The 121,805-nt window shown below is 34.8% G+C and overlaps 13 protein-coding genes and 1 long non-coding RNA gene across 17 annotated transcripts; 7 read left to right on the top strand and 7 right to left on the bottom strand.

Annotated features, from left to right (window-relative positions):
- The first annotated feature begins 6,889 nt into the window (after window positions 1–6,889).
- LOC136798709 (tRNA (32-2'-O)-methyltransferase regulator THADA-like) lies at window positions 6,890–19,507 on the top strand. 2 transcript variants are annotated; one of them, XM_067055364.1, is made up of 17 exons: window positions 6,890–7,004; window positions 7,261–7,352; window positions 7,621–7,733; window positions 8,367–8,472; window positions 8,580–8,646; window positions 8,946–8,978; window positions 9,228–9,276; window positions 9,526–10,792; window positions 11,283–13,180; window positions 13,512–13,864; window positions 14,489–14,871; window positions 15,338–15,400; window positions 15,559–15,599; window positions 17,787–17,853; window positions 18,196–18,331; window positions 18,622–18,735; window positions 18,933–19,507. In XM_067055364.1, exons 1-17 carry the CDS (start codon window positions 6,917–6,919, stop codon window positions 19,376–19,378), a joined length of 5,316 nt encoding a protein of 1,771 aa, XP_066911465.1. In that variant the 5' UTR covers window positions 6,890–6,916; the 3' UTR covers window positions 19,379–19,507. The 2 variants fall into 2 exon arrangements, with proteins under 2 accessions (XP_066911465.1, XP_066911466.1); XM_067055365.1 differs by having other exon boundaries at window positions 18,622–18,729.
- A 120-nt stretch (window positions 19,508–19,627) lies between these two features.
- On the bottom strand, window positions 19,628–21,112 carry LOC136798705 (D(2)-like dopamine receptor). Its single transcript, XM_067055358.1, has one exon. The coding sequence runs from the start codon at window positions 21,057–21,059 to the stop codon at window positions 19,695–19,697; it is 1,365 nt and encodes a 454-aa protein (XP_066911459.1). The 5' UTR covers window positions 21,060–21,112; the 3' UTR covers window positions 19,628–19,694.
- Window positions 21,113–26,884: 5,772 nt separating this feature from the next.
- Window positions 26,885–33,660, bottom strand: LOC136798711 (uncharacterized). The gene is made up of 3 exons (XM_067055367.1): window positions 33,518–33,660; window positions 28,746–28,877; window positions 26,885–28,309 (listed from the first exon to the last, which is right to left on the bottom strand). The coding sequence occupies exons 1-3, from the start codon at window positions 33,581–33,583 to the stop codon at window positions 28,178–28,180; spliced, it is 330 nt and encodes a 109-aa protein (XP_066911468.1). The 5' UTR covers window positions 33,584–33,660; the 3' UTR covers window positions 26,885–28,177.
- Window positions 33,661–35,996: 2,336 nt separating this feature from the next.
- LOC136798712 (uncharacterized) lies at window positions 35,997–38,691 on the top strand. Its single transcript, XM_067055368.1, has 2 exons — window positions 35,997–36,440; window positions 38,252–38,691. Exons 1-2 carry the CDS (start codon window positions 36,231–36,233, stop codon window positions 38,345–38,347), a joined length of 306 nt encoding a protein of 101 aa, XP_066911469.1. The 5' UTR covers window positions 35,997–36,230; the 3' UTR covers window positions 38,348–38,691.
- Window positions 38,692–39,343: 652 nt separating this feature from the next.
- Window positions 39,344–41,804, top strand: LOC136798710 (mediator of RNA polymerase II transcription subunit 9-like). The gene is made up of 3 exons (XM_067055366.1): window positions 39,344–39,559; window positions 40,316–40,443; window positions 40,699–41,804. Exons 1-3 carry the CDS (start codon window positions 39,407–39,409, stop codon window positions 40,763–40,765), a joined length of 348 nt encoding a protein of 115 aa, XP_066911467.1. The 5' UTR covers window positions 39,344–39,406; the 3' UTR covers window positions 40,766–41,804.
- A 1,269-nt stretch (window positions 41,805–43,073) lies between these two features.
- LOC136798713 (uncharacterized) lies at window positions 43,074–54,761 on the top strand. The gene is made up of 7 exons (XM_067055369.1): window positions 43,074–43,293; window positions 46,759–46,941; window positions 48,189–48,259; window positions 48,715–48,892; window positions 51,464–52,913; window positions 53,480–53,673; window positions 54,209–54,761. Exons 2-7 carry the CDS (start codon window positions 46,764–46,766, stop codon window positions 54,592–54,594), a joined length of 2,457 nt encoding a protein of 818 aa, XP_066911470.1. The 5' UTR covers window positions 43,074–43,293; window positions 46,759–46,763; the 3' UTR covers window positions 54,595–54,761.
- A 5,933-nt stretch (window positions 54,762–60,694) lies between these two features.
- On the top strand, window positions 60,695–67,337 carry LOC136798719 (uncharacterized). Its single transcript, XM_067055377.1, has 6 exons — window positions 60,695–60,894; window positions 62,288–62,364; window positions 63,242–63,416; window positions 63,957–65,415; window positions 65,730–65,947; window positions 66,532–67,337. Exons 1-4 carry the CDS (start codon window positions 60,711–60,713, stop codon window positions 64,997–64,999), a joined length of 1,479 nt encoding a protein of 492 aa, XP_066911478.1. The 5' UTR covers window positions 60,695–60,710; the 3' UTR covers window positions 65,000–65,415; window positions 65,730–65,947; window positions 66,532–67,337.
- Window positions 67,338–69,642: 2,305 nt separating this feature from the next.
- LOC136798720 (uncharacterized) lies at window positions 69,643–72,425 on the top strand. The gene is made up of 3 exons (XM_067055378.1): window positions 69,643–69,835; window positions 70,375–70,900; window positions 71,499–72,425. The coding sequence occupies exons 1-3, from the start codon at window positions 69,815–69,817 to the stop codon at window positions 72,341–72,343; spliced, it is 1,392 nt and encodes a 463-aa protein (XP_066911479.1). The 5' UTR covers window positions 69,643–69,814; the 3' UTR covers window positions 72,344–72,425.
- On the bottom strand, window positions 71,411–85,855 carry LOC136798727 (uncharacterized). The gene is made up of 3 exons (XR_010845428.1): window positions 85,770–85,855; window positions 85,238–85,545; window positions 71,411–72,311 (listed from the first exon to the last, which is right to left on the bottom strand). It is a non-coding gene; the product is annotated as an uncharacterized lncRNA (long non-coding RNA).
- On the bottom strand, window positions 73,117–74,397 carry LOC136798721 (octopamine receptor beta-2R-like). Its single transcript, XM_067055379.1, has one exon. It carries the CDS (start codon window positions 74,288–74,290, stop codon window positions 73,421–73,423), a length of 870 nt encoding a protein of 289 aa, XP_066911480.1. The 5' UTR covers window positions 74,291–74,397; the 3' UTR covers window positions 73,117–73,420.
- On the bottom strand, window positions 79,044–81,428 carry LOC136798714 (forkhead box protein G1-like). Its single transcript, XM_067055370.1, has one exon. It carries the CDS (start codon window positions 81,017–81,019, stop codon window positions 79,394–79,396), a length of 1,626 nt encoding a protein of 541 aa, XP_066911471.1. The 5' UTR covers window positions 81,020–81,428; the 3' UTR covers window positions 79,044–79,393.
- LOC136798724 (uncharacterized) lies at window positions 84,165–85,922 on the top strand. Its single transcript, XM_067055381.1, has 2 exons — window positions 84,165–84,597; window positions 85,260–85,922. Exons 1-2 carry the CDS (start codon window positions 84,332–84,334, stop codon window positions 85,660–85,662), a joined length of 669 nt encoding a protein of 222 aa, XP_066911482.1. The 5' UTR covers window positions 84,165–84,331; the 3' UTR covers window positions 85,663–85,922.
- A 1,059-nt stretch (window positions 85,923–86,981) lies between these two features.
- On the bottom strand, window positions 86,982–94,866 carry LOC136798718 (uncharacterized). Of its 3 annotated transcripts, none has more exons than XM_067055376.1 (10): window positions 94,781–94,866; window positions 93,503–94,618; window positions 93,281–93,334; window positions 93,074–93,148; window positions 92,544–92,733; window positions 92,029–92,112; window positions 91,701–91,733; window positions 91,364–91,426; window positions 90,612–90,663; window positions 86,982–87,839 (listed from the first exon to the last, which is right to left on the bottom strand). In XM_067055376.1, exons 1-9 carry the CDS (start codon window positions 94,830–94,832, stop codon window positions 90,633–90,635), a joined length of 1,698 nt encoding a protein of 565 aa, XP_066911477.1. In that variant the 5' UTR covers window positions 94,833–94,866; the 3' UTR covers window positions 86,982–87,839; window positions 90,612–90,632. The 3 variants fall into 3 exon arrangements, with proteins under 3 accessions (XP_066911477.1, XP_066911476.1, XP_066911475.1); XM_067055375.1 differs by having other exon boundaries at window positions 90,612–90,666; XM_067055374.1 differs by lacking the exon at window positions 90,612–90,663 and having other exon boundaries at window positions 86,983–87,839.
- Window positions 94,867–105,880: 11,014 nt separating this feature from the next.
- Window positions 105,881–115,818, bottom strand: LOC136798715 (radial spoke head protein 4 homolog A-like). The gene is made up of 12 exons (XM_067055371.1): window positions 115,611–115,818; window positions 112,965–113,154; window positions 112,382–112,583; window positions 111,188–111,297; window positions 110,980–111,007; window positions 110,637–110,744; window positions 109,971–110,068; window positions 108,690–108,831; window positions 108,112–108,221; window positions 107,630–107,777; window positions 107,147–107,264; window positions 105,881–106,187 (listed from the first exon to the last, which is right to left on the bottom strand). The coding sequence occupies exons 1-12, from the start codon at window positions 115,724–115,726 to the stop codon at window positions 105,962–105,964; spliced, it is 1,596 nt and encodes a 531-aa protein (XP_066911472.1). The 5' UTR covers window positions 115,727–115,818; the 3' UTR covers window positions 105,881–105,961.
- Between the last annotated feature and the right edge of the window lie 5,987 nt (window positions 115,819–121,805).

Here is a 121,805-nt window from a genome sequence, read left to right on the forward strand (position 1 = left end):
TCCATTAATTTGCTTTTCTTTGGCTAGAGTCTGTGTTTTTGGTCTCAATTCATGCAGCTGATGTTGAACTTTATTATTTTCATGTACTTTGCGGTTACAATCATTGCATAAAGCAAGTTCTCCACAGTCAATACAGACAACGGTCACCTTTTTCTTTTTGCTTTTGCATTTTTCACATCTCATGGATTCAATATCTCCAAAGATATTAGCATTTGAGTTTTTTAGCAAGGCTTGGTCGGCAGCCATCTTGGAAGTTTCCTCTGTTGAAGAAAAACCATTTGAACAGGAAACCTGTGCCATTGCTGCAAAAAATGGAGTCTTCAAGAAAAGCAATACGCTCCATTAGAAAAAGATTATCAGTTCTTCATCTCTTTGCAAAATTGACATCTTCTTTACGAGCTGTTTACATCAATTAGGCAATTTAAAATAAAATATATAAATTTTCCTACCAGCAAATTTTTTTCAAACGATCTTCTCCGGCTCTTGTTTACATCTAAAATTATTTTGCAGAATCAGCAAAAGAAGGTCTTGTTATTGACCGTCTCGGACCCAGTTTTCATGAAGCGAAGAAAGAAAATTCATTGAATTTTAGCAAAAAGGTCTCAGTACGAAGCTCTATTTCGAATACAGTAATTTTCAGGGGGTCATTTAAAAACAAACATGCTGACAGAGGTTTTCTCATCAAAATAAAATAACATTTAGGCTAAAGATGAGGAATAATTAGTAATATCAATTCACAACAAAGATTCAAGTTGCAGTTGATTAATTCATTTAGGCAAAAACCATGAAGATTATCAAATATGAGAAGAAATTTGACCCCCTAATCACAACTTTGTTTTGATGTTCGAAACTTGTGTACATAGCTCGAATCACTCTTCCATATTTTCACCTTTGAAATGCTAAGTACAGGTTTTCGCAGTTACATGTCAACAAAGCCATGTGCTCAAACTCTGCTGTACTTTTTCAAATTTATTTTTTCCCTTAATTCTTTACTGCTTCAATTGGATCTCTTAGAAATCCATAATGATGTATCCTATTCTAGTCTCTCATAGTAAGTATTTTTTTGAAGAAGCATTTATTTTTAACTCTAGTAGTAGAATGGTGGCTTGCCAAAAATTACAAACTGAAAAGTAGCTTGGAGATCCGCCATGATGCTTATGATTGTTTCTTTTATATACTGATGGAGAAATGAATAGCGAGGTTTGGGCTATGAGTTCGAATTTCCAAGATTGTAACAACAGTTGTAAACACTACACTGCCAATCAAATTTTGTTATTCTTTCACTGGTCACACTTTCTTTGAGAAAAGCCCGAAAGTTCAGAAGTTTGGTTTCAATTTTAGTATATAAATGAGGACAGCGCTAATACAAATTTCCCACTGTTAACTTTTTGAGGCAGAAATCTGCCTAACAGCTCGAGCTCGTCCTGTCCTGAATATATCAGATTATATATAAAAATACAGGATGGGTCTCCTCCTGTACCTGTCTACTAAACTGAACCCTCTTGGGCAGACAGGGGTAGGATGACAGAGTACCCTCTGTCTTACACATTACAGCCTCCAGCCAATGCATCAATGGGTCATGATGTACCCATATTGTTTTCCTTGCAAATTTTGGATTGAAAATGGTATATAACACGTTCTACAAAAACAGAATGGTCTGAATATTTAGATTGGGCACACGTAACATCTGAACATAGCGAGATGTTATTCAGACCTGCCAACTTGAGATGTCCATTTTGCGTGAGATAAAAATTTCCAAGTGATATCCCAAATCTTAGCCCAGTTTTCCGATTTTCCAAAATCGGAAACTGGGGAAACTTTTTCCAAAAATCAGAAAATTAGGGAAACTTTTTCCAAAAATCAGAAAATTAGGGAAACTTCTTTCCAAAAACCGGAATATTGAGAAATATTTTTTCGGAAATCAGAAAATCCGGGAGACTTTTTTGCCAAAATTTGAAAAATTGCGTGAGACAATTTTAAAATGCACGAGTCACACGTTCAATGCGTGAGAGTTGGCAGGTCTGGTTATTAAGAGATTTTGTACTAGATCAGCCAGGGGCCGTCCTTCTTAGTGCAGATGGCAAAATCTCACACCCAGCCAATTAAACCTGTATGAGGTCTGTTTTCACCCATATTCAGTCAGGGATATCCCTCAATTGCGGTATGGAATCCAGGATTTTGAAAACATTTAAAGTTTGAGGCGTTCCGAACATTGTCTAAAATCAAATTTAAAATATTTTTCTTCATGACAGCATGAGTGTATCTATTTTTGTAAGATACACCTCTGTACCTATTTTAATTAGAAATTTCCTTACATTATTACAGCTTATAACCTGATAACAGATATTCTAGGTAAAAAATAGGTAGGCACAGAAAACTGAGGGCTTTAGGCATGGTTATTTATACTTCAAAAGAAGATGATTTGATTGATGACGTCATAAAACTTGAAATTTGAATATGAGGGAGTCTATGTAACAAATCCTGCATTACTAAAAATAGACAAAAAGAACGACAAATTTCGCTCTCCAAAACCCTGACGCAAAGTGACTGTACCACCCCTATGGATTCATTCTTTGTTTATCACAGGAATTTAAGTACATACTCTCGGGTCTGCTCGGGTGCCTAATAAACGTACATGTACGTTTATTAATTTCAACAAATATTTTCCTCAATTTCAAGAGCCTACTTGTGTTTCTAAGGCTAAATATCCTTCTTTGAATATGGAGGTTTTAGCTATTCGTCAAATGAAAGCAGAATAACCATTATTTACCCCCTAACTGAACCGGAAAAGACCCTTCAATTAGGTTTTTACGCCTCTATTTTCAACCCTGTATGTTTATTCGTTACTGTACGTTAACTCGAGAGTATGTGGTTTAAAATAACGACAAATTTTGCATGTGTGTTACAATGGCAATATTTGTAAGACGAACCTATTGATATATATCTAAAAAGCTAATGATCTAAGATGAATCTTTCACCTTAGATGCATCCTATTAAGAGTAAGCAATTCATGAAAAAAGCTTTTTGAAAACGTTAAAGTCATAATTTTTTAGCCAAAATAGAATTTTGCAAATTTCTGCTGACATCCTTATAAAAATTAAAAAAAGAAATTTCATTAGAGATTTACCAACACCTGTCATTAGACAAAGTTTTATAATCTTTTGATTAGTACTTTTGAGATATTCAAATTTTAAGTTTTATATATAATGTCATTGATTATGACATCATAAAGCACTTTTATAAGTAATTTTATTAACAGGCATTTCTGAAATCTAAATCCTGATTGATGTATAAATGATGAAAGGCTCCCAGTTTTCTGCGCCAAACGTATGTCCTTTTTGGACATGCCATAAGTTACACAAGAACCTCTGTACAAAAAGATGACCTCAATCAAGTGGGGGGGGCGTACGATCTGGCGGTATTCGGGATAAGGCCTAATTTAGGGCCGGGAAGCGGTAAAAATGATAAAAAGTGTTCGGGAAACGGTATTTTGCAAGAGCCACGGTGACGGTAAAACACCTGATTTTTCGTCCGGGATGAGGTAATTCTTATAAAAAACAATGGTATTTCGGTAAGGCGAACCCTAAAAATATTTTTGTTTCCGGTCCACCATGTGACGAAAAAAACACTCACCCGGCCGGCCGCAAAAATTTTTTTTTGCTAAATTTCGATCCCAAAACTCGATTTTTTAAAGCACTCGTAGAAGTTAAAATGATGGTCTTCTTTACCTTAAATCTGTAGTAACTTGACACCGCTACAGGCTTCGGCATAAGAAAAATTCACGTGTGATCATCGCACGCCTAGATTTTGATTTATACACGTTTTTTTTATAAGGAACACGTTTATAATGAACTCGAGGCTGAAAATGGTTCAAAAAATAAGGAATTGTTAAGGAACTGCTCAGGCTGAGAATAAGTGGATTTGAAAATAATGTACCTTATTGGGACTAATTTGACCAAATTTTGATCTTTCAAGGGGCAAAAAGTTCAAAATTTCCTATGTAGTAAGGAACTCGATAAGGAACTTTGAGACTGAAATTCTCTGTAAAGATAAGGAACTCCAGGCTCAGAGCAAAGTTAAGGTTCCTTATAAAAAAAAAAACGTGTAGTGGTCTAGGCGTGCGATTATTCAAATACTTAATTTTCATCATTTATATTTTCAATTGTGTTACAATATCTCTAAGAACTGGACACTCTCTTTCATTTTGAATATTTATCTTCAATTGCTATAGGCTCCAAACTGTGATTACGAAGTGAACTTTTTTGAGAAAAAAGTAGAGTTAGAGAAACATTTACCCAATTTTTTAAATCCTCACTTTATGAATGTTTCTTTTTATTTTACTCACAAGTCAGCATGATTCCTTTTATAAAAACAAAGCTGTTTACTTACTGAAAAGTCCCCACTTTGTGAATGTTTCTATTTATTTTACTCACAAATCAGCATGGTTCTTTTATAAAAACCAAGTGGTATATAAAAAAAAACATTCTTAAAAGTTGAGTTGCAAGCAAGAATTAACAAAAACAATGCAGGGTTTAGTTTGAGATGAATAAAATTTCATTTCTATAACAATGATCAGGATAAAACCTTCATTCCAAGTGATTTCTAGGCGTGCATTTTACAGTAGAATATAAAATATCACGTGCGATAAATCACACGCCTCAAAAACTGATTCACGAAAGTTTTCCAAACAAACAAACTAACCCTAACCCTAACGATGATGTACGAAAAAAATGTGGCCGGGTGACGACGAAATAAATTTTCACCCGCCCGGTGGACCGGAAACAAAAAATTTTTTCGTGTTCGCCTAAAAGCCGTATGTAGACGGTGTACATAAAATTTTCGGACTATAAAAAAGCTTGTCACAGGAGTCAGCAAAGGTGAAAAAACGCGAAAAATACCCCAAAAATAAGGACCTTACATTTCATAAAAAAACTTATTTGAAACGTTAATAAAGATGTGCACAGGGCTTTATAAAGCCCGGTTCTTATGAACATGTTTTGTTCGTGGAGAAACTAGGCTACTTCATATCTCCTTTGTTCCACTTGAGCTTCTCTTCGAAGAGAAGAAGTTTTACGTCCAGAGCGCAGGAGATATCACCGTAGCCTAGGATAAACCAGACAAAGATTCGAATTTTTGAATGTTTTTTTTTCGAATTCGATCAGCTTGTCATCTGTCACCTGGAAACTTTTGGTTAGGCTGGAGTCTACAAAAATGGTCGAATTGTCGGCTGAAATTTTGCACGCTTGTTCTTGTTCCTTGGGTGAATCCCTGGGGTGTTTCTTTTATTCAATGGTTTATCATAGCCCAAAGGGCTAGATTTGCAGCTTTACCCTTTATCCAGCAAAAAAAATGAAGCACAATTTTGTGACTTGATTGAATTTCGAGGTGATGGATAGGATCTAGCATTTTCATTGTTCTCGGAGTGCGAGATCAAGAAAAGTAGGCGGCAAACGCTATTTCGCATCTCTCAAACCAGTGAAATTGCATGATTTTAGTCAGGTGACTTTGGTAGGAAATCCTACGAATGCCCAAACAAGGATGAGACAAACAAGAATGAGCTTCACTTTTTGATCCAGGCCGCAGATCTAGCCCTTCCGGCTTTACAGATATCTGTTTTTTTTTTCATTTTTTCAAAGTTTTGATTTCTTTGGGCGTGGTCACAAGTTTTAGCCTCAAAACGAGGCTAAACTTTGGGGCAGACTAGAAAATTCTAAAATTGTCTGATTAGGCTGAAATTTTGCAATCGAAACAAAATACAAAAATAGTGATCGACCTCATACACATTCTATTCCATTTTGCCGAATTTTTGACTTCTAGCCCTTAGAATTTTATGGGAAAAACAGCGGGACCGGTATTTTCGAAAAATTTGGCCGGGATAACGGTGATTTTCAAAAAAATGGCCGGGATGGCGGTAATTCAAAACCTCGTACGCCCCCCACAATCAAATCAATGATTGAACCTGATTGAACAAGTCGAACCAAATCAAACACAATGAACCATATTTGCTAAAACCTTATAACCACAATTTTACTTTACTCACACATTTTTTTTAAATTTCAAGATTAAAAAAGGCTCTTGAATAAGACTTTAGTTTTTATGGATCGAAATTAGATCAAACTATGGAAAAGAATGTAGCTTTGAAAGATCACCAACAGAAAGAACAGTTCTCCCATCTCAGTTTATCCGGTAAAGAGAGGGCAAAAACAGAACAGACTTTAATATGCTTGATTCGTGGTTGTATTGGGAACCAAACTGTAGTTGAACTTCGAAATGAAACCATTGTTTGCGGTAGAATACTAAACTGTGATGGTTTTATGAACTTGATAATGCAGAAAGCTTTATTTCAAAAGGCAAATGGTGAAGAACTTTATTTTGAAGAAGTACATATTGTTGCAAAAAATATTCGATATGTACATATTCCTGACAAAATTGACATTCAAAATACTATTGAAAAACAATTATTCAAACTTGGAAAAACAAGACAAACTGGATCAACAAGTAGAGGATCAAGGAGAGGTTCTGGTAGAGCAAGAGGAAGAGGGAGGGGCTTTGGAAGAGGTTTTGGAATCGGTAGGGGAGAAATAAAACAAAATCCTATTTAATTTCAGTAGGTAACTTTGTATTTGTTATTGTATATATTGCATTTATGCTATTTGAACATTATTTTATTGAAATTATCTAGAAAAATTTAGTCAGATCTTTAGTTATAAAATTAATTATAAATCTGGTACTAAAATGTAATATTTTTCCTCTGACTTCTTGACATGGGGAAGAGAGCTTTACTTTTTTTATTCTAGAAAATGTTCTAATTCTCTCAATATTATTTGAAGAAAGATATATGAGTTTTTTGAGAGGCATGAGAGTTGAAGTATTCTCATATATTTTTTTCTTTCAGTGACTAAAAACAAAAAGAAACATGAGTAATAGATTGAAAAAGAAAAATTCACCAACCAGTTTGTCATTCTCTTCAGATGTCGTGCATCTCTTGCAAAAAGAACTTTCAGGTAAAATTACTTTTTTCTCATAAAAGTGTCCTCCCAGTAATCTGATGATTTTGTAGTTGTTTATGCAATAGAATGAGTCAGCTTTGCTATTATAAAAACATAAAATGGATGGCAAGGGGATTCAAACAAGAAAACCTGGGGTTCTGATGAAGATGTCTTAGTCTCTTTAGCCTTCCTACTTAAAATAAAATTAACAAAAATTACAGTCTGTTACAGTCTGTATTATAATATCTCATAATATTTCTTTTTTTCATAGAGTTGGACTTGTCAGAAGATGTTTGCAATCAATTTAAAGGGATAATAGCATGTCCTTCTAATGGTAAAGATCAGCTCCTTCTTTTGAAAAAGGTATGTTCAAAGGTTTTTGATATGATAAAGCTGACCTAAGCATGACACTAGAGCTGACCAATTGGATAAACTATGATTACCCTAGTTTTTCAAACTACATCTGAGGGCTCAATCTCTTATCTTAAGGAAGTAAAGGTTGTATTGTTTTAGGTATTTTAGGTTGTATCAAGCAAAAATTTTTGCCTTTGGCCCAAAGTTTTAAGATTGATTCGTTTGGACCATATGTTCATATTTTTACCAATAAACATTTTCTGTATTTCTGATTTAGGTTTTGAAAGAGCTCAAACAAAATGAAGATGTTTTACAAAATACATTAAAGATTCTTTGTTGTTTCTTTGTTTACTGTAAAAGCAAGCACCCACTAAGGAGAACACTCTCAAGGTAATAATGTTTTTAAGAATATTGTTATGCTAAATTCATAATAATTTCATTGAAAATGAAGACATACCCCTTACATACATACCTCTTCTCATAATGTCATGTATGATGTAGCTAATAACGCTGGATCTGACTCTTTTCTGTTATATTGTTGGCAAGAGGCAGATAACACCTTCACATCCCTTTTCTCATAATGTTACGATACAATTAAAAACCTTTTGTTGAAAAATTTCGATCTTTACATCTCTAAAAGATTTTTTGTCCTTTTAACGTGATATAAAAATTCTCAAAAATTGATTGCTTGAGATTTCTAAAGCAATCAAAATACAAGCACAAATCAAAATACAAGCACAAAACTGTGCCAGGTCTCCACAGGCAACCAAACTGTTTCTGAAGCCATCGCCAAAAAGAACAACAAATTTCATAAAAACGACAAAAAAGAAAGACAAATTTCATATTTGCATGCATGTTATTAATGCAGGAATTACAAGATGCACCAAATCAGAAAGATTGGATTCAACAAACAGGTTTTTGTTGCCAAGTTTTAAGAATTGTTTGATGATAAGTAAGTAACTTGGTTTTGTAAAATTTATTGTATCTCACATTCATATTTTGATTTTAACCCTTTATTTTAAGCTTTCTAAGTGGTATCCCAAAAGAGTATGATGTTATCTTTCACAAAGTGATGAATCAACTCATCAATGAAACACTTCATAATAGTTCAAAATGCCATTCTAGTGAGGTATATTTTCTTATTTATCTTGATTTATATAAGGTTATAGGAATTTTTGGTTAACGCATATTTTATGTGATGTTATTCTGGCTAACTTCCATTTATTATTTATTTAGCTGATTGGTACACAGGATAAAGAAAAATGTGAAATGGTTGCTTCTTTAATGGAGAATTTTGTAAAAGGTGAAATGTTATATTATTGAGGGGACCTTAGTTAATGATGATCCTGGATCTCAAAATATTGATCCTTTATAAAAATGTGGAAAGTTATACAGAAGTAGGTTAAGAATAAGCTGAGTCTTGTTTGAAATTTTTCAACCAAACTTTTCATTCAGCTAACTTTGTTCTATCCATAAATAATACAAATTTATAAAGGAATTATAACCGCTTGTTATTTTTTTCGTAGGTGATCAAGTAATCTATCAACAATAAATAATACAAATTTATAAAGGAATTATAACCGCTTGTTATTTTTTTCGTAGGTGATCAAGTAATCCAAAACAATGCAAATACAGGTAAGAGTTGGGAAAATTTAATGTTTTAACTGACCTGAATTTATTGAATTTATTCATTTTCCAACGGTTCTGGTGGTTGGTCAGAAGACAACATGAGATCAACTGTATCACTTCATATGTTATTTATTGTAAAAAATAGGAAAATATTTCAAAAAATTGATAAAAGCTGATTAAAAAGTATTTTGAAAAGAGTCTTTCTCTTGACAAAGTCAAAGAATGATTTTCAAGCTTTGTTTTACTTTCTTTTAGTGCTTGCTTTTCTGTGTAGTTCCTTGAAACTTTTCACGCAAATGGCAAGGTATGAATTAGTATTCTTTCTAAAGGTTTACCTAGATTCTATTCTTGTTTAGGACGGAAATATTACCAGGCTTCTTGTATTTCACACAGGCAATATCAACATGAAATTATAACAAGAAATCTGGAAAATATAAAAGAAAAAAGTCAGAACTCAAAAACATTTATCAGTATTCCAACAATGTACTCTGAACTGCTCTGAACTATGTACACTTTAAAGTATGATTGTTTCTAGCTTTATGTTTTCTTTTAGAAATAATGAAGGGCCAGTCATTCAAACACAAATGATTCACAATTGTTTATTTACATTGAAAACAATTATCTCAGTTCTACAAAAGTGTGAGAACCCGATGCTCCTGCAGAGTCTCAATGAAAACCTTGTTCTTCAAATCGCACAAGCCGCATCAGAGATTGTTGCTGACGAAAGCTTTTTGATTGAATGTCGAAATGCTGCTGCAATGGTTTTTCCTGCCATCTTGCTGCATTTCTCCCGGTTCATTGAGAACCTATTGGTTAATCTCAGCAGCGAGACTTTTTCACCTCCTGGACATACATTAGTTGATTTCATTATCAGTACAGTTGTTGAGTTTATCAAAAATATGAAGAGCATGTCTTGTGTAGTTGTTACTCTCCATGCCATCCTGGTCAAACTACCGAGCTATTTATTAGTATCGAGCAAAAAATGTACTGTTGATCTCTTCTCCTTGAGTCTTCAAAAGATCTGTTGTGATTGTACCGATAAGAACACAATGATTCTTTCTTTCAAAACGTTTTGTCTTTGGGTGACAACAATCATTTCGAAAAACATTTATGTTGCTGTCATAACCGATTCAGCAATACCCTTTCTCATAACTAATGTTGACCATGGTATTGATACAGTGCGACACAGTGTGACGGCTTCATTAAAAGAATGTTTAGGGTATCTGTTAAAATCAAATAAAAGATCAATCGTTGAAGAATTGACTCAAAAATATGTCACCAATGACTTCAAATCACGTGGGAAATTAAATGTACTTTCAAGTCTTTGTGAAATATCAAGTATGAAATCTGTCTTGTCAACCAGATCAACTTTTCCAAAGGACTTGTTGGAACTTCTTGGTGATGTCGACTTAGCATCACACGCCACCAATGTATATAAGACTGCTTCTAAGAAACATTTGGAAGAGCTACAGTCTCGCAACGAATCGCTATCTAAGTGGAATAAAACTTGGATTTCTGGTATATCTGTTGGGCTAATGAGTGATTGTAAAGATACCAAATCCAATATGGTCAACTATATTGTTCCAGCTATGTTAAAAGTCAACCCACTTGTTTTGAATTATTTGCTTTCAGAGTTCAACGTGAACTCTTCAATGGTTGAGTTTTACACGGCTGTTGTGTTTTTGAAAACAGCACGTGGTATGAAAAATGTATCACAGGAGATCTTTAAGATTAAGAGAAGCTCCAGTGAAGGTCATATCTGGAATGGATTGATGAATTTCGATTTGCTGAAAAAATGTATTGTACATATTGATGACCAGGTATTACTCAAAATTATTTCTTGTCTGATAACGCTGCCAATGATTAATACCGCATTCTATTGTAAAGTTTTTGATAAGCATGACTTTTTTTATTACTACTCGATTTATATTACCTTATATTTAGATGTCCTATTAACGATCCTTCACCAGTTTGTTACTCAGCCCATAGATTTTACTAGAACTCTCATTGATCTCAAAACCCTGAGGGCTAGTTCCGAAACTCCTTGATGGGAAACGCTTATTTCCAAACAAAGTTTATAAATCTGGGGTAAACTTAAGGCTTCACTTTTTTTTGCTTGAGAAAGGTTGAAGATCCTCATCCAACCCCTTTAGGGCTTCAAACGCAATGAGTACTCTCCATGCTGGATCGTTTTTAAGAATATTACTCTAAACAGCCTAACATTCGATTTAAACCCATACATATTCTATAAACTTGAACTCCAGAATAGAGAATATTTATCAACTCTCGCATCTTCCATCTTTCCCACAGGTACGACTTGATGTATTATCTTTAGTGTGCAGTTCAATCAAAACGACCGACCATGTCAGTGAAGATGATATAGAACTTATCAAAGTGTTTCTTCGATACAACATGGCTGTTGAAAATCCCTCATTTCGTCAACAATCTGTTGTTTGCTTCAAGAAAGTGTTTACTCGTATATTCGCTCATACGTACCAAATCACCAAATCTCGTTCACCGAATAAAACACAAATTGTTCAGTTATACAGTGATTTCATTGCCTGGTTTATTGCTCATGTTTTCGACAATCTGTACCTGGATGCACCATACTGCCAAATGTCAACCACCCTGGAGTTGATATCACTCATCACTACCTTTCTTGGTGAAAATATCTCCTCAGATGTGACCAAATCTATATCAATTGATGACGTCATCAAACAGACATACACAACCAAGCTTCTGAAATGCCTTCACGACACTTACGATCCAAATAGGCTTCTTGTTTTGAGTATTTTCTCCAAGAAACCTTTTTTCATTATAGAATTCTCGCAAGAAAAGCTGCTTTCTTTAGGAGATACTGCTATACAGAATTTATACTCTCCACAACCTGATATTTCATCCGTCGCTGCATACCAACTTTGTTTTTTATCATTCAGTGAAAATGTTGGAGACACGGCCAAAGACCGTCATCCATGTTTAACCATGTTGAAAAATCTATTCCAACACCTTTTGAAGCAAGTTAGCATCATGAAGATGAGTCTTCTCAAAGCTTCCCAGGATGCACCCATTCATGGTACATTGTTTGCTATCCGGTTACTCTTTCAAACGCATCAATGGAACCTAAACCATTCGACGGTCAAATCTAACAGAGAGGATTTCAATCAATTCGTTAACGAGTTTACCAAGCTAGGTTTTGACATCATTGAATTAGTTTCACCTTACGTCACCAACGAAGCACCTGAAGGCCAGCTATGTAACGTTAATTTATCAGATATATTTGAGCTATTGAGTGTGCATGGAGGCGATACAGTTTTACAAGCTCACGTTGCTCGGATGATCCTTGTTTGTTGTTGGCGATCAATGAAAGAAGTCTCCCTAATTCTTGGATTGTTTATCAGTCATTTTGTTGATCCTTCATCGCAGGATAGTTTGCTATCCAATGAGATGTTTCTTGATATGTGGGACATGTTTAATAACATTATGCTGAGATCTAAACACGCCGGTGCTTACGAATTAGCCAGTATTGGTTTCCTGAAGCTTTGCACAACCTTGTGGATTTCCCGAGACGAATCTTTACGCACGCTACCTTTGAATGCTGTTCAAGACCTGATTGCAGATCTCACTTCAAGCGAACCCATGGAGAATGCACAGGTGACACGCCGTAGTGCTGGGCTACCCTTCTACTTGCAGAGTTTGTGTTCAACTGAACCAGAGATCAATGGCAAAGCATCTTTTTCGTTCTTGATGAGCTCTTTATCAGAGTTATGTTTCGAGCATCTTCAAACACACGATATCAACAAAACAGTCATTGCGCTCAACGTTCTGAGGGCTTTTTACAAAGATGCGAAAATGTGCGAGGATGTGTTCCCTTATGTTGCGAAAGGAATCATGATCGCTTTAAATGGTTTTGGATCATCATTATGGCCTATCCGAAACTCATGCACTCTCTTGTTCAGTTCCCTAATGCAACGGATCTTTGGTGTCAAGAAAGTCAAAATGACCGGACGTGAGTTCTTCTCACGCTATCCTCAGCTGTATCCTTACCTGGTCGAGAAAACGAAGCTAATGAGCGTCACCAATGAATCAAATACACAACTCCATCCAAGTGTGTTCCCCATCCTTCTCTTGCTTTCGCACCTTTATCCGTCGACTATCGAAGGGGCCGATTCACTCATGAAATTGGATGTCTTCCTGGAGTCTATTCTCAGGTATCATTTTTTTCCATTTAAGTAAAATTTTCTTTAACTATTAAACGACTTGAAAAGCGAAACAATACACATGGCTTATAAATAGGTTTAAGGTGGCACCTAAAGAATTTCGGCGAACCTATTTAGAGCGAACGTAGATCTTAGAAGCTTTCAATCGTGGATCGAAAAATCTTAACTTCCACTTCTTAGTTTTCTTAACCATTCAAATAACTGCAAAAGAAATATACTAGGTGATTGTCCCGTAGACCGAAGCTCTAAGTCATAGTTCCAATTCAACTAGGTGCTCCGATAAAGTACACAACTTAAAACTACCCCTAGTCTTTGTTTGTAGTTTAAGCGGCAACCCTGTATACAAAACTCGAACGATGACGGCAAACGCTCTTGTACCACTGGTCTCCCTGGAAAGAGCTGAATCAGTCACAAAGAGGATTCTGGGAGATATCAAACGTCACCACGAAGGAACTATTAACCAGAATGCAATTCACGGATGCTTGTTACAGTTATTCAGACTGATTAAAAAATGGGCTTCTTTACCTTTGAGACAGGTTAATGTTGTCTTCTTGATGAAACTCGTTCTAAAAGAGACTGTTGGATTGTTCAACGATTCAAATGTAAACCCGATCTCCAAGAAATGTCTACTCGATATCGTGATTCTGTTGCTACAAACAAATACCGGACTTAATGGTATGTTAACTACTGACTTTTTTTGAAATGTGGCAATTTCCATTATCGAAAATGTCTTAGAGCAGCTTTTGACCTAGCCCGGGGTCCATTTAAAGCTTTTTATAGACTGGATGGCGCGATTAAGTGGCCCGGTAGTATATAGTAATATGCTTTTGCCTAGGCGGACTGTAAAACAGTCCGCCAGATTTTCGTTGTTTTTCCAGGTAAAAAAAAAACGAAGCAATATTTTTATTTGAAAATTAGTGATTCAAAATCAGTTATTGATGTTTGTTTCTCATTCTTAATCATATTTTTCATCTTCGAGTAGCTTTTTTGTTATTTGGATTTTTTTTCTCCAAAATGCCGACCTCGTCAAATGCTCCTAGTCTACTTCACTGGACTCAGCGTCATAAAAAAATTATCAAAAAGCAAAGTTCAGTCAGAAGTAGACTCTAGTCTAATTTTGACCAGAGGCACTTCTAACTTGATTTTACATTATACTTTGTCGACGTTATTTTCAAAATTGTTCTAAGTAACTTTCTCAAATGTCCTCCAGAATCCTAATTGTGAACTTTTTCTGAGGAGAAACCACTGGAGGTAAGTGGCTCTAATTGTATGTATTTATGACAATCTCATTGTTTTTAGACGCAGAATCCACCAGTATCATAAAAGAATACGTAAAGACAGGTGTTTTGCTGTTAATCTCTCACAAAAAGAAAGACATTAACGAGAATACATCAGCTGGATACGCCTTATTACTGCGTGGTGTAACAGCCTTCATAATGGAGTTATTGAAAGCCGAGCTACTTGCATCAAATCTTGTCAAGTTATTCAACGCCAAAGATAACACGGTGAACTCTGTTGCTGATATTTTTCTGTACATGTTGAGGTTAAGACATGCTGATGTTGTTGGTGAAATTACTGCCAAGAAAGATGACGTGAAATTATCTTCGTTCGAAGGACTGGCTGACGGATTATTGCATTTACTTGTTCAAGAAGTCGAACCAAAGGATCGAGCATTTCCGAAGGTTCCTTTCTTTTTTCATTATCACAATAACTTCCAATGATTCTAACACTCGTAGTGGTGTGGTCATCATCGCTCTTAACTCCCGTCTGGGAGGTCTGACGGTTCACTTTGAAAGTGAACACACCTTCGCCCGGGTCAACCCATACCATGTGAGGGGAATTGGGTACCACTACTCGGATACAAGAGTGTGGGTGATATGCAAGACATTTGTGGTGTGTGGTGTCACTCATCCATTATGCATCGTGGTATCTGTGTCTCGCGTGCACAGGACCAGCGGTGTCTGGACAGCACTAATCGTTCCAACTTTAAAAGGGAGGACTTCCTACTTCGTATGGAGTAGGACCCATTCCCCAGAGGGGAGAGCTCATATCATTCTAACACTCATCAAGCCAGCATAATTTTAATGACGCGATTTGGCGATTTGGCAACTTGCCTCGTTACAGTGGTTTTCTCTTCTTTTTTTTCAGATTCTATCGTTATTCACTACTTCTCTTTCAAGTACGTTGGTGAATGGTAAACAGTTGTTGGAGGTGAGTTACGGCACCTACAAACAAACTACAGATAAAATTTTTCACTTTTAAAATATTTCAGATATTTCAATCTTTCAACTATTTGACATTCTATCTTATCACAAAATAAGTCACATATAATCATGAAGTAAAGAATCTCTTCCCCTTTCCTTATTCAGATATTCAAGAAATGCATGACCAAACCTATCGAAAGACAAAGGTACTTAATGTTATATTTTACAATAGACCACAAATGGTATTCTTTTGAGAAAGAATAGACTGTGGTTTTAATGTGGGTGTGGTAAGAACTTTTACCTCAAGCAATTTCGAAGCAAGATATCACTTCTCTTATATATAAATGAGTGACCCGATACTACTTTAAGGGCAGAAACTTTCGCGATTTTTGCGATTCTTGCCCTTTTCGCAAAAGTTTCTGCCAAGTAAGGAACTACACGAGAAATTCGCAAAAGTTTTTTCTGCGAAAAGTACATTTTGGACCTACCCCGGTGGGGTGAAGGTCCTATAAATTCACCTCTGTCCGTTCGTCCGTCCGTTCGTTACCAGCTTTTCTCGAGATTGAATCATAGGAATCATTTGATTTTTGGTACAAAGGTGCAAAACAGTGGTGGCCAAAATGTGACGGAGCCCGATTTTCGAAAAAAAAATTTTTTGGGCAAATTTGGGCCAAAAAACGGCTAAAAAACGGGTTTTTTGGACTTTGTGAAAAACTGGATCATTAAATTTTTTTGATTTTTTGCATGAAAGTAGGGTACCATCATAGGTAAAAGATGGCTCAAGCAGATTTTTGCAAAAAAATTTATTTGGCTTAAAAAACGCATGTTTATCTATAAGAATCACTATTAATAAGCATACATCAATGTTCTTAGTCAAATTACTCAATTTCTTTATGAGATAGAAGTTTTTTTTGCTCATGAGGGCTTACTTTTGAAGAATATGTGTGTTTAGACATGAAATTTTGGTTGCTTGTCGTGTTTTTATAGGAAAACTGGCCAAATTCGATATTTTTTTATAAGCACATTATATTAGGTATTAGCTTTTCTCGAGATTGGCTCTTTCATTTTTTATGATTTTTTGCACAAAGATGCATAACTATAACCCCTCGAATGTGACGGAGCCTGATTTTCGAAAAAAAAATGTTTTTGGGCAAATTTGGGCCAAAAAACGGCCATAAAATGGGTTTTTGGACTTTGAAAAATTGGATCATTTATTTTTTCTAATTTTTTGCATGAAAGTAGGGTACCATCATAGGTAAAAGATGGCTCAAGCAGATTTTTGCAAAAAAAATTTGTTGGCTCAAAAAACGTATGTTTATCTATAAGAATCACTATTAATAAGCATACATCAATGTTCTTAGTCAAATTACTCAATTTTTTTATGAGATAGATGTTTTTTTTGCTCACGAGGGCTTACTTTTGAAGCATATGTGTGTTTAGACATGAAATTTTGGTTGCTTGGCGTGTTTTTATAGAAAAACTGGCCAAATTCGATATTTTTTTATAAGCACATTATCAATTACTTAGGTATTAGATTTTCTCGAGATTGGCTCTTTCATTCTTTATGATTTTTTGCACAAAGATGCTTAACTATAAACCCTCGAATGTGACTGAGCCCGATTTTCGAAAAAAAATGTTTTTGGGCAAATTTGGGCCAAAAAACTGCTAAAAAAAGGGACTTTGTGAAATATTGGATCGTTGTTTTTTTTCTAATTTTTTGCATGAAAGTAGGTAAAAGATGGGTCAAGCAGATTTTTGTAAAAAAATTTTTCAGCTCAAAAAACGGATCTTTATCTATAAGAATCACTATTAATAAGCATACATCAATGTTCTTAGCCAAATTACTCAATTTTTTGATGAGATAGATGTCTTTTTATGCTCACGAAGTCTTGAATATGAAAGAATATTTCAAGAGCATGAAATTTTGGTTTCTAAACGTTTTTTTTATAAGAAACAAACGACTAATTTTAATAAATCGTCACTATTTTTGTTCTGAATGATTGTTTAACGTTCATACTCACGTAGATAACAATTATATATGTGTTAAATGCATAACCAGGTAGGTCCATAAAAGTTTCACTTGTTATTTTCTATTTTATACTCAGTTTTCAGTTTTTTCAAAGTTTTATCGCTTCTTTGCCTGCAAAATCAAATAACCGTCTAAAATTCGCGAAAGTTATATCCGCTGAAATCGTTCCAAAAGTTAAATTCGCGAAAGTTAAATTCGCGAAATTTCGCGATATTGCAACCTCGTGAAAGTTTCTACTCGCGAAAGTTTCTGCTCTTAAAGTAGTTTTCTATCACTGAGTGATATATCTACCCTCTAGTAATTCGAATTTGACTATAGTAAAATTGAATAAAATCGTGCAATCCGTGCTATTCTTTTATCACAGGGAAGAAGAAATCTTATCATGCCTCTCTCTGATATCATTGATGTTGAAATATGACGACGTTGGAAAGGTATTAAATCTTTTGATTGACCTAAAAGTTACATTTTACGGAACCAACTCCATCACAATCTGAAGTCACCTTTTCCTCCTCTTGGGGATTAGCGAGTTTTTGTATTTGTACTCCGGAGGACGGTGGAGTGACTGAAACGATTTGGAATGACCCGCAATTTTGACCCGCAACATCGAGGACTGTAAAAGTTCTTGTTTACCGTTGTCCTCAGTTGATCAGGATCTAGACAAATCAAAATCTAACCGACCCCGTCACAAAAAAAACATAGACCTGCTACTTGCTCGAGGTACGCAGTTTATATTTGGTTGAAATGAATAGTTAGATTTAAAATTTACCTTATAGGATGGCTCAAAGGAGCGACTAAACCACATTTGGAGCTATGTGTTTCAATGTTCATTACCGGAGCAGAGTGATGCGGTGCGCTATAACATGGCGGGAATGTTGTGTTTATTGGCAGAACACGCATGCTTGGAACCAAGTAAGTCATTTATTTTAGTTCAAGCTGGCCAAAAATTATTTTAATTGATTTTAAATTTTCTACAAGAACACGAGACTCGATTTTGCTAAAAAAAGAACAACTGGGAAAACATCAACCAATCTTAGAGATTTAACTGCCTCCATGCTACCCTCTGAACCTCTGATACAGCTGGTTGTAATCAGTGTCAAAAGAAAGCGTGAATGGCATAGTAGAATTGGCCGTTAAGAACAATCGAAGTTCACATTTCAGAAATTAGGTTAATTTTTCTTCGTTTTTTTTTTACTTGATAGTCAATCACTACCAATTGTATTATTGTGCGTTAAACTTGTTGAACGACTGTGATGCAGATATACGCCGTCATGCGGCGCAGGAAATCCACAAAGCGTATTCTTCACACGGTAACCGTAAGTTCTTGCCATCGCTTTGCCCTGGTTTTAAAACTCTTTTATACTTCTCGCTTCATTGCTTTAGGATCAACCACAGTTATAGTGAATATCGATTCTATTTAAACACAACACCCCTGTGTCACAGACCCTGGGACCCCAGCTTTACAATTAGTTTTGATCTTGAACGATTTCTCTTTTTTTACTTTTTACTATAGTTGATGACGAGAAATCGACTCCACAGCCCAGATACATCTTACACCATGTTTTATACGAAAACATCTACCAATCCCTAAAGAGAAATCCGTCTCTTGGTTTCTTGTTTCTTGTTGGACTCCAGAAAAATCAAAATGCTATGAATTGGTTTCAGCAAAGAGGTGTAAAAGATGAAAGAACTATTTCTAGTCTGTTGACGAACGAGGTCACATCCGTTTACCAACCGTTTGTGGTCTTTGAGCAAGGCAAGGATAACCCGTACTGGGATGATCAAATGATACTTGAGTATTCCATCCGGATATTAGATCGATTTATCAATAGTATAAAACACAGACCAGAATGGACAGAAAAAGATAAAAATATTGTTTTGGAATACATTGGAGAGAATAATAATAAAGGTAACGATAAACTGACTATTTTGGTCAATAAAATTCGTGATATATTTTAATAATTTTAGAATAGGCTTTGAAATTTTACATTTTTTGAATTTTATATTTTTACAACTAGCTTTATTATAAATTTATTAATTAGAATATCCAAATTCAAATTTTATTTCAAAAAATATTTCGTCTACAAATTCGGTCACTTATCTTTGATAAAACTGTTGATCTTCAAAATATTTTGGCAATCTAGTTTTTCAAGAGTTAACAATTAAACAATACAAGTACAATACAAGTTAACTTTCGGATTGTGTCAAAAGAAACTTACTTGATTTTCAAGCAGCTTCTGCTAAGATTTTACCTTGCAAGATAAACAAAAAATTATCAGCTTTTTTCTTTGTTCAGTAATGTTCTTTTAAATTTTCTTACATGTTTTCTGAAGTCTTTTCGTTTGAAGAAATACAGGAGAGGGTTCAAGAAGCTGTTTATCAGTGGTAACAACGTAAACACACGAAACGCTTCACCCGTCGAACACCAAGTACCTGAGACCAGACCTGCAATGTGTATGCTGACAGGTAACATACAGCTTATATAGATGATCGTAAAAAGTAAGCATATGAGACAGGTAAGATATTTTTGTTTAGATCTCAAATGTGATTTTCTCCAGCGCTGAAGAAGTGACCTTGATGGATGTTTAAAAAGTGATTTGTCTCTATCAGATCGGATAGCTCCAACACTCGACTCTCCTTCGTCACTTATGGTGCCAGTTGTAGACGCCCTCTCACGTAGAGGCGGTAAAATCAAAGTCGAACGATGCAAGGGTGTTACACCCAAAGATTTCGCCCTCCTTGTCAATCCCCTTGGTTGTAAAAGTAACTTAGGCTGTTGTTCAATATTATTCTGTTTTAAATCTTCTACATCATGTTTAGTACTGTCATCTTGAGGTGTAATTTCAGGCAGAGGAGCAATAGTATAGTTACAATTGATATCAGTGGCCGGCGAATCCTGTATACGAGCATGACATGACATATTGCGACTGACTTCCTCCTCGCCACCACCGTTCTGTAAAGTACTTTTTATCATGCTCTGAATTCTTGGTTTCACTTTATTTGAAGCTTTTATTGCTTTCAAAAATAGTACAGTGTTTGATGTAAACAAAACCATAACGATCAAAGTCACTATTGCGATAAAACTGATATACATAAAATACATCGAAAGGCTTGTTTCACCCATTAGTACACTTGTCACACCCAAGGAAATAGGTATCACCCAGACAACGACTATAGACTTGATAACTTTATCTCTTGATATGAAAGAGTGATATTTTAAAGGTTTTTGTACGGCTACCAGTCTATCCAACGTCATTATAATTAGTGTTAATCCAGAAATAAGTATGGCTACACATAATGGTGAAATCAAGTAACTGTTATAAGTTGAAATTTTATCTCCGATATTTTGAGCTAATACAGCACCGACTACGATGGTTACGATTGGGACTAGTAAATCAGCGATACTTAAGGACAAGATTAATAGATTGTTATTGTTTTGACAAAGTCTACGGAACCGGAGAAAAGTCAAGATGGTTAACAAGTTGATACCAATGGTGAATGCACATATGATTCCAACGGGTATGTAATAGATAGAACTGCCAGAGATTAGAATAAAATCACTACAATGAAGTGATATTTCAGTGTGGGGTGGGTGTGTTGTGGTACTATTACCACTGTCAATCAGATGTTGTTCCTCCATCGTTAGGCCTTTTTCATTAATTCTTGTTCACATTATTTATGATTATTCTTCTTTTTCATTCTAGAGAAAAACATAAATTAATAAATGTGTAAAAGTGTCGGCTCTAATCAATGTGAAATCTTTTGAACGAGAAAAGTTTCTGTGGAAGTGCGAAGGAGAAAGAAACGTTTGGGCCATTTGACATGTGGTTAAGACATTCGACAAATTTGACAAGACAACAATCACATCAGGTATTTTGTTATCTTGTTTCATAAATCAAGAAACATTATTATTTTTGAGACTAATGTAAAAGAATAATACGTGACTAGTTTGCTCAGAGAGGGTGCAAATTAGCTCAGAATTCATTGCCAGTGACAAACAGGGTTCTTTTTTCAACCAACTCGTATTTGCCACTGTTATTTCTCCAGAATATTCGACGGTCAAGATGACTATGTCAAATTAATCAATTTTAGATCGTGACGTTGCTAATCGATGCAATTTATAATACTTCTCTCATGAGTTAGTAAGCAATATTGTTACTCAAAAAAATCATTGAAATTTCAATTAGATAATTTCATAGTAAATCTTCTAGCCGTTACAATGCAAAAAATGATCAGTGTCTCTTTAGTAAACGAAATTATTCAATCATTTAGTTCTTTAGGTCTTGTTAGGTTGAATCTTTCCATCCTTTTTCATGACCCATTATATGTAAATACTGCCATACTTAACACTACTTAACAATCCAAAAGTCCACTCGAAAATCAAACGCTATTCTAAATCCTGATTGGTTTATTAGGCCCAATTACATCCAAATTTTGATATCCAAGAGTAGACTTTTATATAGTTAGCCGTAAGAACAGTAGCTCGTCGATTTGTTTTTTTGAGAAAATCTCAACCAGTAGAAAGCTAGTTTCGTAAAAAGACCTTAAAATAGTTCTTCCAACAAAAGAAAGTCCAAATAACGTATATACAACAAAACATCCCGAAACAAATCAGCATCTAAGATTAAAAAAATATTTTCAAGACTCAGTCACCTAAGAAATTGAAATAGGTGAAAAATGTTATAATCTTCACACGAGATTTCAAAGCAAGCCTGCTGTGATAGTCTTTTTATAGATACTAAGAATTTTTCCTAAATTTCTCCAGATGAAAAATATTATGAAAAAGAATTGTTCATTCTGTTTTAGAAAGCCGGTTACAGAGAGATTATCTCAGTGTTTTTATTAAAATCACGAATAAAAAAAAATATGAAACAACTCATTTATGGTCTTAATTAGATGAAGATACAATTATTTTTCCTTTCCCTTATCAATCACATTTTAACCTAAACTTAATGGAGAATCGCCTTTGCCGATTGGTATAGACACCCCCTTCTCACAGATCCACTGGGAACCAATTGGCCAAAATATCGTCCCCAGTGGAAAATTGTACTCCAATTTCTGTCCTCACTGAAAATAGTCAAATAAGCCAATCCTCACTGCAAAATATTATGCTGTATTTCCCATCCCCACTAATTTTTCTGACTTGAAAACAATGAAATTCAAATTCCCAACCATAAGAAATATGGGAATATCAATCCCCATCGAGTTTTAGTCTGCTATTTTTATCCCAACTGACTGAAAAAATCCTACCGGGTTTGTGAGAAGGGGGTGTGTGTAGGTCTTTTCCATTAACAGTTACAACCAGGCCAAAATGATGTGTTTTCTACCGAGTTTTCTTTCTTCTCAGGCAAATAAAATGTGTTGCTTGAAATACTTCTACACAACCATAAATTCCATTTTGTTTAAAGGCCTGAAAGGGTTAAAGATCTTGGTTGGGAAATGAAGCAACTTATTTCTCATCTGAAAAATGCGGCCCGCGTTGTTTATACAAATACACACGTAAGATTGACAAAAAATCAGATCACCAGATTTCGAAAAATATATGCTTCGTAAAAAAAACAAAGAAAACGCTACACTCGATCTCTCATTCCAAAAAATAAGGCGTAAGTTTTATAGATTCAAATTCCCTTGCTTGAGAAAGATAAGATTCCACTCTTGCCCTTCGACCTTTAACTCAATGGTGAATACCTTAAAAAGAGCTCCTCAAATACCCAGTACCCATTACAACTTCTAACAGTCATTGAAAAATATAATGAGGGATATATCGCGACTTTTCGAACAAGGAAATGTCTAGATCGTTAGTTAATGATAAGCAGATGGTTCCAAAAGATAGACTCGGGCTAATCAAACTCAACTTTCATCGAATTAAAAACCACCTTTTCCGACAAAAGAAAGAGAAAGTAGAAAACTTATTTTGCTCGTCGAATATTCAATTTTGCAATGAAAAGTTTATCCCTCCCATTTCGTATAAAAATACATTTACTAAGTGATATATTGTACTTACAATTATTCAAAGCTCAAACAGACCTTAGTGACTTTGTAATAATTGGGCTTAAGTTCTATCACAAGTTCTTCCAGAAAAGACATTACCTGTTTGCAGATTTTCCGGTGTTTTCCGGAGCATAGAAATGAAGCTGTACGAGGAAAAAGTCTATCTTTGATACCCTTTAAATTAGATGGTTTTGAGCTCGCTGAAATAGGGCTGGAATATCAAAGAACAATCGAAAATTAAGATGAAATATTCTTGAGGAACAGATACGAAATACTTCCCTCAAAATTAAATTTGTCTGGTCATTTGCCAAAATTAAGTGTCGTTACGATTTGGTCCACCTTATTTTTTATTAATTACAAAATAGTGGGTCATTTCGCCTAATCGGTCCTCAGTTAATGGGCAAGCCCTCAATCCGCCACTGTCTAATTTTGAACTTCCACAAATTTGGACTGTACTTTAATGGAATAAACTTTCGCGGGGATTGAATTTTGCGGATTTCGCGGATTGGGGTGTCATCTGCGAAAATCCGCGAAATTAAGTACCCGCGAAAAATCTTTTTAAAAATTTTAAATTTCTATCGTCGTTTTTTCGTCCCGCAAATCAGACTACTGAAACCCGCTTTGAAGAAAATCTTTTCGTTATTTTTCGAATTTTCGCACACTACCATATCAAAATTTTAAGAGAAGTTATGTTTGCTACCCCGATTTTGCAAAATTTGGAATCACTTTAGAAAAATTAGATTTAATCCTGATCCGCGAAATTACGCAAAAAATCAGGGAACTCTTTAAGCGAAATTAATCCCGGCGAAAGTTTATCTCATTAAAGTAAATAACGCCTATACCTATAAAAATTTACTAAACAGGCTTCAAATTACTGAAAATGACTTAAATGGGCAATAATTGTCCTACTTTGATTGGTAGATTGTTTGAAATTTCATTTAGAATCAAATGCTTTCTGTAATCTCTTTGGTGTATCACTCACTAGGTGCAGTAATTGCTTCTCACCTTCTATACTATAGGGTAATTTGGCGAATCAGCCCCTTCGCCAAATTTCCCCACGCCAAAATTTCTTATCTTACTGTATTAGCCCTCTGATTAGCTTTAAATGATATGAAAAAATTGATTCAGAATATGCTGTCCTATGACTTTAACAATTATTTAAATTATCTCTGTCGTTTTTTTGACACACTATGCCTTTTGTCTTTGAACTTTAAAGGAAGAAACTTTAGCGGTCAAATCACGAATATTAAGTTCCGCGAGAAATACCGAAGGTCGCCATTCGCGAAAGTTAATTCCCTTGGAATATGTAGTCCAGTAGAAATTCGCCCATAATAGGGTCAACCTAGAAAAAATTATTATAAAAGGTTTCTATATACCGTTGGAAAGATAATTTTATCAGCTTTCAAATGAGAGGTAGAGTCAATTTTTTTGTCATGGGGAAAAAAAGTTATGGACCAAAGAGTGAGAGGAGGCTTTCTAAGCAAAAAGCAGTGACCCATTAAAAAATGTCAATTTTAAAAGTTTTTAAACAGCTAATTTTGATGGTTCCATCTGATAGAGCTGGAAGAGTAGATGTCCAGAATGGGGTCATTTGTAAAATTTGGTCAACCACACCCTGAGAAAATAGTCATAATGGCTGAAAAATCGTCATTTTTAATGCTGACGTCAACACTTTAAAAATTAATTTCAGCACTCAAAACCACTTTCAACGGATGCGTCTCGAAGAGTACTATCGAATAGAGGTATAGTTTGTTAAGGTACTATGGCGAGATCTTGAGATATTTGCATTTCAAATTTTGCTGATTCAGCATATTTGAGCGATTTTGATGGTTTTTTGCTGAGTCATCAAAATTTGAAATGCAAATATCTCAAGATCTCGCCATGGTACCCCAACAAACTATACCTCTATTCGATAGTACTCTTCGAGACGCATCCGTTGAAAGTGGTTTTGAGTGCTGAAATTAATTTTTAAAGTGTTGACGTCAGCATTAAAAATGACGATTTTTCAGCCATTATGACTATTTTCTCAGGGTGTGGTTGACCAAATTTTACAAATGACCCCATTTTGGACATCTGCTCTTCCAGCTCTATCAGATGGAACCATCAAAATTAGCTGTTTAAAAACTTTTAAAATTGACATTTTTAACGGGTCACTGCTTTTTGCTTAGAAAACCCCCTTTCACTCTTTAGTCCATAACTTTTTTTCCCCATGACAAAAAAATTGACTCTACCCCTCATTTAAAAGCTGATAAAATTATCTTTCCAACGGTATATAGAAACCTTTTATAATAATTTTTTCTAGGTTGACTCTAAATTCTACTGGACTAATGGTCAAATTTGGTCAAACGCGGAAGTTGATTATCGCGAAATATAATTGAATCAGAGAAGTGCAAAAGGATAGAAAAACAGCTTCTTGAAAACAATAGAAATAGGGTTATTACTAAAACGGTGAACAAGAAGTAACGAGAAGTAACTCGGGGTACCTAAGGCACTCTCCCAATGGTCGCATGAGGTTCCGCCCCTTAACGTAAATATCTTTTAGTCTTTTTCCGAAGCATTTTGATATAGAGAATGAGAGGGGCATGGTCAAATGGTCCCGCTTGCTGAAAAATCGAAAAATTTCGAAAATCTTTTTTTTTTGCTACGAGAACAAAATAAATAACGTACTTTAATCACGAAATTGACGCTCCTTTGTCTTACTTTTGTCGGCAGATAATTGTTTTAAGACTTATGACGTCATTTCTAGGTTTACTTTTCGGGCACCTACTCTCGGGTACCTAATAGCCGTCCCCCCCCCGCTAATTAATTTTTCGAAAATTTTCCACCCAGGACATTCTTATTCCAACCCCCCGCTTATTAAATATTGGGAAAATGTTTTTGAAAGTTCCCTCTTTTGTCCTAATTCTGCTGAATTAGCCTCCTTTTCAAAAATTTTCCACCCAGGACATTTTTATTCCAACCCCCCCGCTTATTAAGTTTTGAGATTTTTTCCAACCCCCCCCCCCCGCTTATTCCAAACCCCCCGGCTATTAGGTACCCGAGAGTATATCTCGTGATTGGCTTGTCTGTTTCCTTTCAAATTTGGTATGTGACACCTTGACAATAATGCCTTGTAATTAACCTAATTAGTTTTTGCCCTTGCCGCAGAAAAAATTTCTTCTTACGCTTATCTAACTCCTACGCTCACTTTTTTCCGCGTGATACCGTTCCAGCCCGACTAGAGTGCCAGTCTAGGACGAGCCGTCTTATCTTGAACTTTTTCTATCGACCTTGTCAAAGCTAAAACAAAAGCGTTTTTAATAGAAACGATCAGAATAGTTTGGGTAATCAGAGAAGTTTTTCTATTCCATTTCATTTCAAGAAAGTAAATTCCCAAAATCGATTTTTTCGCCTCGCGAAAATTTCTTCCTTTAAAGTACTTGATTGTTTAAGGGAATATGTTTGAATATTTTAGTAAAATTGGCAAGAAAAGTGTTTCATCGAGAATTTGCTGTTGAGTTTATTATATACATCCTCTATAATAATCATACAAATAATTATCTGAAAAAAATTATCAAATTATACAAATAAATGAAAACTATAACGTGCTGAAGCACTGGGCTCAGCTCGTGTGAAAGCCCAATTGTAAACACTTTTTTTAAACAGAGTGATGAGCTCTCAGGATAATAGAAGGACGACATTACCCAGGGCGATAGGCGCTCGGGGTTAAGGAAGACTCAATAATAAACCCAGAGTTATAGGTGTTCGGGATAAGAGAGACCAGATTGTAAACCCAGGGTGATTATTTTTTTGTACCTTTAGAATTCAAAAAAAAATTTCAAGTTAACTATCCAATTTAATGACGTTAAATAAGCGCAAAATTTCAGTAAAATGGGGATAACTCGGGAAAAAAAATAAAATCTCTAAGTTTTATCCTAAGGAAGGTGCGTGTCAAATTTCATCTCCGTAAATCAATTATTCCGCTCTCTACGCTGCCCCAAAGTTTGCGGACGCAAACATACATTCTGGGATTCTAGCTCAACTGAAGTCGAAAAGTGTGTAATTCCTTAGAAGTGCATTTGAAAAGAAAAACCAAATTTTGATGGAAGAAATATTTGTGTTTACCGATCAAGATAAAATGGTTATTATCCAAAATCAAACTCATTTAAAACCAAACTTGCTTATAAAACCCCATAAAATCTTAAAGTACACATGATAATATATGGAAAAAAATGTTTTAAATTGTAATTTATATATAAAGACAGAAGCAGCCGGCGGAGAGATTTTTTAGAAATATGTGTTCTTGTCTTCTAGGAGACCAAATGTTATGACCTTTCAAATATTTATGCAAATTATGTGTTCTGATTTCTAGGAAACCTTTATCGCACTATTTGTCTTCCTAAACTTGTCACTACATCATGGTTTGATGTGTTCTCAAATATAGGAATAACAGTTGGCAAGATAAACTCGAAAGATATTAGTTTTTTCCACGAAAGATTACATCAATTTTCTCTTGATTATACCCCGGTCTCCTTAAAAGATGTGTTCTGAAACTCTCTAGGGTTACCTAGACAACAAGAGCACGTTAGATGAATTTGATTATACCCCTGTCTCGTCAGAACACATCATTATTTCTAGCTGATTAATTTTCGAAGTTCTGATCAGAACAGATCAAAATTTCTAGCTGAAATATGCTCTCAGAACACATCGGAAAAAAAGGTCGCCTCGCCGGCTGCTTTCGGAAAGATTTAAATAATAGCTACATATTCTAAATATTATACAAATTAATTAAGCACCATTGACTAAGGCAACTTTAGCGGCAAAATCATCCACGTGTTTTTGAATTTCACGAGCTTGATCATTTGTACTTGCACGAGGGTTTTTCTCAACATACAATGCTATCTTTCGAACTGCATCAGCCTAAAATGGAAATTTCCAAAATTGATATAAATCTTGATATTCCGAAAATTCAGCCTTTACGTTTAAGTTTAAAAGTTTTTCCCACTGATTTGCAAAACTTTATGATATGCATTGATTATTTTATACATTTCGTGAAATATTCTATTGCGCAAAAAAAATTGTTGTGATGATACACATTTTTTATAAGCAACTCCAATTTTTGGGTCATCAGGGCTGGGGTTGCTTGGCATTCTAGCTCATTTTCTAAAATATTCCTTGACCACCCCTGATATTATATAATATTTATACTTATTGGGTCAAGGGCTATTGTCATGCTTAGATTATATTAAAACCTTTTACTTTACGAGATAGTGAAATAAATTGGCTAATTTCAGGGCTGGAGCCTTAGCAACTTGGTTGCTTATAAAAAAATGTGTACAGAAGGATCATAGCTTACCCTCAGAGCTTCAATAATTTGGTCTTGTTTAGTGAACCGACGATACAATTCCTGGATGACTTTTGCACCAGTGACGAGTTTCAAAGCATTTTTACCATAAGCATTGTCACTAAGGTATGCAAACAGTGCAATCTAGCGATGAAAAAGAAAAAAAAAATAATAGAATCAAGAAGAGGCCCTTTGTACCCTTTTTAGTTACACCCCTGTGTCACAGACTTCTGCTGGAAAATTTCTCAAACTTTCGTCGATGGAAAAAATAACCTACAATTTAAGCCCAATTGGGAAATTACGTTTGATATCATCCCCACTTAAAATCCAATGGAAAACTTGCACTCTAAAAATATCTCCACTGGAATCTTTGGGCTAGAAACAATAGAATTTCTATTCATATTGGCATTTCGATAGAAATTCTTATCCCCACTGAGGGAAACCTTTCACCGGGGCTGTGAGACAGGGGTGTATGATTTAGAGCACCCCACCTCCACTATGGATTGATTCTCACTCGCAGAGTTTCACTTGGCCAGCGAATGAACATTCGCTCAAATAAACCAATGCAATGTGAAGGGAATTGGGTGTTTGTTCAAGGTGCAGTTCAAGGTGCTGTCTTCATCATAAAAATGATTTTTAAAATATTTTTTCCATAGACTAAATGTATTTTTTTATTCTGCAAATTTTATGTGGTTTTTTCTATCTGACAGAGAAAAGATTCTTCTAGAAAAAGGTTACAGATTAGGTCTTACATAATATATTCATAGTGAGCAAGGGGTCCCACCAAAAAAATAAGGTCCCAGCACACATTAAAACCCCCACCTAGAATCAATCATGCATGGTCCCACCACTAAGTATATCCCCCACCAAGATTTTGAAAAATTTGAATTCCCAGCAGAATTTCGATGATTGAAACATTGAAAAACAAGTGATACTTTTATGGACCTACCTGGTTATGCATTTAACACATATATAATTGTCATCTACGTGAGCATGAACGTTAAACAATCATTCAGAACAAAAACAGTGACGATTAATTAAAATTAGTCATTTGTTTCTTATGAAAAAAACGTTTAGAAACCAAAATTTCATGCTCTTGAAATATTCTTTCATATTCAAGACTTCGTGAGCATAAAAAGACATCTTTCTCATCGAAAATTGAGTAATTTGGCTAAGAACATTGATGTATGCCAATTAATAGTGATTCTTATAGATAAAGATGCGTTTTTTTAGCTGAAAAGTTTTTTTACAAAAATCTGCTTGACCCATCTTTTACCTACTTTCATGCAAAAAATCAGAAAAAAACAACGATCCAATATTTCACAAAGTCCAAAAAACCCTTTTTTTAGCCGTTTTTTGGCCCAAATTTGCCCAAAAACATTTTTTTTCGAAAATCGGGCTCAGTCACATTCGAGGGTTTATAGTTATGCATCTTTGTCCAAAAAATCATAAAGAATGAAAGAGCCAATCTCGAGAAAAGCTAATACCTAAGTAATTGATAATGTGCTTATAAAAAAATATCGAATTTGGCCAGTTTTTCTATAAAAACACACCAAGCAACCAAAATTTCATGTCTAAACACACATATTCTTCAAAAGTAAGCCCTCATGAGCAAAAAAAACTTCTATCTCATAAAGAAATTGAGTAATTTGACTAAGAACATTAATGTATGCTTATTAATAGTGATTCTTATAGATAAACATGCGTTTTTTAAGCCAAATGATTTTTTTTGCAAAAATCTGCTTGAGTCATCTTTTACCTATGATGGTACCCTACTTAATGCAAAAAATCAAAAAAATTTAATGATCCAATTTTTAGCCGTTTTTTGGCCCAAATTTGCCCAAAAAATTTTTTTTTTCGAAAATCGGGCTCCGTCACATTTTGGCCACCACTGTTTTGCACCTTTGTACCAAAAATCAAGTGATTCCTATGATTCAATCTCGAGAAAAGCTGGGAACGAACGGACAGACGGACGAACGGACAGAGGTGAATTTATAGGACCTTCACCCCACCGGGGTAGGTCCAAAAATAGAAATGGAAAGGGAATGTATGGCCATACATGGGATGGAAAATATAAATTGATGTTGATGAGATGTTTCAATTTTACAACCAAACCACCTTAGTCCAACCTTAAAAAATCAGGTCCCACCTAATCCTGCCCCCCCCCCTGAAATCCCAAAAATCGGAAGTCCCAACTAAAGATTTTGAACCCAAATCAACAAACCCCCCCTTAATTTAGGGGGGGTGCACAATACTTATTTCTTTCAATAAAAAAGACGAAGGCAACCTTTTTTTAGACAAATATTTCCCGAGTAAGATGATATATAGAAGCAGTTTTCAAAAAAATAAATTTTGAAATTGATGTATCCCAAAAATGTCAAGGTCTTATGTATTTTTATCATATGGAGCATGAAAAATCTTTGTCGCAGAAGAACTTGTTACACTCGAGTATATCAAAATAATCTTAGCATATCAAAATCAATATCGATCACTTGGTATACTTTAACTTATGATGATGTTATTCAACAGAAATTCAATATCCAAATCCCTAATTAGAATTTCATGTTGAATAGATCCAGCAGCATCAAAACAATGATGAGAAAAAATAAGTGCAATCATATGATAATTATGCATTAATGTTTCATTGTTTTAATGCTGGAGCTTTTAATCATTTAACATGACATTTTGATCAACAAAAGGGATTCCATCGCGTCTAGAAAAAGGCCCATTATAATACTGCACTTACCTATAACAATCCAAAAGTTCCCTTAACAATCAAAAGTGCCAAAATCCAAAAAAACTTGGATAGTACTGAGGTATAGACACTTTTTTACAATTTTGATTGCTAAGGAAACTGTTGGACTGTTGTTATAGGTAAATAATGTAGCGCTTTAATTTGTTAGGCCTTGATTTTGTTGATTACACGCTAAAGTAAAAATAATTGCGCACATGTAAATACAGCTGGTTTGAAACGCAGGTCACATGTCAACAGGTCATAGGTCATTGACACAGGTCAGCTTTAATAAATGTAAAACACAAAAGAAAATGTTTCAAAATTATCATACTGAAGGTATTCTCTATTCATCTAGAACCTTCTTAAAGGTCAAAAGAATTTATCCAAATGCTTACCATGTGCTTTTGCATTCTGTGTCGTGTATAACACAGACCTGTGGCTGTTATGTATAATACAAGTATTACAGGGGTGAATACAAGCGAGCGCAAGCCAATCACACATTTTCAGTTATAACTCAAATTTGGTTCAAGAAAATAATTTATGTTTTGGTGTCATTTTCGTCAATATTTCGGGATGATAATTTGTCTTTGAAATCATTTAAATAGGATATTTTGTATATAATTTCATTGCATATAATATTTTAAGAAACATGACCTTATGAACTATATGTTACGGATGCATTAAAATTTTCGGTCTGTAGTTGTTTATGACCTGTGACCTGTATCTATGACCTGTTACCTGTTTACCTGTTACCTGTTGACCTGTGATCTGCCTTATGAACTAGCCGATGTAAATAATTCAGTGTTTGAGGTCAGGCAAAATAACCAGGAAATGGCCTATTCAGCAGTATGCCGATCTAGTTGGGTGTCTTCTCCCTGTTAGATCTTTTTCTTGGAAAGTTGTTTTTCAAATTAGTTTTTGAGTTGGGTCAAATATTTTCATTCATGGCTCAAAAGTTTTTGAAAATGCTAATTTTATTAAAATTAAAAAGTGACTTGTTTATTTTTTCTTAAACCCCTTTAGCAGTTTTGCAGCGCATTCTTTTGCTTGTGCATAAAGTACCTTAAGGTAAGGGAATAAATTTTCGCGAGACAGCTTCCTTCGCGAAATAATTTAATAATTTAATAATTAATAATTTAATTTTAGCGGGACTTATTTTTGCGACTAACTTCGACTGCAATTTTGTGCAAGGATTTAATTTTGCGTATTGGCAAATATTTTCAGATTTTCACATTTTTTGTTAGTTTCATTACGAGATTTTGTGTGTACAGTAGAGTCTCCATAACTCGAACGGCTACGAGGAATGAAAATTTATTCGATTTATAGTGTTATTCGAGTATGGAGACTCATTTTATAGAGTTTCTTAGCCTATCAAAAAACTTAGAATTTTTAGCGTGAAAAAACTTAATTTTTGAGAGGATTAAGCTTCGTGAATTTAGTGAGAGATGAGAGTAAATCTTCGAGAGGGATTATATATTTCACAAAAAAGGCGAAATTTACGAAAATTTCCCTTTTTTTCCTTTTATAAGGTAAACAAAAAAGCTCTTTTGCAGCATTAACTTTTGATACACATTTCAGCCACACGCTAGTATGAACTATTTGAAGAAGTGACTGCAAAATAAGCAAGAAAAACATTATCAACCATAAACCGATCATGTAGATAGAATTCTTGCACTAGGTACGCTAAATAGGTTTTCACAACTTTCTGTTTGTGCGCAGAAACTCAAGCTGAAATCCGTATGCAGCCGCCAACCCACAGTGTTTTTGGCGGGATGTTTTGTAAGTAACCCCCACAAAAACAGGTCTATAGGGCAGAGCGAGCCCCTGCCTGTTGCTAAGCAGCAGTTCCAAAAGCCTTCACTGTTTAAAGAGGTCCTAGTTTGCCGTTCAAATACTATGCCAACCTCCAACCCAAGGTCGATGCTCACACCAAATATATTGGTGTGTGTACAGGCCAATTCCAGACTGGATAAAAAAAGAGTAAAAAAGAAGGAAGCAGAAGGATAAAAAATGAATTTTGCTGTAGAAAAAAACATGCTTGAATTCATACCTCAGACATTAATTCCACATTGTCAAGTTCCTTGTTATTTTGCAGGAGAGATAAAATAGACTCCATTTGATACTTTCTCTAAACAGGAAGAATAAAACTATGGAAAATATAAAGACTAAAAATATACCAAAAGCAAGCCAGCACCACATTCGTAGCACTAAACCTTTAGTCATGTGAGGGACGTTTTGAGGATTTTTTGACCAAGATTAAGGAATTTCAAGAAAAAAATACCGGCATTTCGTACCCCCATTTTCTTAACCCTCCCCCTCTACTGCTGCGAGAGCAAAGGCATTTTCTTTAGAGTAAACTGAAAACTGAGTCGTCCATAATTTGTATCAGAATCAGGGCTTGTTTGTATATCTTTTTGAGCGTTTTAAGCATGTGAATACTAAATTTGAACTTATTTTTTTCGCTTTACTTTTTTAAAAAGAGCTCTGGCCATGTCCATATAGTTACATCCCTATCTCACAGACCCGGTGGGCGGGAGGTGGGAACGATGGGACCAACAATACATTGATCATTGAACAAATCGGGATGACGAGGTGCCTTTAAAACGTGACGCTAGAAAGGGAAATGATAATAGAGACTTCATTTTTGCTTTAAATAGAAGGTAGTATATAAGGCTTGATAGGAATCATAATTTCCAGAATAGGAATGATCTACTTCAGTATAATATTTAGTCCAAAACACCAAAATTAAGATATTAGGTACTCTACCGAGGTGTCTTTAAAACGTGAGACTGGGAAGGGAAATAATAATAGAGACTTCGTTTTTGCTTTAAATGAAAGGTAATAAATAAGGCTTGATAGAAATCATAAGATCCAGGATAGGAATGCTCTCCTTCAGCATAATTTTTAGTCCAAAACACTAAAATTAAGATTTTTCGTACTCTACCGAGGTGACTTTAAAACGTGAGGCTGAGAAGGGAAATAGTGATAAAGACTTCATTTTTGCTTTAAATGGAAGGCAATAGATAATGGTTGATAAGAATCATAATTTCTAGTATAGGAATACTCTCCTTCAGTATGATTTTTAGTCCAAAACACCAAAATTAAGATATTCGGCACTCTACCGAGGTGTCTTTAAAACTTGAGGCTGGGAAGGAAAATGGTGATAGAGACTTCATTTTTGCTTTAAATGAAAGGTAATAGATAATGGTTGATAAGAATCATAATTTCTAGTATAGGAATACTCTCCTTCAGTATGATTTTTAGTCCAAAACACCAAAATTAAGACATTCGCCACTCTACCGAGGTGTCTTTAAAACGTGAGGCTGGGAAGGGAAATGGTGATAGGGACTTGATTTTGGCTTGAAATGGAAGCTAATAGATAATGCTTGATAGGAATCATAATTTCTAGTATAGGAATACTCTCCTTCAGTATGATTTTTAGTCCAAAACACCAAATTTAAGACATTCGGCACTCTACCGAGGTGACTTTAAAACGTGAGGCTGAGAAGGGAAATGGTGATAAAGACTTCATTTTTGCTTTAAATGGAAGACAATTTATAAAGCTTGATAGGAATTATAATTTCCAGGATAGGAATACTCTCCTTCAGTATGATTTTTAGTCCAAAACACAAAATTAAGATTTTCGGTACTCTACCGAGGTGACTTTAAAACGTGAGGCTGTGTAGGGAAACGATGTTAGAGACTTTATTTTTGCTTGAAATGGAAGGTAATAGATAAGGCTTGATAGGAATCACAATTTCCAGAATAGGAATACTCTCCTTCAGTATGATTTTTAGTCCAAAACACAAAATTAAGATTTTCGGTACTCTACCGAGGTGACTTTAAAACGTGAGGCTGTGTAGGGAAATGATGTTAGAGACTTTATTTTTGCTTGAAATGGAAGGTAATAGATAAGGCTTGATAGGAATCACAATTTCCAGAATAGGAATACTCTCCTTCAGTATGATTTTTAGTCCAAAACACAAAATTAAGATTTTCGGTACTCTACCGAGGTGTCTTTAAAACGTGAGGCTGGAAAGGGAAATGATGTTAGAGACTTCATTTTTGCTTTAAATGGAAGCTAATAGATAAGGCTTAATAGGAATCATAATTTCCAGAATAGGAATACTCTCCTTCAGTATGAAAATTGGGTAGAAAGTTGAATGTGGTGCTGGAATTGCCGAATGTGGTGCTGGAGCGAAAACGAAAGTGCCGAATGTGGTGCTGCGAAAGTGGTGTTGAACGTGGTGCTACGAATGTGGTGCTGGCTTGCTTTTGGTTAAAAATATGTGGAAATTTTTGGTTTTGTTTTGATATAAAAAACCTCCGCCATATCATAGAAATGATGACGTAACTTTTGACTAATCAGAATCTGCGATAGCCTGATAGCCTAGAAGTACCATCCACCTGTCCGCTCAATTCAAAAGAGATTTTTAGATTAAATTTTAGGTTATATTCGAACTCGGTTGGGCTGCTTTATTTTTCAAAATGGTAGGCAATTTCAGCATTGTCAGAGTCCAAGGAAAGGTGTGTCAGCACAATTAAAAGTCATCAAATTTTAAGTTTTGCACAACATACAAACGCCTTGTCATCATCGTCAGCATTCAGGTATAGCACTATATATTGCATTTTTCATTTACTAATTTTCATCATTAAATTATATTCATAAATCAAAGTGACTGACAAAAAAGCAAGTGGAGGTACCTACCAGCAGTAAAAAAGAAATAAAAAAAGCATCACAAGCTAGCAAAACAAAAAACAAGATGGGTAAAGAACAAGCAAGGAAAATTGTTGAAGAGGCTATTACCAAAGACAAAGTTGTTGTATTTTCAAAGACATATTGTCCATACTGTAAAATGGCAAAGGGAAGTCTTGATAAAGTTGGAGCAAAATATGTTGTCATTGAATTAGACAATCGTAATGATGGTGGTGCAATCCAGGATGCCTTAGCAGAAATCACAGGTGCTCGAACTGTAAGTAGACTTCATTTATGTTTAGTTTAGTTTCTTGTTTGTTCTTGAACAAGATTCTTATAAAAAAGAAAAAGAATTACATTTGTTGTAACTGACTAGCTACCGTGAGATTGGGTAAGGGGTCACTCGCATATCGATTTTTCCTGCAACTAACGTCATTGTGACGCGAGGGGGTGGGGGGGGGGTTCAGAGCCTATGACGCTAAGAAATTTCAACAGAATATCGATTTTCAAACCTGTAACATTTTGTATTTCATCCTTCACTACACCTGGCATCTTAATTCAAATGCATAAAATATAACAGAGATGATACCGTGAGATTGGGTAACTTGCATCATTGGAGACTAACATGCATAGCCCTCAAATAAGTGAACTGTCTGGTCATTAAAATACAACTACACACCCTCTGTCCACCACTAAAACGATGTTTTGTTGCGTACGCAGCTCTACTCTACCATTTTTGTTTTGATTCAACTTTGTATTTTAATGACCAGCCATGTCTTTCATTTGAGGGCTATACATGCTAGCCTCCACTGATGCAAGTTACCCAATCTCACGGTATCCAATACCCTTCCGTTACGTTTGTAGGAATATGTTATTATCTCCCTAATCATAAAAACAGAGATACCGCAATAAAAAATAGATGGGCCGTATTTTGATATACAATGGATATACAGGGGTCGTGCTGACACGTCTGGGGACAAACAAATGTGAAAGTCATAAGTCAAAACCACTTGTTTTAAAACCGTGCGAAACGAAGCACAAAAATCAATGTGGCTGGAATATCAATATCTGTAATATAGAAGAAAAATTACTTTCATCGATTTTTGGTATATTTATGTAAATGACGCTAAGAAAGGGGGTGGGGGGTTCTTCAGATAGCGTCACAATGACGTTAGTTGCAGGAAAAATCGATATGCGAGTGATCCCTAACTTGCATCAGTGGAGGCAAACATGCATAGCCCTCAAATGAATGACCTATCTGGTCATTAAAATACAACTACACAGCTCCATTCGCAGCTCTACTCTACCATTTTTGTTTTGATTTAACTTTGTATTTTAAGGTATTTTAATGACCAGCCAAGTCTTTCATTTGAAGGCCATGCATGTTTGCCTCCACTGATGCAAGTTACCCGATCTTACGGTATATATAGGGGTTAAATTGAGTAGTGGTAAATTAGAACAGCAAAGTCAGTCAGGCGCATCCTGGAAAATGAACGGGGTATTTTTCACTTGCGATTGGTGGCAAATGCAAGGGGTCGAAAACAAAAGTGATGTAATAGCACTACTGAATACCCCACGCAATTGAACCGGGTTGGAAATATTTTGCTTTATTTCAAAGAACTGCATAGATGAAATTTTTTTTCCATGGGTCAATTTTGTCTTCGAAGATTGAAGAAACTTTTAACGAAAAAATAAAGTTCCCAGTTTTCTTCCTTTTTTTCTGTTTTCAGTTTGAAGTTCATTTTTATTCATTTTCATGCTTTTAGTCTGAGACGTCCTATCTCATTTGCACTGGGTGACGAATACCCCATGTAAATACTCATCCCGTTCATTTGCCAGGATGCGCTTGACTGAAAGTGATCTGTTGTGCAATGCTTAAAAGTAAAGAAAATCTAATGGCTTATTTTTAACATTGTTTTCATACCTCTCTAGCTATGAAATAAAATTGGATTGAAAATTAGACAAAAGAAAATTATGATCTGGTGTTTTGAGCCCAAACACCAAATGAAATTACCCCTTGCTTTTTGCAACCCGATTGACAGTACAATAAAAAGTATTTGTTTAGTATAATAGAAATTCTTTTTCTAGGTTCCACGGGTTTTCATCAGCGGAAAATGTATTGGTGGTGGATCAGAAACCCAGAATTTGGAAAAATCAGGACAACTTGCTACAATGGTTGCATAAGTTTTTAATTTAGCATTATTTCTTATTTTAGAAAATTATTTATAGTTAAATTTTAGTTAATTAAGAGTCTTATCAAAATTGTTGTTTAGGCAATCGTCAACAGTCTATTGAATAGGTGATTACTACAGCATAAATCTTTTATCATTAAAAATTATGCTGTAGTAAGTAGCTATTCAAAGACTGTTGTCATTGCCTAAATACCTTTTCAATTCAATAGAGTAAAGCAATTGCCCAAGGGGTATCTAATGATAGACTTTCAATTATATCAATTATTATTTATATAAACTACGAAGATCAATATTATATTGTTTTTTTCTAAATAAAAAAAGTCACGATATAAGCAACATATGTGTTTTTATTCTTTTGATTGAACTCATCAAAATTACCATTGCAACTTACTTACCCTAAGTTGTTGTTGTGATCAATAGCAGCCAGATTCACATTTTCCTTTATTATTCATTTCTTGAACCTCCCTCTTTTTGAAAACTTTCCCCTTTCTACAAAAAATTCTTTTACTCCCCCTTTCTGAGATTTTTTTGAACACCCCTTTTTAAAGGGAACTATAAATCAGGTCACAACCGGATCTTAAAACCTTAAGGTATAGGTCAACTAAAAATCCATAAGTGAATACCTGAAAATGTGTGCTATTGATTACAAATTTGTGATATGTCATTTAAAAAAAAAATAACTCACCCGAGCAGTGACTTTCCAGAAAGTACTGAGCTATCTCAAAGCATAGATGTAGATGATTCCTTAACCCTTCAAGCACCTTCCTATTTTTCAAAAAGAATCCTGGCATGCCCCTAAAATGTCAAGTGCTATGATGTTAAAATTTTGACAATCAAGACAGTGTGCAAAATTTCAATTTTGTCGCTTTGTTTATATTATCTGTTATTTACTCGAAATGCTCACTTTCAGCATAATCACTGACCTGACTTTAGTGTTTTCTATTTCTTTTATCATTCTTTTTGTGTCTAAATGATTTAAAAAAATTTAATGTTTCATTCTGTTTTCTTTTAGTTTAAAAATAAACATTTACAATAAAATTAAGATCAAAACATGAGTTTACCAGGAGGGTCTGCCACAGCTACCATGTCGGCACAAATGGCTCAAGCGAGTTTAGAAAAAGATTTTGATTTCCCACAGTTAGTTTTTGATATGATATCTGGTGTAGAGTCAAGCAAAGAGCCTAAAGATGAACTTCTGAAAAAGGTTGGCAAATGGTTAAAGGGATGATCAGATATTTGGCCTAACCTTATGTGGCTCTGAAAAAAGGTTTCCAAGTATTTCTGCCTACAGTAACTATTTTCCAAAGTCGAGATGTCACAAATTGAAATTTTTAAAAATGGATTACTACACGGTTCTTACGTTTAAATTTTATTATTTCTTATTGAAAATCAAAAGCTTGTAACTTTACTCGAATATTTCGACTTTGGAAAATATTAATGCAAAAAATATTTTGAGGTTTTGCCTAGGACAATAGAAGAAATTCAAATGTCAATTATCTCAAACCATCTGATTATCCCTTTAATTCATGGAATAAATTTATCATAATTTAGTAGTGCTTATTCTTTTTGAATACATGTTAAGGTTTTTTTGAAGGTGTTTCCTGGTATGTACCCTACCAGTCACCATTAAGAACTTAACAATGGGCTTTTCCAGAAAAAATTTGAAAATGGGGGGTGGAGGATGTAACATTTTTTAGAAATTTACCCCCATACAATAGGTCTGACCCCCCGGACAAGCATCAGTTGACCTGCTGGACATTCAAAATAACCCTCAAACCGAGCAAAATTGCCCCCAAACAGAGCAAGTTTACGCCCCAGACAGGACTAATTTAGTAGATTTTTCACTACCCCTGGACACTATATCCTCCACCCCCCCCCCTGTACAGATATTTGCTGTAAGAGAGCCCAATTTAGAGTCCATATTCAAAAAAACCTTCTTCCAATCTTTATTATCTTTCAGGTTGTTTTGTTCAAACAGAAAATGAATCAATGCAAAGAACTTCTAAAGAAGATGCCAGGCCTTGACCAAAGTCCAGAAGAACAACTGAGAAGCTTAAAACAATATCAAGAAGAACTAGAAAAGAAAAAGTAATTCTACTTCCATATCTTTCTTTCAGAATTAATCTAAAATAGTATTAGGGTTTGATGCAAAAATCTGGCGTTTTAAGAAAATATTTATGAGTTGAACATTATGAAATAAAAACGATTAAGAAAATTTCTAATAGCTTATAACATTTCTTAACATGGCGATTCACTCAGTGATTATTGGGTAGTAATAATAAAATTCTAGATGTAACGCAAGGAGAAAACAAAAGTTTAACATTTCGGCTTTGATTTTTTTAGGGAGGCGCTTGAAAAGCTGAAATATTTGGATGTTTTCACATCGGCTGCTGTCAAAAAAGAACCTTGAGAATCAAAGTCTTTATATTACATTATTATGTTCCACTCAAGGATTTCATCAAATTGTGAAATTTCCGGTATGGCAATGTAATTCCAGTAAAGAGCTTATTTGATGGTGTGTGCATTCACTATTGAATACTGGATAACAAGAACAATAAAATTGGCTTTCAACTTTGAATACACTATTCATTGCAAACTCAATCGGATTAGAGTTATTGAAATAGCTCGAGAAAATATGGCATACCATGTTGTGAGGAATGTTGTGAACTTGAGCTAAATAGTTGTACCTTGAAGGGAATAATTTTAGCGTGAACTAGAGTTGTCAGAATGCATCAAAAATATGTGTTTAAGGAATGTTAACTGGAGCTAAATAGCTGCAATCTTTATTTATGTAACAACGAATTTATAGAACATCCACTTTGGGACTTCAAATGATAACTAGTAAAAGGGTTCATAGGTGGACAATTAGGCAAAGGTGTTTTATATACCATTTTTGTTCATGGGCTCATTTTAATCCTTAACCCTTGGCAATCAAGCGCTCCCAGGTGGTGTAATGAAAGTATAATATTGAGTCTCGTTTTGCTCAAGAGCAAAAACTTTAAAAGCAATCGAGACTCAATATTAAGCATCAATTACACCACCTGGGAGCGCTTGAGAACCAGTTCATAGTTTTTAAAACGGTTATAGATTTCTCACCCAAACCTGGGTTATTTCACTTGGGTGTTGCTTTAATGGCCTTTTTGGCCCCTTTCTTGAATTATTCTTATTGTATGTTTATTATTGTATCAAGGAAACCAAACTTTCATTTTCTTAAGGTAAGTACAGTTTTAAAGATAATCTTTCATCAAACTTTCGTTAGAGATGCAGATATTTGAACCAATTGCAAAAATTTCTGTTTTTGTAATTCTTGTGATAGAAAAAAATTCATAAACTCAAACCTATGTATTTTTAACATCTTATAATGCAATGTTTTGAGGTTTTAAGTTAAATTTTTTTTATTTTTACAATTTCATTCGATTTCTATGGCCTTTCAAAACGCAAAAATCCGAAGAAGAAACAAAATGTTATGAAATTTCTTTATTTTTTTGTTTTTCCCCTTTTCCTTTCCATCTTATTTAACCAAAAATTATATTTCGATTTGTAAGGTAGGGTCATTTTTCCACCTGACCAATTGGATGTTTGTCCAATGTGCCTCTACCAGAGGCCATTCGATTTCAGAGCATGTTTAGTTCTCAGCTTTCAAATTTTTTCAATGTTACCCTGTAGTTCATCATCTTGGAAATCAGTGGCGTGGTGGCAGGGGGGGCCAGGGGGGCCAGGCCCCCCCAGCAGAGCCCTTTTGAGAGGGGGCGCCCAAAAATAAGGGGCGCCAAGAAGGATTTTTCAGGCGCCCATATCGAAAGATTGACAAATGAAAAAACAAAAATGGCGCCCCTCATCACCTCAAAAACTCAAAATTTTCTGGCTCGCTTCGCTCGCACACTCCCTTTTTTGTATTGTATTCGTAAGTAAAATGAGTGTATATATAGAGAGGGGCGCCAAAAACAAAAAATCTTTTAAAAGGGCACCATATTTGCCTTGGCCACCCCAGAGAAATTTTTCCCACCACGCCACTGTTGGAAATAATGTTTCCAACTTGTGTCCCTTTCATTAATTTTTTTTCTTATAGAGTTTACCATAAATAGTCCAAGTAAAAAAAAGTAATACAAAAGAAATTAATGCGACTTTCTTATTGATAGTATGGACCAATCAGATGTGTTGTCTTTGAGGTTTTGCCTAATTTACACAATGGTGCTAAAAAGAGAAACTAACGACATGACCACTTAATGTAATGTACTTTCGCTACACTAAAATGCTTTCCTTGGAATCCTACAGATTGTTCAGATGAAAACATTCCATTACAGCTACCTGACCGACAATTCGGCGATTAAAAAGGCATAAAATTGGTAAATTCTTTTTCCTAGATAGTCATCAGTGAAATTAAGTCTCCGTTGAAACCTTTTTCGCGGATGAGCTCAACTGCGGAATTCAATCCCCGTAAAAGATTTAACCTATCAAATCAGTATCGGTATTTTTATTTTTCTCATATTTTAAAGATACATATTCGGTATTATGTACACACGTCATAACACTTTGTACAATATTCAGAATCGTGCTGTGACTTGATTTACGAATTCGCGGTAAATAGATTCGTGTGGTGTTATTTACTTTCGCTCTTCCAATTGACTTTTCCTTCAAATGTCTTTAGTTACCTTCTCCATAGAAACCTCAGCAATTAAATGGAATAGGACTTTTTTTGTGTGTTCGTCTGGTTTTTCCTGAAGCCACGATATTTATCCCTTTCAGAAACCAACAATGTGTAGCATTGCATGCTGGATAAAGGCGTTTATTTTGGATATAATGTTTACAAAATGGAATGAAGTTTTTAATTTGAAATGACTGGTTTGTACAAGACCTTGTGCTGCAGTATTGAGTTTTGTTGACGAGCGAGAAGAATTTGTATAAGATAAGGATAGTATCGAAACATACAAAAACAAGGTAAGATGTAATTTCTTGTTTTGACTTTTTGTTTGCAATTTTTTTATTCTTAAGCCAAGGTTCTTTAAAAAGTGACTGAAGCCGTTTTTATCGGAAAATATTTTGTGACCGTAAAAATCGGATTTTCTTATTTGGGGAAATTCCCATTCATCATTTTTGAAAGATGAGCATTTCTCACGATAGGCTTGGTATTTTTTTCAGATTTTTTTAACACAATGATGTGAAATGGTATTGTTTAAAATCTGATGGTTTTCAAAAAAAAATTTGGGCAAGTTTGGGCCAATAAGTGCCTAAAAATGGGGCTGTGTGAAATTCCTCCTTGAGTTTTTCTTGATTTTTTACACAGTGGTACGAAATGGTTATCCTTAAAATGTAAGACTGTAAGATTTTTTAAAGAAATATTTTTAGACGTTTGGGCCGGTTTTCAGACTTGTTGAAGTTGGTTCATTAGATTTTATCCTTAAATCATCTATATGTGGCTCCTTGCCTCTTAAGGTGGTAGTTAACTGAGAAATGGAAAAAGTTATTTTTTACTTTTTTTGTAATAACTTTTGAAATATCTAAGATATGTCAATGAAACTTTCCACAATGGTAGTAAAACTATTGATAATGAAAAATATGAAAAAAAAATTCTAAAAATAGCACAGACGGGGGTGATACTGACTAGGGGGTTACGTACTATAATTTTCTCCATACAGGTTTTTAAAGACTTCTAAAACGTTTTAGCAAAAGATTTTTGGTATGGTGGTTGGTATTCATCAAAGGCAGAGGATAAGTGAAAAAAAAAATTTAAATTCTTTTCCAGGGGGTCTGGAACCTAAAAAACGTAATTTTTGAGATTTAGAACCAATGACAGATTTTTTTGAATTTTTTCTTCACTTATCCTCTGCCAAATGGTACAAGAAACAACCCCTGAAAATGTCATGGAGCTAGCACTTGTCAATCCCGAGAAAAACCTGCATAGGCGTTGGCAAACCCCCGGAAACGCGTTTTGAGAAAATCAAGGAAAAAGACAAAAATGCGTATTATTTTAAGCTTGAAAGCTCTTTTAAAAAATTTCTTCACTGAATAGTCATCAAACCATACAGGTTTCATGAATCAAAGATAAGAATTTCATAAAAATTGATAAATTATCCAAAAATCAACAAAAACATGTTGCGCTTAAGTCACGTAAACATAATAATTAATAGCAAAGTTTGCGGTGATCTTGCGAAAACATCAAATTTGGGTGGAAACTGCCAGAAAAATGTGTCCAAATGTTCATTAATAGTCCAGGGTGACTCTCTGTAGGTATAAAACTTTTCTGATGCATATTTTTATCCATATAGACTTGAATTGACAATGAGCGGACTTGACCGAAAGCGGTTTGAGTGGTCAAGTGTCAGATGACAATCCGTGTCTCGAGAAGTTACTTCCAGTTCATTAAAAAGCACATTTCCATCTTTGTTACATCATGTTGTGCTTGGAAATATCTCATTTACATTTAACTTCACTACAAAACATAATGTCAGTCACTAAAAGCGCGATGTTGATGCCCAAAACAAAATGGCGACAAATTGAAAGTTTTTCGCAGAAATCCCCCAGAAATCCTACAACATAACCAATGTACAGCAACTTTCTAGCTTCCTTAGAGTCTATTCTTCATTTAAATGAAACATTTCCATCAAAGAGATTAAGTTTCGATCTAAAACTTGCAGAAACTTGCCAAATATTCTGTAGAATCACGGTTAGTGTAAAACGCAGGTCACAGGTCGCAGGTCACAGGTCGCAGGTCACAGGTCACAGGTCGCAGGTCACAGGTCAACAAAGTGCAGACCGGAAAAAAAAAAGATCATAACATATACATAACATAACATCAATACATAGCGCATTAAATTACAAAAAAGTAGTACATGCTATTTAGATATTATAAAATGACAATTGAATAGAATAATAACCTATTTTGACATAGTGACACTTACTTACAAAAATAATGACAAAATCATGAAATATGATGCCTAGCAAGACAAAAGCACGAAAAATATTTATTATACAAAATGTGATGTTGATAGTGTGAATGGATTTAAAATGGCGCCAAAAAGAAGCTTGCAAGGTCCCTAAGAGAGTGGTTTTAGAAGGATGGAACTAATTAATTATTCAGTTATTATTTTAATGTCTTAATGACAATTTTTGACAAAAATATTAACAGAATCATAAATCTGATGCAAGAAAAGACAAAAACACGAAAAATATTTATCATACAGAATGTGATGTTGATAGTGTGAATGGATATAAAACGGCACCAATCAGAAGCTTGTGAGGTCCCTAAGAGAGTGGTTTTAGAAGGATGAAACTAATTAATTATTCAATTGTCATTTTAATGACTTAATGACAATTTTTGACAAAAATATTGACAGAATTACAAAATATCATGTCTTACAAGAGAAAAACACCAAAAATATTCAGCATGCCGAATGTGATGATAACAATATGGCTGGATATAAAATTACACCAATCAGAAGCTCGTGAGTTCTCTAAGAAGGTAGTTTTAGAGCGATTTGTTTTATTATATGTAACCATCATATAACATTACAAACATTACAAAATGTAATATACCTGTTATACGTATAATATGGTTTCAAATATTTTCTGGTCTGCGTTATACACGGCGCCAACCGCGAAAGATCGATAAAAGCACATGGTTAAATTTTGATGTTTGAAATGGTTTTATATGGATGAAATTGCTTGAGAATTATGTTTTTGATAATTCTTTGTGTTTTCCAAACATTTTCATCTGCAATGACATTGATTAGAGTTAACCTGTCATCACTGACCTGTGACCTGTGACCTGCGACCTGCGTTTTACACTAACCGGTAGAATCATGCTTACAGCTCTGTTTTTCGGTTTGTTTTCTGAGGCTACCATCTTTAATTTTAAGGATGACGTAATGCCACGGGAAAAAACATTTTGACGCTCGAAAAGGGCGTAAAAAGAGCTTTCTTCTGGCGTATCACATTGCTATGTTCCGGCCAAGATTGAAGAAATAAGTCCTTAGCAACGGGATTTTTTCTGTTGCTAGGGCGATTTTTCAAGCACCCAGCAGGATAAAAATGCTCACTGCGGCCTGAATGATAAAGATATCGCTCTGAAATTTTCAGGAGATGTTCAGAAAGGCCTAAGGATCTCGAAACTTCCAAAAACCAAAATTCGACAATTTTTTCGATGATTTTCCATTTCTCAGTTAACTACCACCTTAAACAATGGAAAGCCAACGTGAATCAAGTTTCATCATGTTTTCAAACTTACGCATATCTATGCTATGCTGTTATCTTTCCTTTTTCGTTCGAACATTTTCATCTTCATTCAGCATGTTCGAACTACCTATATCAGGTAGGTCCATTCATCATGTTGCTTGTTCTATCAACAGAAATATTTACAAAAGAACGAACTACCAATTTTCCAGGCTTTACTTTAAATTTTCTCAGAAAAAATGAAAAGAGCTGGTGGCAAGCAAAGAAAAAAGAAGAGAAATGGATCAACAATAACATGTCAATTTTGCAAGACAACTCTCGAAAATGAGGAGAAGCTACAAGAACACCAAATCAATTCATGTCCTGCAATGATATCCAGTAGTAGCGATGAAGAACTTCATAATCAAGCTGAAAAAGGTAACTAATTGACTTACCTCAAAATTTTGACATACCTTTTCAGGACTTATACACCCCTGTGTATTGTTAGATACGATGGGACCCCTGCCCCAATGAGAAATTTCACCAAAATTTCGTCCCCGGTAGAAAAATACCCTGCAATTTAGGTGTCACAGGGAAATGGACTTTGATTTTATCGTCATTTAAAATTCAACGGGGAAAATTACACTCCAAAATCATCTCCACTTGATTTTTTTGAGTTTGTAACAATATAATTTGTTTTCCCATTTAAAGATTAAAATAGAAGTTCCCACTGTGGGAAATCCCCTGTGTCCACGATTGTAGAATCGGTAAAGTAATTGCAAAAAGTGAATCATTAACTCATGATCCTGCATTGAGTCATCATTCTAACATAGTTATTATGAGAAATACAACGGGTTTTTAATAATGACTATCATTCTAAATTAATAAATAGCACGATTTCTTTTTAAGTTATAATTGATTGATTCGTTTTTTTTATTTATTACACGTTTTTTTTATTAGAACACCTAAAATTTGGCTGAGCCTGGATGTGCTTATTTTTTTAGCAATTTTCAGCCTAGAATGTTCTTAAATGCGTTCTTAATTTTTCAGACTACTCTAAATCGACAATATGATATAAAATAAAGAGCACTTAAATTTGGCAAAATTTGGACAATATTTGACTCTCGACTTTTGAAGATCCACCCCTAAATTCGGTTAAAACTGCTTAAAAAGAGGAAAAAATTGTAGTTTCCTGTCATTTTTTTCCAAACTGAGGCTGGGCATGTTCTTAAGATATTCTTAATTTTTCGACGAATTTCTTATTGTTCTTATAAACTAGGTTCTAATAAAAAAAAACGTGTATACAATCATTTTGGAAAATAATTGCTATCTACTACACACCAAAGTTCACGCTGCACAGTTCAATTTGACTTGAAAAAATTTATTTGCACACTTTGCATAAAAGAATTCATGCTCTAATTTTTTAACCATTTAAAAACTGCAAAATTTGTTCACTTCGGTTTTTTAATAGATCTTTTCTTTCAGCGATTAGTACTGTAAAGGATGGGTATCAAAAAATGTTTTTTATTTCCTTTTTGAACTACCCAGAGATTTGTTCCAGGGTCCCGAATCGTCCCAAATAGGAATTGGATGAAATTTTCTTCTTAGTTAGTACTTACCTTGTTACTTCGTTTTGTCTGAAGTGATTAATATGATCAACGGAAACATATCTTTGTTTATTTTAGATGTGGTTTTCATGTGGACCGCAGATCGTCAGTACCCAGAAAAAATCCAACTCGCTCATGTTTTAATAGCCGTATGTTTTGTTTAAAAGTTATAGCAAGCATAGCATCGGAATTATGCATAAAAACGAGTCAAATTCTTTGTATATACTCCCCAAAATGAAACCATTCCAATGTCAACATATTTTTTGACGTGCCCGTCAACGTAGAAGGGTCCATTTTTGTTGTGACCATTTTTAATTGTGACAATTTTCAAATAAACTGTAATTGAATTTTATCCTCAGAATTACCTATTTTTAACATATCCTAAAAAAATAAAAAAATAACTGGTTATCCCTTTAACTCAACCTCGTTCCCTTCGTATTATTAGCTTTTTAATGCTTACTGATAGGGCTAGATAATACCCTGGCATTGTCTGCTTTTCGAACGCGTAAGATTACGTAACCAGGGTATTCTCTGGCGTCCATAAGTAACGTAAATAAAGCCCGGGATACACTGGGAGGTTATCCATTTAACCCTTTTCTTCTAGGATTACAAAATTTTGTTGAAAAAGATTGATGGTGCGTTCATATCAGATGAAAAGAAAATTGCATTAGGTACAATGTGTGGTGGGAAAATTTTGATTGGTAATGACAGCATTCCCTTAAAAGACATCGTGGTTGACCAACACACGGATGTAGTCCAACTCCTCACAGATTCAGCCATTGGTAAGTACAGTATGCGGAAAAATTTTTATGTAAAGTGAAATCCTCATGATTTATGTCATTTTTATTATTTTGATATTTCAATTTAAAAACCTACTCTCGGGTACTATACCTTATAGCCCCGGGGGGGGGGGCCACTTAGGCAAAAATAGGTACGGGGACGTGCCGCTGGTCAGGGTACCTTTTTCAGTGTTGCAGAATTACTGACAGGGTATCTAAAATTGCAAAATCCTGATCTGACAGGGGCGCAATTTCATGATGTGTGTCTGACAGGGTCTGTTTTTGCCGTTTTTCCATGTAGAGTTCTTTCGCAAATCGTTTTGACGCGGCGGTGAGCAGACCCCTGCGAGGGGCAAACCGCTTTTTGCAAATACTTATCGCACGGCCAACACAGGCGCTTTGCTGCTGTTGTCTCGCATCACACGCCCGCCATTGCGCCCTCTTAAAGGGATCGAGGCTAATTTCAACGATATCTCTATTGAACTATTTAGAATAAATGTTCAGCTGAATAGTGGTACTAACAACATTGTTTCCGGAAATTTTTTTTGAAACTTTTATTCTTTTCGAGTTCGAAATCGAAACCTTCTGAGTCTTGCGCATCTCCCACACAACATAGGTAATCAAACAAAGCAAGCATTTGCTCTCGTCCGCTTTGTAAAAGCGTCGTTTTAAAGCTTATACTTGCAAAATAGTCCTTTCAAACCTAGACTTCATCAGTTCTGATTTTGAGACCCTTACCGTAGGATCACGTAAGATTCCGATTCCTTCTATAACATTCCACTTGCCACTTGAAAACAGATGATAGTTAGTTCCGACTAGTTGAAAACAATGAAACAAGTTGGCCGATTATAAATAATAATCAAAACATTACAGCACCTGACCCCGAGAATGTAGGTGAAAAGATTCGGTTGCTGAGAGCGAAATTTCAGTATTCATCGGAAAGTTTTGTTCTCTAAGTGAAATTCATATTTTAGAAATATACTCTGACAAAGAATTAATAAAGATATTAATTTTATCGTGCTACAAATGATGAAAAGTAAAAGAAAGGACGAATAGAAGAGACAAGAAAGTTGTTTTTATTTTGTAGGTTGAAGATTCTGTGTTAAAATATGTGAATAATGTAACAACACCCCTGCCTCACAGCCCCGGTGGAACTTTTCCCACATCGGGTCAAAAAATTTCTACTAAATTCCCAATGGGGGTAGAAATTTTATTGTTCAAAACTTAGGCAAATTTTCTGATTGGGCTCGGGTCCCAGCTGGTCTGTGACACGTCGTAAAAGCTTAAAGTGCCAACATTAATCATCTCTCAGGTAATACTTTCATGTTATGAAAGTACAACAAAAACGTTTTATATAATTTGACAGACTTTTTATGTCGGGTTATGAAGGCTCCCAAATTGTAGGTCAACTAACCCCAAAAGGTAGGTCAAACATTTTCGTTAAAATATCTAACTTAGAACAATAAATATTCAAATGGACTATTTTCCACATTTCCTTAGTTCATTAGGAATAAGAAAATACCCTATTAATTCCAATAGATTTCGATTTAGAGAGGATTTATTTTTAAAATGTCTCAATTCGAATAGTATCCAATCAACTTCGATTCAGATTTTCACCTGAAAAGATCAATTCAAGCATAACTCTCGTCGTCGATTCTTTTGGTCGGTTTTCCAGGTATTGAGGTTTAATGTTTATGCAATGCTGTAGGTTTTTAGCCTGGAAATGTTGATATCACGTTATGCTTTACGAAAAACGCGAAAAACGTGTATAAAGAGTAGGTTTTTAACATAGAATCTGACAGGGTAGGTTTTTCAGGGTAGAATCTGACAGGGTAAGGTTTTTCACAGTAGAATCTGACAGGGTAGGTTTTTCATCAAATTTTTCTTCTGACAGGGTCTATTTTTCATCAAATTTCATTTCTGACAGGATCGACTTTTGAAACTCTAGCGGCACGTCCCCGTCGGTCGTCAAGGTCAGTGCCCCCCCCCGGGCTTATAGCCGTCCCCCCCGCTAATTAATTTTCCAAAATTTTCCACCCAGGACATTTTTATTCCCCCGTCCCACCCCCCCCCCGCTTATTAAATTTTTTGGAAAATGTCCCCTCTTTTGTCCTTATTCTGCTGTATTAGCCTCCTTTTCAAAAATTTTCTACCCAGAACATTTTTATTCCAACCCACCCCCCCCCCCGCTTATTAAGTTTTAAGATTTTTTCCAATCCCCCCGCTTATTCCAACCCCCCGGCTATTAGGTACCCGAGAGTATTCAATAGTCTTGGGAATTGGATATCTATTGATTGAACATTGAGTTGAAATCTTATTTCAATTGTTTTAAGTCTACAGTTTACATGAGTTTGAGGATTCTAATTTACATAAAGATGTGTCTGCTTTTTTCGGACACACTGATATTCACAACTTCCTTGTTGTCTGATGTTTCACCCTCGCTTTTTACATGAAAATTTTACAATAAAGAAAGTACATAATTTTCATCGCAAGAAAGCCAGCGGGACGGGATGGTTTGAAAAATTTTATATTTCATGATTTAGGAAAACATATGAATTCTTCTTTGTGTTTCAGGTTTGCAGCCAGGTTTCAAGCTAAAAATAACAAAAGATCTATACATTGTCATGTTTGGCAAATCTGGAGATGGAAAATCAACATTTATCAATTTTCTAATCAATTGGCTGTTTCATGGCTCCTTCGAAAATGCTGATAAGGGTCCTTTGTATGTAGCTGCACCAATTCAGTTTAGGACTAAAGATAAAAGTAACCCGCAGAGTAGAAAATCTGTTCTCGTTGAGATACCATTTGGCGGAATCTCGAAAAATCTCACAGCAGAAGCATCTAAAGGCAATACCTCAGCATCTACTACTAAATTACCTGAACATTTTGTTATTCAAATTCCAGGCAGTAAATATAAGATACACATAATAGATAACCCAGGTGTTGAGTCGAGCAATGGGAGCATAGGCGATGATAAGACGGCACAAGATGTTGACCAAAAAAATTTAGAAGCCACTCTAAATCAAATACTACAGCTACCCTATGTCAGTTCTTTTATCATCTTAATGAAAGCCAATGAAAATAAGCTCAATGCCCAATTTCAAAAAGTCATCAAGTCTTTGCTCAGTCAACTTGATAAGTCAGCCAACGAAAATGTGCTCTTTGCATACACATATGCAAGCATATGCAACTTCGAGGATGCACCAAGTATTGACCCACTCGAGCAAGCCCTTCAGCAATTGGAATTAGACATCGAACTGACAGATGAGAAGATGTTCTACTTTGATAATTTCCCAATTCTTTACCTTGCATTTAAAAGTCAAGGCTTTCCACAAGATGATAAAAAAGGCAAAGCAAAAGAATATTGGGAAGAGTCAAGTAAGAATATGATAGAATTGTTCAACCACATCGATGGATTAGAGAGCTACAACGCAGCAATCCTTGGAGCCCAGGAAGAATGCAAGACATTGACGGTTACTATCAGTTTGCTTCTCATCAAAGTGTGTTGCACCAACAATGAAAATATCGTCAAGTATGAAACCATAATGAAGGAAGAAGCTGAAAAAGGAGGCATGCAATTGATTGAACTCGATGAAACAAAACTTGTTTTCAAACCAAAAGATCAACCCTCTACAGTATGCCTTCATCCAGATTGCCATAGAAAACAACAAATCAATCCAAAGAATGAACCCCAAAAGGTCAAGAATCTCTATCTTCATACTTGTTGCAAAGGATGTTGGGTACCGTTCGCCAAACAATGGAAATCTATGCTGTATTGTTGTCAAGCTATCTGCAAGCTTACCGGAAAATGTAAAACCTGTGGACACGATTTTCACCAACATCATCGCATTGCTTATGACCTTGGTAAAGCTGAAGACAGATTCAAATTTTCACTACAAGAAGCTGGCGAACGAATGAAGAAGTTCCAATCTGAATTGGATATTATCATCGGCACACTTGTGTTTTTCACCATGTTTCTCCGTTGGCATTGCATGTTGAAAGAAGATGATGATCTAGCCATCAAGTAAGAATTTATCTTCTCCATAATTTTGTTTGTAATATGCTTGCTTTGTAGCGAAAACTTCAGAAACGTTAAAATGGGAATTATGCGACAAGCCGAAGTTTAGCTTGAGTGCAGTATTATTTGGTTAATAATATTTTTTCAGTCTGATTAAAAATATATCACTGATTCTTGATATGCGTAAGTCAAGATGCCGTCATATTTTTTGATGTAAGCACTCGAAAAAAGCCGGATTTTGACCTCCGTGTTTCTTTTTTTAGTAACAGAGAGAGGTCAAATCCCGGATTTATTCGGGTGTTTCCGCTAGAAAAATGACTTACGCATATCAAGAATCGCAAAGCTCTTTTTTCTTAGTTATTAATAATTTTGGTTTCTCAATTTTACGAACTTGATCGACTTAATTTACCAAAACAGTAAGTTCTGTATAGACGCATCTTTTTCCAAGCAAAAAAGATCGAAGCCAAAAGGTTCGATCGCAGCGCGCGCAAGACCGGCCTTTAGATTCTATGGGCTCTTTTTACCAGCAAACTATTTCAATAAACTTCTTTTATTTATTTTTTTTGATTAAGGCATATATCCAAAGAATTGGAAATATCTGTTCAAGAACGAAACCACGTGTCTCAACGAGTGAACGAATTGCGTAAGATTACCGCCGACTTAAAGGAAAAGCTTTTCGATGAAAACATTGGGGAACAAGAAGAGCTTCAACAATTTCAATCCCAAGTGCATGACCTAGCTAACGAGGTCAAGAAATACAGTAATGGTAAATACAATTTTTCATATTTTGCTCCTAACGCCACCTAAAGCATCATCTGGAAGAATCTAAAGATATTCCGCGATATTATCTCTACTTCATCTTTTTATCATTCAAAAACAAGATTTTCATATATGTACAGACTGTCACTTGTTTTAGTTCTGGAATTGACTTAATATCGAGGTCCAAAGGCCTGTTCCGTTTTAATACCTACCCATATAGGGGTTGACGAACCTTTTCAACCCATACGAAATTCTTGAAAATGTGTTGATATTCCCTACTAAATGGCGAAGTTTCCAAAAAAAGATTCTCCTACTTCGAAAAAAAATCCCTTTCATGCCGTAAAGTGAGGGTGAACGAACTAAAATCTGTCTTCTATCCCTTAAAAGTTTCAGAATAATTTCTTATCCCCCCTCCCCAGGGAATGGAAAAACTTTCATTAAACCCCCTGAAAATCTTCTCGGATAACCGCTAGAAATGTTAATCCACCCTTGTCTGAATATAATATGGAAATGTTCCAATTTCGCTTTGTTTCTTTTTCTAGTTGAGATTCAACTGAAGCCTTCGTTGGAACAGATTCAAGCTAACGAAAGATACAAGGCCGAGTACAAGGAAATGGAAACAGAACTATTACACGTGGAAGCCAAACATAAAGAGATGGAAATGTTAGTGCAAGGCATGACGGGAATAAAAAACAAATTTTGTGAAAAGATGAATTTATTCAAATCGAATGATCAAGTTCTAGCTCGTGAAAACGTTCGAAAGAAGATCGACGAGGTTTGTAATCTTGAGATTAGCGGTGAAATTTTCAAATTATATTATGAAACTAACCAACAAAAAAAGGAAGTTGAAAAACCGTTACCGTTGCATAAGGTCAACGTTCGTGACACTCACAAAGAGCCATTCAGAAAACTACCTGTCGAGGCGTAATTTATAGACAGAAACAATTTTTCCTTTAATGATAGTATTTAATTTTTTTGGTCATCTTTATTTTTTGTATATAAGTCTGCGACCGCAGTCGGAGGCGAACCGAAGGCTCCTCTTTCGATAGCTATCTACCCGAAGGTAGGGGAGGGCGCCACTCTTTCTCCCTGGATTTCTCCACTTACCCTTGATCCTTCTCTTAGTTGCTGAGCATCAAGCAGAGAGGCATCAAGTACCATTTTGAGAATCTTTGGTATGACCCGGCTGGGGGTTGAACCCACAACCTTGCAAACCGTAGCCGGATGCTCTACCACTGTACTACGGTCGCTTTTGTATATAATAACAGTTTTTGTATCAAATTTCACCCTGAAAAAAATACCCCTGGGTCAGAGACCTTTTAACCCCGTCACCTGGAAAAATAAATAGGAAACACTTTCCCAGTGAGAAAAGTATTCTGAAATATAACCCCAATCGTAACAATTAGAATTCTTGTGAATACACTAAATTATTAGAAATCCCATTAGACTTTGTAGCTTTAAACAAAAAAAAATTAATTTAAAAAAATTTTCATCCTCAAAAACATTTTTCAAGACATGATATTTAGCTCTTTTATTCTATTTCCACTGGTTGGAAAATTCTCACCGGGTCTCTGAGTCAGGGGTGTCATATATTTAACCTTTCAGTTTTATGAAATTGTAGTAAAATTCAGTTTAGTACATTGACAGTTTCTCTCCGTAACTTTTCCTTCCTAATAGCTTTCTTTCAAAAAAAGACCCCCAACCAAGCTTGCTTATTATGTTCTATTATCTTTTATTACTTAAAATACCATAATTTTGTAAGATTAATCACCTAAAAAAATCTTTTGTAATTGGCACGAGACTAGCGAGCAAGTCTAGAACCTTTGAGAATAAATACGATTCCCTTGCTTTCCCCCAGCCTTTCGAGTGTCGAGAGTCATATTGATTTTATTGAAAATAGGAATCATTATTCATCAGAATTTTACAAGGAAAGGAAAATGCGTGTGTTCTTTTTTCGAAGGACGCGAATTTTCTACCAAATAATTTCTCTTTGTGATAATGTATTTCTATGTTTAACGTTCACGTTTAGACGATAAAAATATACCACAAAAGTATCAGCATTAATAAAATACAAAGCAATCGAAGTTGTGGTTTGGCTTAACATTGAAATGACGTAAAAGAGAGATAATAATTTCAAGTCATTGTACGTCCATTTGACGTTCTTGTTTAACCGAACACTTGTTATTGACTTGATGCTAAGAAAAGCTCATTTAGCTCTTGGGGAAATGACCTTCTCTTAAAAAAGATAGTAAGAACATGTATTTTTATAAGAAACAGAATGGAAGGGTTTTGTTAATTTTTTGACAGCATTATCGCCCGGGGGGGGGGGGTACTAGGGCAAGATGGGTTACGGGGATGCTCCGCTGGTCAGGGTACCTTTTTTAACCTCCACGAGTCCCAGGTAGGGTCGCAAAAACACCAAAATAGAAAAATCAGTCCCTCGTAGGGTGCCTATTTCTGGAAAATTTGGGGAAAAAGTAGAAAATTTGAGAAAATTTTGGAATTTCAGTCCCGTTCAGGGTCACTTTTTTCGCAAATTTCGAGTCCCACGTAGGGTCCATTTTTCGAACCTCAGCGGAGCACCCCCGTCGGTCGACAAGGGTAGTACCCCCCTGGGCATTATCGAAGGATAAGTTCACTTTCTAAATAGAATACTTTCCATAGATGTTCTTTCTCGTGAATTACTTCACCCATTTTTAAATGTAGTCTCACAAAATTTACACAATTTTTACAAAATGTTGTGGGCGTTTTAACAATTTATCTTTATTCGAGATAAATAAGTCTGATAAAGTACATGTGTCAGAACTGGTCAGAACTGGTCAAAATTCTAAGAAATTGTAATTAATGTTTATCTTTAAATGACATAAAAACCTAATGTCATCCTTGTAGCGTTACTTGAACATGCAAAGGAAAGACTGAATTTCTTTACGTTTTTGTCACCATAAGAGAAAGAATAGAGGCTTTTGTACCCCTAGCTTGAGGGACTTTCGAGGGTGAAAAAATGGGCTATTATTATGGCTCGCACATATCCGGCACCCATTTTTTAAACCCCTCCCTCCCGGGGAGTGTACACATATTTTTAATATAAGCAACCAAGTTGCTAAGGATCCAGCCCTGAGAATGGCCAAAAAATTAAGCAACTTGACCTTAGCAACCTAACCTTGAAAGTGAGCATGAACCGGGAAAGCAACCAGAAATACCTAAAAAAGCATTTTCGGCATTATTTGGCATTAAAGTCTGTTCTCATGATATGAATGATGATTCTTGACATAAAATGAGATAAAAAGCAAACAGTTTTGAAAGTGCTAGGTCTATTTTTGGCTCAAAATCTATAAGCAACTTTTTGGCTGAAATCTGGAAAATCATTTCCAGGGGCCCCCCCAGCGGTTTGCGTGAATGCGTGAATGGGCTTTTTTGGTTGCGTGAATGCGTGAAAATTGAAAAAAAATTGCGTGAATGCGTGAATTAATAAAACTTGCGTGAACGTGAAAATCCATTTTCTATTGCGTGAATGCGTGAATCTGCCCTGTTTTTCACGTGAACTCGAGGAATTTCCCTTTTCACCCAGTTTGCAGAACGTGGCACGTTTGTTCGAGATTTTGAGTGCAGCACTCGCCAAAAGTCGAGTGCAAGTACATATTTTTTCTTTTATAAGCATAACCTTTATAAGCATATGCAGGCTCAGTTTTTGGTCACTAAACAATGGCTCTATTGTTTGAGAACAATAGAATGCTAAGCATAATGCGAGCCTGATGTAGGGGCAGACACTTGCTTATAAAAAAAAAACATGAATAGTTTAGTCAGGCCTCACCACAAATTTTTAATTCAAAGAAATATTTAATACCCATGATGCAGACTTTTGAGAACCTCATTTCTTGGCAAAATCAGTCTGAAATGGAGTCGTATTTAAGCACATCAGAGTGTGAAAATAGAAATTTTCCCCTGTCGGCGCAAACCATGGTTGCGCCTCCCTTAGTCACTATGTTTTCGGCCCCTCTACGTTAGGAAATCAAGACGCGAGCCCTGATTAAAACTATTCTTTTTAAAATTTTTGTTTGCTCGCTTCGCTCGCAACAAATGTTCATCCTTTTACCTCATTTTGCAAACTATCAAGCGATCGTACCTCGCCTCTTAACGAATTTAGACTACATTCTTTTTCAATGGTGTTAAAGATAGCATTTTTAGCAAAACGCGAGGTGACAGAAATGCAATAAATTTCCTCTCTGCGCAAACCATGGTTGCGCCTCCTTACCCCTTAGCTAAGCATTATGGTGTCACCCTGGAGTTTGTTTGACCTATTTTTGATAATGATTAAGATATTTTTTGTACAATATCTTTTCACTTACTATCGCGTTACCTTAACTGGAGAAGTTTCACCTTTTCTAAACGACATTGACAAGTTAGAGGAATAAAATATTTTGCGTGATGGCATGTGATTAAAGTTAAAAACTTAAAAACTTACGTAGCGCTTTAAGCTAATGTGCTTATAGTCAGGTGTACAGGAAAAAATCACTACTGAGTTAAGTTTTTCTCAAGTGCATGACCAGATCCGGTCGAAAAATCTCGAGTGTAGCAGCCTTGCCATTTTGGTTCCGCTGGGGCGCCTCGTATACGAGGGCATTCTACCATTTATAGTAGATTGCAATGTCTACGTCTGCCCCACTCTCGACTACTTAACAAAAACAAACGACTTCTCTGATAATTCAGACTCTGCAAACTGGCTTTTCACCCAAATGTGTAGAAATGTTTGACAATTTCCCCGATTTTTCCGAAAATTTCCCCGATTTCCCAAAAAATCGGGTTTGCGTGAATTTCGAGAAAAACTTGCGTGAATGCGTGAATTGCGAAAGATTTTTGCGTGAATGCGTGAATTTAGGGTCCGCTGGGGGGGCCTCTTTCCAGACTTTTGCTATAAAGCATTAAAAAGCCTTAATTAGCATTAATTAGTTTTTACAAGCATTTGTATTAATTAGCGGGTGGCAGTTAGTGAAAGCTATGGCTAGTTTATATGGTACACTATTTGAGAGTATAATTTCAAGACGGGATCTTTCATAGATAAGGAGTAATTAACTGTGGAATTTTTCATCCATCCGCACTCTCATCCTAGATTACTCCTAATTTTGTCCTTAAATTGTAGCTGTTCAACTCATCCAATTAAGGCCGGACTAAAAAAATCGGAATATTTCTCTTTTTCTCAAAATAAATTGAAATGCTCATGTAAAGGTTTTCATAAAGAAAGGTTGTCTTAAACAGGAGATACCCAAAAAAGACAATTTGGTACATTCTAAAAATAACACCGACTTGACTTGTTCTTAACATTTTGGCCATCGAAGTCTTATGTTCTTATATAGTTTGTTCTTATAAAAAACGCGTAGAGACAACTTTTTGGCTAATTTTTCAAAGAGGCCCCCAGCGGTTTTCGTGATGGCGTGATTGGCGTTTTTCAACTTCGTGATTTAAGATTTTAAGGTGCGCGATTGCGTGATCGGAGTAGCCAACGTGATCAACGTGATCGGGATAGAAAGGAAATTTAACTCGTGATAACGTGATTTTGAATATTTTTTTTGCGTGATTGCGTGATTTGAAAGGTGACTGGGGGACTCTTCGAATGAGCAAAGGCCAAACATATTTTGTGATGGAAAGACGGTCTTTGTATTGCACCACATATTTTTTAACATCTCTTAAAGCGAAAATGATAATCCAATCAAAAAAAGATTCTTATCATCAATTTTCAATTGTTATTGAAAGGGCTTGACTGGTAACTTAGTAACTAGGCAACTAAAGGCATTATGGGCATTATATGTAACCAGTGAATAGTCTACGTAAATCTGGTTCGTTAGGTTTTTCCAGATTTGGGAGGTTTTTTGTGAGATAAGTATACGTGTTTCTATTTGATTGTTTGTAAACGAGATGGTTTTGTAGTAGTGGAACGATCTGTGCATTGAGAAAGTGATAGTTGTTGAAAGGAAGCTGCTTATTCGTTTGTTGTAGTTTTTATGCTTTTAACAGGAAACTTCTGCAAAATTTTTACGAGCTTTGAATGGAGTTATAATTAAGAAAGGCTTTTTGCAGCAAAGTTCGTTTGCTTTAACATACAACATAATTTAGAACCATGGAATTTTATATCGCGCTCATTTTCAAGCCCGGTTGGTGGGGGTGGAGGCACTCGATTCAAAAACTAACGACCGTACGTGCGGCCCAAAATTAGGCCTTTGAAACCGGACAGTTACACAAATTTGGGTGCGAAAAATCTACCCTTACGATACGGTGAATTTTCTTGATTTTTATTTTTTACCATTTTCAGGCAAAATATGGTCTGATTTTCCAAATTTCGCACCCTTAGACCCTGACCCTGAATGGGACTGAAATTCCAAAATTTTCTCAAATGTTCTACTTTTTTCCCAAATTTTCCAAAAATAGGCACCCTACGAGGGACTGATTTTTCTATTTTGGTGTTTTTGCGACCCTACCTGGGACTCATGGAGGTTAAAAAAGGTACCTTGACCAGCGGTGCATCCCCGTAACCCATCTTGCCCTAGTACCCCCCCTCCCGGGACTTTCGCCTGTCCCTGTACCTCCATTGATGTACTCCTTACATAGATATTCCCCATATGAAAGATTCTTTAAACAGAGTTTGTTATAAACGTGTATATCAAGAGGAGAAAAACAATCAATGGTCTAGGCGACCTGAAGAGAAACCTTTGGGTACAAGGGGCAAAATAAGGAGTCAAGTATCAATGTTAACGGAAAATTGCAAGTTTCTTTTATCACACCCTCTTCGCACGGACCCACTGGCAACCCTTCCCATTGGAAAAATTGGAAAAAATATCGTCCCCAGTGGAAAATTATACTCTTATTTTTGTCCATTTGGTCCATTATTTTTACCCCCACTGGTCAATAAAATCCCACCGGGTCTGCGAGAAGGGGGTGTTTTATCCCTGTGTATTTGTATTTGTGACTTGGAGAGGACTTTTAAAGCCTTTTTTAGTGAATAAAATGAATGTTAGTGCTAATAAATTTTATTGATTTACAGTATTACAGTAAATGATGAATAAGAGAGGTGGTCGCCAGCGAAAAAACAAACAAAATCAGACGAAATGTCAATTTTGTGATTTGTTTGTGGACAGCATAGAAGACCACCAATGTCCTCATATGGCACCTGTTGGGGGTGTTGATGGTTTTGGTGTGGGTGGAGGTGCTCAAAATGGCGATGCCTTAATCGATGAAGGTATTCATATAACTATTTATATAAGGTATATTGTTCCATTCACCTCTGAAAAAAAGGTTCATTTTCCGACCTTTCCTCGACAGGGAAGACTAAAGATAGGTCTGGTCCTTATGGACAAACCCTTGCCAATTTTAGTCTCTACTCCCCCCCCCCCCATCAGAATTAGTAAAGGCAAAAAGTAGTTGAGCTCCAGCTCCTGGACTATGCCAATTTGTTCTGCTTTCTCTCCAGTTTTCAAGTAAGGCAGGCGTTTCTTGCGATTTGTATTTTGTAGCCTTGATAGTAAATCCCTTTCATAATATAAAAGCCCAAAAACTGTTTGTTTGGAATTTCCCATGATACCATACAAGGAATTATCCTATAGACACGTTCTTGATGCTAATACTTAGATGCTAAAAAGTGACATTTAGTTGAAATCTCAATGAGATCTATAAATACAATAATCGAAAACTATAAAAATTATACACGCAAGCCCCGAGTCTTTTTACTATGTTTTTTTATAAGAACATCCAAAATTGTACCTTTGTGCCAAAAATCAAAAAATTTCTATGATTCAATCTCAAGAAAAGTTGGTAACGAACGGACGGACGGACGAACAGGGGTTAATTTATAGGACCTCCACCCCACCGGGGTAGGTCCAAAACGTGTACACAATAATATGGGTGGAGGCATTCGTCTTGTCACTCTATCCAAAAAAAGACAGTGGGTGGTGCGATCCGAAGTAAAGCTTATTAGCCAAGAAAAAGTCAGCCAAAAATCGAACTTCTGATGTAATTTCACAGGGAGATAATTTCTGAAATCTGTCTAACATAATCCCAAATTTTCGTATTTTTTCGGAAATTTTAGGGAGTTACAGTGTTGTTTATCTCTCTTGTCGACCCGTACAGTGCGCTTTCAAAAAGTTAAAGCTAAAAGGACATCAGTCTCCAGCTCAATAGCTCTCTACTGACAGTGTATAGTGTCTCAAAAAACTGCTTTCCTATAAATACACGTTTTTCATTTCAATATAAGAACACCCAAAAGTTATGAAACCCTTTGAATACACCCCTTTCTCACAGACCCACTGGAAACCCTTTCCAACTGGAAAAATTGGTCAAAATATCGTCCCCGGTGGAAAATTATCGAACAATTTTTGTCCACACTGAGAATAATCAAATAAACCAATCCCCACTGAATTTTCTGACTTGAAAACAAAAGAATTGAAATCCACAGCCATAAAAAATATAGGAATGTTAATCCCCATCGAGTCTCAGTCCGTTTTTTTATCCCAACTGGCTGAAGTCCTACCTGTCTGTGAGAAAGCGATGTTCGAATGCACTTAACTTCTAAAGTTTTAAGCCAGAAATGGATTAGGTAGTCAAAGGTATTAAAAAGCTTAGCTTTGACTTTTTAGGTGTTGAAATCATCTTCACATGGCTCGAAGATCATAAAATCGATGGAAAAATGAATTCCATTGATTTACTTATCATGGTAGGCTGCTTACATAACAATTTTTATCTTTTTCAATGATTTTGGTGCAAGGCACGACCTCATTAAATTACATACAGGGTTTCCATAATATAGAACAAAAAGAATTTCATTTTGACACACCACCTTTGAATTCAAGGATTTATTCTACACCAATTCAATTTCCTCTTTATGTAAACCTTTGATCGGTAAAACTAAGGCTACACTGATGTTTTTTTCCAGGCGACTGTAAAGCAATTGTTTTGAAACATTTTGTATTGCAGCCGCCTAGAAAAAAATATTGGTGCAACCCTAGCTTAACCCAAGAAGTACTTGATGTCAAAAATTTCCAGTGTTGGAATTCTGTGAAATCATAACTTTAGCAATACCTGACTGGGTATTAGTCTGGAATTGAATCAAATTTCTTTGGAAAATGTATCGTCCTTTCTAAGCTTGGATCGTCAATCTTATTGAAACAATTGCATCCATCAAATTTTCGCACACCTTTTCAAAAGTAGTGGATGTTGTATTTCACACCCTTTGTCACAGACTCACTGGGACCCCAGCCCTACTGTGAAATTGGACAAAAATTTCGTCCCCGGTGGGAAAATACCTTGGATTTTCAGCCCCACTGGGAATTTGATTTTGATTTCATCCCCATTCGTCGAAATCCAATGTAAAAAAATTGTACTTCAAAACCACCCCCACTGGATTTTTTAACTTTGGAACAATAAAATTTCTTAATAAAATTTTTTATCCCCACTGAGGAAAAAGTTCCACCGGGGGATGTGAGACAGGGGTGCTATTTCATCTTACCGTAAGTCTAAGTCTTCTTCTAAAGCTGACGTAATATTTTAAAATAAGTCCTCCAAATTTAATTATTTATTTATTTGGATTTCAGGATGACAGAGTTCAACTCAAGCGAAGCAACGACGGATCCTTCAGATCAGACAAGAAGAAAATTCCTTTTGGCACAATACGCAGAGGCAGACTTTTGATTGGAGAGAAACATTTCTGCTTAAAAGAAATTGTGACCAATCAACATTCGAATGTAGTCCCTATAACAATCGACCGAGGTGAGCCATTCCTCATTGAAAGTAAACCCCTGCCTCACAGCCCAAGTGGAAATTTTTACCACGCAGTGAGGAATAAAATATCTATCGATAGTGAAATTCTATTGCGTAAAGCTCAAAAAATCCAGTAAGGATGATTAATTGTCCAAGTTTTTCCAACGAATTTCGAATGGGATGAAATCAAAGTCAATTTGTCAGTTAGGCATAGATTGTAGGATATTTTTCCCACCAGAAACGAAATATTTTGACCAAATTTTCCAGTGGATCGGGGGTCCCATCGGGTTTAGGACAGAGTTTTAAAAGTAGATAAACCCATGTTTATCATAAATTTTTCCTCAATTGACAGAAAAGATTGTATCATAGAGTAAAATAATTAATTTTTACCTGAATAATGACACTTGGAATTCCATTAAACTGATCCAATTGCGTCAATTCAGCCAAGGCATCTTGCTTTCTTAAAGGACGTGGACATTTCTAAAGAAAGAGAACAAAAGATGTAGGTTGTATGTAAAATGTGTTTACAAACTTTTTCTCCATTTAAAGATAAGTACATCGTTTTCCTTGGAAGAACTGGAGTTGGTAAATCAACGTATATCAATTCTTTCGTCAATTATCAACAACACGGAACCTTCCAGAATGCGAATGATGGTCCTTTATACGTTCCAATATCCACAAGGTTCAACCATTCATACCAAACAGATGATAGTGATGAAATTGAAGATCAGATAGTGACTTTGCAAGTTCCAGAACCATCCAAAAAGACATCTGAAACAAAAACAAAATCTGAACCTGAAAACGAATGCGATGAATATGCACAAGGTGACGTGACGTCATCAGCTACAAAATTGCCAAGAGCTTATGAAGTCCAACCGAAAGATGTGAACCATAAGATTATCTTGATTGATACTCCAGGTGTTCAATCGACCACTGGCAAGCTGACTGATGAAGAAGCTTCAAAAGATACAGATAAAGAGAATAGCAAATTTATCATCAATCATTTAGCACAAGTTCCCTTTGTTAGTGCTTTCGTTATCCTCTTAAAGCCAGACGAGGAAAAGTTGGACATGTCTTTTGTGGCGACCATCAAATCATTATTCAGTCAACTTGATGAGTCAGCAAAGAATAATGTTGTTTTTGCGATCACGCATGCCAACAACTGCTGTTTCCGTGATACCAAAACGACAGTGGTGCTGAAAAAGACTTTTGATCAGATTGGCTTGGAGATCAAAATCACCAAACGCAATATATTCCATTTCGATAATTCACCATTCCGTTACCTAGCAACCAAGAAGCTTGGTTACCAACCAATCGAAGACGAGGCTGATATGAAAAAATGCTGGCATAAAACAGTTGAGAATTGTGAAGCAATGATTACATATATTGATGCATTGGAACCACACGATACCAGCACCTTGGTTGCTATTGACGACACAAAAATGATGATCAACAGTACTATAAAACCATTGGTCAAAATCAGCAAGTTGAACAAGGAAAATATTTTCAAGTTTGAAAGTATTATCAAAGAAGAAGCGAATAAAGAAGGTAGCGAGGTGATACAAGCTGCTTTGAAAACATTGGTTTACTAGAAAGTCGACAAGCCCTTCACTGCATGTACCAATATCGAATGCCATCAAAAGCAACAATTTAAACCAAAAGCTGAACCTAAAGAAATCATAAAGAACATGTACAACAAAATTTGCTGTGAGAGCTGTACTGTACCTTTTGTGACCCAAGAAACAACAGGAAGTTGGATGTTGTATTTTTGCCGAACCATGAATTGGTCTGGCTATTGTAAAGTATGCAAGCACAAGTTATCAGAGCACCAGCATGTGGCTTATGATCTAGCAGAAGTCGAAAAAAAGTTTAAAATGAAGGTTGAAGATTTGCCAGAAAAGCTGAAGAAGCTTAAAGAAGAATTGAACATCACCATTGATGCTCTTGTCTATTTCACCAAGTTTCTAGACTGTCGTTGCATGTTCAAAGAAGATGATTTGGCTATTGGGTAATTTTATCAATATATCACCAAACACAGATACTAAAACTATTTCTCTACGAGCCCGGGGCTAAAAGTAGTCGCTGGACAAGTCTCTCTATGGGTTATAAAAACAACAAAAAGTAAAACCAGTCTCTCGAAGGTTCACTATTTTCCCATTGTTGGCTTGAATTAAGGGTACTAAAACCGTGATAAATCAGATCCCTGGTCGGTTTTCGGAGGGCCAGTTCACACATAACCGACATTCCCAAACGCCCAACCCTAATACATTACCGGCTTACGAGAGCTTTCCCAGTCTAGATACATTTGATTTTGATTATTAGGTACATAAACGAAGAAGTCGAAGCATCGTGTCTACAACGTAATGAGCAAGCAAACTCCGTGACAGAATTGCAACGGAAATGGGACGAACTTTATGCCAAATGTTTTGAAAAGCATAACCAACAACAGATGAAATTGTTGCTAGATTCTCAGCTGTTAGAAGAGGCGACGAAAGATCTAAACATGAATGACGGCCATGACTCCCACAAAAGACCAGAAGGTAGTGTATTGATTACCTTTTCAATGGTGTATTAATCACAAAATTTGATGTATATATCAACATGAAAAACATCTAAATGATTGTGAACTATTCCCTCATAAAACCTGGGTAATTCAAGGAGACATTTTTTGAGAACAACTGGGGTCCCTTAAGAAGAAGGTACAAATCCTGTAGGTCTGTCCTGCAAAAAAAGCTTCCTCAACATGGGTGGGATGAAATCCATTTATAAAGTACCGTATTAATTCAAATAAACGCCCCTCATCGAATAAACGCCCCTCTCTAAAGGAAAAATTTTCAATACATGCCCTCTAGGAAGGCAGGCCGTTTATTTGAAACAAGTAGCTGTTAGGGAGAATCATATGGAGGAAAATTTAAAATATGTGTTGATAATTGTATTTTTGAATCATTCAAACTAGTTTGACTCATTTTAAACATATCTAAAATGAAATATTTCAACTGAAGAACAACAAAAGGCAAAACAAGGTTCCAATTTACTTTATTAAAGTGACCTTGGTGGAATATTATTTTTTATTCGAACTAATACGGTAGGCCAATTAACATTATAGAAATTCATTTATCTTTAGCTTTTACTGAAGAAGTTAAGCGTAAAGCAGACGAAGAAAGTCGAAACGATCCAGAATTTAAAGCTCTCAAAGATCAACTGCAAGTGGCAGAGAAGAGTCGCAAAGAGAAGGAAATTTTGGCAGCCGGATTGGAAGATATGCAGGAAAAATTCAATGAGAAAATGTCAGTAAACGTCGACAAAAAGGATCTAACACCCAAAAATGTCGAAATCAAAATCAAAGAGCTTTGCCACTTAGATGAAAATGGTGCAACTTTTCAGCAATGTTATGATAATATCAAGAATGCTAAAAATAAAGGCGTGCTGAGACCAAAATCATTAGTCAACTCACGTGACATACCAAAACAAACCATGAAAAAAGAGCCAGTTGAAGCTTAGAATGCATGGCAACTTGCAATAATAAAGTGACTAACTCTCTTGTAGATATGAAACGAATGATGTCGTGAAATTCATATGTAATTTAAACATTCTTTCAGAATGATACAATAGACGGACGTTAGAGATATTCCCTTAAAAATTCTTGATGTCCACTATAGATAGAATCTTGTTGACGGAATCTTACTCAGAGAATTGTTGTCAAATTTTCTTTTGCTTTTTTATAACTCAAAACATTCAATGCCATGGATATAATTAATATAAGGCATATGGATGGACTTTAGAATTGAGAATAACATTGTATATATTTCTTCGGAAAAAAACACGATTTATCGGAATTTATTGTAACAATTACTCTTGGTCACCTAATAGCCGTCGCCCCCCGCTAATTAATTGTCCACCCAGGACATTCTTATTTCAGCCCCGTCCCCACTTATTGATTTTTGGGAATATGTTTTTAAAAGTTCACTATTTTGTTCTAATTTTGCTGTATTATATAAGACTTCTTTTGAAAAGTTTTCAACCCAGGACACTTTTATTCCAACCCCCCTGCTTATTAAATTTTGAGTTCTTTTCCAACCCCCCCCAGCTTATTCCAAACCCCCCGGCTATTAGGTACCCGAGAGTAGTAGATTACGTACGAGGTAGAAAGTTTTCGTTTTGCGCTATATTCTTTCTTGAATGAATCTAACCATAACTCTGTCAGTACTGCCCAGCTAAATTTCCTTAATTTAGGATGCATTCGTTCAGCTGCCGGTAGTTTTTATTAAGGAACTAATCGAAAATAATTTGTAGAATAGATCTTGAAAAAAGCTTTTCAATGAACCCAAACATGACCTATTTTGCTGTGGTGTAAGTCAATAAAATTGAAGATGATATCCATACCATTGCTTCCAAAAATCCTAATTTCAGATTTTCGTTTTCTACTGTACTGAAGAAGCTAATAGAATAGGTCTATGAATCCAGTAAGAAGTCTTTAAGTGTAATTAAGTGTTATAGGTTATTTTATATTATAAAATTTAAGATTTTGAAAGTTTTTAGATCTATAGTAATTTTTTAGAAATGGCCTGAAATTTTTCGATTTATGAAAAATTGGAATTTTAAACAAATTAATTTTAAAGGCACACAATAAAATTACTTTTTGGTTAGAAATTAGTAGAATCTGGGAAATCCTGTGTAAAAAAATAATAATAATAAGTGTCGTATTAGAGGAAGTTTAACGCAGGCTGGGTCTGGGCAAAATATTTTGATGCTTTTAATACATCTTTTGTAAAAAGAAATTTTTGTAGATAGTTCTATGGTATGATTCAGTATTCTAAAATCTTTTTGATTTTGAATAAATTTTACCATATAGTTTATTTTGCCCTTCGATAGGAAAAAAATAGCATCATGTTTTTTATTTCAATATGATATGTTGTGATTCATAACTTTGGAAGTAGTTTTTCTACTGCTTGTAAGATAAGTTTTTAAACCTTTAAAATGGTGCAGTGATCTGGATAGTTGGATTGAACATGAATGGTACTCCCCTTTCTCACTGACCCGGTGGAAATTAAGGTGGGGGACAAAATAAATAAAGGACCTACTGTGATTGTCAATGGGCTATTCCGGAAAAAATTTGAACTCCCTTAGTTGAGGAGGTCATTTTTGGGAAAGGTGACCCCCCCTGGATTTTTTTTCAATTTTTCAGGACGCTCTTGGATTTCTTTTTCTCATTTTTTTAAACACCTTGGATTTTTGAACTCGTTTTATAAACCGACTACCCTGAATTTTCACCCTCATTTTTACTGACCACCCTGGATTTTCCACCTCATTCTACTGACAACCCTGGATTTTTACACTCGAAAACCAGACCCTTCTGGATCTTTTTATTTACCATACCAACCTGGACTTCCACTTCACGTGCACTTTCTCAACATTGGGGGTACCGACTATTTCTGAAATAGCCCAATGTGGGAAAAATACAGTCTCTTTTTGCCAAATGTGTATAAATTGAATATAAATTTCTTTTTTTGTTGTTCACCAAATGCGATTACAGGGATTACATTCAACTTCAAAAAATTTTTCAGGTTGAGTTTTTCGGTTAAAATTTCAACAATAGTTGAGAGTACAGTACGTCGCAAAATTGCTGATCCCTGGTTCAGCAGAGCGAATATAAATTGTGAAACAAGGGTGTAATCATAGTCCGTACTAAAAACGCTGGTCTAGAAGCTTTTTATTTCTAACTTAAACTTGCGTTGAGAAATTTATTTTGCTCATTTTTTTATCGTATTTTGGATAAATATTTAAATTTTGAACTTCTTTCCTCTACCGCTTAAAGTGTTAGCATCTATTGGTGCTGGGTCTCTAACTTTTCATCTTCATATATAACAAATGAGAGAATCTTTCAGAACCATTATAGGAGAGTCAAGTCAGAAAGGGGGATAACAATTAGATTAATAAACAGGAGACCACATGCTCTCCCCTACCATTAAGACCATTTTTTCATTCATGTCCTCCCATTCAAAAGTGGTCCCCAAAAAGCTATCCCTTAATAAACTTCCCGCCAAGATGGCTGTGTTTCTGTTCATTTATTTCAAAAAAGTCGATTCTTTCTTTTATTTGATATAAAAAAATCTCAAATTTTGATTTTCAACATTGATGAAATTGATAAATTTTCACTTTTTCTTTTCCTGTAAAATGCATTATATCTGATTAGATAATATTGTTTGTATAATAATATTTTTCAATTTTTAGCGTTTTTTTCTCTATTTTCAAAATTCTTCTAAGTCTATTTGTGACGTATCAATGTACCTAACAGCTAAAGTGAATAAAACGAAAAGAGAACATCGCCCCTCTTCTCATGGATCATAGGCAAGTACCTTATATATTCAGAAGAAAATAAATTTTAAGAATTTTTTTTTCGACAAAAAATGAAGAAATCGAAGAAAACTGTAAGTCTCTATATTTTCATTTTAACACCCCTGTCTAAATTTCCTTCTTGTTCATTATTTTACATAATTCGAAAAAGAAATCCATAAGGGAGTGGTCAGAAAGTATCTACTAGGGTGGGATGGAGGAAAAAATTCAAGCCCCCCTAGCCAGTCAATACATTTCTGGCACTCCTCTTAATTAATATAGGCATGTCCCTAAAAACATGACATTTTTTGAGACCCCTCCCCCCTGAGGGTGGGAAAAGATTTTGACATCCCCCTAAAATACTCCACCCCTCCCACCCTAGTAGATACTTTCTGACCACTCCCACATCTATTCCCGGGCTGTTTTGAGTTACGTTGAGAATATGACTTTACCCTATTGGAAGTTCAGCGGAAGTTCACTATTGCCTAACAAATGTATTGATTCACCCAAGCTAACCAAACAATTAATTTGTCTGCAATTCAGGATTTTTCCTTTTGACGGGTCAACCTACTGCATAGTATTTGCATTTATACATCCAAGACTGAACTCAATCATCAAATATTTTTTCAAACAGAAAAACATGTTGATACCTAAAGAACCAAAACATCGACAACGTCCGACAAATTCGAAAAGACGCCCTCCACTCATCACCAAATACATACGACAAGTCGGTAACGACGTCAAAATATCCGTCATTTTTATGTTTTTGCTAATCGTCTACATCACTATTGGAGCATTCATATTTTCACATCTTGAAGATTGCCAGCAACGTGACAGTCCGTTAGTCCATTCTAAAGTGCAGAAGAAGACACATACCTCCACACCAACAACAGAAAGTGATTTAAAGTCATTGAATCACCTTGTTAGCAAATATTGCAGTAATATCAGTGTAATTACAGTGGTTGGAACATTGACCAAAGAGGTACCAGAATGTCAGGATCTAGAGAATCTGGTTACAGTCAACTCAACAAAATCGACACCTGCAGGCCACCACCACCATCACCATGGAGATGATTCAAAGAAGAAAGAATGCAAAGAAACCTCCAAAGAACGGATGGAGAAGTGGTTCGAGTACACGTTCGCAACTACTCATGGGCTTGGTAAGACAATACAGATCGCTGGACTATAATGTAAACATAGGCATTTTGATGGAATATTCCCAATCTGAGTAAAAATAGTTCTACTGAGATGCAGTATGCAGGGGTGTGTTACAATTTTAAATATTGAAAATTAAAAAAAACTAGAATTCTGTCAACTTTTTTGAGAATTATTTTCGCCTGCACCTTAAAGAAACCTTACTTTTTACCAAAACTCTTAAATCTAGGAGCTTGAAAATCGAAAACTTGTAAGTTTAATATCTCCACCTTAGAAAAAAAACTTAGCAGAAAACATTGAGGGGTTTTAATGGAATCTAAAGCAGGTCCGGCGGAATAACAGTAAAAGTGGGGAGACTGAAGGCTAAAAATTAGATAAAATTCGCTATGAATTTGAGAAAAAAAATATAATTTGCCCAAAAGTGGTCTCCCCAGTCTCCCCGCTATAGCCGGGCATGTACAGGGCAAACATCTCATACAATTTGATTATTCCTTTGAAAATAGTCTACAAAAATGTTAGTCTAATCTAAAGGATTATTTTTTAAGAAGAGTATAACACACCTTTGTGGTGTTATAACCTAATAAAAATACTCTTTTTTCATAGGTTTTGGTATCATTCTTGACAATGCTCCAAGTAAAATCGCATCCATTGTTTACTCCACTTTCGGTATTTCATTCACCATAATCACTTACACAAATTTCGGTTCAACCATATTAAACACTCTCAAACTACTTGTGGTGTTGATTGAATTGAAAACAGCCAAAAAATATAAACGGTACATCAAATTTTTACATTTTAAATGTTTCTTTATCACTGTGGTTCTCTTAGTTTCGGTAATCGTTGGAGCAAGTTTTACTACAGCGTCCATGAATCAAGATTACGGATCTTTCATTGATCATTTCCATTTTTGGTGGCTGACCATTCTAACTATAGGAACTCGACAAGTCAAATTTTACAATCAAAAGAACACTTATTATATGGTTTCATGTTTTGTTTTCATTTTCGTTGGAATGTCAACCTTAGCAGCTACCATTTTGAATTTATGTCAAGCTTTTTGGCGCCTCCGTAAATTGAACAAAAAACGTGGGCGTAAAGGGTTTTGTTGGTGTTGTTGTTTCGATGGCAACGAAGAAGCAGTCTTATACAAAGATGTCGCAATCCAAAAGTGGGGAAGTCTTCTAAGTATCAATAACGCAAGTCAAGTCGAGTTGCGTTCCTTAGACAGCAGTATGCGTATCTTTGAGAATTCAAACCGTGTAGATAGCCAGTGTACTATTAAAAGATTATCAGAGATTGAGAGGGATCGCCATCGAAGCGGAGACGAAGGGAGTGATTCGGATGATTCTGCAATGAGGGATGCTGATGATGAGGAATGTGGTATCGTGACTTCACCCATAATGGTGACCGCAGCTGTGGCTACAAAAAGAACGGTCAATGATATTAGTTGATGAACTTGTTACCCACTTCAAAAGCACCGTCAAGTATAACTAATGATAGAAACCTGAGAATAAAGAAAACATGTTAGGAAAATAATAACATTATGCTCAAAATATAGAATTTTTTTGAATAGCCAAGTAAATTAAATTTCTACATCATCCAATTATTCCAAATAAAGACACTGATTTAAATTGAAGATAGCAAATTTATATATTTTTCAATACATCGGAAATTAACTTATTAAGAATGACTAGTCATTATATATTCTTTTGTTGATTTCGTATAAACAGGACGCCAATAAATTGAGTGAAACTTTGCTTGATACTGGGTGACCTAGACCTAAAGGAGTAAATCATCTCAAATGTATAAAATTTTGATTTATTTCAGATTTTTTCTTGATGATTTTATGATCTATTGACCTTGAGGCCTCCTCCCTCGTATGCCAAGATTTATAGAAACTTTCGACCAGTGATAGTTGACAAATAAAGTTAATTTATAAAATTCGACCATCTGGGCCGTTGATATTTTAAAGACCAGCCAGTATTTTATGCAAAACTAAATACCTATTTACGGCATAACCGGTCAGAGATCGTAAATAAATCTAATCCGGGGGCACTGACCCCGACGGGGAGATGCCACTGGAGTTTGAAAATTGGGACCCTGTCAAAACAAAAGATCGAAATTCTTCTTATTTTCACCATGAAAAGATGACAAAAATGACTGAAAAATGACTGAAAGTAGACAAAAAAATTGAAAGTTTTCACCCTGAAAACTGTCTAAAATAACCAGAAATCAACCCTGTCAGATGCACATTTTGAAAGTTAGTAAATTTGGGACCCTGTCAGATATCTTCAGAGCCTAAAAAAGCGACCCTGACCAGCAGCCCATCGAGCAGCCCATATCCGCAATTTTGCCTAGGTACCCTCCCGGGCCTATAGTATAATACTCTCCAAATTCTAAGAAAATTTTTAAAGTCTATCAGAAGTTATTAAAGAATTTTGGTCAAGAAGACAGCCAAAATGTTCTTGTTTATAGAAGACGCCCTTATGAATTTAATCATGTGATTAAACGGCTGTCTGATACCCAAATCAGCACATGAGCGCTTTGATTGATTTTCGAAAGTCTCTTAATTTAAAGATACAAATCAACGGGTTTACAAGGCTGTTCAATATAAAGCCAAAAAGTCGAATGTTATCTGTGACAAATCCAAAAAAGCATTTATGTCGGTATACAAATGCAAATAAATCGAATGCTACCAGACCAGGTATTAAAAATAGGAGCACAACAGCCAGAATGATGTTGAAAACGCCAACCACATTTTTTTCAGTTTTTATTCGAAGGCCAATTGCCTCTTGAGAATTTGTTAAGGATGCACTGAGTTTTTCTTTGAATTCGTTATTTTGTGCCCGTAGCGCATATTTTACACGGATGTACACGAAAATCATGAGCAGCGCATGCCCCACGGTTATAACATTCGAATGGATAATAACAGCGTAAGGAATATGATCGATAAATTTCATTGGAGCTGCTGCTAAAATAGCCAAAATCCAAATTGTTATCGAATATTTGACGCACCGTTGCCAGCTCATGTTTACACGGTACTTGATAGGATTTATGATGGCTTTGTAGCGATCGTAAGATAAAGCACCGACGCTAAATATTGCAGCTAGAATAATAATATCGGGTGCCACCAAGTCCATCCAAAAGACAACGACATTTTTCTCTTTATACCCTGCATAAGCAGTTATAGGAGCCACAACACTCGCCACAAGAAAGTCACAAAAACATAGATTGAATATCAAATAATTAAAGGGCGTACGCAATTTCTTCAACGGGTCTTTCAGTACAGTGATCATGACTGTCCCATTTAATACCGCAGCTAAAAATCCAATAACACTGTTTACGATGCAAGTAGCTAATGCAAATTCAAAACCACCATTGAATTTTGTACAATCCATATTCCCAAAAAAGATTTGTTGTGACAGTTATACCAATAGCTTTTTCTAGTATTTGCTCTTTCTAGTATTTGAGTTATTTATGTTATATATGATAGCTTGCTACTTTACAGAGAGCAAGTTATAGGTGAGTTAAGTATAACATATTTCATATACATAGAAAATGTATGAAAAGCACTTTCAGTTGCCATAGGACTTGAGAGTTTAAAGTATCAGTTCAGACGGAAAATACAGAATCAAAACAATGAAAATGTTTATTGAGTCAATAACATTTTGTTTATATGAACTGAGATTTTTTCCTCAGAAATGACTTACCTACAGGCAAATGATCTAGTGATCCAGTTATTTATTTGTCGGATGTATGAAGAAAAAAACAAACAATTATTTACCAGTCCCCAATTTTCAAATAAAATTTCTCGAGGGAAGAAATTTTGACGAATTGAAACTGGCCTGAAAGAAGGCTGCTTGCATCCTCTAACGAATTCTATACGACCTGCGGTTTTGTGGATGTCTGCGATTCAGACTGGCCTGACATAATGAGTTTAAAAGGGAATCTAAGTAAATCCTCAACAGATTCTCTAGAGCTATTGGACTTAAATACAGAAAAATGTGTGGTTGATGTTTCAACATATTCTTGGCTGTTGTGATTCTATTTTTACACCCCTGTCTCACAGCCCCGGTGAAACATTTTCCCACAGTTGGGATGAAATTTTTATTGAAATCTCAATGGGGATAAAAATTCTATTGTTCCAAGATTAAAAAAGCCAGTGAGGATTGTTTTGGAGTGCAATTCTTAAGCATTGAATTTTGAATGGGGATGAAATCAATTCCCTAGTGGGGGTGAAATTGTAGGGTATTCTTCCCGCCGGGGACGAGATTTTGGCCAAATTTTCCAGTGGGGCTGGGGCTATTAATCACAAGGCTAAAAACTTATTAGAATGATTCATGTTAAAGGACTTTTCAAATTTTCGTTTTTTATGATTTTTCTCTCATTTTTTTCACACGTTCGAGACTATAAATTTTAACCTGTTTAAAATTCCCTTCTCTCCTTAAGAATTTAAGAATCACTAAAGAAAATCTTATGAGAGGAGGCCAACTTAATTTGTTGTTTTACGGGCCCAAGCTACCCAAAAAAGAGGGTCGGTCGGTCGGCGTAGAATAAAAATAAAAAGCCAGCGAAAACTACTACATCTTGACAAAAATGCGAAATAGAAAATGAAAAGACACAAAAAGGTCGAATTTATGGATAAGATAAAAAATTGAAAATAAAGTTCTCAAAGTCATGGAAAAACTACAAAAATTTCGAGATTGAAAATGAAAATGTACTACCAATATCAATTTTTTTTTAATTTCGTATTCTGGAATTTCAGGGTCGGTCGGGCCCGTAAAACAACTGATCAAATTGGTCTCGCCTGACTCAAAATTAAAAATTTTCAAATATCACAAGCCTCATCTTAATTTATGTAGTACTTATAAAAAGAAAATAAAGAATATTTACTCTCTTGAGTTAAAAATTCTCACTTCAAAAATAAAGCTGTAGGAAAACATCACTCTTACAGCTGAAAAATATCCAAAGATTGCAAGATTTTTACCACCTACTAAGTAACTGGATTATAAGATCGAATCATACAGAAATCTTCAATTTTTCACGAATAAAATTTTCTCAGGATCGTTCTTAAAATGTCGAGCATTTCCCCTGTACAGCTGTTGCAGTTTTTTTTTGCATTTTATATTAATAAGGGATGGGAAAAGAACTAAAGAAAATGTGTGGGTGGTCTTCAACGCTGTAACTTTGCCCAAAAGCACAAATTTGCCTTTTTTGCATCCTAAAGTTCTTTTCTACGATATTTTTTACATAAATTCGAAATTCTTCAAAAAGGCGTTTATACACCAAAGGGGCGAAATGTGATTCAAAGTAGTATACCCTGTGAAGCACTATACCTTGTAAAAATCACATAACGCGAGACCAATTTGATTAGTTGTTTTACGGGCCCGACCGACCCTGAAATTTCAAAAATCGAAATAAAAATAAATTAATTTTCATAACATATCATAGTAAATTTTCAAAATTTTGGTTGTTTTTCAAAGGTTTCGAGTTTTTATGTTCAATTTTTCATTTTATCCATGAATTCAAGCTTTTTGTGTCTTTTTATTTTCTTTTACGCATTTTCGCCAAGATGTAGTAGTTTTTGCTGTCTTTTTAGTTAGTTTTGCAGGTGAAATTCTACTTTTATTTTTATTATTTCGCCGACCGACCGACCCTCTTTTTTCGGTAGCTTGGCCCGTAAAACAACAAATTTCGTGTTTCTCACATGATACTATAGATGGATTTGATTTACTAACAGCGTCTGAGGTTTGGTGTTTGTTGTTAAATTTGATGATCCTTTAAAATGTTTTGATCGTAAACTTGTTTCAAATGTTTTTGACTGGAACATGATCACTGTTTTTGGTTTACGAAAAATGCCAAAAAAAATCAAAAAGTAAATATTGCTTTGATGGGTAATCTCGTTTCAAAAGTTTTTTAAGAAAAACGCAGGCAAAATTTTAGATTCCTTAAATCGCATCAATTTCCCTGTAGTGCTTTCCAATTTCAACATCCAAAGAACTTCAAGAACTTCAGCGACAGCTTAACGACGCAGGGTATCGGCTAGTTTAGTTTAGTAATTTACCGTTTCAAGGTTCTTGTGGGAAATAGGCCCTTGCAACCCAGAACACGATAAAAAAATATAATGTACGAGAATTATACAAGGTGTCCCGAAAAAAAGTATCGAGTTCGAACATGATTCTAATTAGACGGTTGTTGTGTATATAAATCTTGATAAAAAAACGGGTCATTGGATTGGTCGTTAACTATTCAAACAAAAACTTTTATTATATTTTTCTAAAGAACGCGTCATCTCTATTGTTTTGAATAACCAATTATGTGAGCATCTTATAAAAACTTCAACTCAACTGAAAAAAAACACTACTTTCCTTTGACAATTCCTCAAAATTGAATAAACACCACATTCTTTACAACAATTATCGAGGTCGATACTCGAGGTCCTTTCAGGCACTTTTTTTTTAGTTCGTTTCAAATTCAACATTCCTTTGAGCTGTCTAAAAAACGGATTGATAGGAGTCCCCCTGGACAAAAACCTCCAGACCCCGGTGGTCAAAAATTGGGTATTCGGGTTGTCTCAAATTCGTTCTGAGCTGTCGTAGAGGAAACCGTAAGGGTCTCGAAAAAAATCCATTCGGTATACTCGGCAAAGGTTTTCGTTTTAATTAGTGTCCGAAGTCAGTCATTATTTACATCGAAGCTTTCTACTGAAATACTCAATGTACTCTCGCATTGTCATTTCTTGCCGCACCCTCAGAGCATTGAGGCCGAGGTAAACGATTCCAACATTCCATCCAACATGCCATTTTCTCTCTGTTGGACGGAATGTTGGAATCGTTTACTCGAATGCAAAAATCGAAAAGGAAGAAAAAAAGTGTTGGATGGGAATTTGATCGCCATCAAACATTTTGTCCAACATTCAATTCTTTTTTTAGTGTTGGATCATTTGGATTCGTTTACTCAGCACACATCCAACATTTGAAAGGGAATGACGTCATTAGAAATAGAATCGAATGTTTTTTTGTCAAAAATTTGAAACATTTCGTAACAAATTTAAAAAGATGGTAGAGAAGCTACTAGCTCCTCCAATGGGGGCACTGAAATTAAGCGATCTATCGTAGAGGTGTGACCCTTTAAAGGTACTTTTTTCAGGATTCCCAAAATTTTAGAAAATTTGACCATTTTTTGCCTTATAATAGATAAATAAATTTCAAGAAATTGCAATTTCTCGCTAGAATTTTCTCTGCATTGTAAGGATCCAATTGTTCTATAATTTTTGTCCATCATCCAACATTTGTCCAACATTTCAATTTCTATGTTGGATGAAATGTTGGAATCGTAAAATATATAACTGTTGCAAGTTTAACTAAAGAATTTTATTTTTTTCGAACGTGAATACGTGAATTGGCAAAAAATTGTGCCTGAATACGTGAATTAAGGGTCGACTTTGGGGGGGGGCCTGGCGAGGGGCTCTACAGAGGAAAGATAAAAGAAAGATTTTTTTGCCAAAAAAGTTAAAAAAGGAAGGTCTTAGGTTAATAATTTCAAAAAGCTTTTTTGGTCGGAGACCTTTATAAGCTACCGAGGATGTAGCAGGTGTCTAGCATTCTTACGAGTTTCATTTTCAGTCTCCCACTTTTCAGCCTGATCAGTTGGATCCGCCTTTAATTCAAGAAGATGAGACGATGTTATCGTCCTTTACTTACAGTGATAGTAAAGGCGGGAAATATGGCGTTATGGCGGTATAAGGAAAAAAATCGGCGAGAGAGTTTCGAAGGCTGGCAAACTCTTTTCGGCAAAAAGACTGTTTGCGAATTTTCTTCGGCTTTTGGCTTATTTCTTAGATAGTGATTCCTCTTATTGTCTATGTTATATCCCTGCTTAAAAGGCCATAAATTCTTAAAATACCGATCAAAATTTGATATGAAATTTTCTTTTTAATGTTCGAAAAAACGTCTGAAATTTCGGAATAAAATCAAGAATTTTACGAATTTTCACGTAAAAATTATAAGGAGTTTAACATGAAATAACATTTTTTGGTTTGGACGAAAGTTTTTAAATATCTTTTTTTAAGATCTTCAAAGAAAAACATAATCAGGAAAATTCAAGTTCAATTTTTTGTTACTGAAGAATTTATTATATAAATATTATTCATTCTATAAATACTTAAACAAAGTCATAAAAATTAGATAAATAAAAAAATTACAGATCACTGAATTCTAAAAACTAAACACTCACATCTAAAATCTTATAAGAGTACACACTCAAATAATTAAAATTAAGTTTCTTGCACCCTAACTTTTCCACCGGTTAAAAAACAACAGTTGAATTCTAGATTTATCATTACCAAAGGCTAAAAATGGCTGAAATTCTAGCTCTAGACTGTTAAAAACACATATCAGAAATATACAGATCCCAATTAAAACTTGGAAAATTTCGAAGATTAAAATTTATAATTTATTTACACGAACATAAACAATTAAAGGCAAAGGATTATTTCATTTTCAGGGGGTATATGTTCTTGTTTGCTTCGAAAATTGACAATAACAATCAGGGTTCGTACAATGAGGTGCGTTAGACATGTGATGGTGGCCGCTTGTGCCAGCCTGTGGTGGCCCAGCATAGTTCTGGTGTGGCGAATAATGTTGAATACCAGCGGGTGGTTGCTGAAGATGGGTGGAAGGTGGGGCGGAGAAATTTTGATTGAAATTACCAACCGATGATGAATGATAGTATCCTTGAGGGGAACCAGGGTGCATGTTTGTAGCGGGCGGTGCTGTAGCCGGATGGGGCGGATAGTGGTAGAAGGGCGATGGTTGTTGGTGCATTTCTGGGTAGACATCATGCTCTCGAGCGAACTGGTACCCTGCAAGCATGACCGGATCAATCCATTGTAAGCCACGTGGCCGTTTCCGTAATGCCCGACGTTTCCGGTAATCGCCTTTGGAAAAGCTTTCATAATAGGTCGGATGAATAGCCCAGTTGCAGCTACGGCCATTTTCCGGTCGATGTAACTTGATGAAGCAGTCATTTAATGAGAGCGTGTGACGAACACAATTTCTCCATCCGGTACCACGCTTTTCCAATGAAGGAAAATGTTTCTCCATATGTTCATAAATGTCTGACAAAGTACTTTTACTACTTTCTTTCTTTAAAATAGCTTGCGCAATCATAGCTGTGTAACTGGGTAGACCATTCTCAGTTTGTGGCTGACCGTTATTGGTACCAGTTTTAGTAGTATTGTCTTTGGATATAAGTTCGTTTTTAATATCTTGTGTCTTTTCAGGTGTTTTTGATTCAGTTTTATTCATTTGTTGTTGCATGATTTTCTGGACTTCGTTTTTCGTACTGTTTTCAGGCGATTGGTCCTGTTTTGGATGTTGCATCATATCACCGCCCATTAGACCAGTCGAAGTAGGGCGGGCGCCTTCCATCATATGATGGTGTGACGTCGGTATAAAGTTATTATCGACATAGTTGGGTTGACTATAACTTCTTGGTCGGTTGGCATCATCATTAAAGTCCATTCTTAGTTCTGGTTTATATGTAGGTGGTGTTTGAAAACCTGTAGTGGACATTGTGTTTTGGAAGGCAGACGACGGAGGCTGGTTCAGTGTAGCTGATGGTAGTGGAGGCTGTGACAAATTGGCGACCGTTTGATTGGGAGGTGTTGGATAGCCTCTGGTGTCAGGTGGCAAAGTCATTGAAACGTTAACTTGTTCTTGTGCGATGGGATCTGGTTTACGATAGAAATTAGCAGCATTTCGAAACTGATTTCCATAAGGATCAAAACGTTGGAAATCCTGTTGATGGGCGGTTGATGGTGGAATGGCGGAATCGTAAGGCGTGTATTTGTAAGGATCTGTGGACACGGTGAAACGGTGGACACCAGAAGCATCAGTATTAGTTGTAGGGGCACCAGTTGGTATCGTGCGATCGGTTAAGAAGTTATATCCATTGGTTGTGATAGCAACTGGCGAAGTGCGTTCACCTGAGATAGCAGCGTGTGGCCAGCGAAAAGTGTTTTCTGTACTCAGGTCATTTGTAGATGTATTTGGGACTGAGCCTCCTCCAACACGTCCTCCATGGAATGGAGTTGGTAAATATTCAGAAGTAACAACCGTATTCATGATTCCAAATTGTTTATCTTAATCATCAACAAAATGTTCTTAACATCAACAACAAACAGCAAGATAGTGAAAGATATCACATAAACAATATGTCATCCGAATGTATTCTTTCCTGTTCCTCACTCTTTCAAAAAGATTATTTGTTTTCGTAAATCTCAAACCAGCAGATTTGGCGTTTTGGCATAAAAACACGGTATACAAGCAATAAAAAGCGTCCAATGAAAGAAACGAAAGAAAAACTATCGTCCAAATTTATTTGAAAGCTTTTTCAATGTGATTGAATTGAAAATCTGAAGATGTTTTTGTAATCGAATCCAAGGCTTGTCAATAACATTTACTGTATCTCGACGAGGCTGCTTGCAAACACACTCACTTGTTTAATAAAGAGATCCAACTTATAAATCATCATTTAATAATGTTAGAATATTGACCTCCTTATTCGTTTCGCCTTTGCAATTTGTACCGCAGCCAATCAGAGCAGAGCAGTTCAGAATTGAGCCAATTAGATTGCAATAGGATTTAAGAAGAACCAATCAGATTGCACAAAAGTGCTCTCATTCGGTAGAATATGAAATTGAAATATCTTTAGGGGGTGTAACCTTGAATGGCAGACAGTTTGGTTCAAACTATTTTTTCATTTGTATCGTTGAAACAACTTGAACAGTATTGAGTATAGAGTTATTCTCCCTTAAAAATCTTTCTTTCATGCATCAAACAAAATTTAATTTTGTTTTCAGACCTTTCGTCTCAGATATCCAACTATTTTGTTTGTGACAAATAACAAGTTCAACTATGTATAAATATGTCAAACAATACAGCAGGTACCGCTAAGACTTTATTTCAAAATTCTTCTACCCTGCATTCAAACGTTAATCTAATTCACTGTTTAAAATTTTCTTCTTTCAAAAAACAGATGAAATAGGCGCGTTAAAGTTGTTTTCAGAGACGGGAAATTTTTCTCAAAAAAATTATTAAAAAATTTTTAAAAAATTTTAACATTTTTTTAAATTTGATATTTTTTATCGATTTTTAAAACATGTTAAATTACAAAAACATGGCATTTTAAACTTGAAAATATTAATACAAATATGGTAAATTTAAGCAAATTTATTACGTAAATTTTCAAATAATACACTTTAAAAACTGTAACAAACGGATTGTGATTTCCATTTCACGTGGTAAATATTATATGGTTTCTTTTGGTTTTTTAAAAACAATCAAACTTTTTCTAATGCTATTATGATACGGCCTCTGGCAAAGCTTCGTTTTAATTCGATAACAGAGTTTGCTTAGAAGAGCTCGATTGGAAGAAAATAAAAATATACAAAAAAGGAAAAACATTGCATTCGAGATGCCACGAAAGAACAAATTGATAATCATCATAACCTGAGGTTAAAGATTTCAAATCGAAAATCAAAGTTGAAAAGTTTTTAAAAAATTTACCAAATTGTCAAAAAAGAACCCCTGTTTCAGAACCTTGTGTAGACTTCCAAATAGTCAAAGAAAGCCTTCCTTTCACATATCACTAACCACTTGAAAAATAGGCATCAGGCACGACGCAACGGGTACGGCAGGTACGCCGAAATTATCGTCTTTGTCGGTATAATCGCTATGAAATCGCTTAAATTTCCTCATTCGCCGTACCAGATATAAAAAGCTTTCGTCGTGCCTGGGCATGTGTTAAAAATACAGGAGAACTACAGGAAAATTCTTTAATTCCATTAATAAAGCTTCGATATTGAATCACTTCTTGATTTGAATTTTCGGAAGGTTCTAGTAATAATTTGACATGCGCAGTATGGTACGGTGAGAATTGACCAAAAGAGTTTTAATCGAAGTGCATTGGGGAGGCCCCCAGCGGTAACTCTGAACACGATATCACGCATTTTTTTTCTTCAATCACGATCCCTTTGAAAAAGTCCAAATCACGTATCACGGCTCAAAAATCTTCCAAATCACGATCAGTTTTGACCTCTGATCACGCAGAAAAAATTTCCAAATCACGTAATCACACTGCAAAAAAATCACGAAAACCGCTTGGGGGCCTCTTTGGAATCGAATGGTTTTAGTTTTTAATAAATGGTCGCACTAGTGATAAATCCGAGGTATCTTTTGACTGCAAAAAAGAACTATCCATTGCACAAGACCTGTCCGATAATATTCCAGGAAAGGTGCTAAATTTAAATTTTAAAGTATAACTTGATCTTTCTCACACACTTTCAATTTTATAAAGTGAAAAAAAAAACGATAGTAGGATACAAGCTGTGAGACTAATCTTCGAGCTCTAATCCCGATTAAAAATCTCAGTCAACCTGGTTATGTACTAAGATCAAGTTAAAAAAAGCAACGCTGGGAAATTAATCTGAGGCCAAGTTGCTTTTGTGAAAGTGCGTATATGACTTAAGTCATTGTGATCTTTGAAGAAAAAGGCGCTCAAACGCTTACATTAGCGAGATTATGTATCGGAGATATTCTACGGCTACGGTTGCGGGGCTGCCTGCACGGGTCGTCAACAAAGGCGACATGTCGTTGTCTGCTTTGCTCTGTACGGGAAAAACACCAAAACACCGTATAAGCAAAGTCGACATAATGCCGTACGTCAAATATCGAACTTGCTTTTACCCACCATTTCCCTCGCCACTTTAGCCGTAGCCGTAGAGAATTCCAGATACATAATCTCGCTATTGGAGGGTCCTATGGGGTTTCTTTTTCGTTGGCTATATTCATACGGTAAATGAAAAGTCTTGAAGAAAAAAAAATCTATCGCGGATTGAATAACCTTAATATCATTAAGTAGGTCAGGTATACTTCCGGTGGTTCTAACATTGCGTAATTGTACAAAAATAAAGTCACATGACGACATATTTAGGATAGGTTTACACTATCCAAACATTAGTTCTACGGAAACCCCTGAATACCATCAATCGGGATAAAAAGATCTTACTCCCGGATTTAATCTTCCAGGTTAATGGGATTGTGAGACAGGAACTTGGAGATGCGATGCCTGACAGGGATGTCTAGAAAGGGATTGTGAAGGATAAGGCCTCGACCATGGTCGAACCATAATAATGTTATGACATTATGTAATACAAATGGCTATTCTCGTTTAAGCTTGTATATAACGAAACGAAACGAAAGGTGAAACCATGAGCAAACAAAACAAAAACAACACTGTTTTAAAGCCTTGTAGATAATATATCATTGCGGGTTAAATGGAATAGAGCAAGAAAGATAAGGACAGAAATCAAAATAGCAGTGAAAAAATCAATTTCAAATTATACAGTGCAACACAAATGAAATATTAAAGACAACATGGCAAAGATTTCCAAGAAGATTTTCTCACCGACACAATCAACAAACACAGGAGAGTTGAGCACCATCTATTACTTTTACGTCGTATACGAATGTATCTTAATCAATATTATTGGTTTTGTAACTTTGTTTTTCCAATGTGAGTTACAGGGTATTGAATATGAATTCGAAAATAAATATGGTCCACAGATGAATATTACACAATGGGAGTGGGACTCACTCTTCGGTCATTATTGGCTAAAACATGATTTAAACTGCAATACCAGGTAACCTTTAATATGTTTGCGCGCACTGTTTTTTTTTTGAAAAAGTTGAAATTTTTCTAATTTCTTTTTGAAACTCAAAACTTTAAAATGTCATAAAAGCTTGTAGCTTTTGATTTGATTTATAAAATGGTTTTGGTACCATTGGAAAGTTATTTGTATACCCTTTCTAAAAGCATTCGGTTTATGCCCCTATAAATCAAGTGGTCAGGAGCCCTCAGGAGCTATGGCCTCAAGTCTGAGAATTATTGAGAGAGTATTTTGGCTTGTTTTGGACGCGTATACGCGTCCCTCGTGGTCTAAGGGTTAATATGTTTGAAAAATTTGAAATTTTTAATTCCAATGTTGGTCAAATTTGATGGGTGCATTTTTTATGGGTGACAGTTTCAATGGGACCATGATTCCATAGGAAAACTTTCTGCCATTCTTCAAAGAGCTTGTGACTTGCACAAGTAAAGAATTGATTGAAAATCCAAACTTGTAAAAACCAAGACTCAATACGAATAAGCCATTTCTTTTTATATCCCAAGTGGAAATGGAGGAAAAGGAGTAAAACAGGATGTAAATCATAAAAAATACTTTGGGTCTCGATCTAAGATGGACTATAATGAAAGTAGATAAATGAAATTTAATGATTTAATACCTTTTCCTAATTTCTATTCTAGAGCTGCACATTGTTCAACGTATATGATTGCTGGTTGGTTAATGATCGCAAGTGTTCTACAAGCTTTCGTCAATTTCGATGGACTACGTCAAAAATTATTCCCAAAAACCAACAATGATGTTATTCTACCAAAGTCTATCAAGATGATTTGCATGTATGCTTTCTTTGTTTGTGATTGGTATTGGGTGGTTTTGATGTATGTCTTTAAGGATGTGGTAGGATGGCAACAGGCGATTGGATCAGCTGTTGATATTGCAATACGTTTGGTATTCGTCATGAAGCCGAGCCTGATGTTTAAAAAAGAAGAAAATAAAGACCAACTTGGTGATGGTGTTAAATCACAAGTAATGGACTCCAAAAAGTTGTATGGAGAAAATGGAATCAAAGATCAAAGAAATCCGTAATTAAGAATGAATACAAGATAATTTAATGACCTTAATACAGAAAAGTAGACATTTGGAAACTTATCGTCGATGAATAATTCTGGATAAAAATAATCAAAATCGCTTACATAACCTACGTCACCCTTTCATGAAGACAAACTTGGTCCATTTTTTGCACCATAAGGTTGAGATGTTTTAAATTTTATATTTTTTTCGATTAAATTTATTTTTAACTCCTGAAATTGGAAGCAAAATGATTTGACGAAAGCATGTGAAAACTACTCTGCCAAAAGAATACTTATAAAAAACACATAAAATTAAGTATCACAATAAAACTTTTGGAGCTTTTTCGCTCACCCACTGACCAATAATAGCCACAACAACACCCAGGACTAAATTATATATATATTGGTATATTGTATAAAAAAGGAGATTTCCCAAAGGGCGAGGGTATAACGTTATCAAAAATTAGCTTTTAAGTATTTTCTTAAACTTAATAACAAACACAAACACAAAAACTTTAACATCATAAATAAAACAAAGTGATTTTTAAAAAAATATATATAAACACAAAATCGCAAATAAAAAATTTAAAGAAACTGTTGTATAACCATGAAAAAGCAACATGAAAATTTGATTCGTAAGAAAATAAACTTTATAACAGTATAACAAAATAACAAAGTAAACAAAAGAAAAATTGTATAAAAATACCTCTTAGATACATACATATTACTATAAAAAAGAACCCATACAGTAACTTTTGTTAGAATGTTCAGTAAAACCTGATCTAAGAAGGCCATCGAATATTGCACGTTTTTTTATAAGAAAAAAGAGGCTGAATTTCGGTAAAAACCGAGAACAAATTTTAAGGACAATCTCGACTTCACATGTCAAAACGCAAGAGGCAAGAGCTTATTTTCAGCCAGAGAAGCACGAAAAATTAGAAATGGTTTCGCCTCAGCAAAAATTCAGTGGTTCTTATAAAAAAAATCTGGGACAATTTTCTTTAAACGAGCTTAACCCTTAGAAGCCAGAACACGTATATATACGTTTTGAAAAGGCCATTTTACCGATACACAGTCTTTTGGTCATAACTCCTGACCACTTGAGATTCAGAGAAAAAAAATCTGAGAGAAAGAGCTTTCCAACGATACCAAAGTTGATACCTGAATCGTTTGTCCTGGTCGAGAAATTGCCTTTGAAAGAAAACATTTCCAGAAAAAAATGATGAAATTTTTGGCCTTTTTCAAAAAAGTTAGCGGCTGAAAGGTTAATAAGATTATTTTAGTGAAAAATATATTAGAGTACTTTATAATTACTATATTACTATAGAAAAGAACAAAAGAATACTATTTTCTTAAAATTAACTAAAATAACTAAATACAACTTCTATAATTTAATAGCTACTTTTTTAAGGATAATTAAATTGTAAATTATAACAATTATCTTTTTTTTTATTGAAAGAAAAAATATTCCAACAAAAAATACTAAAAATACAAAAATAATAATATTTTTATTGAAAAACCTATTTGAGTTCTACATGTACCTCGACATGAGTCGATTGATCAGATCGTTGAAGTTCAAATTTAATTTTTTTGTAATAAATCTTGTTTACTAAAAGTGCCGTGTCTAACTGAAGAAGACTACGTTTGATGTGAAATATTTGGGCTGTAGAATAATGCCTCCAGTATTTCAAATATTATTATAGCCTGATAATTATCTATATCAAAATTTGACCTAATTTGTTTAAGTACACTTTAAAGCGGAACATACTGTAGTTCTAGTATGCGAATGCTCCTACTTCATAAGAAAACAAACATCATGTGAACGGAAAATACTTAAATTTGTGATACCATCTAAGTAAAATGCAAAAGATAAATTGCAGTGAGAAATAAGTAAAGAATATCATCTTTACAGTTCAAAATAAATAACTTTGGCAAAGAGTTTTACTGAGATTCATCCGGCAAAAAAATTAGCAATAATCGTCCAGGCAATTTCATCACAAACATCCCTTACAAAAAACAAGTCCAGTGGTCCAGTTCAGTCTCTAAGTCCTGTCTGTCATGTCTCGTCTGTCAGTTGTTAAGTGGTTAGTGGATGACCATTAAAGTTAGTTCAGTCAGTAAGTGGTTGGTCGGTCGTAATGATGTTATGTTAGGTAGAGTTAGTTGAAAATGTCATAGTTAGGGTTGCTCACACTGTTATGATAAAGAAAAACAATGCAGGTTGGTTAATAATGGAAATACAGGGGATCCAACGGATTCACCACCAACGAGCCTCTCACTAGACGTAAAATTATTTGAAGAGATTGAATGTTTTGCAGTGGACCCGGAGAAAGGCTTGTTTAAATTCATTTACCATGTTATTCAAAATTTAGCTGGACTTAATAAAAAACCGAATCTATTTCTTTACAATAAGAAGCTACTGGTATGAATTATATTGAAAAAATGGGGGGGGGGATACTGTCTCGTTCTGCGAGAAATTGAGATCGGAATTATGACTATCTAAGGTTTTGAAGGTTTTCTAAAATGAGCAAATTTTGTTTTTGTACAGAAAACTTTATAGTTCATCACGAACTAAAAAGAAGTAAAAAATCAAATATAGAAATGGGTTACAAAATGGTTCAAAAAGGCATCAAAACAAAGCAATGGGTGGCAAAAAAAGTTCTAGAAATCGTGTAATGGACTGAGAGCAAAGATCATAAACACAGTCATAAACAAAAGAAAAGAAATTGAAACAATTTTATATGACATGTCGGCAGGATCAAAAACTTGTATATAAATTCAACCACTGGCCTGTAACTGATTCAATATAGTATATTTTATTTGTTATACAATAGCCTAATAAACAAACCGACATGCAAAAAAAAATGAAAAGGAAGTTTTTATTTCCGAACGGTGTTTTATTAACCGTTTGATTATAATTAAGTTTCATCATCATTGGAGGTTTACAAATTCAACAGTATGCAGTCTTTTGAAAACAATTTTCCCACGCTATTTCAGCTCATTTTTTTTGCAGAGCTATACAGAAATACTAACTTCAAAGTGTAGCGAAAGTGCCTAAGGGAACATGTCACATTTTACTCTATACACGTCATTTTTTTATAAGAACGTCCAAATTTTGTAAGCCTTCAGATGTTCTTAACTTTGTAAGTTACAAGTTGTAATTCTAAAAATGTTCTTAAAAGGTTCTCATTTTCACCATTTTGTGAGTATGTTTGTGCAATCTACAAAGTCTTGAAATGTTCCTAATTCAGGGCCCGCGCCACCGGGGGGGCCGGGGGGGCCATGGCCCCTCCACTTTTTTGCAAAGCAAAATAAAAAATTTCTCTTCACCTAATTATTTTTTTCTTTTCCGTGCGCGTGCCAATAAAAACGTTAGAAACTTTCTAAAAGGGGACAGGTGGACACTTAAATAAGTCTAGTTATACAAACTCAACTGTTTTCTTTCGGAAAATAAGAACAAAAAGGAAGCTGTTTTAGCCAAATAAGACATGTCAAAATCGAAAATTTTCCAGCCCGTCGGCGCAAACCATGGTTGCGCCTCCTTAGTCACTATATTTTTGTTGGCCCCCTCACTTTCAAAATCGTAGCGCGGGCCCTGTAATTGATATTTTGGCCATCGAAGACTTGTATTCTTAGATAGTTTGTTCTTATAAAAAACCGTGTATTTCAAAAGAAGGAATCAGTCGGCAGATGGTTGAAGATGATTAGAAAAAGATTGAATTAGAATCTTTTGGTTCTGAATGGTTTAACATTAAAGAAATGTTAAAAGTCGAATCAAATTCATTGTAAGAAAGGAGCAGAGACACAACTGAAAAAGAGTTAGTTTTTCAAGTTTACAAATACAGAAAAACGTGATATAGACGTGACCATAATTGCAAATTTACAAGCAACAAAAGATCTTGAACAATGACTATAGATCAAAAGAGAAAGTTTTGATTGTAAAAATTACAAACAGAAAACCTTTTGCATGTCTTTCAATTTCAAATTTACAAATTGAAGAATTTTGATTATGCATAAATCAAATGATTTTGCCCACATACATAAAATCTATAGTAGTATTTAGGGCGAAAGTTTACAACAACTTAATTTTGCTTACAAATTTACAAACAGCCAGATGCCATAAGTTGGCTAACGTACAGAAGATTGTTCAACAATGCTTTGACCATGGTTGAAGGTTACAAGCATGAAAAATTTAACTAGATTTTCATTACAAATTTACTAACACATTATTAACAAATTTCTTTGATTACAAACTTTCTAAACAGAGACATTTAAAGGATCTTTTGTCTATGATTTACTTTGCATTGAAGAAGAAAATAACAAAACTTTGATTACAAATTTACAAATAGAAGCATGCCTTTGACCCTTGCCCATGATTATAAATTAAAAGTGTAACGCGCAACCTTAAAACTAGACAAGTTTATGAAATTTACAGAAGAAATACCAGAATAAAATGCCAAATGGCACACAGCCTAGTTTTAACGAACATCAGACGTTTTATGAACATTAGGAATGCCAGATGGACGTTGTTATAACGTTCTGTGTCAGAACAACATGCACACTTTTAAAGGTTACTACAAGGAACATGTAACTTTCGATCACGATCAAAAAATTATAAGCAAGAATCATAAGCATCATCTAATATTATAACAAAGTTATGATTTCTATCTACAAGCAAAACAATTTCATGATAAACCCTTCGATCATGGTGTGATCTTTTCACAAACGCGAAGCAATAATGTGGTAAACAACACAGAATTCAACAACATTTCAATGTTTAGCGTCTACAGGAGTTTTAGCCCTACCTCACGAATAGAAAGCAATTTAAGTCTCAGAAGTTTGCATTAGCGAAAAATCCCAGTAATCAGCCTAATAATAGACCTCAAAACCTTAGACATAGTTGAAAGATGCAAAGCAAATCTACTGTAATTGAAAGAAAAGAATCACTAAGCAATAACTACATACCACACAATGAAAGAGGAGATGTCAAACAAAATATTGAGTCAAGTTGTACTGGCTGCTAGAAAGAAAGGAGAAGAAATGTTCAGCAAAATAGTATGTTCCTACACAAGGTGGAAAAAGACATAGTTATCAAGAAGAATAAAAGTAGACAGCATTCCAATGACATAAAACGATAACTTTTAGTTTATGCAAAGGTACATTCATAGCATTCTCAATCAGAATGTGTTTTGCAGGGCCCATTTTACCAATCTATTTTAATATAGGGTCATCACCACCGTGCAAAAAGTCTAAAGTAATCTAAAATGTGTAAATTATAAATTTCAAAATATATCTATTTAAAAAAAAACTAAAAATATCTACTCTGATTAAAATTCTCTTTTTTTTCTTTAAAAATCTACATTAACTCGTTAAATACCAAATTAGGAAACAACAATTGTGAGGTACCCTAATCATCCTCTCTTATAAGGAGGGAATTATCCTTTAGAAAATTTTGATGAAAGGGTCGACTAAGTGGAAGTAAGCATAACAAAACTTCTTTAGTTTCTCACCTTGACTCAAATAAAGGTGTTCCAATATCGAAAATGTTTGAAAATAGTTTTCATCACAAACTTTTCTTTATCATGCATCTCTAAGCAATTATCATTCTCTTTTGCATGGCTTAGAATGAACATGCACCTCTCATTTCCCCCTGAAACTCCATTTCATTTGCTGCATTCATAAGACTTCAAAAAGTGTAAGGAATTAGTTTGGCATACCCATTTTGTTCAATATCATTCCCTCTATCTTCAGTATCTGTCTCATAAGGTGTGTCACTTGCCCTGCAAAAAAGATAGAATTGAAACAAGTTATATTAATTACTCCACAACTAATCATTCTTTTCTCTAAAGATAATCTGACTATCACGATTATTTTAAAATCAGAATATCAACACTAAAAACCATTCGATTTTCGAAGGAAAGGCTTTTGTATTAAAATAGTTCTTGATTTTTATGGATAGACAGAAGCTGTTTGTCGAAGAATAGAGATTATAAAAATGTCACTGAAATTGGAAATGTGCACGTTAAAAATCGTAACACAGTAGAAAGCTCATACCTTGACTCTGAAGCATCTATCATCTCATATTCACTAAAAAAATTAAAAAATTATTTAATTTTGAGAAAATTCTTTCATATAGAAAGCTCTCTTTACAAGATCTGTTTGTTACCTTCCATGAATTTGAATAACAATAACAATTACACCAACACTTGATACACGTTTTTATTTTCTTAAAAAATCGGGCGTTTTAGAGTCCACGAAGCCTTAAAATGTTCTTTTAACATTTTGGCCATTAAAGACTTATGATCTTTGTTTGTTTTTTCTTATAAAAAAAAAACGTGTACATCAAATAGGTATCTTGGGAATAAAATCATATTGGACTCACTTTGTTGAGCTCAGTCGAACTGTGCCACCTAAGTCTGTGAAACCTGGTATTTGTATATCGTTGTTATATAGTCGATATTTGTTACTAAAAACAAAGCAACAGTTTTTGATTTTATCTCTGCAATTTTACATGATATGAATAAGTTAAACAACACTTTTAAAAATTCAACTAAAGCTTTGAAAACTTAACAAGCAAGGTCAATGAGATTTAAATAACAGAAAAGAAACGAACAAAATAATTATGGAAACAAAAAAATACCCAAGTAAATTAAACTTTTGAGATATGGAATAAACATTTTCAAGCTGTACAGAGAGGTTAGACTAGAGGAGGATCTATACAATACTATGATGGTCTATGAAATATTGTGAAGACTTTGTTGCGTTCAAGTGTCACCAAGAATAAAAATAAAGTAAAGCTTTTACCAGAGCATTATCATGGATTTTTAGGGTCTGTTTTGAACCTAAATTGTTTTTCTCGTTTCACGAGCTTGCATAATCAAGACATAAAATTCTAACCTTGCTGAAGTTCTTTTACGTCTGACCAAACAGATGATTAAAATAATGACAATCAGTCCAATAGCAATTCCTATTGCAATACCGATGGTCTTTTTGCTGGAGCCTGATCCACTCGTTGGCGCTTTTGTTGGCTTAACTGCTATTATACTTGAAGATGAGGTGATTAGCTTTGATGAAGAACTTTCAAGAACTAAAAAAAATATTATGTTCCAGTCTCTTTTCCAATATTAGGACAAGTTCTTTATGTAAAGCTTGGCAATGTTATATACATATGAATAGGGAATGTATCCTATATCAAGATTTTTTTTCAGCCATAAAAGCATAGTCATTATAAGTTGACAATAGATAAAGCTAAAATAATACATGACCAGACCTGGGTTTTTTATAAGGACTATGATGAAAGCAACAAGTCATCTAATTAAAAAGTTTTTCTTAACCCATTCCACCTTTTCACGTTATCATTTTGAAGAGATTTACATTTCCTGACAAATACATATCGAGGCCTGGAATGGAATGAACGTGCTTCTTACTAATTTTACTTGAAGAAGTGGTAGCAACTTTTGTGGATGAAGTCGTTTTTAGTTTGCTGGAAGATGATTTTGGAGCTGGAAAAATAAATGAAAATGAAACAGATAACAAAATATTACATTTAAACAAGAGGATAGTTCTAGAAAAAAAACTTTCAAGATGATTGAGTTCTGCAAAAAATGATACATTAAATGTCATAAATTATATACCTATTTCATTACTTGAAGATGATGTTGCTATTCTCGAAGAACTTGTTGGTAATACTTAAATTGAAAGTGAAATTGAATTATACATCATTATAGATTTTCATTTTCTCAATAAACTTTTTGTTCTTGTGTAAACCCATATTAGAATCACACTGGATTATGTACATTTTTATTCAAAATTCTAACGTATAAAAAAGTGATGGTATTTAACCAAAATCTACTTACAGATAGCTTTTGATGAAGATGTGCTGATATCTGGAATAACAATCGCTATTGACGATGATGAGACTAACATAGATGAAGTCTCTGGTGAAGCAGCTGATGACTGTGCCTGTGGTATAGATTTCATAACTTCTGAGAAACTGACAACAGATACTGGAGACATTGACTGAGATTGACTGAATATTATAGATGTTACTGATGAAGAAGTTTGTGTTACTTCTGGTTCCATCATGATCGATGAGCTGGATGTCACTGGAGCTGAAGATAATTGCATGTCAACAGATGATGGAAATGAGGACAAAACAGATTCTGATAATTCTGGCAAGTTCATAGACGATATAATTTGAGTGATAGATGCTTCCTGGAAATCACTGGAGATTGTTGAAATTGATGGCACTAACATTGTAGATAAAGATTCTTCCATTAATACAGTTGATGAGCTGTCCAATTCAACTGCTTCTGTCGTAGAAACAGGTGGACTGATAGAGGAGGTACTGATACTTAGTGACATGCTTGACTCATCCATAAAGCTTGAAGGGTGTGCAGACATAAAAGTAAAAGTAAAACTTGATGACATATTTAAAGATTGTGAAGAGGCCATCTCTAGCACAGATGAGCTTTTTATTGAGGATGAAGATGCCTCATTTGACAGACTACTGTCTGGTAGCAAGATACTGGATGTACTCTTGCTTACTGAGGGTGATTGTTCTATAGAGGTTTGGGAAGTCATCGTTTGAGTATTAGTAGTAGTTGCTGCTATTGATGATTCAATTACAGAGGATGTTTTAGGAATATCCAAATTTAGACTGGAAGATGATGTGTGCTGAGGTGTTGTCTCTGTGCTTGTTGTGGTATTCTTTTTCATTATTGTTGTAGTTGATGAATTTAGTAATTGTGTGCTTGTTGTTTGATGCACAAGTGTAGTTGTAGATGATGGTTGAAGTATCACTTGTGTTGTCGTTGAAGAATTTTCAGCAATTGGAGTTGTAGTAGTAGTAGTAGTAGAATCAACTTGTTGGACAATTGGTGTTGAAGGGGAAATCGTCTGTGTGGATGAACTCACATTTTCAATTACCAATGAAGTAAATACCAATGAAGTACCGTTCGTTTCTGCCTTAACTAAAAATCAAAAAATATACAAGAGCTAATTCAACTCATAAAAATACTATGGATGGATGAAAAAGCTTCTTTTTAAAGAAGTGTTGAAATTGTACAATGGTAGGTAGAAAGTACTCTATTTAGAGATTGATACAAAAAAAGGAAGCATGACATCAAACTTACCACATTGAAGCAAAACTATTGCCAATAAAAAATGAATAAAGTTGAAATTCATTTCTCTTCTTCTTTTCTTTTTTTCTTTGTTTATTATGTCTGAAGAGTTCACATTAAAAATAAATCATTACAATAATATTATTTATCTTGAAATTTTTGCAAATAATTCATTTCATCATGAAATCTATTTAATACAGACAAAAAAGAAACAAAGTCAATATAATTTCCTATCATTCCCTATCATTGTTAGACACTTCTGTCAATGTGTTTTATGTCTCAACTATGTAAGCATTGTATTGTTGGAGTAGAGAAGAGGTAAGTCTAACCTTGCCTAACTGTCAACAGTCTGGGGGCGTTAAAAGAACATGAGAATTTTATATCAAAAACAAAATATAGACAGATTTTACCAAGCTGACAGGAGTGCCAAAAACAATTTCCTTTATTTTCTAATTTCTAGAGAATATTTCAGGATTTCAAAATTCTGGGTAGTATTTGATTGTTGTTGGATTGCATTTGGTTGTCTTAATTGACTGTGTTTGATTGCTGCTCTCGACTCTAAAAGAAGCCAATTTTCCGTCATCGCAAAGCAGGAAAGAAGAGTGTTTGAGCAGAGGAATGTAAAGAGATGGAAAAACAGCTTCTTGAAAACAATGGAAAAACGGCTCGTCATATACCAGGTCTCTTGCCCTTAAGGGAGTTTATGTCGAGTAAATAGGGTTCTTTTGTTGTTGCTATAAAAAATCTGCATAATTAGCGTGTTGTGACAAAATTCTTTTGTTTCAAGCCTGATTATGCGCAAACTTTTAGGGCTTATATTTTGGGTACACCTCTCCTATACAAAAAGGTACCTATATATTCTTGATCAGAATTTCCTAGCGATTCTACCGCTATAATCGCACCATAATATGGAAAGCTAGAGCTCGAGAAAATTATAACTTCATCTTGATTTTACTCGACTTCTGACAGTTTTACAAGAACCAATTTAATATCATTGCGTTAAGAATTTCTTTTGTTATACATATATTGCTCCTTATTCTTAAAAATTGAACTAGTAATCGGCAAAAAAGGAAAAACAAATTTTCATTTTTATCGTCAAATCATGTAGAAACCGTCTGATTTGCATAGCGAGCCGTCTTTTTTGGACTTTCATTTAATGACCTAATCAACGTTTTTACAATAAAATTTTCAATAGAAGTGATCGTTGAACTTTGAGTAATCAGAAAAACTGTTTTTCCATCTCTTTACATTCCACTGGTTTGAGTTGACACTTGTTAATGTTCTGTTGGGATTAGTCTGTTGATATCTACGGCTAATTTCAAAATTCATAGTGGTAGAGGATATGTTGTCATTGTCTTTTCCAGTTGGTCGTAATCGATATTAAAATCGATCGATCAGTTATCAATTAAAGTCTATAATTGATAGCTAACCAAGGTAAAGATAATAGTGAATATCAATTAGAGATCAATTAGCGATGATTGAAAAGGGATTATTCCTCTGTGACCACTAAGCAGAGAAAAACTGTTTTGACCTTTTTATCAATTTCAGCTGATAAAAAGGGTGTCAGAATTAGATGAGGGATGTCGACATTACCAAGTTACGGTACAGAGTATGTTGGGATCAACTACCCCCCCAAAATGAGGGTTGAAGGGTTATGGAACACAATTGTAACTGTGACGCGGTTTTAGGCAGAATTCTGAGAATTCTTTTCCATGAAGTCAGGTAACTTGCATCAGTGGAGGGAAACTTGCATAGCCATCAAATGACTGACTTATTAAAGCAGCAAAATTTCAAAACAAATGAACTACGCAGCTACGCTCGCAGCTCTACTCTACCATTTTAGAATCTCATATTTGTTGTGTGAGTATTTTTGGCGAGTTGCTCGCTGACAGAATGGCGAGTAAATAAATCAGCATGGTTGGATAATAACAAATCATGTGAGATCATAAATTTCAACATGGCAGTAATTCAGACGTGTTTTGATGGCTGCTGGACGTGTAACATCAAATATAATTATGCACATCACTTATGATTAGGAGATTTTGTAAATCAGGTTTGTTTTGATTTGACTTTGTATTTTAATGACCAGCCAGGTCATTCATTTGAGGGCTATGCATGTTAGCCTCCACTGATGCAAGTTACCCAACCTCACAATAATTCAAACCTTTTGGATATGTTGACAATTTGCATGATCTAAAAGAGCTTTAGTGCGTGGTGGAAGAATTAAGTCTCTACACCGACTTCCATGATAAGGATGGCGTTAAGCCAAAAACATACAGACATTAAGGAGCTCAATGTTGAATGCGCTAGTTCAACATAATCGAACCCAATCCAATGCAATCAAATGTAATCGAATCTCAATTTGATTTGGTTTGATTGTTGGTTCCGTTTGATTGAGATTGTCTGGATAATAATCCCCCTATCTACCTAAATGAACATGACCAGACGGTGTCAATTAAACGAATCAATCTGAATCAATCAACAAATCAATATTGAACACAATCAAACCCAATCGAATAATTGCCATTTGGTTGTTGAGCGCAATCGAATCGTAATTGAATATTACAGTACCCAAGATTTCCCATTTGATTGCTTTGATTACGTTCAATTGTATTCAATTATGTTCAACGTTTGATTCAATTGCACTCAATTACAATAGACCTTTTCGCCTTTCCATCCGCCATCTTGAATTGTATGCAAAAATAGAGGAACGAAAAAGCAGTGGTTGGATTTAGTTGGAAAATATGCAAAACATATGCAAATTTACACAAAGATTTTAAAAAGACAAAAAAGCATCTTATAAAGAAATATTATAATCACTAGCCGGTACCCGGCTGAACGCACTAAAAGTCCTTTGGATGTTGAAGCTGGCTTAAAAAAGCGATCAAATAAAAAAAAGAAATCTCTACAACGTTTAACTCTAACCTTCCCCGGGTGTCTTATCTTTTAACCATATTTGGATCTTGTACTGTCCCCCTGTGACATAATTTTTTGTTTGAATCAAAAGTTATCAGAAAAAACATCGTTTACTGTACCAGTGTCATTTGAAACCACTCTGCAGGTAGTTATTTTTCTCGCTCCACTCGCGTTAAATATGCCGTCCAGTTTAAATGACAATTTTTCAGGAAAAAGTGGGAAGGTCACAAAAGAATAGTGCAACTCTTTGTTTTTATCAGATTGAAATAAAATAAGACAATTCTAAGTTGCTTTTTTAAACCCTTGTCATAACTTTTCAAATTTAAAGATAAAAAATGACGTACATACTTTTTAACAGTAACGACGACTTGAATATTTTTATAAGAAGAAAGAACCAGTGAACTAATTTTTTCTTATGCTTTATATCGCCCTTTGAATGCTGTTGTTGTCCACAAACTTTTTTAATTTTTACTTTTGTCTCCCGAATAGACGACCTCCCCGCTTATTGTTAAGATAACAAAAATCCACCCTCCTCCGCTCTTATTAAGACCCCCCCGCGCTAATTAAACTCGAATATAGTGCAGTCTAAATGTGCCAAAAGTCATAAACATTGTGCACAAGGGCGTAAAAGCATGAAACTTTGCACAATGGTAGTTTAGGGGTCAAAAATGGATTTAAATCTCAGACCCAAAAAATTGGCACCTGTTTGTGTATTTTACAGACCAGAATAGGTTTCCAGGCTAAAATGAAAATTTTTATTCTCCAAAGTATGTCATGTTACATACCGTTGGAAAGCATGTTTCATGCCCGTTCAGAAAAACATTACAACCCATATCTGAAAATCAAGCCAATAAAAGTTATTGGGGAAGGTTGTTTGAAAAATGACCGAAAATGATGTAATTGCTGATGTCAGCAAAAACTCCAGGACCACCCAAACGTGTTTATTTTTGTGAAATTCAATAGAGTACCTCTAAGGTACTAAATATTATTGGTTAGATCAGCTGCAAGCTTATTTTACAATAGTTTTTTTGAGTATTGTTAGGTTGACAAATTTTGCCTTAGTAATGCTCTACCATGGGCATGCCCGGTGCAAACCCTTTAGCCTAAGGCTTTCGACCGGTCATGAAAACGCCATATTCTATGTCAAGTGAGGTTAACTCTCAAGCAAAGCTATCCATTTGGTCATTGAAAGATCCTCTATTGAATTTCACAAAAATAAACGTGTCTGCGTGGTCCTGGAATTTTTGCTGACGTCAGCAATTATGTCATTTTCGGTCATTTTTCAAACAACCTTCCCCAATAACTTTTATTGGCTTCATTTTCAGATATAGGTTGCAATGTTTTTCTGAACGGGCATGAAACATGCTTTCCAACGGTATGTAACATGACATACTTTGGAGAAAAAGATTTTCATTTTAGCCTGGAAACCTATTCTGGTCTGTAAAATACACAAACAGGTGTCATTTTTTTGGGTCTGAGATTTAAATCCATTTTTGACCCCTAAACTACCATTGTGCAAAGTTTCATGCTTTTACGCCTTTGTGCACAATATTTGCACAACTAGACCGTACTAATAATTCAACATTTTATTACAGTAAGATAAACCTTAAACTTATTCGGACCCCCCGTCTATTCGGGAAACAAGAGCATGTTTTGATTTACTTTTGAAATTGTTTTGTTTTGAATAGAATTCAAATATCATTAATAAATACGATCGTCAAATACATTCGAAAACATTTAAAACAAAAGAAGAGAGAAAAAGGCATGTCTGGGCAGAAATTAAAATTACTAAATGTAAATGGGCCTTAAAATTTCAAAACAAAGTCTAAACCAAGCTCTATCTGATCTTTTGCAAATGGCGTGAATCCAATAAAACAAATTTGTGGAGCAAGAGACTAAAAGTCATAATTTTAAAACACAAACAAAGCGAAAACGAAAGTGGTGACACACAGACACACAAAGCACCGCTATTAATATATAGATGGAATAATTCTTAATCCAAAAAGAAATATTTACAGAACAACAAAAGCCTTTTAGAAATATGTTCTTAAAGACATTGCATGTTCTGTTTTCATGCCATTGGGCCATCCTAGAAAATTTTTGTTAGCCCTCTCGGACGACGTGCATTTTTTAATTTTTTCTAGCCTAGAAAATAATTTTTTTTCTTCCAGTGGTGGTAGTAAATTCCGATGAAAAGCCATGTACTTTTGCAAAATGCATCGGAAATTCCACTCTTTTTTGCCTTTTTTAATTCAATTGCCTTGGAAATTCATACATTTTCTTCTCTCGCCTTGGAAATTTTTAATTTAGGTGAAAACTTTCTGAACTTTTGCCCTCGGAAATATCCTGTGTCATCCGTCCCCGACCCCTGTTACAGACAAATTCTGGAATGGCCTATTAAAGAATTCCACCAAGACGGAGTAGTAGTACACACATCAAACTTTCAAAACAAGCAAACTGAAAGCAGTAATTATGACGTCACACATTCAGCGGGTTCAAATATCAATGTTTTGAGTTGATTGTCTGACCATTCTATTCCCAGGAGAATAATTTACCGTCAGCCGAATAAGGAATATTTTTGTCCTTCGCGGGTGATTTTTCAGCTTGAGTTTATGTCTAATGTTATGGTTTTTTGAAGTGCGCTTGTTCTGTTGTTGCAATTATTCTATTGCATTCAATTACATTCAATTGGGATTTTCGTTGGAGCTTGTGCGATTGCAGCCTGGGAATCCATGCTATGATTTCTTCTTTGATAAACTGATGGCGAAATGTATACATCAAATTATAAAAAAACACACAACGGGTCTCCTATCTGTCTAGTGCGATTGACGTTGACACCATCTGCTGGACACATGAGTACATGACGACAGGAAAAAACAAAAAAGGAAAGCCCCCCTACCTGAAAAAGCAAATAGATGAGGAGAGTGGGACTGATGAAAGGGTATATACTTACCATCCAGTTGTGTTCATTTCAAAATTTCATTCATACTTCTCAACAAAGCATAACCTTGACTGTTTGACAGACTTTTTTTCTGATTTTCTGACTTGTCATCACCAAGGACAAACACGAATTTCCGAAGAAAAGATCGGCAAATGCGTCATCATCGTCCAATCAGATTTCAATATAGGACGACTTTCACTTTCGATATCAATTTCAAAATGGCATGCTTTAAAACGGGGGACTGATCACTGGACCATCGGCGTCGCCGATTCTTAAATCACGGGCCCACAAAAAAGTGATCGAAGCATATAGGCTTCTAGACTAGCAAACTAGTCTGTAAATTAATCATGTCAGAGGGCGGGAACATAAAGGCGGCGGGCGTTTGCTAGAATAGGAGCTGCGTAGGAGAGCGAGCAAAAGTTGGTGAGAGGCTGTTGATTTACAGACTAGAACATTCTGCCACGGCTTCATTTTGAAGGTTTTGAGAACGGAGGAGTGCTTTCCTAAATTTTGGAGGGAGAAAAGCCGACAGACCACTTTGTTTTGAATTTTTGGTGGTAAAGGATGAGCCACTTTTCCACAACGTTTTGAAACTTTTATGTCTTAGTTGTTTTTGTTTTTCATACATACATTCTTAGAAAGGTAAGTATTTGCAATCTAGCTTCAGTTTTCTACAATCATCAAAAGTGTACAACAAGGATTATTCAGTTTTCCCTAAGCAGGTTGGTGCTTAATATGTTGTGCTTTTGGGGCTTTTTGTTACCTCTTTCATTCAAGATTCAAGAAGGTAAGAAATATTTTTTCTATTTTGGTTCCCCCTAAAGACTTTTTCCTTTTTTTTTTTAGTACTTACAGACCATCGTGGCTAAGTGAACCTCTCCAACACCCTTTTTTTATGAATACAACAGTAACACTAACCAGGCAGGAACTCTGCTCAAAAGTACGTGTCCAGCAATATAACCTTTTTGAAAAAATTTTGACACTATTTTTAGAATAATAACATATCATAATAATCAATAATTCTGACACTTTTAATATCTCATGATAACCTAAAACAGGTTTTCAAGCAGTGCCAAAAGTTTTAGTCAACATAATATGCAGTTGACTAAAATTTTTGGTACGGTTTGAAAACCATTTTTAGGTTATCGTGAGAATAAACAGTGTTTCCTGGTTAGTTTAAAGAAACTCCAAAGATTCTCCCTCTCATCACTCTCAATGTCATTACTGCCAGGGGCTGCTGTCTGACAGCCCGACCCTCTTCAACAGACTCACTGCTACAAAAAACAACCTGTCCTGACTGTTAGCACGTACTAGCCAAGTACAGGAAAATTACACGTACACATAGAAAATTAAATTGCTAGACCTTTTGCTAGTTAAGATGTCATGTTGAATAACTAAAACTCCAACCTCAAAACAATGACACATTGGTGCATAATTATTATTATAATTGTATTATTATAATTAAGTATTTCAGTCTGTCATGAAAAATGTAACATCTGACATGCACAAATTTAATTTGTGAAAAATTTGCAGAATTTAGTGCTGTGATAAGATAGCTCTGATAGAAAATCTAGAATTTATATGGTGACAGAAAAGTTTTTGGGTACACGTATTCATAATTTTAGATAAAAATGCAACATTTTTGTCGTGAGAGAAGGGAATTATTATAAATTCTAACCTTTTTCTATAAATTGTGGCTATATGTGCTGAAGAATTTTCTCATCACACCAAAAATGTTGAAAAATTAACCTTCACACTTTAAGATTTATGTCTACTGTATATTTTTTAAGAGTTTTCTTGCCACACTAACCTTATAATTTAATATAATTATGTAAATTAAAGCTACCTATTCGAGAATTTTTTGTTGTCAAACTGAGAATTCTGAATTTTCACCATAATATAAATTCTGACAAATGTTCATCTACGTACAACTATAATTTTGGGGAAATCCCACTTGTTCGACAGTATACTCGTTCGACGGTTCATTTATTAGACCAGTTGTTTGACACTAGTAGTATAACATTCAACACTCTTTTCAACACTCTTTTCTCTAACAACTGGTCTGTCGAACAGCTATATAGATTGTCAAACAAGTGGATTCTCAATCAACTGACTTGTCTATCATTTTGGTACCCATTTGTTCCACAACCCACTTGTTTGACAACAATTTGACAAGAATTAGTTGAACAAGTGAGCTGTTGAAAAAATGGGTTGTTGAACAATAACATGTGACATATATTACCCATTCTTCTGTAAATTGTAAGTACGTGTACTGTAAAATTAACTTCACAATTGAAGATTTATGGCTATAGTTTTCTTGCCACACTAATCTGGCAATTTAAAAATATGTAAATTTTTAAAGTTATACAGTACATTTGAGAAATTTTTGTTGGCAAACTGAGAATTCTTAATTTTCTCCATAAATTCTGCTAAATTTGCCTCTACGTAAGTATATGTTATGGAAAAATTACTAGGATTGAGTAAAACATAAGATAAGCATGGTGAAAAAATTTAATCATTTTTAAATGTTGTAAGAAGACTTTTAATATTTCATAATTTGAAAGAAAATATTTTTTGGAGAAATTTGTCAGTGCTGCTTTACCATAACTTTATTTCTACTCAAAACTGTGTAATTTCATCATAGGAATAGATATGGTACGTAATTCAACTTAAAACAAAGGGATAGCAGATATTCACAAAAGTGTGTCAGTGTTATGTAGTAGTCTCTGGTAGTCCAACAACCATATATTTTTGATAAAGAACCTTTGACTTGAGTCCTGGAAATTTAAAAAGTCTCATGTCTGTACGTACCCGAGTAATCCTTTAATTATCACATGTAAACCTAGGAAAAAGAAAGCTGAAATGAAAAAAAAACAAACTCACAGTGTTTGCAATCTGAATACTCCATTCCTAAAATTGTATGAGTTATGAATAGAAAAAGATTACAAAGTCAACAAGTACTGATAACTGATGTTATAAGATTTTCCATCTTCTCTTGCCTCTCAAATCAAAACAAAAAACAACCAAAAATGAGCCAAAGAATTTTGCAGAGAACCATGAAGAAAAGCCACATATACACAAAGAAGAGACTGACCAAATAAGAAACAAGAAACAAAACATCTTTTCAAATAAACATTTCCACTAGAAGTCAGCCATTTTTCTTCCAATCACTCACTCCTCAAAAATCAAAACAACACGATCTGCGGAGGGGGTTTAACTAAAGAATCCTGCATTTCTAAAAATAGACAAAAAGAACGACAAATTTCATATAAAACGACATATTTCAGAAGAGCTTCTTATCTATAGAAAGTCTATCTAAAGAGCTCCGTGATTCAAGGCCGGTCTCCACTTGCGCGCGCTTCAATCGCTCTTCTTCGAGCAAAGCTTCCACGCTATTGGTCAAAAGAAAAATGAAGCAACTCCATTGGTGCGATATGACGTAACGATCGCGCGCTTGAAAAAAAAGTTGAAATACCTTCAACTTTTTTTCCAAGCGCGCGCTGCGTTTTTATGACGTAATCTTTTCTCCAAGCAAAAATGATTGAAGCCAAAGTTGCGATCGAAGCGCGCGCAAGTGGAGACCGGCCTTCATACTAGCAGGTGGTGGCACGACCCGGGCATTGAGTTCCAAGCCCGAGGGTAGAGGCGAGACTCCTCTGGAGCTGGAGCTGGCGCTGGATGGGAAATGAAACCACGGTGAAAAAAGGTTAAATTGAGGTGAAAGAATTCAACCAATAAATTAATCTTTCCACAAACAAGCTAATGTGAATGTCAAGTTTATATAGAAAATATTTACTTTACATAATACCGATAGAAATCAATTACAAAGCCCCTAAAATATCTTGGTAACTGGAGACGTATCATTGACCCGGTGCAGAACCCTCCCACTAGACTAGTAAACTAGTCGGTAATTACTTATAACCTTATAATAAAACTGTCAATCAAATAATGTAAACACTAATTAAATATTCAGTGCGCGTGAGAGAATAGGAAAATAACCGACTAGAAGCTACTTCCAACGCCTTTTTTTCTTCACCTAAAATCGTAAGGAGAGACATACAGATTTCTGTATGTCTGACCCGTGCGGGATTGCATTTATTTTTCTTTATGTTTATTGTGTTTTTAGAAATGCTCATTTATTTATATGTTCCCATGTTCAATGTTACTATGAAATATCATTTAGTCAAAAAAGTTGGATGGATTCTCAAAAACCTAAAAAAAGTTGTAAAATTAAACAACGTTTTTTGAGGGAAGTAGCTTCTAGTCGTTGAAATTCAGAAAAGAGGCGCAACTTCACCCCTTCGATCCTTTTTATTTGGAGCTTGATTTTTTGTATATGGGTCTGTTTTCAACGACTAGTTTACTAGTCTACCCTCCCACTAGAAAAATCCACTGAAAAATCGTCCTTCGTGAAAAAAGACCTAATTATAATTGTCACTGTAATTTTATGAACCCCCATTTGAATTTACAATCCCACCATTTATGCATTAGATAAGAAGGTCATTCGTGAAAAGAAACATTTGTGTTTGAAAAAATTCTTCAGCAAAATATTGGTGAAGAAAAAAAAGCAATCATAATTAAAAAAGAAAACTTGTCGAAAAAATCGATCAAAATATTTCTTCAATCGAGATAACTTTTCAAATTTCTATAATATTTGGGGCAACCCATTCTTATTTTTTATCAAGCGACCAAAGAATAGAACATTTTTCCACTTTAAACCATCAAACTTGTTAATAATAACGTTATATGGACGTCGTGAACGTTATTTAAACGTCGAAACAACGTTGCGTGTCAGCTGAGCCCTTACCACCATCAAACACTTTGTGAACCGCGTGAACCTTTCAACACATAAAATATTATAAAGCCCTTTATAAACCTGACAAATAACAGACTAGCTAATATCACTAATCAACAAAACAAATCATTAAAATTTAATATAAATGTTAAACTTCCTAAATCACTTGTAAGAAAACATCCAAAGATTGTTAGTGATGTTTTCAATAGCTTTCTAAAGTACTTTCATATCCTTTGAAATTCAATTTCTCAGGATGACATGGTTTATCTCGAATGAGGCCTCGTAACAGTCTGTCTGGACAAGAGGCTACTGAATAGCCAAGTTCTAACGTACCAAATTGATCCAAAATGACGCGTCACGTCATTTCACAGGAATTGCATATTACTCATCCCACCAAATTTCCTGTCAAAAAGACATTCATTATATCCAAAACATACATAAATCAATTCAGTTCACGAAGTATTTTGTTATGAATATTCATGTGTCTTTTTTCATTTTTCATCATTTTTTTTTTGACAAAAAAAGGAGAAATTATGTTTTTTTAATCTTCTTCATCATAATCTTCACTTTCCTCATCCTCATCTTCGTTTTCCATCGCTTCTTGTTGAGCGGCTGCCAGCGCACGCTCTTGTTCGACAGTTGGATCTTCGGCTTCCGTTACTTCAGGACCGCTTGGATATTCTTCTTGGGCGGCGGGCGGTGCAGGTGGACTGTAATTTTCAGAACTGTATTTCAATCCGTAGCCGATGTAAATGTTGTCAAATTTCCTAGAAATAAGAAGAGTTTGAATGAGAATTTATAAAGCCATAATAATCCCAAAAAGATGTTCAAGATTTCTTATAAAAGACTCAAGGCATTCTTATCTTCTTCCAGACAAAAACATCACTTACTAAAATTACTGAAGATAATAGAGAAACGCAGGCACCCAATTAGAACCTATTCAAATTCTAATTAGCTTTCGATTTAAATGAGATTGATTGATGACGACAAGTACATTGGTAATCAGCCTTTAATAACACATGTGGTAAGCAAAAAAATGTTTATTTCTGAGAACTTAAAACCACAACATGGGAAGTAGGAAGTTATCGACACATTTCATTCATAATCACTGCACAAGTAAAAGTAATCATCAAAATGCAGTTACACCACAGAAGAAAAGTAGAACACTGAATTTTTAACGAATAACGAAAAGGATAAAAACCGATATCTCCAGTCCATAAGAATTTAGAACGCCATGCTCTTTTCATAAATTTTGCTTAAGGGTTTAGAATGCATACAAAAAAGGGGTAAAACTCCCCGTAGTGCTTAAAATAAAGTCCAAGAAGTAATTCTCCGATTTGCAGTTATGATTCATTAAGACACGACATCGAAAGAAAGGTTCAATTTAAAATGATCTTACACACCTGTCTCACAGCCCCGGTGAAGCTTTTTCCTACAGTGGGGATAAAAATTTCGATTGAAATCTCAATGGGAATAAAAATTCTATTGTTTTAAGGTTAAAAAAATCCAGTAGGGATGGTTTTGAAGTACAATTTCTAAACAATGAATTTTGGATGGGGATGAAATCAAAGTCAATTTCTCAGTGGGGCTGAAATTCTAGGGTATTTTTCCCACCGGGGATGAAACTTTTGCCAAATTTTCCAGTGGGACTGGGGCCCCAGCGGGTCTGTGACACAGGGGTGTATTATCTTCAACACATAGTGGTTTATATAAAAAAAATTCTTACTTGTCAACGGCAAAAGCATGGGCGCCAGGCCACAAGTTGCTATGCATGACAGCGATGGCATATTGAGAAACCAAACCAGTGGATTTATTAGCTGTCCAAGCTGTTTGACTATTGATTTCTGTAAACAAAAATCATGCTCGATGTTTAAAATATTTACATTTTCACCTAGGTTTATTTAAGAATGGCGCGAGAAGAGTAAAACATACAAGGTGTGTCTCTTTTGTTACTTCTAGATCTTCGGAAAGTGGTGAAAGAGAGGTTGATTCTTAAGGTCCAATGAGAGATTTATGAATTACTTAGATCTTCAGGGAGTAGAGTGAATCAAGAGGGGTCCTTCTTTGAAAGACTTATAAATTACCTAGATCTTCGGAGAGTGGCGTGAGGTGGAGAGGGGGCCCTTCAATGAGAGACTTATAAATTACCTAGATTTTCAGGGAGTGGAATTAGTCAAGAGAGGGTCCTTCTATAAGAATTATAAATTACCTAGATCTTCGGAGAGAGGGGTGAGGAGAGGAGGTCCTTCTTCAGGTTCGATATCATCAGGTTCTTCACGATCTTCCTCTTCATCTTCTTCTTCTTCGATTTCTTCTTCATCGTTTTTTTGTAAAGGATTGAACCACGTTGTACGACCCTACAAATTACACACAGAGTTATTAAAAAGCCTGAACTCGGAAATAAGCCTTACTGGCTTTAGTTTAAAACGTCCTAATCTTTTAATAAGGCTCATTTCCTTAAATCCAACCAGCAATTCCAGCGTTCATTTATTTCTCAGACCCTGACATTGGCTCATAGAGAAAGATAAGGGCAAACAATTTAAAAACTCATTTACAAACATAAAACTGATATATTCGGAATAGGTGGAAATAGTTTATTGGCCCGATGATGGGAGAAGAATCTCTCAAAACGTAGCCAAACGTATAGTTTATTGTTGTTTAAGTAATTTAGAAGAATTTAGACATAAATACCTGAGGAAGAATGTATGGATTATGATGGACCCAAAATGTGTTGGTAGCATCACACAAGTCACTGACGGGAATTCCTTCAAACTCGATATTCGGAATGAACGTTTTACGTGCTGGATAGAATTTTAAGGAAAAGTGAATTATAGCTCCAAGATAGTAATTAAGGTCTTATTAATCGAATTGGTTTGGAAGAACTTAATTGAGAGAGGATTAATTGAATAATTAATATCTAAATAATATCTAAATAATATCATTATTCATGATATGCACCACTGGAGAGTCTTCTGAGAATTTTAAAAATTTTCCTCCCAATACGTCACTTAAACAATAGAAAAAGTGACGTATTGGGTGGAACGAAAACTAAAAAGTTGCATAATTTCGTTAAGTCATTGCAGTGGTGCATATCATGAATAGGAACCATCTTCGTTATTATTAGGCGCTTTGAAATGATTCCGGAGAAAATCACAATTCAATTCATAAGCGACCAAAGTGGACACCGTGTGAATACCAATCCAATTGCAGATTCCTTCACAAAATGACGTCATTGGAGAGAACTGACCAATCAGAAAGCAGTATCATACCTGTTTCATCAATTTCTTCATCTTCATCTTCTTCAAAGATGTAATATCCTTGAGGACTGATGTGTGTTGCAGCTGATATCCTGGCGATCATAGCTCGCAAGTAATGGATCTCCGTACCAGGGAAAGGTGGATAGCTGATAATCTGGAGTAGAAATTAATTGGTATATAATTTACATGTATAATTTGCAGTCATAATTCGCACAAAACAAGGTGTGGGAAAGACAACTGAATACCTTAAAAGTGGATAAATTTTCGCGTGGATTAATTTTCGCGGTTATCGCGAATTTTGGCCATTTTCGCGAAATTTTGGCCATTTTCGCGAAATTTAGTCCACGCGAAAATTTTGAAGGCCTTTGTCTTTGATTCGCGAAAATTAGTCCACGCAAAATTATTTGGAATTTTACGATCGCAAAAATAAAAGTTCGCGAAATCTAGATAACATGTTACAACCAAAACATATCACGAGTTCAACTCTTCATTTCAATTATAAACTCTAGTAACTTCTTAAAAGTTTTTTTGATAGCTTTTGACTTTGTCTGCCTTTGTTCGATTAAAAAACACACATTCCTTTCTAGTTACAATTTATATATCGTGAAATTAAATAAAAAAGGCCATTTTTGCGAAATTTAATCCACGCAAAAATTTTAAAGACCCTTGATTCGCGAAATTTAATCCACGCGAAATCTTTAAATTCTCGTCTCGCGAAAATTAGTACACGCGAAAATTTATCCACTTATGGTACACTTGATTTGAAATTACGAAACAATCATTACTTTTTAACCTTATACGTACTCAGGTTTCTAGAGATGAGGGATCTAGATTACGCTTATTTTATCAGGAGGTGTTTTCTACATTCTCATGTTCTTTTACTAATAGAACACTGAGATTTTTTTAGCTCTCTAAAACCTTTTGACATTTTAATAAAATCTTACTACCAAAATTACCAAATTTTAAAAACATAGACCCAGTAGATAAGGTTTTGATAATAAGAAACACCAACCAAAAAGCTTGACAACAATAGGATTAAGCATAGGATTCCAGGAAACACTTACAGTATTACCAGAGAAAGGTCGAAATAAGAATAACCTTATTGGAGACAAAAAACAATAATAAGAAAAAAACTCAAGCCTAGTCCCCTTGCCTCCATATTTTTATAATACTGAAAGCGCCATAGTACACATGAAAGGCACTGGGAAACTCCCTTGAAAAAATATTAAGAAAGCAGTGATTGAGTTACAACTAGACTAAGAGCCTGGAAAAGCAATCAGTGGCCATACTTACTGGTGCTTCGAGGTCACCAGTGCAAAACTTTTTGATCTGACGAGCAACGTGAATTTGTTGTGGAGTAACAGGCGGTAAACGATGCCATGATAAACCAGCTGAAATAAGAATTATCACAATATAAAAATAAAGAGCATGGGTGTTACAAATAGGTACTTTAAGGCCACTTCTCTATTACGACAAGCCAACCCAAGAAGAATCGTGTTGCAGAAGTCTAGAAAAGTTCACCTCCAGTAAGAAGAAACGAGAAATCAAATGTGTACCTTTTTTTCAAAATAAGGCATTTGTCAAATTTTTCTATTATAGCATTTAGATAAGAAATTCTCAAGAAAAAATTATTTGCAGGGCTTTTCGAAAATTACACTATTGCTTTATAAAGCGTAAAGGAAATTCAGGCCAAAGCTCATTAAAAATGCATCAATTTCAGTCTCAAATTATGCTTGGTCATTTGCATACGAAAGTTTTTTTTCGAAGCATCTGCAATTTTGGTTTTACGCTTATTATTTTGCAAATTCAAGCCTCGGTATGCTTATAAATGTTATGCTAATAAAAGAAAAGACAACATCACCAGGCTTCATAAAATGATTTTTTATGTTTAAAACTAGTACTAAATGCAATAATCGACCGAGCCTTGAGTTTGGATACAAGTTTTTTTTTTAAACCTACCATCGTTACAGACGTAGTATATTTTGGAGTTACACCCTTCACCATAATCTTCTTGAGGTATAGTGACAGGTGGTTTATAATCTGGTTTTGGTATGTCATCCACTTCATCTGAGAACATTAAAAAAAAAAAGAACTAAATATTTATCATTCATTCCTTAATTTCTTACCATAAGTGAAAAGGTTGTCACATTTAACTTTAAAAATTACTCTTTCAAATGAATTGAACCCTAGTATAGCTATTGATGGGAGCTATCAGAAAAATAATACATATACTAATATACAATGAACTTCAATCCTGTTTTCAAAAGAAGAAAGAAGGAATAATCAAACCATTACAACGTACCTTCTATCGGTTCATTTGCTTCACTAATCTAAAAGAAAAACATATTTTTAATCTATTATCACAAATTTGGGATTTTTGAAATGTATTGGTTAACAAAATCGAATGACATGAATTACAAACTTATTGACTAAACGACTTACCGACGACCCTAAAATAAAGAAAGATATTTCTAAGAAGGTATACCAAGCTGAATTAAACTATGACATACCCTTGAACTACTCAGGTTGTCAGGATCTTCATTTTCTTTATGCGGATCTTCACCGTCCCGAAATTCAACTTCAGCAATGATGTAATTGGCTTGAGAGCCAAGAATTTTTCCTATACAAACAAAGATGAATAATTTGTATTTAAACTTAGAACAGCAGATATGTCCTTGTCTTGCTTAGGATCTAAAAGTGTAGCTAAAAATTAGTTATACTCAGTGGTCAAACTGAACTTGGATTTCTTAATTTAATACAGATAACACGGAAAAAGGGATTCAAAATTAACAAAGACATTCCTTCTATCAGGGTTCCCACAGCTTTCAAAATTTCAAATTTAAGGAGAATTGAGGAGAATTAAGGAGGATTTTTCGCCTTTTTGAGGAGATTTCTGTAACAATTTAAGGAGTTTTTCATATATTTTTAGAAAAATTGAGGAGATTTTCTTGACGGTAAACTTGTCAAGTTAAAATGATGCTTTTTGTTGTTAAAAAAGCAACACTGTACTGCTCAATGAAAAAATTAGGTAATGTTTTACATCGGCATCATCCAAACATGCAGTAGGGGTGGTGGCTCTTCCTGAAAGATGCACAAAAATCTTTTGAGATTGTCTCCTTTATTGCAAAAATGAGCTTTTTACGAATTAAACAAAGGAAAGGTTTACCAAAGTCTCCTTCTTGGGGGAGGGGTCCTAGGTAATTATCCTTAGAGGGGAGCAGTGGCTCTAAGTGTAAAACTACAAAGACCTGAAAAGATTTATAAATTCTAAAATTAAAGCTTTTTAAAATCGAATTGCCAAGATACCCTAAATCATGAAAGAAAAAGAGACAAATTTTAGATTTGCTAGATCAAAAAGAAACTCAAAGAAATTTTTGTGTACTGCGATAACGAAGCGAGCGAAAAAATTGAGTTTTTATGTTTTAAATAATATTGTTGTTAGCAAATTGGTCTTGGGGCCGGTTAGGTTTTCATTCAATAAAGCTACATGTTGTTCTTGAAAATCAACTTTCGAAACATCTTTCAAAGGCCAGCGATACTACCTTGAATGCTTTTTTTATTTTTGGTCAAATCTAATTGAGGAGATTTGAAGAAAATATTGGAGAAATTCGAGAAAAGTAGGAGATTTGAGGAGAATTGAGGAGACATTTGAAAATTAAGGAGAATTGAGGAGATTTGAGGAGCTGTGGGAGCCCTGTTCTTACCCCAAAATCTGCATGATTTCAATTGATAGCAATCAGTCAATTGTTTTAATGCAAGGAAAACACGAAAAACTTCTTCTCTCCCTAGGCCAATTCCAGCTTGTTCAAAGTAAAAGGCGTTTTCCATGACATCAGCAAGAATGAGACGTTCTTCTTCTTCTGCCTCATTATCACCGACAGTATTTGGTACCTCAATGTCTTTACGCTGAAATGTATGAGAAACAAAATGAATTTAGACAAAAATTTTCATGAGACTACTACTTTCTCCATCGTTCACAAAGGCAACTAGTTGACCTTTTAGATTTTCTTTTTGCAGGAAAGATGGAGTCAGGTTTGAAAAATGGAATATACCGAGCTAAGATTGTTTTAATGTTAAACTGTTTGCATTCTGCAGTGCACATTGTACCATTTCAAGGTGTTCAGAGTTAATCTAATTTCTTCTCAGGAAGAATCAAACCCATCTCCTTTTGATTACTTAGAATAAATTTAGTCATGTCTTTCAAGCTGAGCTACTTATTTATGATTCTGGAGTAGTCATAAGAAAATTGAAAGTGTACTTGCATTTTTTTTGAAAAATAATTCTTACATTAAAAAGGTTCTTTTGATCATTTGCTAAATTCACTTTATTTGTGGTCTCAATTCTTTCTTCAATGGTATCTTTTTCAGGAATGAATCTAGCTTTGTGTTCTTTGCGGCTAAACTCTTTCAGTAATTCAGCTGCATTCTCAGGTTCTTTTTCAATCATTTTGGACAAAATGCTAACCAGATGGTCATACCTAAAATTGAATAAACATTTATCAAAATAAAAAGTATGGTAGTAGTGCTTAATTAAAAAAGGGTCAAAAGGGTTGTTAACTACACAGTTAGGCAATATTGAACACAAACTTCTTTTTTTGTGCATATATCATTGAAAAGCTAAAATATCACTAAATTTAGCTCTTTCAAGTGAAACTTGACTGGTAAAATATTCTGATTTCCTGTTTGCCTCGTTGGTTAATACCATGTTTTTATAGGTTGTAAGATCATAGAGTCAGCTCAGGTCTAGGTCCCAGGTTAAAAAATAGGTCCCCCAAAGATTAAAAGCGTTTTAAGCAGCCCCCAGTTCTATACTTAGTACAAAATATTTGTTGATTTACTGTGTAATATCGTTTTTAGGAAAGTCACATTTCTATTCTATTGACTGTAATGGTTAATTCAAGGTGGTAGACACAAGCAGACACAAGTGAAAACAAACAGAATTGATAGACTGTAAAATGAAAGGTTTTTGGATAAAAATGTGGTGATATAAATAATAGAGGAAATAGTCAGCCCTGGTGGCCCTGGGACCATTGAAATTACAGCCCCTCCCCCAAACATATCAGGTCCCCCAAATATTTGGGTGTATTTTAGCTCCCTGTTTTCGTTTGCAATTTTTAGGTAGTTTAAATCACATTAGGAGTCACAATTAAACTCTCATATTTTCAACCATAAGGTGGGAGAATCAAACCATAATTGATCAACTTCTGATCCATCAGGTTGTCACTTTGTTATGGTTGAACATTGAAAGATAGTTTTGGCACCACAGTGGGCAGGCAGGCTGAAAGTGGAAAACCCCTTGTTTGACTGAGAAAATTAGAAAAATTGAACAAATATCCAGCATTGTACTTTAGACGCAGTTACACGTACAAACTTTTGCACATTTGACGAAAAAATCTTTTTCACAAGCATTTAAACTTTCGGGAAAATTAAAATTTTCACGTGAAAAAATGGCCTAGAGGAGCAAATATTTCTTGATTTAGGTTGAAACTTTTGTATTTTGAATTATTAGGCTTTAACAGGCTTTAATAGGCTAAAAAATGCCATAATCTCCATAAAATTTGGTGTGTGTTGTAAAATAATGAATAATGAATAAAGACAACTCGCCCACATATCGAATTCAGAAAGGGCCATTCCAGAAAACTTTTGTCCCCCCCCCCTTCAGACCAGGTGCATTTTTTAATTTTTTGTTGCCTCTGAAATAATTTTTCTCTTCCAGTGGTGATCGGAAATTCTGATTAAAATCCATGTATTTCGGCAATATCCATCGGAAATTCCACTCTTTTTTGCCTTTTTTAATTCAATTGCCTTGGACATTCATACATTCTCTTCTCTCGCCTTGCCCTTGGAAAATTCAAATTTTAGTGAACTTTTGCCCTCGGAAATCCCGTGTCGTCCGCCCCCTTGCCTTTTACAGACAAATTCTGGAATGGCCCAAAGTAGATCTTACAGTAAACTTGAAATCCAATTCCATTGCCCTAAAGCACTGGAAATTGTTTGTAGAGTAATTTAATAACACTTTTTGGCACCAGACAAAAAACCTGATGGCCTTTGACGGCACACTTCATTTACAATTGAGGGTTTAGAACTATATACCAGACCTGATCAATCAAACTTGTCGAACCAATCAAACAATCGATTAAGTTCGATTAATGGGTTTTCGGTTCGATCAGTTTGATGATAAACCAATTTTGTTCGACAAGTTTGTGCTGCTCCGTCAACGTATATTAGCTTCTTTTCAAAGCCAAATTCGGAATGTATATAAATCGGGAAATTACTTCCGATAATGGATTACACACTTTTCCTGTATCCTTTCCTTTTAGCGCCAGAGGCGGTTTGTTGGGCATCCGTAGTATTCTGCCACTCGGCCTTGCGCGAAATCGCAACAGAGGGGCTGGACGGACTTTATTCCGGATAGACAAATATCCGGGTACAATAAACGTCAAGCTGTTAAGTCCGGGAACTTTCGAAATGGCAATCGCGTGCCAGGACAAAGCTTTTTGCAAGCGAGGGAAGATATGAGGATTTGATATCATCGAACTTATCGAACTTTTTAGTTACTGAACGAACTAATTGAAACTGCTATTGCTCTGTATTGCTTCAAAAATTGTGAGTGTTCGATTAAGTTTCGATTAATTTTTTTAATTGAACTTTAATCGTTCGATGGAGTTCGATTAGTTCAATTGTTCGATTGGTTCGACAAGTTCGATGATTGATCGGGTCTGGTATATAGTTTGTAGACAACTTGTTTTTTCATCCTGTTGCATGCAGAACATGTCAGAAATTATACAGTTAAAAATAGTTAGAAAACTGAAATTACATTGTCATTCTCAGAAATTGGCTTCAACTAACTTTCTAAGCTTAATTAAGTACCTTTTTAAGCTGGATAAAATAAAAAAGCTGAAAAATATTTCTCAAAAAATATTCAAGAACTTACATTGTAACACCTGATTTACCATCTGAACGGAGCAAGAATGTTTTTGCATTGCAAATATAATCTTCAATCGAGTTTGAAGGGTCGTCTTCTTTTTGTTTGTTGGCGACCTCCATCATTTTAATTGGGATTTAGAGCGTTTTTCCTTTTTGGTGATTGTAAATTTTGTGTGTGTGTGCTACGCCATTTTGAATTTCTACTACTTTACAACCTTTCGAATATTTTACCATGACAACCAGAAAATAAGCACTTACCTACTTTCTAACATACTTTTTTAAACCTTACAGAGCGTGCGGACCCCCCATTGAATAAAAGTCAGTTTCATGTGAAAAATACTATAAGCTATTATTTAGGTATAAACTGTAAACAACTAAAATGGTAGCCGAGCAGCGGCGATACCGATTCTCGTGGAATTTTTTTTCTCCATAAAATCAAAAAAGGTGAAATTCTTACTTTTACAATATGACAATATGACACCATACCATTATCTTCTACGTTTACAATATCCTGTAAAAAAGTCACTTATTGTAACTTAATGTGTTAGGTTATGTTATTATCACTCAGAACCTAATAACCTAATAACCTAATTCCTAGGAGTAAGAGGGCCCATTCTCAGATGGTTTACAAACTACCTATCAGGTCGACTTCAAACTGTCTCAATTAACCAAACAAAATCTGGGCCTGCTTCTATTCTTCATGGTGTACCACAAGGATCAGTCTTAGGACCGTTATTGTTCCTCATATATATTAACGATCTCTCTCTCAACACAACTCTTTCAAGCATCTTGTTTGCCGATGACACCTGTCTTTTTCTCAGTGATAGCGACCCTGCCAGACTGAACTTGATTCTAAACACAGAGCTAAACAAGATATCAAATTGGCTTGTATGTAACAAACTAACATTAAACGTTTCAAAATCAAACTTTATTCTTTTTTATGGCAAGCACAATAAAATCAAGGACTTTAACTTGTCTGTTTCAGGTGAACAGCTCAAAAACACAACCAGCTATAAATACCTTGGAGTCGTCATTGATGAACATCACACAAATTTAGTAAGAAAGACAAAGTATTACACAAATAGGTAGGTATATTCAAAACGTAATTATTTCTCTATACTATGCCTTCTTCACATCCCATCTGGCCTATGCCTACTGGTAAGTACTTGGGGCAGTCCTGAAACCTCTGGACTCAATCAAATAAACAAATTTATATATAAATGTTCTAAATTTATAAACAATAAAGTAAACGACAACCCTGAAGCCAATAATGACTTTGATCCCTTAAACATTCATAGTTTTGTATAAACTCGAAGCATGTAAACTTGTACATAGATACCTAAACAACACACTCAACAAATCATCGATAAATCTCTTTACTAGCCATCCTCGTAAGCATGACATAAAAAACCCAGCCAGACGAAATGATAAAAACAGTGTCTCAATTATTCATTATGATCAAGCTGATTGTCCCCTAATGTATCATGCACCCTTAGCTTGGCAGGAACTTGACTGCTACAATGTAGTTGAATTGTCATCCCATTCTCTCTGCAAGCACTTAAAGAAAAGATTATACAAATTACAATAAATACTTGTATTATTTCCTAATATATAATATAACTTGAGTTACTTTATGGAAGTCTACCTTCCAACCTCTTGCGTGTGTAAATATTGCTACCTTTATATAAAGATTACCTTAGTTTTTCCCTAGTTTTTTTAACCCTTTTGTTAAATTTTTATCACAAGGTTCGAAGGTTTTATACTGACGAATGGCTTAGAAAGCTCTCTATTATGAGCTCTTTTCATTCTCAGGTTTTTATTCATTGTATATAGTGTTTTAAAAAGTGAAAGAAAGTGAAAAGTGAACAACAAATGTAAACATTGCAATAAAGTCATTGGCCACAAGAGACACGTCAAGTGTAAACTTGGTGGTGGTCTCTCCCACTTAAAATGCTTAAATATATCTCCATTAAACATTAACCATAAATTATGGTCATGTAACGATTGTCTAAACTTTCCTTTTCAGCATATGGATGATAATATTTTTAACGAGTTTAACAACAATAGCTAATAAAGTTATTAATAACAATTCAACTTTCTCCACCAATGTTAATTTTACTAATGACTTCAAAGAATTTAACCATCTCCCTCAACTAAATATTACATTAAATTCTTCTGACAATACTGATAACTTTATAAATTTTGAGTACTATGATATCAATAATTTTCTAACACTTTCCAGGGAGGCAGGTTCTTCCTACCTGTCTTTCTTACATACCAACATAAGATCCCTAAATAAAAATGAAGGTAAGTTGAAACATTTACTAACCATTCTTCGTCATGAGTTTGATGTTGTAGGTATTTCGGAAACATGGATCAAGGATGACCAACTATCAGAAAATCACTTAATCAATGGCTACCATCCTTACATTGGAATGTCTGGCTCAAGTCAAAACTCTGGAGTTGGTTTTTTCATTAAAGACTCAATAAATTTCAAAGAAAGGGAAGACCTATCTTTTTCAACAAAGGGTAAGAATCTTGACTTTGAATGTTTCTTTGTGGAGTTGGATGAAATATTGGTCGGTGTTGTCTATAGAGACATCCTAATAGCAGCATTCAGCTTTTCACAAATGAACTTGAATCTCGAGTTTTAAATAAAATCAAAAAAGAAAACAAAAAGATTGTACTGATGGGTGACTTCAACATTAATCTGATGAACACAGAGTCTCATAGATACACAGGTTATTTTTTTGACAAAATGACATCAAATTATCTCTTTCCATACATTGTACAACCTACAAGGTTCACTGAAAAACAACCACACATTAATTGACAACATTTTCTATAACGATATTTCGAATGAATGTATTAGTGGAAATCTTATCCCACACATCAGTGATCATTTGCCAAATTTTCTTTTAATTCCTCGCACACACAAAAATATTCCAAGGTCCAAAAAAAAACTCAAACGTGATTACTCCAAATTTGACATAAATGAATTTCGAAAAGATCTTGAAAATATTGATTTTGTAAATACACTATCAAAATTGAACAACACCAATGATATGTATAACTTTTTTCACAATGGGTTAAAAATTTTATTCGATCTTCATGCTCCTAATAAACCTCTAACTAAAAACGAACGCAAGCTTGAACAAAACCCTTGGATGACTCAGAGTATTTTAAACAAAATGCAAATCAAAGACAATCTTTATGGACTTTTCATGAAAGACAAAGACCCTCAAATTCTCAGAGAATATCAATTATTACTACACAATATCAACAAAAATATACGTAAACAAAAGTTTCTCCATCTAAAACAAAAATTTCTCTCTTCAAGAAATGACATTAAAAAGTTTTGGAAAAATCTTAATTCTTATCTTGGCAGGAAAAACACAGTCAAAATACCAAGTACAATGACTAATGGAAAGAAATCTTTTTCTGGCTCATTCCAAATTGCTGAAGGCTTCAATGAATATTTTTAGTGAGGTAGCTCCCAACTTATTAAAGAAAATTCCAAATCACCCTAATCCAGAAATTTACATGAACAAGATCAAAACATGTGATACAAGCATTTTTTTTCAGAAAACAAATTCTTATGAAATTTTAACACATCTAAATAATCTCAATGCCGGCAAGGCAAAAGATATATATTCTTTTCCTGTTCGAATAATCAAAGCTATTGCAGATCTGATTTCGGAACCACTATCTCTTATAATAAATTCCTCGTTAGTCACAGGAGTATTTCCTAACCTCCTAAAACATGCCAAGGTAACACCTCTTTTAAAAGTGGCATCAAAACGGACCTAAAAAATTATAGACCAATTTCAGTTCTCCCTGTGTTTGACAAAATATTTGAAAAAATCGTCCATGAAAGAGTTACTCAATTCTTCAAAAAACAAAACAGTTTATTTGAAAATCAATTTGGCTTTCAGAAAGGTAAGTCCACCAACACCGCTGTTCTTCATTTAACCAATATCATCAGTCAATGCCTAAAAAGGAAGGAGATTGGTTGTGCAATCTTCTTAGATTTAGCTAAGGCCTTTGATACTGTAAATCATGAAATCCTTCTAAAAAAACTAGACAAAATTGGAATTAGGGGCCCTGCCTTAGCCTGGTTCAAAAGTTATCTAGAAAACCGAGTCCAGAGTGTCTGCTGCTACCAGGAAAAATCTAAGTCCCTTGGTATGGCTCATGGTGTTCCCCAAGGATCGGTACTAGGACCCCTACTCTTTCTTATTTATGTAAACGATCTTCCTCTAAACTCGTCATTTTCCAAAACTCTATTTGCTGATGATACGTGTCTCTTAATGTCTCATAAAGATCCTATTGTACTTGAAGAACTTGTCAACTCTGAACTTAAAATAATAAGCGACTGGCTCGTTGCAAATAAGCTAACGCTAAACATTAGTAAATCTAACTATATACTTTTCAATAACATCAAACAAACTCAAGACTTTCAAATATCGATTTCAGGTCAGTTACTAAATCGTGTCACAGAAGCAAAATATCTTGGAGTCATTATCGACCACAAACTTAGTTGGAAGGAGCACTTAAAAAAGTTACACACAAAGATCAAACAAAGTGTAGGTATTCTTCATAAGGTAGGTTGGTTCTTACCTAGAAAAAAATTTAATTTCTCTTTATTATAGTTTGATCTACTCCCATGTCACCTATTGTATTACTAGTTGGGGTTCTCCTAACACATCTGGTCTGTACAAAATTAATGAAGTCATTACTAAATGTTCTAAATATGTTGATCGGGTTTGCCCACAGTCTGCTGATAATGTTGAGAACTTTAAACCATTAAACATTCTAAATGTCTATATTTTAGAATCCTGTAAACTCGTTCATAAATTTTTAAACAAAAACTTAACATCATCTTTAAATTCTCTATTTAAAAGATCTCCTGAAAATAAACTCCTAATCCAAAGGAAGAACTCCAAAAACAATATCTCCACTATACATCATAATCAAGCTCTACACCCTATGATGTATTATGCCCCTATCTTTTGGAACAACAAACAATGCTATAAATATGCGGAATCCTCATGCTCTGCTTTTTCATTGAAACTCAAAGATTCTCTAAAAAGCAATAATGACTGAAATATGTCTTCTTGCCTTTCATAATTAATAAAACTTAGTTTAGATTTAAATATATATATTTTTTTTCTTCTTCTTCTTCCTTTTCTCCTGCGTTTTTATAACTTGTACGTACTTTTGCTTATACATAAAGGCTGTATTCTATATTCAAACCAACCTTGCAAAATCACCTAGCTAAAAAAGATAACGTAGATAATATATTATATCATCATTATTTATAACTGTAGCTAGTTTATACTGTGAATGGCTTTAGAAATCCTCTTAAAGGATATTTTTGTTCACAGTCCTTGTAAATATTTCATAGCTCATAAAGTCTATCAAAGAAAACAATACAAAACAATACAATACAATGTAACTTGCATTCAGTGGAGGGAAACTTGCATAGCCCTCAAATGAATGACCTGGCTGGTCATTAAAATACAAAGTTAAATCAAAACAAAAATGGTAGAGTAGAGCAGTAGAGCCATACATAGAGCTTCGAGCGTAGCTGCGTAGTTAATTTGTTTTGAAATTTTGCTGCTTTGATGTGCTTTGATTGGTCAGTCATTTGATGCCTATGCAAGTTTCCCTCCACTGATGCAAGTCACCCGACTTCACGGTCCCTTGAATGAGAAAATGACGGGTCATTAATTGAAACTGAAAACTTGAAAAGGTATCTACCATTTTTAATATCAAAGATTTGGGCACTTTTTAAACAACAGCCATTCCACCGGAGAGGGCTAGCTATACTCTCTAGTATCATCTTCATTTGGATTGAGTTTTTATTTCACATATATACCAACGTTTAGATTCCCTTTGACTTTTTGCTAAATTTCCCTCTGCTTAGGAATTAAAATTTTTTTTAAATTAAAAACCCCCAAAAAATTGTAATATACCGTCTAAATCTGACACCACTGCCTAATTCCGACCCCCCAAATAACTGTTATGAAAAAAATTCTATATTTACAAACATTCCCTCTCCAAGTTGAACGATAAACTATTGCTAGAACTCTCGACACAAAACATCTAACAAGATAGCTGTAATATCAAGATGTAAATTAATGTAATTAAAAAGTGTGAGTTGTAAATTGAATTGAATTGAATTGAATTGAATATATTT

Source organism: Clytia hemisphaerica, unplaced genomic scaffold (assembly GCF_902728285.1).
Source record: "Clytia hemisphaerica strain Z4C2 unplaced genomic scaffold, Clytia hemisphaerica genome assembly, whole genome shotgun sequence".
Lineage (NCBI taxonomy): Eukaryota > Metazoa > Cnidaria > Hydrozoa > Leptothecata > Clytiidae > Clytia > Clytia hemisphaerica.

What these genes read in the sequence shown, in the direction of transcription:
- LOC136798709 (XM_067055364.1), top strand. Translation starts at nt 6,917, where the DNA reads ATGAGTAATAGATTGAAAAAGAAAAATTCACCAACCAGTTTGTCATTC. An exon ending in CTTGCAAAAAGAACTTTCAG is followed by an intron (nt 7,005 to 7,260) that starts GTAAAATTACTT and finishes TTTTTTTCATAG; the next exon opens with AGTTGGACTTGTCAGAAGAT. An exon ending in AAACCTATCGAAAGACAAAG is followed by an intron (nt 15,600 to 17,786) that starts GTACTTAATGTT and finishes CTTTTATCACAG; the next exon opens with GGAAGAAGAAATCTTATCAT.
- LOC136798705 (XM_067055358.1), bottom strand. Translation starts at nt 21,059, where the DNA reads ATGGAGGAACAACATCTGATTGACAGTGGTAATAGTACCACAACACAC.
- LOC136798711 (XM_067055367.1), bottom strand. Translation starts at nt 33,583, where the DNA reads ATGGAGTCTATTTTATCTCTCCTGCAAAATAACAAGGAACTTGACAAT. An exon ending in ATGTGGAATTAATGTCTGAG is followed by an intron (nt 28,878 to 33,517) that starts GTATGAATTCAA and finishes TTTCATCGCTAG; the next exon opens with ATTGCACTGTTTGCATACCT. An exon ending in AAATTATTGAAGCTCTGAGG is followed by an intron (nt 28,310 to 28,745) that starts GTAAGCTATGAT and finishes TTTCCATTTTAG; the next exon opens with GCTGATGCAGTTCGAAAGAT.
- LOC136798712 (XM_067055368.1), top strand. Translation starts at nt 36,231, where the DNA reads ATGGGTAAAGAACAAGCAAGGAAAATTGTTGAAGAGGCTATTACCAAA. An exon ending in AAATCACAGGTGCTCGAACT is followed by an intron (nt 36,441 to 38,251) that starts GTAAGTAGACTT and finishes TTCTTTTTCTAG; the next exon opens with GTTCCACGGGTTTTCATCAG.
- LOC136798710 (XM_067055366.1), top strand. Translation starts at nt 39,407, where the DNA reads ATGAGTTTACCAGGAGGGTCTGCCACAGCTACCATGTCGGCACAAATG. An exon ending in AAGATGAACTTCTGAAAAAG is followed by an intron (nt 39,560 to 40,315) that starts GTTGGCAAATGG and finishes ATTATCTTTCAG; the next exon opens with GTTGTTTTGTTCAAACAGAA. An exon ending in GAAGAACTAGAAAAGAAAAA is followed by an intron (nt 40,444 to 40,698) that starts GTAATTCTACTT and finishes TGATTTTTTTAG; the next exon opens with GGAGGCGCTTGAAAAGCTGA.
- LOC136798713 (XM_067055369.1), top strand. Translation starts at nt 46,764, where the DNA reads ATGAAAAGAGCTGGTGGCAAGCAAAGAAAAAAGAAGAGAAATGGATCA. An exon ending in CCTCACAGATTCAGCCATTG is followed by an intron (nt 48,893 to 51,463) that starts GTAAGTACAGTA and finishes TTTGTGTTTCAG; the next exon opens with GTTTGCAGCCAGGTTTCAAG. An exon ending in GATGATGATCTAGCCATCAA is followed by an intron (nt 52,914 to 53,479) that starts GTAAGAATTTAT and finishes TTTTTGATTAAG; the next exon opens with GCATATATCCAAAGAATTGG.
- LOC136798719 (XM_067055377.1), top strand. Translation starts at nt 60,711, where the DNA reads ATGATGAATAAGAGAGGTGGTCGCCAGCGAAAAAACAAACAAAATCAG. An exon ending in CGATGCCTTAATCGATGAAG is followed by an intron (nt 60,895 to 62,287) that starts GTATTCATATAA and finishes TTGACTTTTTAG; the next exon opens with GTGTTGAAATCATCTTCACA. An exon ending in CCATTGATTTACTTATCATG is followed by an intron (nt 62,365 to 63,241) that starts GTAGGCTGCTTA and finishes TTTGGATTTCAG; the next exon opens with GATGACAGAGTTCAACTCAA.
- LOC136798720 (XM_067055378.1), top strand. Translation starts at nt 69,815, where the DNA reads ATGAAGAAATCGAAGAAAACT. An exon ending in TGAAGAAATCGAAGAAAACT is followed by an intron (nt 69,836 to 70,374) that starts GTAAGTCTCTAT and finishes TTTTTCAAACAG; the next exon opens with AAAAACATGTTGATACCTAA. An exon ending in CGCAACTACTCATGGGCTTG is followed by an intron (nt 70,901 to 71,498) that starts GTAAGACAATAC and finishes CTTTTTTCATAG; the next exon opens with GTTTTGGTATCATTCTTGAC.
- LOC136798721 (XM_067055379.1), bottom strand. Translation starts at nt 74,290, where the DNA reads ATGGATTGTACAAAATTCAATGGTGGTTTTGAATTTGCATTAGCTACT.
- LOC136798714 (XM_067055370.1), bottom strand. Translation starts at nt 81,019, where the DNA reads ATGAATACGGTTGTTACTTCTGAATATTTACCAACTCCATTCCATGGA.
- LOC136798724 (XM_067055381.1), top strand. Translation starts at nt 84,332, where the DNA reads ATGGCAAAGATTTCCAAGAAGATTTTCTCACCGACACAATCAACAAAC. An exon ending in GATTTAAACTGCAATACCAG is followed by an intron (nt 84,598 to 85,259) that starts GTAACCTTTAAT and finishes TTTCTATTCTAG; the next exon opens with AGCTGCACATTGTTCAACGT.
- LOC136798718 (XM_067055375.1), bottom strand. Translation starts at nt 94,832, where the DNA reads ATGAATTTCAACTTTATTCATTTTTTATTGGCAATAGTTTTGCTTCAA. An exon ending in ATCTTCAAGTAATGAAATAG is followed by an intron (nt 93,149 to 93,280) that starts GTATATAATTTA and finishes TTATTTTTCCAG; the next exon opens with CTCCAAAATCATCTTCCAGC. An exon ending in CACTTCTTCAAGTAAAATTA is followed by an intron (nt 92,734 to 93,073) that starts GTAAGAAGCACG and finishes TATTTTTTTTAG; the next exon opens with TTCTTGAAAGTTCTTCATCA.
- LOC136798715 (XM_067055371.1), bottom strand. Translation starts at nt 115,726, where the DNA reads ATGATGGAGGTCGCCAACAAACAAAAAGAAGACGACCCTTCAAACTCG. An exon ending in ATCAAAAGAACCTTTTTAAT is followed by an intron (nt 112,584 to 112,964) that starts GTAAGAATTATT and finishes CATACATTTCAG; the next exon opens with CGTAAAGACATTGAGGTACC. An exon ending in GAAATCATGCAGATTTTGGG is followed by an intron (nt 111,298 to 112,381) that starts GTAAGAACAGGG and finishes TTGTTTGTATAG; the next exon opens with GAAAAATTCTTGGCTCTCAA.